The 131,699-nt window shown below is 32.9% G+C and overlaps 5 protein-coding genes across 11 annotated transcripts; all 5 read left to right on the top strand.

The window, feature by feature from the left end:
* The first annotated feature begins 8,569 nt into the window (after positions 1 to 8,569).
* On the top strand, positions 8,570 to 33,302 carry LOC134259507 (myb-like protein X). Of its 6 annotated transcripts, XM_062742086.1 has the most exons (9): positions 8,570 to 8,666; positions 9,127 to 9,186; positions 22,401 to 22,521; positions 24,808 to 25,082; positions 26,866 to 26,967; positions 27,856 to 28,017; positions 29,610 to 30,365; positions 31,908 to 32,016; positions 32,208 to 33,302. In XM_062742086.1, exons 3-8 carry the CDS (start codon positions 22,424 to 22,426, stop codon positions 32,009 to 32,011), a joined length of 1,497 nt encoding a protein of 498 aa, XP_062598070.1. In that variant the 5' UTR covers positions 8,570 to 8,666; positions 9,127 to 9,186; positions 22,401 to 22,423; the 3' UTR covers positions 32,012 to 32,016; positions 32,208 to 33,302. The 6 variants fall into 6 exon arrangements, with proteins under 6 accessions (XP_062598070.1, XP_062598072.1, XP_062598069.1 ...); XM_062742088.1 differs by lacking the exon at positions 9,127 to 9,186 and having other exon boundaries at positions 8,576 to 8,666; XM_062742085.1 differs by lacking the exon at positions 8,570 to 8,666 and having other exon boundaries at positions 8,701 to 9,186.
* Positions 33,303 to 39,929: 6,627 nt separating this feature from the next.
* On the top strand, positions 39,930 to 41,936 carry LOC134259500 (uncharacterized). Its single transcript, XM_062742076.1, has 6 exons — positions 39,930 to 39,948; positions 40,057 to 40,203; positions 40,350 to 40,559; positions 40,792 to 41,016; positions 41,239 to 41,341; positions 41,424 to 41,936. Exons 1-6 carry the CDS (start codon positions 39,930 to 39,932, stop codon positions 41,902 to 41,904), a joined length of 1,185 nt encoding a protein of 394 aa, XP_062598060.1. The 3' UTR covers positions 41,905 to 41,936.
* A 3,958-nt stretch (positions 41,937 to 45,894) lies between these two features.
* On the top strand, positions 45,895 to 52,244 carry LOC134259501 (uncharacterized). 2 transcript variants are annotated; one of them, XM_062742077.1, is made up of 9 exons: positions 45,895 to 45,975; positions 46,164 to 46,352; positions 46,572 to 46,693; positions 47,864 to 48,014; positions 48,208 to 48,354; positions 49,006 to 49,215; positions 49,332 to 49,640; positions 49,956 to 50,058; positions 51,117 to 52,244. In XM_062742077.1, the coding sequence occupies exons 1-9, from the start codon at positions 45,903 to 45,905 to the stop codon at positions 52,171 to 52,173; spliced, it is 2,361 nt and encodes a 786-aa protein (XP_062598061.1). In that variant the 5' UTR covers positions 45,895 to 45,902; the 3' UTR covers positions 52,174 to 52,244. The 2 variants fall into 2 exon arrangements, with proteins under 2 accessions (XP_062598061.1, XP_062598062.1); XM_062742078.1 differs by having other exon boundaries at positions 49,332 to 49,508.
* Positions 52,245 to 54,645: 2,401 nt separating this feature from the next.
* Positions 54,646 to 69,231, top strand: LOC134259502 (uncharacterized). Its single transcript, XM_062742079.1, has 10 exons — positions 54,646 to 54,759; positions 56,677 to 56,857; positions 60,888 to 61,076; positions 61,802 to 61,920; positions 62,468 to 62,597; positions 62,909 to 63,055; positions 63,411 to 63,620; positions 65,043 to 65,288; positions 65,863 to 65,956; positions 68,136 to 69,231. Exons 2-10 carry the CDS (start codon positions 56,797 to 56,799, stop codon positions 69,196 to 69,198), a joined length of 2,259 nt encoding a protein of 752 aa, XP_062598063.1. The 5' UTR covers positions 54,646 to 54,759; positions 56,677 to 56,796; the 3' UTR covers positions 69,199 to 69,231.
* Positions 69,232 to 100,310: 31,079 nt separating this feature from the next.
* LOC134259508 (uncharacterized) lies at positions 100,311 to 114,902 on the top strand. The gene is made up of 6 exons (XM_062742092.1): positions 100,311 to 101,781; positions 108,973 to 109,865; positions 110,719 to 110,843; positions 111,863 to 112,577; positions 112,766 to 113,390; positions 113,602 to 114,902. Exons 1-6 carry the CDS (start codon positions 101,311 to 101,313, stop codon positions 113,803 to 113,805), a joined length of 3,033 nt encoding a protein of 1,010 aa, XP_062598076.1. The 5' UTR covers positions 100,311 to 101,310; the 3' UTR covers positions 113,806 to 114,902.
* Positions 114,903 to 131,699: the final 16,797 nt, after the last annotated feature.

Here is a 131,699-nt window from a genome sequence, read left to right on the forward strand (position 1 = left end):
CCATAAAACAATACAAAATAGGAGCAGAGCAAACACGGACCTCCGAAACATCAGAGGTGGGATCAGGTGCCATGAAGGAGTGAACATCCCCTGCTGACCGGTCACACCCGCCGTGTGCTCATTGTCATGATCGTGAAATAACGGAAAAATCCGTCGTCAATTCATTGTATAAATAATGGACTAACAATTGGTATGAAAAACGTCAGTCAGCATGATAAATTGTATTTGCCGACAAGGTCATTGTATCGACCATAGAACTTACGAAATGATGACTTTAAACGAGACTGTTGATATTCTTGTTTCATCAACTTGCTTGTCAATAATTTACCCCGTCTTAGAAATTGTTCATACGTAGAGCATGCTCTTGCGTATCGAATCAACTGAGATAAATACACTTCCTATGCAGGTGATGAAGGTATATTGCTGCATAAGTAAGGGAAGTTGACGATAGAAAAGTTAAAGTCATCACGTTTATCATATAACTTGTTTGTTAGGTTACCATTAACGTCTTTTTCAAGTAAAATATCCAAGTATGAAACATGTGTCAGACTCTGTGGTATCTTTTATCTCAAGCTCTCCTGGATATATCGTATCGACGTAGGAATGGAAATTACCATTGTTAATTGACAATATGTCGTCGATATGTCTGAAGGTCGAGTTGAAGGCCACAGCAAGTGTTTTCTTCTTTTCACGCTCAAGATTTTGCATAAATTCTGTTTCATATTAGTACAAAAATAGGTCTGCTAATAACGAAGCGCAATTGGTTCCCATGGGAATTCCAATAGATTGTTGGAAAACCTGGTCTCTAAAAACCACATAGATATTGTCAATCAGAAACTTTAGCATCTTCTTGATGTCAACTTCAGAGTACTTGTGTGTACAATCAGAATCTTTTTTAACAAAATGATTTTGCAAATGACCAATGACCAAGTAAGTAAATTTACGAGTTCCATGTTTATTGAAGAAGCATCTGTCAATGATATCAAAAAGCCTGCATTTTAATTTATCGTGGGGAACTGTTGTGTATAAAGTTGAAAAGTCGTAAGTTTTTAAACTGGAGAAGTTTAAAAAGAGGGTTATTTTCTTTTGGATGAGGAGGAGCATTACCTACACGTGGAGGCCACAAATTTCTGTTTGGAATACCACTTGCATCCTTACCAGGAGGATGAGAGGCAGTCATACTAAAATTTTCAGCTGCACATTGAGAAAGCTTTACAGCAAATTGTTCATCAAATAGACCAACTGAAATAGCATTTTGTATTAATTCATGAGGCTGCTTATCTTACCTCCAACAAAGTCCTTGCCAGTGGACCATACCTCTCAATTTAGCAAACTCTTGCCTGTACTAGTAGGAGTCAACACCAAAGACAGGTCCCATTACATTTTTGAAGTATGACTGAGTTCTGAAGTCAAAATAATGTGCAACTATATGGGCAATTTCCTCAAGAGTTTTAAAGAGGATATTTTTGTCTGTTAGATCTACAGATGAACCAGTTGTTTCATCCTTATATCGCGGGTTCGAATCCCTCTGTGGGACGTGGAGACCAGTCCTTCGGATTAGACTGTATAAACCGAGGTCCCATGTCGCATAGGCGCTGGCACGAAAAAGATCCCTGCCAGCTCAGTGGCCCTGAGTACCGAGTATATGACAAAATTTGCAGTAAAATTCTCGAGAGGGACGTTAAACAATATACAATCAATCAACAATCAATCTAAAACATAAATTGATTGTTGATTGATTGTATATTGTTTAACGTCCATCTCGAGAATTTTTCACTCATATGGAGACGCCACCACTTACCGGTGGAGAGCCGCAAATTTTGTCTTATACACGGCACTCAAGGCCATTGAGCTGGGAGGGATCTTTTTCGTGCCAGCACCTACTGCGACACGGGACCTCAGTTTATACAAAACATACATTGAAAGCAAACGTTTAAGAGGTTTAAAGGGAAATTCTGCACAACTGCCAGTAGTGAAAAATGAGGGCAGACGTGCATCTTCATCTATTTTATATTGCACTAATGCTCTTAATACCCCCCCCCCCCCCCTTGTTCCCAGTGCTGAGAAGTTTTCCCTTATGGAGATGGGTGAACTTAGCGTGCAGAAAGCCCAATAGCTTCAGATGTATAAAAATCATATTCAAATTGTGAATTTAGTATTTAGAGTAAAAAAGTTCCCATAATTGATTTTTATGAAATAATGACAAACAAAAAGTTTTGAGGAAAAATTTTCGTTAAAATTTATTCTTTTATATATATATATATAAATGTTGTAGTCATTGGGTTCAATCCCTGAAAATAAAAATCCCGAGTTGCATTCTATTGAGACTTGCACGCTAACCACTACGCTACACAAGTCCTGATGAAGTGTGGCATTTAAATCATGTTTGTGATATGACCATTGACTTGAGGGACTCCAAGTATTTCTTGAAAAGATACGATTGATTGATTGTATATTGTTTAACGTCCCTCTCGAGAATTTTTCACTCGTATGGAGGCGTCACCGTATGCCGGTGAAGGGCTTCAAATTTTGACCTTTACTCGGCACTCAGGGCCATTGAGCAGTGAGGGATCTTTATCGTGCCAACGCCTGCCGCTGACACGGGGCCTCGGTTTTTAAGGTCTCATCCGAAGGACCCGCAATTTTCACTTCAAAGTGCCGAGCGCATGGCGAAGGAACAGTTGCTACCCATTTTAACGACTAGGTCAGTCGCGGCCGAGATACGAACTCACGACCTCCCGATCACGGAGCGAGCGCTCTACCGACTGAGCTACCGTTAACGGTGACAAGATACGAAAGTTACTGTAAACGTATTACATTTAGCGGCGTATTCTATTTAGCGATTTTGGCAGACAGCAGAGTCCGCTAATTCAAGTACATCGCTTAATGTCTTGTATATCATACATTTATAACTAGCACATTCAGACATAGCTAAATCAAATCTACGCTAACTTGTTGAAAATGAATTTCCGCCAAATATCGTACAAGACAAATGTAATACATTTACAGTATGTCATTAAATTATATTTTTAAGGTATAGTGGGTCATTGCTCCATATTTTTGGAAACCAAAATATGTATGTTTTTATGCATTCTTTGAGGATTAACTTTCAAATAAATGGAGAAGAGACCCACTCATATCGAAAAATAGTGCAATAGTGTGAAAAAATGACCCGTTTTGTCCTTTTTCGTGTGTGTATAATATTTCATAGGCAAATAACTTCAGTCTTCGTGAGATTAGTGCAAGTTGTAGAGATTTTACATAAAGTATACTTTAATGTTAGATGAAATATTGAGGAAAATATTGATAAAATTGAGATTTATTTTTTCACCTTCATGTTTGTTGCGCTATGGGCTTATCACTCGTCATGTTCACCCATCTCCTTTCCCCCCAAAATAGAGAGTTTTTAGGCAAACTGAAGTGTCGCCATTTTCAATTAGTTTTTTTAACTTTGTTATTGTAAATTGCTGATTACCAAGTTTCTGTTTCATAATGAAACTACCTTGTTCAAGGGCTCTTTTCCTCATTATTATGTTATGAACAACAATTTCAAAGTACACGGATGCTTTGCAAATCTGCCGTCAACGTACCATATTAAATGTTCAGCCCACTGTCCCATAGACAGTAATGTAATAGACCTGTTGACAAAAAAGTCTCCAGAGCCATAGGGAAAGAGAGCAGGAAAGGCAAGAGTAAAAAAGTGTTGTGTTGTAAATTCAGAAACAGGGATGTTGTCTCTTGTAAGCCAAGGAATGATGATGGTGCCCTGTCTGTTCATAGTAACTCCCCCATGATTTTCACCAATTATTTCAGTAACAATTTTCTCAACCTTTTCTTGTATGTGTATATTTGAATCTGGTAGTTGAGCACCAGAATGTCATGACGTGTAAATCCATGAGAAACCTCAATGTCTGTGTGATCAAGTGATGGACCTTTATTATTTTTGTGAGCAGTAGGCCTATTTTCTTTGAATTCAAATGTAACAATGTCTGTTAATTGTCCATCTTCAGAAACTGATTGTAACCTTTCATGACTAATAATGATGTCAGAGTATGCAGGATTGCTATTCTTAAGCCATTTCAGGGACTGTTTAATTTTTAAGCGACGGACTCGAAATTCTTTGGATGTATCATTTTTGCCTTGTGTTCTAAACTTTTATTATTTGTATTTCAGGAGACAGTCTAGGAATTTTTTTGCTGGTTCATTTATTTCTTGGGGGAAAGTGACAAAATGACTGGATGATGCGGTATACCAGCATGATTTAGAATGTGGACATTAATGTATGGGGTAATTCTACTGATAAGTTGTTGTTCTATAATTGTAAGATCTTCCAGTTCCTTATGTAATTTACCTGGGTCCATTATGTCTTCTTTTGAATACATTTTTATGCTTTGCTTTTCTATATAACAACGCTTACAAATTTCATTTTCAGCCATTTTCATATTTTATGCTATCTAGTCTCCTTTCATGACATATTGTACAAAATTCGGAAGAATTGGGCCATTTGTTGAAGTTCATATGCTCTTATTGAATCCATGGCCTTATCAAAATGTTGGTTGTCTTCAGAAGGAGGAGGAGGCGTGGGATTTCATTTTCTTTGATTTTATATGCATTAATTTTATTTTGAATTTGCCAGTTTCAACTTTGCTTTCTATTTCTTAACTTAAGATATTTTTCGTTTTGTGCTGGCATTTCATATGGCACACCAAATTTTCTTCATCGTTCTTGAAGTTTTTTCTCCTATTGAGATAAAAATGTATGTTTTTCTCTTTTGTTATGTTTATGGGAAGTAGATGAAGGATCTTGTAAATTTTGTTGAGCATGTCTTTTTCTTATTTTGTATGATTTTGAAATTACCATAGCCTAGTACCCGAGGCCTTCCGAGTGCAAGCACGAAGGCTAGCCTAGTACTAGGCTAGAAATTATCAGAGGTTGCTGCCATTGTTTGTGCTGCTTCTCTTTCAGTTTGGCATTTTTACAGGGTCACTTTCTGAAATCAAGCATCGAAAAAGATACGCAAAATTTCAAAGCTTTATAAGCTTTAACCTTGACCATAAGCTTTAACCTTGACCATAACTTTTGAATAGTTGGTGCTAGGGCTTTCATGCTTGACAAGTGTATTCAATATGATTTCATTTTCCACAGTCTAATACTTGTATTTATAAATATAAGCCAGGAGTTCAGTGTTAACATTCATATATTGATATTTACTAATTTTCTGTTTATACTTCCGTAGGATATTTTATAAAGCTTAACTTTGTCTAACAGCTTATGTCTTACAGACATTTATTATATCTTTGTAAAAATATTTACCAAGTGTTTACACTTAAGATTTTTGTTATTAATAATATTGATTATTATATGTACCGTAAATGCAGAATAAACGAGTTCGGCGTTTGTCTCTTTTGTACATATGTTATCTCTGGTTATCATTCAGCTTAATCTTACCACGGCGCCAATTGTACTAGTTTTTTATATTAATCATCGATTTAAGGCATTTGGTTTTATATTTTAGAGCAATGACCACAAAAAATATGATTGTTTTGATAGGGAGAAATCGATCTCAAGGCTAAGGAGAACATTTTAATCCGCCCGTAACGGAGTTGGGAGGGGGGATGTAGTGCTTAATGAAGTCGTGTGTGTTCGTTTGTGGGTGAGTTAATTCTGTGCAAAACGGAATTGACAAAATTTGCATCGGGATCGATGTGGAAAGCGGCCTTGATTTATAGATATGCTTTTTGTGAGGGAATATATTAAATAGGAGATACATATCCCATATTAGATGTCGTATACTTCCATTATGCTACGTTTAGAAAATTAAGTAGTCTCTGTCTAGAAGAGTTATCTCTCTTACACTTGTTGAACCATATTCCCCATTTTTAAAAGGTGAGTTATTTCCCCTGAAGGGAACTCTTTTACTGTGTTTAATACGCATGCGCCATAAATAAAGTCACTTCCGCGGACGTTCTTGATGTAAACATGTTCGTGGTGTAATGCCTCTGTCATATGGAAAAATGTTATTGTGTTTGTGAATAAAAAGAAATCTTAACTGATTCGTATTTTTTTAAATTGCCCACTCATTGTCTCTTTCTGGATTTGTATTAATCTGTATAGTAGTATAATAAGGCGCTGTGTGAGCCCCCCCCCCCCCCCCCCTCTTACAAAAAACAGAAAAGAAACAAATTACTGATAAAATGCTGATGCATATTCGAATAGGCCTATTAAAAAAAATAAATAAAAAAAAAAAAAATAAAATAAAAAACAAATTTTCGGTAGTGGATGTTCTGCAGACGGATCATCACTATTTACAAAATGTGCAGAACAAATGTAAGAATTTCTAGTTTTTACGAATTAATCTAGCATGCTGCAGCCATATTTTCTTCTCTGCATCTCTAGGAATTTTTTGGAGACTGATGACAGGTCCATCTACAGTTTTACCCCTGAAATTGTTGCATATACAGCAGTAGTTCGTCTTCCGCGACCGATACCAAGAAACTGCGTTTTTGCTCGATTGTATGTCATAAAATAGAATTTTTACTTACAAGAACACATTTGGTGACAATTAAAGGCCTATTTCCTTTGAATTAACCGTGTTTCCAGAATTTTTTATTTGTAAAATAATTGATTCACTGCATGCATAGTATTAAAAACTTTGAATGGAATTCTAAATGAATAATTTAATCTCATGTGCTCATGTAACGAAGAAAGACTAATTAGAATAGCATCGACCTGAATTCGTGTTACATATGTCGTATAAAGTCTGAGCTGCATTTAATCAAAGTTTTAGTGCAGGATCTAAGCATATGTACATGCATATTCCCGAGGAAAATACACATTCTGTTTTAGATCAGAGAATTGACAGCAGAAACACGAAATTGATACAATAATTTCCTAGCGTATTTCTTGTTAATTAACGGAAAACATTCTTTTCTCAAGTGTTATTCATGTTTTACTTTTTCTATTGAAAATGTTCATTGAAAGCTGCCATCCCCCCCCCCCCCCCCAACACACACACAGTTTATACTACAGTAAAGTTATATAAGGGAAATGTAGTATTGTATGCCAAGGAACTGGTACTGAAATAAGTAGCTTTTCGACGTTGGGCAAGGTTTTTCTTTGCTCGTCAACTTTTCCAGGTAAGAAAAAACATATTTCTTTGGCTGCCCCCCTTCCCCCCCCCCCCCCCACACACACACACACACTTTTAAAGACGATGATACGTGCCTGGCTAATTCGTATAGCTTTCTAGAAGGGGGGGGGGGGGCAACAGACCCTTTATAAAATCGCTTATTATCTAAAAAAAAATTGCAAACCGTTTCCTTCTTTTAAAATTTTTAATGCAGCGTGTAAGTTGATCACTATATTTTGTTGGATTATCGTAACGTGTAGTCCGCGGAAGTTGTGCTAGTGTAGAAGAGTTCCGATTTTGAGGGGAGATAACTCACTTTTGAAAATGGGGAATTGATACTACAGTCTAGTACAAATATGTCATTTAGTCTAAAAATAAAGGTTTTGTGCAAATAAGTCATTTTTTCTATGAATAAACATGTCGGAAAATTTTTATCAAATTAATACGGATGTGACGAAGATAGCTAGTAAGTTGATTGTTGGTGATAATTCGCGTGCATTGAATGTTAACAATGTCAGTAATTCACTAATTGGCACGTATTTTCGCTGGAACGCAACCAGGCGCAATCATATATGACACAATATTTTCTTTCTTTATAGAGAGCATCGTCCATGACAAGAAATTTAACGTTAAATGTCTTTCCTTACTCATAAGAAAACTTCGTTCACAAGACGGAATCTACCCTGCAAATGGTTAACCAGTACGTTCTTCCATAGTCATCTGATGTCAGATTACGAAAACTTGAAATTAATGAACTTGGTTTGTACACTGTTGTTTTCATATTAACTGACGTTCATTCGTGGAAAAATAAAATCTATTTAATCTAAGACTCATCAGAAGAAGACTGTCGAAATGCACGAGACGCCGTCTGAAAAATTGTCAAGGAAAGATAAATCCGGTATTTAATGGATTAGTGTAAGAGTTACTCTCCTTTAATTTTGTTCAAAGTGTACAAAATTATGTCTTTGCAAAAATTGTAAGAATAGTATGCTTGTAGGTCCAGATGAGAAAATTCCCGTGTGATTACTAGTATTTTTATGAAAATTCAATTTAAATGTAAAATGATATGATTATCCTTGATTAAAACTATTCAAGTATGTAAAATAAAACAAGCATAATTTAATTCTGGAAAATGTTTGCTTTTCGGCGTTTACGTGCTAACGCACTTAAAATTATCTTTATTATACTCCCATAGTGTCAGATTACCTGGGTATATATTACAGATATTGTATGAGTCACGCACATATGTATCACTTATTCCAAAACAAGCGCATGTAAGATAAAAGTTTTATAAGCTTCCGCGTGCTTTTGCATTATGTATTCAAGGAGAAAACAATAACATTTTAATAAAAATTTGACATCTTCTGTGGCCCTCATCGTCTTACTCATATATACCCTGTACCGTGATCAGGCATTCACTCCTATCTCGTTACTCGGAGAGAAACCACCCGACATTAATGATTCATGAAGACCCGAGACTTCCCGTGCCAAGAATCTTGATTTTTAGTCAAAGGATCAAATACTCTGAGAAGCCGAGGTATCTCAATACATGACAAATTAAATCAGCCGCGATCATTCTGTGTTTCAATATCAACTGAACCAATACCCATACCTTACGCATATCTCTTAGTATTTGAACTTGGTTTGTTGGGTGTTTTAAATGGCACTTTATGCCAGTAAAACACTGTCTGTGAGAGAATGAGAGCCGGGGGCTTTAAATCGGTCGATGTTTAAACTTGTACATTTGGTCATGGGTGTACCCCCGAGAATATTACACTCTGTGGCTCAGTATTTGGACTAAATTTGATTATTTCCGTGAATATTTCATGTTTCCTTCGCGCCTCTCTCTGGACGTAACCCTTTCTTAGAGTAAATGACGTAACTGTGTTGTGTGATTTGATATGGCGGGACTTTTGCAATACTACAGTTTTTAATCAATGAATTATTAATTTATGACAAGGCAGCCAACGTGTTTTATGACTTTTCAAATCTTTCAGTAAATTGTAAGAGGAATTGGATTTTTTGCTGTAAAGGTTGTGCGGATTCTTTGACCTAAGGTGAGATTCTTTTCAATTGATTTCCTGGCCCATTTGAGTTTTTCTTCCATTGCAATGCGTAAAAATAGCAAAGCAGATTATCTTTTGCAATGGGAACTTGTAATATCGATCGAAAATTCCAATGTTTGTTGTAGTAAAATGTTGCTAATATCCGATTATTTCTTGTAAATGCGTGTTCTAATTAAACATAAACATATGCATATTGTTCATGTAGGTTTCTTATTTTAATCAGTGAATAGTGTAATAAATCAGTTTCATTTAAAGTTCTCAAACGATGTAAATTTGCGTGTATTTTACACTTAAGTCGTTGACCCTTTGAACCTGTTTTAAACAGGTGTATAAACATATCATTTATATATGTACCCACATGGGGTAAGAATATGATTCTCGATGTTTTAATAAAGGGCGTGTACCAAAGTACTATTTCAACGGACTGACATTCACAAGGACATGATGAATATCTAGTCCATACATTGAAATTAAGTACTCAAGTACCATAATCAGATACCTTGACGTGTGTAATTCAGAAATGGCACGAAAATCTAATAACGTGTTTTAATGCACGACCCCCTGACATGGTTTTAATTTATATTATAAAATTCAATCATTCTTTTTCTTCCTCTTCTATGAAATTAAATCCTCTTCCTGGTGCTAAAAGATCAACCATAAAATGAAATCAAAGACCATGACCTGTAATTCTAAACCAAAAATGTTGATGGCTCTGGAATATTTAATAGCGTTGGTAACTTTAAAACCGACAGTCTTTCTGGCTCAAATGCCTCATCGGATGTACCCCTATTGCGATAGTCGAAATACTATCAAAATTCATGTTTCAAAATCACGGTTTTAGAATTAGTCGTGTATCAAATTGGGTTTTATGAAAGGCCCTGAAGCATTAAAGGAATTTGAGAAGGGGCACAGTCGTCTATTTATGTGCACAATATCAGTCTTATGCTCTACATACTCCACATAATAGGAAAAGATCATTTTCAGAATACAATGACAAAAAAAATGATTTAGATGTTTCGGAATGTGGGCGCAGCACCCCTGTAAGAAAAACTGAAAAACTTTTAGTCATTTTTAAACAAAAGTTAAAATCAGCTGATCAACACTTTGTCATGAAAGAAAGACAGGTAGGGCAGAAGAATACCTGAATTATTCGTTTACCTTACCAATCCAATACCGGACTTGATCGGTTATTTCACGATATTGGTATATTTTTATGCTTAAATACCACAAATACTTTTGATTAAGAAATAAAAAATGCGTAGTTATAAATAAGCAATAATTTCAAGTGCAATATTAAAAGCAAGCAAGTGAAAGTGAAGGTATTGTATCTTAATTTACATTCCTGAAGCTTTATATTTAGTTCATTCACGTGTACTGAATGCATAATTTGCTATGAAAAAAAAACACACATTATAAACCGTTTGTGGTACATCAATTCTTTTTAAAGTTTTTTATGTAACCCTAGTGATCTGGCTAGACTACCGCAATAGTTGAAATATAACAAACAATGTATACTGAGTGAGAATTGTCATTTATTAAATGACAATAAGTATATAACACAGATAAAGTTAAGGGGAGATCACCGGGATATTTCCTGAGTACAAAGAACAATAAATTTGGCAACGGTATCTCCCCTGTTGCAAACAAACATTACTTTGGCAAAAATATTTTGACAAATAAAAAGTATATAAACCACAAAGTTTTTAGCTCACCTGAGCCGAAGGCTCAAGTGAGCTTTTCTGATCACATTTTGTCCGGCGTCCGTCTGTCTGTCTGTCCGTTTGTCCGTCTGTCTGTCTGTAAACTTTTCACATTTTCGACTTCTTCTCAAGAACCGCTGGGCCAATTTCAACCAAACTTGCCACAAAGTATCCTTGGGTGAAGGGGATTCAAGTTTGTTCAAATGAAGGGCCACACCCTTATTCAAGGGGAGATAATTGGGAATTAATGAAAATTTAGTAGTATATTTTAAAAATCTTCTTCTCAAGAACCACTGTGCCAGGAAAGATGAAACTTATGGGGAAACATCCTCAGGTAGTGTAGATTCAAATTTGTTCAAATCATGACCCCCGGGGGTAGGGCGGGGCCAAAATGGCCGACCAAAGTTTTACATAGAAATATATAGGAAAATTCTTTAAAAATCTTCTTCTCAAGAATGACAAAGCCATAATTCATCATATTTATATGGGAGCATGCTCATGTAGTGTAGATTCAAGTTTGTTCAAATCATGACCCCCCGGGTAAGGGCGGGGCCAACATGGCCGACCAATGTTTTACATAGAAATATATAGGAAAATTCTTTAAAAATCTTCTTCTCAAGAATGACAAAGCCATAATTCATCATATTTATATGGAAGCATGCTCAGGTAGTGTAGATTCAAGTTTGTTCAAATCATGACCCCTGGGGGTAGGGCGGGGCCAAAATGGCCGACCAAAGTTTTACATAGAAATATATAGGAAAATTCTTTAAAAATCTTCTTCTCAAGAATGACAAAGCCATAATTGATCATATATATATGGAAGCATCCTCAGGTAGTGTAGATTCAAGTTTGTTCAAATCATGACCCCTGGGGGTAGGGCGGGGCCAAAATGGCCGACCAAAGTTTTACATAGAAATATATAGGAAAATTCTTTAAAAATCTTCTTCTCAAGAATGACAAAGCCATAATTCATCATATTTATATGGAAACATGCTCAGGTAGTGTAGATTCAAGTTTGTTCAAATCATGACCCCCTAGGGGTAGGGCGGGGCCAAAATGGCCGACCAAAGTTTTACATAGAAATATATAGGAAAATTCTTTAAAAATCTTCTTCTCAAGAATGACAAAGCCATAATTCATCATATATATATGGAAGCATGCTCAGGTAGTGTAGATTCAAGTTTGTTCAAGTCATGACCCCCAGGGGTAGGGCGGGGCCAAAATGGCCGACCAAAGTTTTACATAGAAATATATAGGAAAATTCTTTAAAAATCTTCTTCTCAAGAATGACAAAGCCATAATTCATCATATTTATATGGAAGCATGCTCGGGTAGTGTAGATTCAAGTTTGTTCAAATCATGACCCCTGGGGGTAGGGCGGGGCCAAAATGGCCGACCAAAGTTTTACATAGAAATATATAGGAAAATTCTTTAAAAATCTTCTTCTCAAGAATGACAAAGCCATAATTCATCATATATATATGGAAGCATGCTCAGGTAGTGTAGATTCAAGTTTGTTCAAGTCATGACCCCCGGGGGTAGGGCGGGGCCAAAATGGCCGACCAAAGTTTTACATAGAAATATATAGGAAAATTCTTTAAAAATCTTCTTCTCAAGAATGACAAAGCCATAATTCATCATATTTATATGGAAGCATGCTCAGGTAGTGTAGATTCAAGTTTGTTCAAATCATGACCCCTGGGGGTAGGGCGGGGCCAAAATGGCCGACCAAAGTTTTACATAGAAATATATAGGAAAATTCTTTAAATATCTTCTTCTCAAGAATGAAAAAGCCATAATTCATCATATATTTATGGAAGCATGCTCAGGTAGTGTAGATTCAAGTTTGTTCAAATCATGACCCCCGGGGGTAGGGCGGGGCCAAAATGGCCGACCAAAGTTTTGCATAGAAATATATAGGAAAATTCTTTAAAAATCTTCTTCTCAAGAATGACAAAGCCATAATTCATCATATTTATATGGAAGCATGCTCAGGTAGTGTAGATTCAAGTTTGTTCAAATCATGACCCCTGGGGGTAGGGCGGGGCCAAAATGGCAGACCAATGTTTTACATAGAAATATATAGGAAAATTCTTTAAAAATCTTCTTCTCAAGAATGACAAAGCCATAATTCATCATATATATATGGAAGCATGCTCAGGTAGTGTAGATTCAAGTTTGTTCAAGTCATGACCCCCGGGGGTAGGGCGGGGCCAAAATGGCCGACCAAAGTTTTACATAGAAATGTATAGGAAAATTCTTTAAAAATCTTCTTCTCAATCATTTTCTAAAAAATAGCAAATCCAAGATTGGTCATGGGACTACTTTTGGATTTAAACTTTACAATAAAAAGCCATTTTTATGGGCCTCTTGTTTTTGATGAAATGTTTAAATGATTTGGTACAATATCGATGGTGATTGGTTTATGAAAATTTAGTGTTGATGTATCGTTGTAAACATACATTATCTTTACACAGAATTTCCTACAAACATTGCTTATATGGAAAAATGTTTCCTGTAGGTTTATTTTCTTTTTATTAAGTTAAGGCGAAATCCCCAAATTTTCTTCTTTTTTATTTGTAGAAGTTGGGGGTTGGGTTGATATATTTGTAGTAAACGCCTTTGAAAAGTTGAAGATCATAGGTACTATATTGAAATAAGAGAGAAAAGGGACCGCGAAAGGACAGATTAGACTCAATGGGAAACAACCGGCCTAAGTTTGTTATTAAAACTGCATTTACTTGTACAAATCCTCTGTGGTAATCATAATTGAATAGGAAAGGCTTAAAAATACTGGATCAGTCATATCTGGACAAAGAATTAAACTCATTTACCTTGTATTAATATATATAATGATAGTAAATCTAGACGCGTTTAAGCCTGAATGAGAGATATAAACATTCATTGTAGTTAAACCTATTGGATGATTATGTTAACCATTCCTAAGTTGCATAATATGGACTACTTTATTTAGGATTAAACTAATGAATGAATGAGAAACTTTATATCGCAATATTTTGCATAAACTTTTAAAACTCAAAACATTTTTTCCATATTTGAAGAATGAATCATAGAATAACATTGAAAATGTATTATAATTTCGAAACCCCTGTCCTATCTTTATTCAAAGATTATTCAATATTTGGGCAATCTTTTGTTATAGTTGAAAATTAAGTTGAATGTTAATGGTATAATTTTCTTCTGACAACAATAATACCGGTTTTACCAAACATTTGTCATTGATCAAGATCAAAATGTCATAAAGCTCTTCCAATGAGAATGATGATTTCTAGAGATGCCGGTTAAAACATTGGTGATAGAATCATCTATTCCTCTTTACACTTAGAACTTAGGTACTAATTTGACTGGGAGGGGCGGCAAGTTCAGTTATCGGACGATGACATTATCTAACGGCCGAATCCATCAGAGATGACATTTGACCTGTAAAATTACCAGGTAAAGTGGAATTAAGGACACGGTAATTTATGGAACTCATTATGAGCGCCTACCCTATCCATTTAAGGCATCATTTGCCTGACAGAGTTGAGCAACAGGTAATTGAATTGGGTTGAAACGAGCTATACGTTCTGGAACTCTTGGGTTCAATGGCATTTTAAGTAGATGTTTAGATACTTAGAGTACTCAGTGTCTTTAACTTTTGATGAAGGTAAAATCTATCAGAAAATTGATATTTTTTGTCGTAAAATCCATACGTGTAAAATCACATATTTGATGATTTCTTTGATGTTTGTGAGATTGTTTACTTTCTAGAATGATATAAGAGGAATGAAATATCTTGCGATGTCGCAGAATAGATATCACATTTTGATCATGTTTTTTCAATCATAAAAACAAAAGTATACATGCTTTGAAGTCATTTTTAAAATATCAAATAGAGGTATACCTACAAATGTAAATTGCATTCAATGAATTTGAAATATATTGGTACTAAAAGATCGGAAATCATGTTTTTGAGATAAAAATGTTCTGAGTATAAACAATGTTGTAGAATTGTATGGATAGACGACATTGCTGATCTAATGGTCGTATGAACCCCTATTTGGTGTTTCCAGGGTCCGGGTTTTTGTTCTGTCCACATTTCATTTTGTTTTCTAGATTTATGAGATAGGAGGCTTTTAGTTATCTTCACATTCAAAGCATAAAAGGAAAATGGGACAAAGATAAATATTTTAAAACATCATTTGAAAACCTATTAATTTGTCAGGGCTGATCGGATGACGTATAATTATCAACCACACCCTTAACATAAACAAGGTATAGTTTTTATGGACAAGATCGATTTTTATTCATCGCTCGAGGCTGAATTGTCGGTGTAGAAACGGTCTAGGACCAACGGGGTAGAAAGCAGACAGTGAGAAATTTATGAGGATTTGTTATAGATTTAGTTCTTTTCAAACCATTTTCCTACTGATGAATTGATTTTTAAGGTAAAAAAAGGCAAACGTGAATATTTATAACTTTTATGAACTATGATGAACAAATCTATTGTTTAAAAATCCATACCTAATCTGCAATTGCGCAATTTGAGAACAGAAAAGGCAAGACCTTTGAGTTCGGAGTTTTATTGTGCAGTGCACCCGATCTGCAGTATTGATTACTTCCTTAATGAATAAATGCTCGATTTCTATCCACGATGACTCTGCAGATCTACAAAGGTATAAACATATGTTACAGGCGGGGTCCTTCTCTTCTTGTGTTTCATCCTTTTTCATCTCTTCGCCATAGCGACAATAAAAACGATGTAATTTCTGCTAGCGTACAGTTTCAGAAACGAAAAAAAATTTAGATGTCATTAGAAAAATGCTTTCCTGAATGCAAGATCTTTTACGAGAGAACAATTTTGCTTCAGTTGACGTTACATATAAAATATGCATTAAAAGTTACAGACGAGTATAACAGTAGTTATTATATTGATCTTAGGAGAAACATGAGTTCAATGAATGTATTGAAAGATAATTCATTATTGTCTTAAATATTTGTGTAAGTTATCAAATACTAGAAACTCTGGTAGTTTCTTTAACCCAACTTGATTCTGGACGAAAGCATGCCTTGGACTCAAGCGATCTCAGAAGTATGCAATGTGTAGGGTCCCCTGTTATGGACATTTTAGGCGATTTGAACCTTTACTACAAAATCCTCATTTACGTCAGGTATCCAATCGGAGTGCTCGTTTGTTAGACTTGTTGAATTAGTAGATATTGCGTGTAATATCCGGTGCTGTGAAAACCGGAAGCGTATTGGTTTCTTTCATATTTGAAAAATATTTTATTTAAATGTCAAGACCCTTTACACAAGGTCTATAGACAGTAGACACAGATGATTAATTTTTGTTTAAACTTATCAAAACATGTGACTAACTTGTCAAAATATTGAAGTATAAAAGAAGACATATTACAAATAGCTATTTGGTTTGTTTCCCTCCGGCTACAAATCGTCTTTTGAATACATTTCCTTGGCTTGGATCGTTGTTGTCCTTAAGTTCGCTGTTGTCCTTCAAAACTTAATAAAGGATAAAGTTCAATCACGTCAGATAACTTTTAGAATAAGTGTCAAATTTCTCTTGAGAATATTAATGTAAATTGACCTTGGGGGTAAAGTTAGAGTTTAAATCAGTAAAACAGTTTGTCCATATTTTATTATTTTGTCCGCGTGTGGTATCATTTTTCTTTCAAAATCATTGTACTGTATATTCATTACATTTTTTTGGTAAAACGATATGTCCCAAAGTCACGTTTGCTATTACTGCTGCATAAACGTCCTGCTTGGGGTACTCTGCAGTGAATGCATTAATTCGTTCGGGCTATCAAAACACAAATGGTCACAAAGACAGTACGGAACTATAAACTTTAATTATTTTTTATCGATCCACCGACTAATACCTGGAGGATATTATATGTATGTTTCTCCTGGGTAATATAGTTCCATAGTTTGTCTATCTTTATTAATTGCTGCATGCTCAAAAGTAATATATATTCCTGCACTGAAAATGAGCTCTTACAATATATATGAAGACGAGGTTACTTTACAAACTATTTTTCCATAAAAAATGCACTTCGTTCTGATACCTTCCTGTACGAATCATGCTCTTGGTACGAATAATTTGCGGAGAAAATTGACCCATAGTATATAAATCCAGAATGGACATATTTGAAAAATCAAAGACCTGTTGCTAATTATAGAATGTACGTGTGTATATCTAAAACTTTACTGGTGCTAGAATTAGTTTGGTTGGGCCGATATTGATATTTCTCTTGGTCATTCAAAATTCAACCAATCTAGGAATTTTGATGCCAGGGCAAACCTTCAAAGATAAGTAACGGAACCGTGCATTGAAATCGACAATTTATTTGGTCTATCTATTGAAAACAGGTCCCCTTTTTAACAAGTGAGTAATATGTAAAAACATTTTATGATTAGGGATGTCAAATCGGTCAATTTTTACTACTCGGTTACTCGGACGTTTTTCCGATCGAGTACCCGGGTACTCGGTAAAAGTGTTCATAAATATGAACAGGTAACATTGAAAACTGTAAAACATTGTAAACTCTTGTAGAAATAAACCGCATTCTCCGAAACCCGTAAATCTGATTAACAATTATGAGCACTTCATGCCCGACGAAATTAATATAACATTTTTTTAAAGTTTAATTTATTTATCTGGTAAAAACAAGGAATAAAATCATAAATGGTTCAGTGTTTTTTTTAAATATAGATCTGCTCCGTAATTGTAATGTAACTCGTTGGTTGCGTTTGACGTCCAAGTGATCAGTCGTCAGAGCTTCAGTATCAACTTGATCAAGTTCTCCTATGACAGAGCGGATTTACTATCTTCGTACATTTTTCCGATCCTATATTTTATAGTATTATGGGACGGTATGTTGTTGTTTGATGCCACAATGGACATCAGTTTTTTAAACCCTTTGCCTTCAACCATTTTGAATTAATTGGCATGAAATCAAACATAACCATATCAACAATCCGTTCGCACGTGTAATATCATCTGTCTCTTTTCCCGAGAATTTACGGCTTCTTGGAGAATTGACAAAATTTATTATCTAATTTATTTAAACATAATAGACCATAAACGATGTTCAGTAAAAACAAATCATTAAAGCAAACAACAAATAAGGGTAGAAGACAGTTGAGAAAATCCAGGTAACAGGTGCTTGGTCATGATAATTACTGTATAAACACTGCCACGGGCGATAACGGTCATTTAGAGGTGTAGAAAACCCTAAGTACTGTATGTACAAATGCAACGAACATTTTACGTTTTAAAACCGATGATCTAATGCATTAATAAATGAGTTTAGAAACATTCAAAAATATACATCCGAGTAACCGAGTACCGATTTTAGTATTCGATACTCGGACGTTCGATCGAGTACCCGGTTAACCGGGTACTCGTTGACATCCCTATTTATGATATTTTAGTATAATGTGTTTTATTTGTACTATATATTGCATTCTGATCCATTGACGTTTCAGTAAAATTCGTTTTGATATTGTTATTGTATTAATAACTTTCACAATGATAACGTGTGGGTACTCTCTTCTCAAAATCTTTTAACGTGTAGCCCAACTGAATTACTTGACATTGCGTTAAGAAAATTTTCTCTATAAAGATAATTTTTATTCATTATATTGAACACATAAATATTTTTTTGTAAATTTAATCAATCTTAGTTTCTTTATATTTAAAGGATCGGAAACATTAATTAAGAATTCTCCTGTCATATTTCTAATAAATGTTGTTTTCATGAAGATTATTTTACATTGTAATATGTATGAAGGTGACATCAATAGGACAATATATTGATGAAAAATAAATAAAGATTTCATGACATAGCGCTCTTTATCATATTAAAGGTTATCGACCCGTTGTATTGTTAACTTGCTGTGATGTTTTTATTATGTAATATTGTAAAAATAATCAAATAGGACAGATTTGATTAATGAAAAGTTTTATTAAATGGCCTATACTCAAAAGTGTAATAAACGCCCAAACACCATAAAAGACTAGACTATATAGTCCAAATATAAAGAGAATCGACCAAACGCGCCATCTTCCCGTTAAGCCACCAGCGATGCGAAGCGTCGATTTGCTCAGGTACGCATGGCTTATTCTAGTTTACTATGATAATGTTTCTGAATGAGGTTACCAGGTGAATTACTCTTCTCTAAAGAGGTGTTGGAGGATCCTTTGCATGTCCGCTTAAGCAGTTGAGTCCGAGATTGAAACTAAAAACTTCAAGGCAAATTTATTGGCTCGGGATGTAGGTGAAATTGACTTGGTGACCCTTCAGGTGAAATTTACCTGCCTTGTAAATCTGTCATTCTGGTGGAGTAAATTAGAGATACACGATTTTTTTGTGTGTGGGATATACATCAACAGGAATATTTGATTCAGCGAAGAGCGATGTTTCTTATAGGCGTAGCATGTAAGTTTTTTGTGTTGTGTTTCTTTGATTGCTTATTTTTGTAAATTGCATGCAACATCATTTTTTTCCCCTTCGATTTCTGTGTAATTTCATGTAAAAAGACTTCCTCGATCATGTCAATTTTCTCATTTAACATTTTTTGTAATTGGTTTATTGAGGAAGATTTTTTCGGGTGGGTTTTACGGCTATTGCTGTTGAACCGATAAAATCATATCAATAAACCGTACGACGGTAATATAGGTTTGGGACTCCAGTGGTCTGTTTTCAGTTTTTGTAAATGTATGTCTCTTACTTAATCAGTCTGTTAATGGCATTGCAAGTGAAGATGACATTTTAAGCAATTTTTCATGTCTCACTGACATTTTTAATATTGAGACAAGTCAAGGTAAAATTCTGAATGGGCCTATGAGAACTTCTAATTACATTTAATTAATACTCTAATTGCGGATTTAATTACTGTAAGGTTGTAAATCTCGTCCCAAAATGCACGCCTATTGTCATGCAAAAAAAGAAATTCTTGTTGGGTCATTCAATAGGCCGTGTAGGGCGACTGTCTGTATGAGAAAGCCTTGTATGTACTGGTATATTGTATGTCTTGCAGTCTTTTGTGGTGTTCGTAATTATTTGTATCATGGAGGCGTTTGATTTATTTTACAATGCCCTTAATCTTTCTTGGATCCATTTTAAAGAACATTCAAAGGATCTGAACCTTGCTCTTCTTATCATTTCACCTCTGTATTAAAAAAAGGACGGGCGGGTCACCTTCTAGTCCAGTCGCTTCAGTGACTTTGGTCATTGAAGATTAAGCCTTAACCCTCTTGAAAACGATAGTGTTTAATTTAACAATTATATGTTTTTGTATTCGCTTTTTGTCAAGACCAACAAGCTTTTGATAGACTGTCATTAAAATACAATCAATATCCTTTCAGTGCAAATGTAAATATTTGTACTTTTTTCTGAAAAGAAAGAAAATCCCTTGGAAATAAAACATCTGAATGTATACGTATATATTATTTAAGGTTCAGAAAGATTCATTCATCTATTTGTAAGTTCTTAGTAAAAATGCATTCACGTATGTAACCTGTACAATATATTTTTATCAATCACCAGCAAACCTTTCCATGAATTATTCACAAGATGATTATTATGCTTACGCAAGGACAACACATATATAAATTAATGCCAAAAAATATATGTGCTAACAACACATTGACTTCAGAGCGTTTTTATCAGGCCTCCTGTTGAGTGAGATTTATATCTTTAAGCGGTTGGCCTCTCCAAAAGTCCCTCTTCCATTATCTTCCTTATTTGTTTATTTTCATTAAAGTAGCAAAGTTGTCGTAAATTAAACCAACAATAATGTAAATATTTGTACGAGGAGCGTCCCTCTATTTCTATATGCCACTTAATTCGTTTATAAACATACGTGTAACACCTTGATTACGTTTACTCGTGTTCTACGTAAATGTATGTAATACCCGGAGAGCAGGTAGACTGCCCATCCCGTCCCGGGTAGATAAAAACTAACCTCATAAGTTCTCATATACTTTCCTTATTTACAGTTCACATGTCGATATTGGGTTCATCTATCAATTTTATTTTCAAAACAGTTTTTGAAATTGAAATTTCAAAAAAGAGAAAAAGATCGAAAATTTCAATTAAGAAAATATACATATAATTTTCAACGAACATAAATTAGTAATAAAAAAAATCAATTACGCATTTCCCATTTTGTTTCATAATGGAAAGAAATACTTAAAAAGAGAAATTGTAAAGGCCGTATTTGAATCTTTTTTGTCTGATGGTTTTAATGAGCCACAATATTATCAAAGAGAAATTTATTTGTAGGAGAAAAGGAACTCTTCTGAAATCAGCCCTACGCCAAGGGCTTTATAATTCACACCTCTTACGAAGTTCAATAGAATTACCCATATATTATCTCGATTATACTTGTATTGATAAAACTTAATATCAATATGGAAAACTGGGGTCGACTGGATCCATATTTGCAAAACCCTTAACTTCAGCAATATATCCATGTAATAAATTTCTCACGATAAACAATATAGGGCTTAATTTATCATTTCGGATGCTTTTTAGTTAAAGAAAATATATGAGCTTTTGTTTGCAAATAAATAAAAGGGAACCAAAACGGTTGCAGAGATTAAAAAAGGCTACGCACATAAAGCTATAACGAAAGAAATATGATACAAAGGTTTAATATAAAAATGGAAATACATAAACAAATTCTTCCTCACGGTGATTCTAAGAATTTTACGGTCTTGCGACAAAGATAACGACCCTATTCCGGAAACAATTTGCATTTTGTTTTTCTACAGTGCCCTTACAGGTTTCAAAGAAAATCTGCATAACACCATGAACGTCAAGTTAATCTAACAAGCAATTTATCAACAAATTCCGAGTGGCGATTTTAGCCAGAAATTGCATATTTCTTATCAATTGCAGGTATGCTCTTCATAGGAAAGGTGCAAAAACATCCTATAAAACCGATAGAACATCAATCATACACTAGCGAGGTTTTTCGTCAAAATAACAATGAATTGTAAATTAAAAAATGTAACCATAATGGCCTACAAATGTTAAAGTAAAGACAGACTGAAGGTGTGTGGTATAAAATTCCAACATTCTTCATGCTTGTTTGGTTCTGCTACGTGCAGTCCATGACGATGTTTTATGTTTAGTCATAAGCATTTCTTACACTAATAAATTGAGTGTTAAAACAATTACATACAGTGAAAAGCGTGATAATCTTGGTACATAACGTGTAATACCCGAGGATTTTTTTCCCTGAATGATGATCGGCTGTTTTGGGAGGAATGATTTTCTTCCCATTTTCGCTTCATTATGACTGTATCGATTTTTGTTACAAAACTTTTCTTTTTTAGTATCCTCACATCTGTTACCACGGTATTCTCAGATACATGTATGCATCTGACACTGTGATCATTTGTTCACGATGTCCACAATTCGTCACATCATTCAATTATTTATCTTCAATGAACCTTTTCTCTTCTTTTTCTAGAGACAGACTTATAATAGTAAACCATGGACACGAATGGACTGATTGCCGTAGTGGGAGGGTCTTTGGCAGGGCTAGTTGTGATTTTGATAGTCTTGGCTGTTATCATCTACTGTGCTTGTGGGTAAGTACATGACAGCAAAGCATTGCTTCAAAGAGTTCATCCTCGCCACAATGCCGACCGGGGTCCTGGGTCCAAAGGCAACGTGTTGACTCAGGATCCCTGAATCGCGAGCTATGCAACGAGCTGTACTCGTACGAATACTCTTCTATGATATTGTAATCCTATTAACTAATTCATTTTTTTTAAAAATGGAATACTACTTATTTTAATTAAAACTTTATTTTGAATATTTTATCCATATAAGCTTTTCTTTTATCCGTTTGCAAGTTCTTAATTTTGAATTTATCGAATGGCAATAAATACAAAATTTACGACATGTCTTGTGAATTTTTGTTTAATGGCATCCTATAAACCCAAACTTTATGACATTCAAGTTTCCGCAGTTTTTCTGTTCTTTCTGCTTGATTTTGCTTCATTGAATACATTTTTGAAAACATTGCAAGGTAATGAATTCATTCAGGAAACATTTACGAGAGACACCATCATGTTAAGAAAGCTTTCTTGAATGTGCTAAAATCTGAAGGGAAGTTAAGGAAAGGAATCAAAGTTTATAAAATTAACAATGCAATCAAAATTGAGAGAAAAAGAAACATGCAGTTTTATTAATTTTTATGACATTCTGAAGTTTAAGGTTCAATGCACCCTATTGTTACCGGTATCATTTGATTTATAATGTAATTTTTCATATTACTTAGTATTTTTGTCTATAATAGAAATTCATTGGATAAATATTAGATGAGATTAGTATCAATAATTTTATATACTAACAGTAGTTAATAAGATAACTATGACCAATACAGCTCTAATCAAACATAATTTCCAAATTAGCTGAGAAATAGTTCCACACCTCACCTCAAAATGGAAACTACTGACGTATGTCTAAAAATGGCTCAATGTATTCATTGGATTAGTTCTAAATGACTGCCGATAAAGCATCTAGAGGTTAATTGATTTCTGTTTAAAAATGCATTTTAAAATCTTCACATTATATCACTTTATGTAAAATTTGAAAAGTAAACTCTTGTGCGTTAGTAAGCCTGGTCCTGAACAAAAGAATGAAAATGGCCCTATCTAGAATTCTTTAACCCAATTGTCTTTATCTGGTTTGTCAGTCTTGCATGGCTTATAATACCACAAATCTTACTGAATAGTCAATAGAAACTATGACCTTATAATAAATTCTCTCTATCGGTGATTTTTTTAAATGAGATACCGCTGGAATAATTTTTAAGAACAACTATTGCAATTTTAATTCTAAAAATATTTGTTTACAAGTACATGTATGTGTAATTGATGAGAATAAACTGGTTTCTGGTTAGTAATTTTCTTGTCCAATTATTCAAAAGTATAACAACATGCTCTACACACATCTACTGTGACATGTTAAGTCTGCCGTATATTAAGGTTCAAGACACTGTCTTATTCATAACCTTTTCCACATTTTTGAATAACACAACATTAATTATGTTAAGTGTACATTTAGAATCTCATGACAAATTTATGGCGACAGCCTTCCTATTGCTTAATCTGTTGCTGTTAAAATGGTAATAAAGTATAGTAGTGATGGAGTGAAAAGAAAGAAGACGAAAGAGCTTTGCAATACGGAGTCTAAATGGATAAGCATGCATGCATTAGATTTTGACAATAAAAACTGCAACCATCATATGTATCTATTCTAAAAAGACCTTTAAAAGCAAATAATGAATCTATTAAAATCTCAGAAAACTTTTCTAGTTTGTTATGACATTTTTTTCTAGTATATGCATGTATCACTCAACTTAAACACAATTCCCCTCCGGTAACGTATTTGTAGCAATGTACGTATAAGTTTCAGATGAATATCGCTAAAAAGCAAGGCTTCTAGTTTTTCAAATGGATGATAATCAAATTTGTTCAGCCGAGATGGTCGTAGCCCAAAGGAACAAGATTGTGGCAAACACAAACGCCTGATTTGTTACATATTACTGTGAATAATTACAGCCATAGCGTTGCCCCTTGTTGAACTCCTTACGAATGATAAAATCAGCAAGAATCCACAGTCCTTAAAGATGACACAATAGATATTGAATTAACAGCGTTTGTTGATGTTAATCTTTATTTATCCAACACCACTATGAAATAGATATTATGAGTAATTTTAATGTTTAATGCTAGAATCATAATTCATCGGGAAGATCGATATCCTCACCCTCATTGCATAAAGAAGATTCTCCCTATAAAATTTAAATATATGAAAAAAAAAAAAATATTTTTTTTTAACGAAACATATTTTCTTTCTTATTTAAGTAAAAGAAGAGAACACGAGGAAAAACATCGTCGACTACCGAACAGCATTAGTCAGGACACAAGCCTAAGCAGGAACAGTAAATATGGCAACGGAATGGACCCGCGGATGGAGCCTCCCCCTGACCCCAGACTACCGAAGGTGGGGAGTAATGGTCTGTGGATGGGGGCACCCTCCATGTACACCCCAGGGAAGCCCCAGATGTATTATAACGACAACCAGAGAAGGCATCAACCGTCTGTTCAGCGAGCCATATCGGAGGACAGACTGTCACCACGTAAGTCATAAAATGGGGAAATTTAATATCTAAAAAAAAATTAATATCTACTGTCTGTGCGCATCTGTCCTTACATAATCCGAAGTTAATTTCTTGATTAACAGTGCTGTTCTATTTAAATGCTTCACAGAAAAACTTTAACAAATGATATAGCTACATTGTAAATCTTACAAGTATGTATTTTATATGTATATCTGATGCTGGAATATACCTCAGCAGCTCCCTTCGACCTTTGCATAGATTTGCAATAGTACAATGCTGAATGTAGTCTACCATTTATAATACTATAAAATACACAATTTCTGATTGTACTTTTTCTCTCACTATTCTTCTGTTTTTCCTTACCTTTGTGACATAAGTATGTCACGCTATATTACCCTTACAACTTGTTACGGACATCAACTGACCCCACACGCCCTGATACCTATCATTCAATGTCCCATTACCAACGTAACAGGTCAACTTAAGACACTGTGTTAGGTACCAACATTGTCCATCGTGAGAAGAAAAGATTTTATCGCTATACTGTGTTCCCTTAATATAATTGGAAGTGCACTGTGTACTTTTATTCCTTCTTCCAAATCACAAGAACTAGAGTAATATTTTCCTATTTATAAGTCTGATTTCTCTCTTAATGCAGAGAAATCTCCTTGGATATTTCTTTTTAGGTATCAAATAACGAGAAGCAGTTTTTAGTTTGTGCAAAATAAATAAATAAAAGAAGTTGATAGGCAAACTAAGTATATTTATTATTTCAAATACTTGTATTATAAATGGCAGTAAATTTTCATGCTCATAAATTACAAAGAATTCATAAATACCAATAATCTTAAAATATGATATGTAATAAATATTCAAAAATAAAGATGAATAAAAAACCGCATAAATCAAACGAAAGCTAAATCCATCATTTATAGTTTACATGAATTTGCATACGTAATTCATAAATCAAAATACATGTAGCTTGTAAAATTGGAACAAGTTGTTTTAATTTGAATGATTATTGTTATATCGAATTCACTAGAACTTTGAAAATGGAATAAGTGATAGATTTGTGATATTTAACTTTTTTCAAATGTAAATACATGATTCTGATTACATTTAATTACCTTTTAGGTATATAAGCTAAATAAGAAATCGCCTTATTGTACGTGTCAATGTATTATGCAAGCATTACATTTTCTCACGCTACATATATCTGACATTATAACCATACTGACAATACTTAATCCATTTAAAAAGTCGTTGATGAATAGAATGTGATAATTTTCTATTCAAAAGAATTTATTTACTGCCTTTTTCTCCGTTTTGGATCAATTTTCTTGATTTATGAATTCATACAAAGTAATGGAGCGTTAGCTTTTTTTATTTTGTTTTTATAATAGACGTTAGTATGAACAGTTCTCTTGAGCTCTTGTGTTTCGATGAATAAAGAGATTGATGAATGCCTTCAAAATATTCTCGTATTTATGCATAAAAACCACGTTGTCAAAAAGTCTTTCATATGCCATGTTCAAGTGTCTTGTAACGTCCTTAACTGTAAGCTTATTATTTTTTCTAACACATTTAATATACTGCATATGACACCTACACTAATAATCAAAAGTTAAAAATGTATCAAAATATAATCGCCTTTAGGGCTTATTTCATTGAGATCTTCATGTAAATGTAGAAATATTTGACTTGGAAAGAAGGTCGAATATTTTTCTACCACACAGAGATAATCGACTTATTATATGCAGAATGAGGACACTATATTCTTATTTATGGAAAACCAAAACAGGTTACAATCGACAGCTGTACAGACACAACTATAAAGACCGAGAGATCCGAAGTGGCTCGCTACAACGATACCCGTATTATGACAGCTACAATTTTTATCATCGTATGTACTCAACAGACTAGCTGCATGGAAAATGTATTTATAGTCATTGGTTTCAGCTGCTTTGTTTGAACACATTGATGCATTTTTTTTGCATCGAAAACTTTATTTATATGTGTATACCCTTATCAAATTTCACAACAGCAAGTAACGCCATCTTGAAATCGCTTTTTAAAGATGATGCATATTTAATGTGCAAAAAATTAATCGTTTTTGTTTCATTTTTCGAGTTTTATTGTAGAAAGTGTTAGAAGATTGTGATTAGTTTAAGTATTTTTTTAATGCTTCACAACCTTCTTTGCCATTTTGCACATACATCACGATTTAATATAATAAGAGTTTTCACATCTTTTATAATGATAATTATAAAGCTTCTTTATTCAAAATTTTAAGTGAATTGAAATCACATTCGAGTAGATAATCTTTAGACTTGTAATTTTCAGATAGACAAATTTGCAATTTATTGTTGTTCATAAAAATGTACAATTAAAACCGTACGTGTTTGCATGATTTGCACTTGTTACTCACCCAATATATTTATACAAATGTTTGTGGGTAGTTATATCTTAGTCATCCTCTTGTGTCTCGGGTAGATGAATATTATATACTGGAGTTGAATATGATATGAATTGCACCTGTGTTAGTTGTGGTTGTTATTGGTAAGGTTATGTCATCATACTTGTATTACATATAACGATTTTAGATTAAATATACATGTTATATTTTAGATGAAATACAATTTTCTGATTTTGCTGTCATTGGAAATGACTTAATTTATTATAAATGGGAAAATATCTGAGTTCCTTGTATGATCTCACATAGACAATTGATTAAGAAAAAAACACCTAGTAATATTAAAACTTTTATGTCTTTCTTATTCCACTTTTTTAGCCTATATGGTATATCAGGGAAATCCACAGATTTATCACAGTCAACAAGTGACCTCGTCCTATGAACCGTACGGCCGTCTTCCTCGCAGTAACAGCTATATGGAGCTGTATCCGCCATCACCCTATGCTGGCTATCCATCCAGTGGATACGGTGGTGTTCGAGGTGTGTTACTTGAAAGACTTACATTTTTTTTTATAAAAGCATAAATATATAAATAATTAGTATACACATATATAAATAATAAAATTTATTTATATAATAATATCCATCTTACTTCAAGCTAGCAATTCAAACATATTTCGTGTGCTTATAGTTAGGAGGAATAACGAGCATTTATTCAATAAATAGCCTTTATGTAAGCATTATTGAATTAAACACTTATACGTCATATAAAAACTTGTTTCCACTTTTAATCTTTATATACATTTAGACACTTAAATTACTTTGAGAAACACAAATCATGTGAGAAGTAAGTAAGAATTTTTATATGAAAAAAATATTTAAAGAAGTAATATAATTTTACTTTTTAAAAAAGATCTTCTTCCATTGAGGACATTCTGTAAGTTTAATGCTGTGTTGGTATTTTTTTTTCATTTTCATTTAACTTTTTTGCTCTGGTTTGATGTAACATAATCTAACGTGTTTTTGTTGTTTTTTAATTGAGTGTTTAAAAAGGAAGCTCTGAACACTAATGAAAATGTTAAATTAATCTCTGAAAAAATTATATCACAAATAATTGTATATATTGAATTTATCTAGTTCACTTTCAACATTAGGTACCTAGGTAGATTGTTAAAACCAATCAAGCACAAGTGGCAAAAAAAAATTAACAGCTGTTTATTTTCATCGTAGAAATCCACGCAAATTATGATTTACTTTGTCTTGGTCAAATCAGATGTTCAGAATACTTCAAACTATTTCAGATTGTACCATTTCCTATAGATTTTGATTTACATGTTTTCTATTTTACATCAAAAAACGAGTCACCCTTTTGTCTAAAAACTCTTCCTAAAGAGTGTTTAGGGCTTCCAAAACTTCATCTACTAGTATTCAGAAATAGAGATCAAATGGTTTTGGAAGAAAAAATTCATAGTTTGATAACAGATAATACATATATTTGAAATCATAATTAATGTCAGATTCAAAAAACAAGAAATGCAAAATAACTGGTATTGATATAAAAAAAAAGAATGAAAATGCAAGAGACACTTATTCTAAAAGTATGAAAGTCAGTTCATTTGAATGGAAGTTTAACACAACAGACCACTTGTCAACAATTTCCACTTTTTGACTCTCTGAACATGTAGTTTTCATTCAAGTAAAGGCAGATGAAACATCATAATTATAAGTCAGGGACATATAGTCAAGAGGTTGTTAACGGATGTGAAAACTACAGCAGGCCAAAAACACAGAGTTCACGATTTCCGTACAATCGTTAATCTAAAAAAAGTGGTTGTTGCAAATACTTAATTCGATAGTACGCTAATTATAATGAAGAGATTGTAAATTTATTTGTGTGGTAAGCTAAGTTCAGTAAATTGCATGATTAATCGCACTTAGGAAGTCAATTGCAAAATGAATTATTCATATCATATATTTTTTTTTTGCGAAATGCGTCACCACTAGTATATAAACATTGTTTTGCATCTACGTAATGGTGCATGTCTGTTTTGGTAATATGCAATTGTCCACTTCCTGACACGTGTAGCTTGCACTGTTTAAATTGTGAGTTTCATGATGTGGATTTCTTACAGATTCTCGGGCAGTTCTGGTGGAATATCCGGACGATTCTGATCACATCTACGATCCCTACCGGGATATGTTTGATGATCGGAAACGTGGGAAGAAGGTACAAAGAACACACAGCGATTTGACAGGAACCAAACGTAAAAAACGTGAACGGAAGTACGATTCTCCTTACGATCTTGAGCATCGTCCCTCCAACAAGGAAAAAAGGGAAGAGAGTGACCGAAGGAAGAAAGGGTCTCTGGAAGGTCGTGTGCCTCGAACAGCTTCCGTAGAGATTCACGAAAGGCAGTCACGTGATCATAAACAACGTGAGATGAAAGAGAACATGAATGGTGTCAGAGACGATAAGGAGACAAAACCGGAAGTGAACGAACAAGAACTCTCTCAGACAGACAGTGCTAAACTGAGAGCAATGCAAGAGAAATCAAAAGACACCGTAGACAGTCAACCCATAACAACTCAGTGGAATAATAACAAGGAGGAATTAAAGCTAAACTTGCCGAAGGATAGTGATGACGAAGACGTTGAAGTGAAACGTTATGAATACAGTGGACATATACAGAGGGACAGGGAGAATTCTAGAGAGAGACAAGGGAACATGAGGAATAAACTAAATGAAAGCACATTTGTCAGTGTGAAAGTAACTCCAGATATGTATGAGAAGACTGGTCACGACAACCCGGTGTTCAGTGATGAAGGTCCCCTGTCTTCTCGGACTCCCACTAGGGGTAGGAAAGAAAGATCGGACAGCAATACTGACGGTAAGTCTTCATGGTAGAGAATGAATGAACAAATCCCTATTTTATAGTCTGTCAAAAACAGTTTGTTTGCATTAATTTTCAATGGTTTTGTTAGATTATGCTCTCTACTTCACTGATGACTCGGAAGTTATTATAATTGTAGCTTTATTGTTGTTTTACGTCCACTCGAGATTTTTTCACATGATGAAAACTTTTTTTTTTGGGGGGGGGGGTAATCATGAATGGGGATCGATGCCCTCTTCATATCTTGGTGTAAATAATGTTTTAAGAAACAGTTGAGAGGGTTTATGTAGTCAACAAATTCACCCTAGATTTCCTTGTTAATCCCTCAACATTACTCCGGAACACAGTGATTGTGGTTTTTACTTATCCTCTTTATAAGTCCCCTAATCAGGATGACTGCAGAAGATACTTAGTTTAGTAGTTTTACACTTTTGATTTCTTGAAAAAATATGTATATTTACAAATCATCCTTGTGAAAAAAGACATAAAAGAGAAAACGAGGCCATCAATAAGAAGGGGGAACTGAATTGAACCTAAAGAACGTTTTGTTTATTTATTACTCCCTGAGTTTCTTGAGGGAAAGAAAATCTATCTCAGATGGTTTTTTTTAAACAAAGTTTGGTAAAAAAAAGTAAAGTTATCCATATTAGTTTTCTGTGTAGAACAGGACATGCAAGTCGTGTTTAAAATGAAGAGGATGAGGCACCTTTACTACATAAGATTGATAAACATAAGATGCTAGTAAACATTTCAAATATGTGCACGCAAAAAGTGACAAACCTTTGCATCTATAGCCACAAAAAGATGTAGCTTGCACATGTATAAATTATAGTCGTTCTCAATATAGCTAGCAAGTACACTTGACTTCGTCTAAAACGATGCTTAAAGATTCAAGAGGAAGAGGAACTCCAGAATTTAGGGGGAATTCTACATGTAACAGTAAACAATATACACGCATTACCGGAAAGTGGGTTATGTACCTGTTTGTGTACACACTTAATTTTTATGCAAATCCAACAATATTTTATATATTCAGGAAGATGGTATAGTTGTGTAGTGTGAACTTCTTTTTATTAGATTTTATTGTGTACGAACAATAGAGAAAGAAGGGTTTTTTCATATACAAGAATTGTGTGGGCGAGAAGTTTTTTTAGAAGATCCACTCTGTTTTTCATGGATATTTACAATAATGGCATTTTTTCTGTCATATCTAAACAGTGGGTTTTATAAGCATATTTCAAGATAGGTCAATTTTAAAAATGAACAGACAAAATACAAAAGAATTTGAACTAGATAATCATCTAGTATCTACTTCAAATTCTTTTGCAGTGTACTTACAAACACAACTGTAACAAAATTCTTTTAAAAAGTTTTTCAAGGATAAGTTCTTTTTTAAAGCATTTGCTGTATTTTAGATTGTACTACGAACGATTTTTAAACATCTTTTTTTGCTTATTTTTGTTTCGTTAACTGGCTTAAAACTAATGGTTATCAAAAGAAATGGAATAAGTGACAAGTAGTATTTACTTACGTTTATAGGTAAACAAGTGTCGGCTGCCTTTGATTTTTTGAATAATTACCTGTCGGACGATGAGGGGACAGACTACCTAGGAAGTCGATCTCACTCCCCCGTACCTCTGTAGCACAGGTAAGAAAATCAGCCTCAAATGACTACGGCATTCACACGAAACCATAGAAAGAAAATATAAAATAGAACCAAAACACTTATTGCATATACTCATTTCATATTATTATTTTTGTATCATTCAAAATTGTTAAATGTTTGCTTTCATTTTTTGATTTTGAGTGTAAACATTCAATGTTTCCTTATCTTTGTAGCAAAGTCATCATGATGCAATTCTCATATGTGAGTGAACGTTTTTTGGCCATGTGAAGGATGACCATCTGCAAATTGCAGATTATAGAATGTGCAAGGAAAGCTGAAGAATTGTGCAAATTTAGAAACAATGAACATGAATTTCTACAAAGAGAAACGCAATGAATTTGTTTATATTTTATGATATACAAATCCTGTGCCAAACAAGATTGCAAGTTTCTTGTCTTTTTATGATATTTTTCTTGACACAAAAACCAATCATAAACAAATTCATATCATGCAGAATATAATGGAGTTTGATATTCTCTTAGCAGCTAATAATGAGTGCAAAATTAAAACTTATTTCAGTTATACTGGAATTGAGCTTAGCCTGTTAAATCTTATGCTTGTTGTTGATATGTATGGTTGATTCTTCCTTATAGAATACTCAAAGAACAAAAATCAAAATTGAACGTATATATATACTAGTTTTTCTTCTCAGCACGTCCGGTCGTTTTGAGAAGGATGGTTTCTTGTGTTGAAAGGGTGATTTATCGTATTTTTAATGTGTGATGTGTGTTTGTTTGTATGATCTTTTTGTATGCAATTTTTGAATTTTTGCTTTGTTTTATTGTACTCCAAATTGATAATGGTGAACATTTCTTAATATACTCCAAATGGATAATGGTAAACATTTCATTCTATTTTTACGTATGATTTTAGTGCAAATCATCTTTTTTCATTATAATATACATATTATTTTTTATTCTTTCAAAAATTGTTAATGCAAGATTCAGTGAGCGTATGCATCTGATAAGGTTAAGTCAGCATCTTAATCAGCAGTTTATGTCATAATTATGATTACGTAATCCAGATGAGAACTAATGAACAAGATACTAACAAAAAAAAGTGTAGAGTGCATCTCTCCAATTTTTGTTCATGGAATCAACTGAAACTGTTTAACTGTTGATCTTAAATATAAACTTTAAAAATTGCCACAATAATTTCGTGTACTTGTATTTTCATATTCGATTTGTATCAATTTTTATATATCCAACAAAAAGAATGTAGTATGCCATATTTGTATTTATTTTGTAATAAAGAGATCTAAATGGAAAAAAAAAATATCGTTGTTTTTATCGAGGATATGAACTATGCTATAGACCCTTATGTGATTGCGCCGACTGTGCGTGAATACATCTACTATGTTCAGTTGCCAAGTTGGCACCGGATCCCTCCTCTGATGTATTTAGACGTCGTCCGCGTTTATTCTGCTCCCGATTTATATGCTTTCAGTGGATTTTGAGCCTGACAACTGTTAGTTACCACTATATTCTATTGCAAGGGTATTTTAAAAGACTGAATAGTTATATGCTCTTAGCTTATACCCCCCTCCTCTCCTCTTTCTTTCCTGGCTTTAGTTTAAAATCATAGGAAAAAGCAGGAACAATCTTTTAAAAATCTTCTCCAGAGCAGCTTATTTGTCATATAAATGCAGAAGAATCCCTAGCTATTGTCGATTCAGATTTCTTGAAAGCATGAACCCCGGGGGAGGACAGGGCCGGGCAACAACAGGGAGTCAAAGTATCATTTTCCTTGTGTATAGGATACTTGACACAGGTGCTTAAAACTTGGCCCTCCTCTCTTAACGTATTTTTTTTGCTGATTTAATGGTTAATTACTGCATCTAACCTCCTGACCGTCAAGATTTAAAGCCCTTCACTGGTATATTGTGACGTCTCTATATGAGTGAAAAATTCTCGAAAGGGACATAAAAACAATCAACAGATCAATGAAATATCTTCTAAATACATGTACCTGGATTTCCCAAAATTATCTTCTATACTCTTTGGCTAGTCCATCAAAGTTTTGTCAGATCGTTCCACTATTTGAGGCCTTCAATGCACTTTACGCAAATGTGCCTTAACTACTACACCTGCATATTCCCATATAGAACTTTGACTACTTGTTGTGCATCAGCCCTGCCCTACCCTTCATTCATGGTTCATGCTTTGAACTCAAAAACTATTGGATCCAAATGTAAGCATGCTCGGGCAGCGTGGATTTAAAATTATTGAAAAAATGGCCTCTGGTCGGACCCAGACAGGTTTGCAAAGTTTGACATGTGAAAACCTCGCCCAAAAATATTCTCATGAAGTGCAATTGAAGAATTGCAATATGAAAAAGAAATCTCTAAAAATTGTCATTGCAAGATCAACAAGCCCATGATACGTCATATTAACATTCTCAGGAAGAACATATTCAAGGTTGGTCTAAAAGAGGTGATATGGACTCCTTGGGAAATTAATAGAAATCTTTTTAACTAAAGACATGGCCACGGTATATAAGTTATACAATATGCAAACATTGAGGTTGTGTGTTTTACCTGTTAAAGAATATGTCTAGTCACTTTGAAAACTGGGTTAAATCAAATATGGAGACACACGAATAAAACAGGATCTGCTTTTTCTTCGATATTGAAAATAAAATAGCAAAGATGAAGTTAATAACACTTACTTGAAAACTTTTTCTCTCTTTTCATGTTTGTTAAATCAGATTTGCTTTATTTGTATTACAGCACATGGTTTCAAAGGAAACCCGTCATATTCTTAGATTTATCGAACTTTGTCTTGTTGCTACAACGATGAAATTAAAAGTAGGATAAAAAATCTCTTTTCTTCTACTTAAATATTTCCAGTTTTCCAATTCATGTTAAAACTTACATTAAGTGTTTTTAGAATGAAACCAATTGAACATCTGCATCATTAACTCCCTTATGAAAAAACAACACATGAAACCTTGTCACCTAAACCGTGTGGAATACACACAATAGTATCTTCATACACTTTCAATACACAAAGAACAATAAAATGCATAGTTGTTTTGTAAAGTAATTAAAAACAAATACCCTATTAATTTGTTGAAAAAAAATTATTGAACTTAAAGAATGACTTTTGAAATTTCCCCAATCGCAATATTTTACGTGAGAAAGGCTCTTACACTTTTTAACCACAGGAGAAAATTGCAAAGCCATTCTTAACGTTCAATATTTTTTTTTTGAAACAAATTAATGGAATATTTGTTTTAGATTAATATGAGCCAAAACAACAATTATTCATCTTTGTTTTGTACTTTGTGTATTGATAGTGTATGAAGATACTAACCACTGGCGTGACAAGGCTCCAAGTGTTGTTATTAATTTTTTTTATAGGGAAAGAATATTGCAATTTCCAAATGTTTTTGTTTTTAAATACAGTGTATGTAAATTTTAAAACTAATTGGAAAAAACAAATTATTTTCATCGTTCTTGATTTGAACATATTTTATTGAACGAGTCAAATGGATTGAAAACAAGTTATATAACTTACAAGTTACTCTCCATGAATATAACAATATGTCATGCAAATAATACATTAAAATATGATATTTATAATATTTTCAAGTGATGCAAGTTAATTACAAATCAATTTAAAATCTACATGTTTCAGTAATAAATCTATGGACAGCAGCAAAAATTTTAATATTGGTTGATACAGGCAAATCTCTATCACCCCATAATAGTAGGTTAGTGTCAATTGTAACCAATTCTTCAAGCATGAACAGGTGGTTAAAAAGATTGTTTCTAGCATTTGCATACTTTGTACAAGCAAAAAAATAATGATAAACATCTTCATACTTTCCACAAGAACAAAGAGGACTGTTGATAATATTGCATTTATATAGATCATAATCAAGTAAACAGTTATGTCTTAGTTTAGTATGAAGTATGTTTGTGTAGGTTTACCAAAAGAAAAATATGTTGGCGGATTGATGATTTTTGTACAAGCTCTTAAGTTTTTACGGAAAGAATTAATTCTTCATCGTTCTTAATCTTATCGTTGTAGCAACAAGACTAGGTTCGGTAACTCTAAGAATTCGACGGGTTTTCTTTGAATTGACATGCTGTAATATAACTAAAGCAAAGTTTGATTTTAGAAACATAAAACAGGATTGAAAACGTTTGCAAGTTAATGTTATTAAATTCAAAATAACTTCTCTTTTTTTATATAATTTTCTATACATCGAGGAAAAAGAGTTATTTTACTTTTGTGTATCCATATTTGAGTTTAAACCAATTCCAAAGCGGATAGACCAATTCTCTAACATACAACTTAGGAATGTTTACATATTATAAAACTTAACTGCTGTGGCCATGCTTTTAGTAAAAAAAGATTTCTTTTTAAATTTTCTATATATTTCCCAAGAAAACTTTTCCCCATCTGTAGCCCAACATTACCTCCTAGAGACCAAACTTGAACAAGTTCTACCTGGGAGTTAATATTGATTTATCATTGACTTGTTGTTCTTGCAAAGAAAATTTTAAGAGATATCTTTCTGAAATTTTGTTATTGAAATTTTTCAAGTACATTTCTTAAGAAGATTTTGTGTGCAACATATTCACGTGTTAAACTTTGGTACCTTGCCATGGCTCGACCATTGTTCCAGGGTAAATGATTTGAAGACATCTGAATCAAGGCCGTCCGAGTATGCTTACATCATGACCATGTGGTTCTTGTGAAATTGACTATTAATTTTCTATTTAAAATATTCAATCTCCCATTTTGGTACTACTCAGTCTATTCTAGGAGGACTAGTCTGGACTCCAGAAGGACAATCTCATGATTTAAACAAACATGAACCTTTTACTGAAATTTAAAGCTTTCAAGCAAGTTCATCCTTTCTGGCCCAAAGTCTCTTGAGGAGAGTAGCTTACACACCCATCCTTTTTTCTTTGTCAATCTATTTTAAATAACATTGACCTTATTTTGTGTACCATGAATGCTTAGTAGAAAGTTTGGTTAATCCATTCGATTCAGAGAAGAAGTCGAACTTGTGAAAAAGGAAAATGACAGACAGAAAAAAAAATCTATGTAGAAAATTTTCTACTCATATCATGACACCATCACTTGTAGGAGGAGGGCTGAAATTTTGACCTATACTCGGCACGCAAAGCCAGTAAGGAATCTTTTTTCTGCTAGCACCTTCTGCGACACAGGACCTCGGTTTATACATGTAGGTATATATATCATCCGAAGAACCAGTCTCCACGTCCTGCAGTGAGATTCGAATCCGCGACTCCTTACTCCGCGACTTCAGAGCACAAACCTTTGCGCCATGCGGGCGACCATTTTTAGATTGTTGACGGACAACTGATGATACATTGAAAAAAAAACTTACTTGAGCCTTTAATTCGGGTGAGCTAAATACAAAAAAAAAATCAACTATTTTTCATTTTGTCCCTTTTCAGAAGAATTCCATGTTATTATTTTTGACAATTTTAAAATCAACAATGCTTGGAGATCCGAAAATAAATCTTATTATTATAAGATGGTTTCCCAAAAATCTTGTCAATGACCAGATTAAACCTAGCATAAATATATTGTACTAAATCATGGCGGAATTCTGTTTATATTCACACAAAGTACAGGATATAACCAGCTCTCCATCTTGTTGTATCCTATTTAAAAGTTTAATTAACTAATTTACATGTACTCCATAGCAGTAGAATGTTTTCGAAATTAATACTGATATGTGTCTTTATTTTTAACTTCAAAGAATGTTTCTCAGAATCTCAAGGTTTGTACACAATTATCATTTATGTAATGGTAATAATATTCACTTTTTAATTAAAATTCAGGATATGTATTTATCACGTTAACATATTTATTATAAAAAAAAGTTTATACTATTTTTTAAACAGGCAACATGATCACTTTAACACAAAGTTCTGTACAAGATACATGGAGTGGGGCCATGAACCAGGATAGCGGTCAGTGTAATGTTTTTAGCAGTGACATTCTGAGAAACCTTAGCATGGCGCGAGCATCCACTGCTGCAACTTTTATAGGACAGCTTGGTTGGATTGGGGCGTATCGTTACCATACACATTGGATCCGCCTAAAAAGTAACGATATTTACCAAAATATAACGTCATTTCAACGAAATTTTAGCTACAAATTGCTTTCATTTTTTTGTTTCTATGTGTTTTTATGTTTCTCTTCGAAACTTTGTGTTCATTTCTTTGTTGTTGTTTTAGCTCAAGTCCTCCTGTAAACTTTTCACATTTTCAATTTCTTCTCAAGAACCACGTGGTCAATTTTAACCAAACTTGGTACAAAGCATCCTTGGGCAAAGGGGAGTTTAAATTCTTAAATGAACGACCAAGTAATCGAGAGAAGACAAAAAATAGGGTGAATCATTAAAATTTTTCTTCTCATGAAGCACTGGGCCAGAAAGGCTGAAACTTATGTGAAAGCATCCTTGGGTAGTGTAGATGATTCTAAATTGTTTCAATCATGATCCCCGGGGGTAGGGCGGGGCCACAATATGGGATCCAAGTTTTACATTGAAATACGTAGGAAGGAAAAATCATTAAAAATCTTCTTCTCAAAAACTACTGGGCCAGGTAAGCTGGAAGTTATGTGGAAGCATCCAGGATTAGCTAGTGTAAATTTTGAATTGTTAAAACCATGATCCCCGGGGGTAGGGCTTGGCCACAAATGGGAATCCAAGTTTCTCGTAGAAATATATAGGAAAAATATTCTTTTCAATAACCACTTGGCCAGGAAAGCTTATACTTTTGTGAAAGCATCCTGGGGTAGTGTAGATTGTAAATGTTTTATTTCATGACGGATATGGGGCACAATAGGTTTCACATAGAAATATAAAGGAAAAATCTTTAAAAATCTTCTAAAGAACCAATGGACCAGAAAAGCTCAAACTTTGAAAGGATCCTGGGATAGTGTTGATTTTAAATTATTTAAATCATGACCACAGGGGTGATGGGGCACAATCGGTATTACAAGGGGGATACTCAGGCGAGCGATGTGGCCCATGGGCCTCTTGTTTTTTTCTTTTTATTTGGTTTGTTTGATTACGTAAATTTTCTATGGAAATGATTATATAAGGCTATATAAACGTTATATTTGGATGGATACATGTTCATACTTAGACAGATAAATACTGTCGAAACTCTAAAAAATTTTAAAATAAATGATTTTGCAGGTTGTACTCTTGTTGATCCCTCCGACATAGAGACTGTATCGAGTACAGTTATTCATGGCGGTTCACAAAACAGTGTCACATTCTGCACAAATGCATGTCGAAATTCTGTGGGGACTGTCCACACATTTGCGCTAAGTGTAAGCTGTTTCATAGCAAATAGTTCATTTATTTGCAAAATTCAAATTTTACTATAGTAAGCTCAAAGTGTAAACTCATGTTCATCAATAGCAAAAACAGTATAAGTTAAATATTTTTGTTTTTATAGGAATTCCATTGTTTCTGTCTATCAGGAAGTCCAGTATTTCCCGCATCGAGTGAACCCACTCGTTGTCCAGGTGACGTCAGAGATTTCTGTGGTCGTAATGGTAACAACTATCAACTTGGAATTGCGACAGACGTCATGTTTTACGAAACTGGTCAGTTTCACTGAAAAGAATTGTCGCTAGTGACTGTTTTCCTAGAGATTCCTTACTGCTTAATGGCCCTGGGTGCCGAGTATAGGTCAAAAATCTGTAGCTCTCCTCCGGCAAGTGTTGGGGTCTCAATATAAGTGAAAAATTCACGAGAGGGGGGGTGTTAAACAACTAACAGACAAAACATACGTTATGAAATGACCATCAAATAATTGAAGTTATTTCATAAAAAGGCAGCTTCACACTTTTCAACGTATTTTCATTTGCAGAAAAAAGACTCCGTATGATATGTCAATATCAGTTCAATGTATCTGTTAAATCTATGTAATCATACTTTTGATTGACGGTGATGTATTTTTGTACAGTCTTGCATAGTCTCATATTTCAGAATTGGCTTGATGCAATCTGATTTCAGATGAAACTCTCCTTACGAATGGTTCTAAAGAATGTATGACGGTAGAGTATACGGGGGACGTTCTCACAGGAGGTACAACTGTACGATCTTTCCAAAATCCCTCAGATGAAGACTGCACCAAAACACATGGTGTTATTTGTATAGAAGGTGACTGAAGTTCAACTTTACAACAAAGCTTAATTAACATTTTTACCGTCATAGATATATTTCAGTAATATTTTTTTAATGTAAGATTCATTTTTATTTCTATTAACTTTTGAAATAAACCATTTGTTACCACCTTTGTATTTAAGAGGGGACAAATATTACTTCTCGAATGTTCTACAACGATCCAAGAACAACGTGGACAAATGCCGTATCAAGGTGTTATCAACAGACCGGTTACCAAATATCAACGGACTTGGATTGCACAGCACAGAGCAACAGTGCTCTCAACACATTAGAAAAAGCCTGGCTCGGAATTTTTAGAAGACACTATAATTTCACTATCAGTAAACAAACAGGTGCGTCCTTATAATTTATATAAAGGACTTTATTCAGTAATGACCAATATTTGCCCCAAAATCAAACTCTGACGGCGAAATATATAATTATATATAAATATTTATATCAAAACTTCAATCTATACAGGATATTCAGAAAACACAACACAAAAATGATGTTAATTGAATTAAACTTTTATTTAAAAATAAGAAACTTACTTGATCTAATTTTTTTTTATTTAAAAAAATGCAGACATATTGTCTACACAAGCAAATATTCACTGCATTGCTGCCACAGTGGATAACACAGGTAAACTACATCTCAGTAATCACGACTGCCAGACATCACTTCCGGTATGGTGTATGTCACAACCAATAATTTCGTCATCATCGACTAGTCCAATGTCATCATCGACTACAACGCCAAAGATTACGATGACGTCCACAATACAATCTATTATCACAAACAGCATTCAAGGTAATGATCTGCGTTTTCTGTGAGAATTCAAAACACATGTTATATGCTGAAATTCTTGAACATTTGATTAAGTAACTGTTTTGTATCAAGCATACGTTTTCAACTCTAAATCATTAAAAAAGTATATAAGAGTTGAAGTTTATTTAATGATTTATAAATTATTAATTTCATTGCAAATAAAATTGTATTTACAAAATCAATGTCGTGTTTTCCTTCGTGCAGTTGTAACGTCTGATACACAGGATACAAGTCTGCTCATCACTATTTCTGTACTAGCCACTGTCCTAGGAGTAGGGATCCTTATTGCTATCGTCATACTAATAAGGTGGGAATAGTAAATTTCCATTTCAAACTACTGATTGTTGCTATAATGAAATAGTTTACTTTGTAACTTTATTTTCTTTCAGAAAAATTCTTCAAAGTCGACAAACTCAATCCAATGTTTCAATAAAACGTACTACTCCAAATCGTAGGAGGCCAATACAGGCAAACAATGCAACATCGCATTATGAAGATACCTTAGATTCCATATACGAAGATAACATTTATTCAGTAATAATTACCAATGATGAGGAGACACCACGATATTCAGAGATTTATGATGACATTGAAAACAACGAGCCCGAAAAGACCTCTTCAGTAAAGTATGTTAACACTTTACCATCCTCTGATGAAACAACGGTCTCAGTTACATCCCAGCAGATGGAAAATCCGGAGTATTTAGAAATTATATCTCAAGAACCACAAAATATCAGCAATGAAACAGTTCTAGATTCTGATAGTCAAGATACTGACAGTCTCAGTAAGGTAAGTTACGAAAACACTAAAAACGAGGAATCTTCGAGGATCTCGGCTGCACATGTATCTGCGGACGAAAAAGAACATTGACAAAGTTTATATTAGGTTCTGAATGTACAATGACAGGGATTACAATTCATTTAACTGCAAAGAAAGTAAAGGAAATCTGATATTTTTAAAAGGATGAAAATATTGCAGAAATAACAAGGCAATTTGTTCCCAGCTTCAGTGTCCGTGGACCCTCTAGAGTCATTGATGATGAACGAAACGAAGGGCAAAGAAAACAAAAATGCAGCACCCAAATGTCACAAATTATAAAACTTCCAAAGATAATATTTAAAATGTCGCTGTGAACATAGATAACTAAATATTGGATTCAATTATTTGTGTATTACGAAAAATTTTTATGCTAAATATGGCGATTGAAGAATGAAGCCCTAATTTATTTTTAAATGATAACTAAAGCTACCAAGATGTCATCAAAGGGGCACTATATTGAACACGTATGACAATATACAGATAGACACACAGGTATAATTACATGTTATGTCCATGAAGATTCGGTTGACATTGAACCAGACAGCTGTGTGGTCATACGACTAGATGAGCTCATTTTTGATCTACGTGTATGTCTCACATTTACAAACGAAATTTAGAATTGAAAAGTGAAACTGGGATCAAAAGTGAGCTCATCTAAGTTTTAAGGCACTGAAGCCTAAAATTTATGTTTAAATTTTCAGGACAATTACAGAGAGATTAGACATCGCTTATAATAACATTAAGGAAGATTAGCAACAAAAAATGAATAATCAGTACACTGTACATAGAAAAAAAAATCAAGGCTTTTATCGTCTTTTATTGTTTTGTTTTTTCTAGTTTGTTTGTATTTATTTTAATTAATATTTTTTTGATTAATTATTTCATTACGTAGGAGCATGATGATTCTGAAAGCAAATGTTTTATACTGTTAAATAAAAGCTTTCTCATACCATGAAGAGAATCAAATATATATGTGTATAACATTTACTCTAAATGTTGATACTGTTTTAATAACGATAAGAAAATCCTTTCCTCCATATCTCTGCTGCTGGTAAAGTGCAACATTCATTTTGTCCACTTTATTTCTGTTAGATTTTGATTTATACTCGGTAAATATGCGGAATATATTCTGCAAAGCTGGCTTCTATTATAAATGATGACTTAGAGTGCACGATATGTCAAAAGATTTAGTAGTTGTAGTAAAATTCTTTAGTTTAAATAAGGTATCACAATGTTGAACTTTAATGTGTTCCAATGGTCACTCTTTACTTGACCTGCCTGGGCTGCTAATTATCTCCTTCAACTAGTCATAATAATAAGAACAATAGGCCCATAGTGTACAACACTCAACTTGCTCACGATGGCTTTTCCTCATCAGCAGCTTCCTCCTCCTACACAATACATAAATCTTTGAATGCAAAATATTATCCCATTACTATTCCATGGGGTCATGAAATTGATCAAATTCTAATTTTACGACCTGAGACTGCTTCTGTTTTAATATGACTAATCATGACTTCGCTGTACTTGAGAATAAGATTTTTAAAAAATCCTAAGATGTATTCTTAGTTATCTTTTCTCATGTGAGAAACTTATATCCTCACACAAGGAAGTCTTTTTGCAAGTTTCATTGAAATTGGTCCAGTTGTTTCATAATAAGAAATTAAAAATGTGAAGAATATACAGACGACACTGGACAGACGGGCTCTAGACATTTTCTACATAAAAGTTCACTCGAGGTCTTGGTTCAAGTGAGCTAATGACAATAAAAAATAATTTATTTCCTGACAAAGAAATTGAAAAAAGATAGCATTTCTCTTCCGAAACATTTAAATTTTGTATGTCAGTTCGTTTATTATGAACCCCTTGACAAATACGTTGATGAACAATCAGCAGTTACATCTAAAGTCAACATTTTGTATATTATATTGTTGATACAATGGTACAAGTATTGCAAACAAATGAAATCTTTCATTAAGGGTTGAATTAATAATGTTTTTTTTTTTAACTATCCATAAATATCTTTCACTTATATCAATATATAATATATGCATTCCAGTTAAAATTCATGAAGTGGCTTTATAATATACCATTAGAGAAAAAAAGTTAAGAATTTTTAGAAATAAAACTTTTGAAAAAAAAAATATCCCTTCATTGTTATTAAAAGACTCTCTGGAATAAAATTACTCATATTTTTTTATCCTTCAAAATGGAAAAAATTATTACAAATGAAAAAAAAATTAAACAAGAAAATTTCCTTAAGATGACTTCATTCAAGTCTATTTCTTTTATCAAAAAAAAATCTAAGCCAAAAGTATTTTAGATATAGTGACAATATTTTACAATATTGTCTTGCACTCCTGAAATCTGGTAATTATATATTTCAACATTGTTTTAAAAAGTATTACCCACAAAAATCATATTCTTATTTTTGTAAAAAAGCACATCGTTTTGAAATATTAATGATTGACGTTAAGTTTTTCATATTTTCAAGACTTAAAAAAATTATTATTCGCCATGTGTAAATTTATGTACAATGCCTTTAAAAATCTATGTAAGATGATGAAAAGTACATATATTCTCTGAATTGACTTTAAAATGTCTGTACTTTATTGATAGACATAACAATTTGAACATCAGATAGTGTAAAACTTTTTAAAGAAATAATTTTTAGTAAAGATAAAGAACATTGAAATTTAAGACAGTTTTGTTGTACTTCTGACTGCAGTAGAATTGAAAATTGAGCCCATAGGACGAAAATTCATTAAGTGTTAAAAGCATGAAGTTGTAATGAAATTGTGCTATATTTTTAGCACAATACTTCAAAATCGGAACATATGAAAGTATTTACACGACTGTATACCATGTGTTATTTTTTTATACCTGTATATGTAAAAAATAATTAAAATATATATTAAGAAGATAAAATGTACGTTATGGGATATTTTCCTTATCAGGACAAGTTATATGAGCAACTGAGGTCAACAAAAACATTCTACTCATTATTTCTTCAGCAATAATTTTAATATATATTTGTTGCACTCCTGACTAAGAGTATGAGTCTTTAAATTAGAATTGCGAGCGAAAATTACATAAGAACTTGCTTTGTTGTTTCATTGAAGTGAAGTGAAACTACTTGATTTACGTGTTTATCTTTTATACTCTTGAAAAATCAAAGAAAAGATGAAAACACATCTGAATTGTTAAAATTGTAAAAATAAAACATATGGAGATGATAAAAAGGAATGATTTTAATAATAAAGATATGAATAAGTTACTACTAGATTATTCAAATAAATTATTATTAAATACTAGTATTTCTAAACCTGAATCAACTTCGCTAGCCAAGGGATTTCGGTCCGCAGCGCTCCCCATTATAGAGAGCGTGGCGCACCGAAAACCCTTGGCTAGCGTAGATGAACCTAAATAGAAGTCTTTTCATCATATAATTTGAGTCTTTAAAAATATGTTGCAATCCTAACCATGTAAATAAAATTCCGTAGCACAGAAAACCTTTTAATCAATAAATCTTTCTGGTAAAATTTTCTTTGTGATTTAATTGTCAAAAAAAAAAATCAGATAATTAAAAGTGATGTTAATGTTGAATTGTCTACGAATTATGCCCTGTGTCCTATCATGACAAGGAGTACACGGTCGACAAGGGTTGCTTTCTCCTCTATGGAATCGGATCCTACCTCTAATTTTTGGAGGTTACTATTTCATTTGCAAAGGAAAAGAAAAACTTTTATATTTAGATTATGTATAGATCCATGTAGATACAATTCCCCATCTTTCATATCGTCCAAATTTTTGTCAAAAGTCCATATGTTGTATTTTTGAACTGTAATTAGACAAAGTTAACTATCAAACTAGTAAACTAGTCATTGTACGTATTTCAATGCAGGGGTCATTTCTTTCAAATGACAATACGGACCTCGTGCTAGAATCATACTGTTGTCTTCCGATGGTTAGTGAATTGCTCCTTTCCGGTTGACGTCGATTTTAGTTATTTAATATCCTTGTCAAATTGAAATCCTTTTATTTATATAATGGGATGGAGTTTTCTTTTATGTGTATTGACGACGATTCTGTTCTTCAAAATTAAGATTTGCCATGGCACTGGTAAGTTTTAATTAAACCTCTTTTATCTTAATTTCTACATTCGATAAACAATAATTTTTGTCAGTAAACTTCGATATAATACTTATTATTCTATGGTTCTTACATCAAGGAACACAATACATAAAGCGAATGACACATCATAAACGTATAATATCTAAGATTTTAATCGTTTTGATACAATTTTTCAGTTATTCAGGCAAATGTCAGCCAGTCGAATGGAGACTGGGAGACAGCAATGCAGTTTTGTGCCTCACCATTGGGATCCAGGAATCCACTGAATGTGTCCACTATTAATGTATCTGTCTCATCTGAGTTCACAGACAGACTGGCGTGGATTGGTGCTTATGGGTTGTATTCATCATGGTTAAAAATGATTGGTTAGTAAGATTAAACATAAAATAAGATTTTCATTCAGTTTTATTTCTTGTTAAGAGATTTTCAAAGAGTTTTCATACATTTTTTACGCAGAGTTGATGAACGACAAAAAATTATTTACAAATTGGTACAAAATTTTTATATGTTTTGGTATATATGAGATTGAATTTTTGATTGTATGATTTTATAAAGGGATATACGTGTTTGATTTAAATTTATAGGGTGTTTCACAATTACTGAATCGACACTTTTGCCCCTCGTAAGTCGGACAACCACTTTGACACAGTTTAACGTGTATAATTGCTATGAATTTTGTGGTGGATTCACGTACTTTGCTCTGAGTGTGAGTATTTTATCTTAATATGTCTACCACTCGTAAATGAACTTTTAGAATTCTTTCATTACAAGATTTATAATTTTAGATTATTTTATTTACAAACGTAAAGAATGATGTTTGTTTATAGTTATCAATATCAAAAATATTAAATCATTTTGATTTTACAAAGTTGATGGTCATAACGTACGTCACTTGCCAGCATACCTCTAATATAAAAATTATCAATAATAATTTTTTATTTTTTGAAATTGATTTAAAAAATAAACGAGACAGATTTATTTAAAGCAACTTACAGAATTCAAAAGGAATAGAAGTCTTGGGGACTGTTTCTTGTGTTGAAAGTACATGTGTATTTACAGGGAAATTCTTGAAGTTTACATATCAATAGTTATTGAATATTTTGGCCCTGGTATATTTTTACTAATTAATTTTTTTAAGAACAATGTTCACAATCATTTAATATGCATTGACAAAAATTGCAAGATAAACTGAGCATTCAAAATTTTGATCACTGAGTCTAAATTTTAATTATTCATTGATTTGAATTTGCAGTACACAATACTTTCAACCAAATTGTAATCTATTCATTTGAAGCTTAATACATGTATCAGTAATAGGCTTTTGCCTTCTTAGATTTCCATTATCCAATACTTGTATATGATACATGCATTTTAAAATGTAAAAGTCTCCAGAAAGTTTTCAATTTTTTTTTTACTCAATAACATACATGTATATGTTTTTGAAAAAAAAATTCATTGGGAGAAAAGAGTATAATTATTATTGGAATTTTCACATAACTTTTATGCTAAAATATTATTTAAGTAAAAAATATCAACCCAAAAGTTAAAGAGCAAGTTTATATGAGTGGCTCTGCACGATGCACTCTAACCCATAAATTATGAACGATTTGGAGCTAAAATATAGTACGTTTACATTTCGATACAAGTAATCTTGATATTTACTATACATATGTATTGTAAACTTAACTTAGATTAATTTCACACAAAAAAATTGAAGATCAGCATTACAGAATTTTACACAAAATTCTCATTGAAGCTAGATTTAATATTCACAATGATAATGATAAAATTAATTGCATTTATTATTATCAAACACTTTTAAAATTGAATTTCTTTTTGTTCATTTCTTGAGCAAAATATTTTTTTTTACCTTCAGAATATAATGTGTTATTGCTTAACTGGTGACACGATTCCATCAGTAACTAATGGACGGTGCTACCCACAACGATGTTCTGGTAATCCAGACGATTTCTGTGGTGAATATGTGACTACAAACGATTTAGTATCCATAATGATCTACAAGATAGGTGAGTTTCCTGGCTCTTATAAAAAAGGCAAAATTAACTTCATGCACATGTATAAACATTCTGATTTTTTTTTTTATAAAATTAATAAAAAGGTTACTATTTTACCTATAAAAAGATTTGACACAAAACGTGATTCGTAGTTAAACATAGCGTTTAATTGTGTTTTAATTGTATTCATCTTTTTTTGTTCTAGACACTGAAGATTTTGGGGGCGTAGAGGAATGTCTTGCCTCTTTGTACACAGGCATTTTTACAGAAGGTGGCACCAGTTATTATGGTTTCCGGGCACCTTTCGTTCTACCCTGTAGCACCCAGGGACTGGGCTACACCTATAGAACAAGTAATGTTAAATTTGTAATTTCGATTGTTTGTTTGTATGTGTAACATCCTTTCAAGAATCTCTCAGTCATATTGAGGGACTACCATCTAACAGATGGAGGAGTGCACGTTTAGACCTATGCTTAGAAGTCACCACATTTGAGCAGGAAAGGTTTTTTGTGCCAGAACCTACTGCAGTCTCTACGGTTTCATCCGAAGGGTCGGTCTCCACGCCTTGCAAGTCCTGGTTAAAATCAACTATAAATTTTCATTATCATCATTGCGTTTTCTATTTTTTGTATTTAGTTTCTAAATTAATTATTAATCAAAGATGAGTGATATTAACTTGGGGATTTAGTACACATTTATCTATTTTTAATTCTTTTGATATTAGACCATTGGTTGAGAAAAATATTAATATTACATAAAGAAATAAATTAGGTCCATCCTACCTTCTTATGGGTCAGAATTAACAAAGACTAAATTGCAAAGCTGAACTGGTCCTATTGCATGATGAATTTTTAAACATGAAAAAAGCTTTGTTGTCCCAAACTTATTTTGTCTTTTGTCTTTGAAAGAAAAGTTAAGTTTTAAGTTTTTTTTGAAAGAAGTTAAAAATTCAACTAAGTTAAAATGTCATGCCCTGAAAGAATACAATTTATCTTTTATTCAGGACTCGATTTTCCTGCGTCCCATAGCTTTCGTTTGTCCTCATCGACCGCGGCGTCATGGCAAGACGCGGTGGACCTCAGCTATGGAAACCAGTTTGGACTGCTGGAATTTGTAATTTTCCGGTTCCGTTTGCAGGACTTAAGTCAGCCCCAGGAAGGAGATCGGTACTGGGTGGGATTCATGCGAAGACATAAAATGGAGTACGGAGCAGGTAGGTCAATTTGTTAAAGTACTATGTTTTTCTTTAATTCGCAAAAAGGGCCAATTTAATTTTGTTTATTGTCATAAACTCTCCAGAGGTTCATTGTTTTATCTTTATCCTTTCAGAACTACCCAGAGGTCTCGAAGCCCATTGTGTCGCTGGCAGGGTTAATAGTAATGGAAAGCTCACATTAATGTATAGATTCTGTAATGAGAGTTTACCAGTGCTATGTGAAGTGCAAGGTTCGACTGAAACAACAACTGCTTTATCGATACTTGACACAACAACAACTACTATGCCCAGTATGTCTTCTACAACCCATAGTTTTTCCTCTATTAGTTCTTCAACAACAGTTTCATCCAGCATGCCTACTGTAACCCGTAATTTTTCGTCTATTGGTTCTACAACAATCCGGAATATCATTGACAACACTGGTACATTTTGTAAAAAAAAAAAAAAAAAAAAAAATCCAAAGTAAACGACCCTGAAAGATAAAAAAATACATTTGTTCTTTAAAAAACAAAAACAAAAAGAATTATAATAATTGAGATAAAACAGAAAAATATTTAGTTTATTTATTCATGAGCATATAATTCATATGTATTTGTTTAACTTTCCTTGATTTATTTATAGTTCAAAGGGCGTTATTATTCTTCAAATAAAATTCATTTAAATAATTTGTCATCGTCGGAAATCCGACCTTGATAATTTTTAAGCATCCTGTTGAATTTCTTTTTGTTTTACGTCAGGAGACACGTTTTTCGACATGGACTTGAACTTGTTCATCATCATTACTGTTTTTGCTGGTGCATTGCTTGTTTTGATAATATCTGGAGTTTGTTGGATCGTCTGGTTAGTAATTCATACTAATAACCTTTTAATAAAAGTAATTATCTTTCCTCTTGAGCTGGCATTTATAAAAAATCTCTTTGTTGTTTTCCTAAATTTTAAACAACTGTTGTTTCTTATTACCGATTTGATCTTAAAAATTAACTTTGGTTTATATGCTCTTCGGGATATAATAAGATAAATTTACAAATGACAAATATAAAATTCTTTTGATTTTCATCTACAAACAAGAGACTTCATAAAATACAAATAAAACTAACAAAAAGAATAATAATTCGGAACTAGATGAGATCTCGTTGCCAGCAACGAGTAGGTTTTCCGTCCGATTTTTCGATAAGATATGATTTTGAATGATATCAAGACTTCTCTCCTTTGATTAAATTCTTTTGCCTTATATAACATTATTAGATAGTTATAAATAAAAGTCTTTTTCTCGCCTTTGATTAAATTCTTTTGCTTTATATAACATTATTAATTTTTTTTATTCAACAACTATTCAGACATTTCTTTTCGTTTTCGAGCTATGAAGGATAGAAATTTTTAGGGGTCAGCACTTCACATCCTTAATGCGACGTTTTTGCAAATATTGAATGGTTGTACAGCTTGTATATTGACAAGGTTTCTGATTTTAATTTTTTTAAAGAATTTTATTCAACAACTAATTTTACAATGTATTGACATTTCATTTTTTTCAGTTTTCATAACAAAAATTGATGTAAAAAGTTATAGAAAAATTTTGGGGTCCCAGACCATTTTCCTTCATATCAAATAAAAAAGCATACAGTTCTGCAAAACTTTATATATACTAGTATATATATTTTAACAAATTATTGACAGGTACAAAGATATCAAAGAAAATGTGTTTTTGCAAATATTCAGGGTATGGTTGGTCTCAAAGTTTGTATATTAATTTAGTCATCAGAACGATTCTGAGCGGAAAACCCTAAAATGAAAAGAAATGTACATTAAGCCTAATCTCCAATCGCGCTTAAGTTTACCATTTTAAGATATTAGTACATGAAAAATACAAATAATGTTTTATACCTCTATTTTCTCTATAGCACAATAAGGAAAAAACGCCTGTCCACAAAAAGCACGTCCACAGAAAAGCTTGATAATGACGGATTATACACAGAGATTGAGAGCATCTACAGCATTGTATCAAATTGTGATACGATCTCCAACAAACCTGACATCCAGCTTTCGAATGAGTCGATATCCCTACCAGAAAAGAAAATAAGAAGAAGCACAAAACGAAAGGGAAAAAGAGGTTTACCGAGCGTACCAGATCCAACTTTGTCTTCGGCGAGTACTTCCAGCGGTTCTAGACTAGCTGACCTTCCCGTCCGGAGACAGTCTGATTCTAATATAATAAAAGGGATTTTAGAAATGTATGCGGAGGATACGCCTCCAACACCTCCACCCACCCCGCGCCATAGCATTCCAGATGTGGTTCCCGAAGGAGAGTATTATATTCTTGAGGAAATAAAAAATAAAGAGACTCCTAAAACAAGTATAGAAGTAAATGAAGAGCGAGAGGAGCAAGACAATGATCATTTTTATCATGTTTTAGAACGCAGACCTAAGCCAGAGGTCAGTTCAAACAGGGATGTGGAGGCTACATTACGTGCTGTAGCCAATCGAATACCTCTGTCTAAATGGGTGGGCGGAAGAGCAGCCTCCCTTGAACCGTCCAGAATATCACGTGTTCTTTCCAAACGCGAAGGAGACCTAGACACTCTTGACGAAGCGTATGAAATTGACCTTAACAAACAAAAGAGAGCCTCAAGTATGAGGACGACTAAGAATGTAAAAGACACTTATCAGCATTTACATGCTGCCTTAAAATCTACAACATCTACCCCTCCATTAAATTTGTTTTATCGCGGTAGTTCTAGAAAATATAAAACAACTACACAAAAGATAACTCAATTTGACGCAAATGACTACGTCGTTCCAATGCGTATGAAAAAGACAGATTCTATGTACGATCACATGAAAAGAGACCGACTAGAATCAGCAAATAATGATAATTATGAAACCATGGAAAGTGTTCGTGATTATTTGGAGATTTCTGATGAGAAAAGTGCAGAAGGGAATATTAATGTTAGATTGTGATAAATAGAAAATGATTTATATAAAAAATTAATTGAATTTATAGAGTGTTATAATATGAAATGTTCGTGAAGAGATACATGTACTCGTCATGCAATTGATAAAAAAAGATTCCAAATAATTATTTATTTACTTATAATGTGAACTTTGGAATTGTTCAAGCCCACGATTTTCTTCTTATGGAGTGTTTATGAAAGAGTGTTAGAAGTAGTGTTTTTAATGAATATATGTATATTGAAATGATAATATCCTGTATATTTCTATATACAATAAAAAGGACACATATAATTAATACGCAACTTAATTTTCTACAAGGCTAAAGTTATTGTGATTCTGAAACCTATTCAATAACTTGAGGATAAAAAAAGAAGCCAGTCTATAAAAGCTTGGCAAAGCTATCATGAATTACAAAGATGTCGAAAAGTAATAATACTTAAAAGTCCAATTATACAATACAAATCAAAAGTATACGAAGCACTGACGTCTAAAATATCAGAGGTCGTATTAGGCATGTTAGGTTCCATGGCACGTCGACCGCTCTCAACTGGCGTATGGTTCTTGTCATGATTTGGTAAACGAAATAAAAATCCGTTGACAATTCAGTGTGAAAATAATAGCATAACATCCTTGTTTCACCAACTAACTTTCCTCTTTTCAGAAATTAAATGTTTGTACATAAAACATGCTCTAACTAACATTTATAAATTCAACTTCAACTTCGAGACATAAAATTGATAATGGTTTGTTTGGTTAACGTCCCTTTGACAATTTTCCAAACATAATTTCATTACAGTCAACATTACCCTACATTGCCAAAAATTTCAACTCATTACCGCTACATTTTTTCAGATTTTCGACCGATCATTACCGCTACATTTTTCCAGCAAAAAACAACTCATTACCGCTACATACTGAATCAGCCAAAAACAACCCATTACCGCTACATATATCGATTTAGCCAGGTATTGTTCGGTATATGAGTTCTAATCAACAGAATTTGAACAGTGGTTGAAAGTTTTCTTTGGCTAGGTTTTTGGAACCTCGAGAAGTTGAAGAGTGCTTTGTGATTGATGCGTATTCTGAAGCACATTGAACGGTCATTTATAGAATTTTAACTATGAACAATGCTTGATTTTAATTTTTTTTGTGTGTGTTTTATGAAACAAAATTGATTTTAATAAAAAAAACCATCCTGTTCAAAGTCTTATTTTTACCTACCCGTGGTGAGAAGGGAAAACGGGTTTTATGCATGTATAGGTTGTACTGTACTCACATAAGTGGCTGGTTAACGATAGAGGCAATGTAGCGGTTATGTATACTTTTTTATGTAGCGGTAATGTATACTTTTTATGTAGGGTAATGTAATTTTTTTTTAGCGGTAATGAAAATTTGAAAATGTAGCAGTAATGATACGCACCCGTATCTTCATTCGCAGAATGTAAGCTGTAAAAATACCCTTTTACCCTAGCGAATGCCTAATATTCTGATTTCTTTCTTTTTAGTTCACAGATTTTCATTGTAGTGAATATTTTTGAATGGCACATAATGGGGCATTCATATATTTGACCTCCAGTTCACAGACATGGACCACAATTCTTTGAATTTGCTTGTTTTATTGACTTTTGATGAATGACGTTGCTATGAATACTGAATATGAAAGTTTTCGTTAAACTGTTTCAAAAAGCTACTACTAGATTGCTTTTTTTTTTACAAATTGCAACACAAATACACTAAACAAATAGCCATTTTCCTTTTTTATTGCTGATGCCAATAAGGGCGTTATTTTTCTTTTCCTTCGGTCTCCCGCGAGGCGCAGTGGTTAGAGCGTCAGCTCTGAGAGTCACGAAGTAAAGATTTGACCCTTACGTTGCGGGTTGGAATCCCCCTGTGGGACGTAGAGACCGGTCCTTTGGATGAGACCGTATAAACCGAGGTCCCATGTCGCAGTAGGTGCTAGCATGAAAAAGATATCTCCCTGCTCAATAGCCCTAAGTGCCAAGTGAAGGACAAAAGCAGCTCTCCACCGGCAAGGTGGCGTATCCAAATGAGTCAAAAATTCTATAGAGGGACGTTAATCAAGATACAATCCATCAATTTTTTCCGTCGTTCTCATTAATATTACAAACCAGAGCTACCTTCTCGACAGAGATGTCTGATTTATTGTAATGGCTAACAGACTATCAACGCACAACGAGATTTTTCTTATAGCATACACAAAAAAAGATTGAATATCAGAAATATGAGGCAATATATGATCATTAAGTACAATTTTTAAAATTATTTGCTTACAAAAATACATTTTTTAAACTAATAGTATGCTTAGCCATTTTGTTTAGAAGCAATTACTTGCTTTGTGTGACATACATTGTAAATTTCCCCCCCTATCTCGTTTTAATTTCACAAAACGTATATCACATCCTATCTCAAATATTGCAATTTCCGCCGAAATGCTATGAACTCAAAATTAGAAGAGTGTTCGAGCTGAAAACCCCATTTCCTTCCGAAGAATATTCCAAGGAATAACAATAATCATATTGGTAGAACAAAACACGTCTCCGACGTCGTTGTGGTGAAAACAAATCAAATTAGGTATGTAATTGACTTGAAATTGATATAATAATAATATTTTCAATTTATTGTCTTATAAATTAATTATATCAATTAATTTGCTTTTTGTATTCAAATGCCCCCGTATTATTATTTATTTACTGCTGTTTATTTATTTCACAATCATTGGTTTAATCGGCATTTTAAAGCTTTTTTTCCCTTTTTTTCAAATACCCCCATTGTCGGGGGAGGGGATTGCAGTTTTTATCAGTATGACCATGTCTCCTACTGTTTATAACTTTTAATAAAGCTGACATGACTCTTACTCACTTATCTTTGTTACATGTATGCTACCTTAGTCTACCCACTAGATCTTTTCATTTGCACGACATCTATATACAAAGAGATAATGTGTTCATTAGAGGTTTTGATTTTTTGGGAGGAAAACGCGAAATATACTTGAAAACAATTTGATTTACGTCATAAAATACCTTGTGTACGTACAAAAGGTGTTAGACGTTAATTTTTAGACAACAACTCCGATTTTTATGACTTCAATAAAAACACAGATTGTTATATTTTTCTCATTAGTACAAATACTGTGAAATCAACTAAATTAGTTGAGTTCAATGTTCTTCGGTAAGAGAAATTTCATATTTCTTTGTGAACTTGTTTGTAGAGAATATGTGACATGAAAAATATTCGTTTGGATATAAATTCATGGATTTAGGGTCCCGACAAAATTTCACGAATTGGCCCACCAGACAGAATGGTGATTTCACAGTAGACAATTATGAAACATTGAATGTTTAAATTTATTTCTGCCTGTTCTTTGATTTCAAATACGAGTGATGATCAAAAAGTTCGTGAACTATCTCTATATTTAAAAACCACAATTCAGATCAGAATGAAATTTGGCACACAGAGTCATACACATGTTCTTTAAATAGCATACGTAATGGAACGTTTTGCCCCATGTTTGTGACGTCACAATGTGAAAATAACGTCAATATGTAGATTATGTATGGCAAAAAATGGTTGACCGAGTCGTATTCGAGAAACAAACCGCTGTTAAGTTAAATGTATATCTTGGAAATTCCTTTGCAGAAGCTTATAATAATTTGTACACGGTTCATGAAGACAAAAGACTTGCCAGAAGTTTTGTCATTAAATGGATTGATTGTTTTAGTAAAGGGAGGGAGATGTTTAAAAATTATGTTCGTTCTGCTGCCCATTGAACGCTGGAGAAGAGACGTGTCCTTTGTTAAGCAATTTGATATGAAAGATCGCCAACTTAAAATTAGAAAAATAGTTAAATATCTTTATAATAATATAATTATTAAATCCCTAAAATATCGTTTACTTTCTACTTTAAACATATTGATCAGATATGATGAAAAGAATTTAAGGTACATACTTTACCCACATGAACTGAACGACGCTCCAAAGACAGAGAAGTTGGGTTTTGATGATGAATATTAAGGTACGTGAAACGAATTAAGATTATGCATGTGACGTTTATTGTATGGAAATTGTACCTGAAAGATGTTTTAAGAAGGCATGTTCTTTCCCAAGTAATAAATTCAACTACCTATCATGAAAAGATTTAGATGTTTAATTTCAGAATGTATTCCAGTCGTTCTTTCGATAATATTTATTAATGTTTATAATTTAAGAATATATGGCTTAATTGTGTTTTTTTTCTTTACTCTACTTAGTGTCGTGTCCTGTTTATTATGTTATCGATGAAGAAAGGAACAGTTCTTATGTCATTATATTGTTTCTCTTAATTAAAATGAATTATATGGGGTTTTGCGTCGGATATTTATGAACCTTGAAAACATAATTATTTTTCCCATTTCAAGGAAAAGAAATTTTTTCCATAACGGGTGATTAAAGCTATTAACAATGTGTATCAGTGATTAAAATGATCTAATCAAGGATACGCAGTAATTTTAGATAAAGGAACAGTACAACACAATATCCGTTTCTAAAAGGAAGCATGATGTCACAAGAGGATCTGGGTCACGGTTATGGGTCATTTAACACGAAGCAAATGAATCAATATAAGATGCTGAAATGATTTTCAGATTTTTCGGTGAGGTGTTTATGGTTTTAGTTACCAGCTGCTATGGAAGAGGTAAGCATTAACATGTTGTCAAATTTCATTCAGAACTTATGTGCAAGGACAGTGTTTTTGTGTCAGACTGAGAGATGAACAACACAAATGAAATTTAACATCCCCTTATGGAACGCCGTCACTGCCTTATAGCAGAACACTACAATTGCATTGTGTCAACTTTCCATTACATTATGTCAACACTTTGTGACATTTACTTACAGTACTATTGCGTTAATTATGTCAACTTTCCATTACATTTTGTCAACTCTTTATGACATTTACACACACTACTATTGCGTTATGTCAACTTTCCATTACATTATGTCAACTCTTTATGACATTTACACACACTACTATTGCGTTATGTCAACTTTCCATTACATTATGTCAACTCTTTATGACATTTACACGCACTACCATTGCGTTATGTCAACTTTCCATTACATTATGTCAACTCTTTATGACATTTACACACACTACTATTGCATTATGTCAACTTTCCATTACATTATGTCAACTCTTTATGACATTTAGTCACACTACTATTGCGTTATGTCAACTTTCCATTACATTATGTTAAGTCTTTATTGCATTAACTCGCACTTCAATTACATTGCGCCAATCTTCCATTGCCTTATATCAGCTCTTTATGACATTAAGTCAAAACAATTTTACGTGGTGTAAAGATGTTATTATAGAATTTAAACTCATTATTACATTATGTGCACTCTCTACTATTTGGTCTAAGTAGTTCATTACATGATGTGAATTTATCTTTAATTCAATATCAAGTCGCTATAACACGATGTCAGAATTTCATACATGATGTGAAAAAAATTGTCACATGTGGCCAATTCTTTACTATATTGTGTCATCAATATGCTACATGACGCCGGGAATCTATTACATGATGTCAATTTTCCCTTACTTTTTGACAAATCATTATTATGTTATGCCATTGTATCTTTACATTGTGTCTAAAATGCTTAGCCTCTTGTCAGTATATCTTAGAATATTTCAACTCTTTATTATGTGACGTAAGGTTTAGGTTATGCCTAAAAGTTCGTTTTGTGTTTTCAATATTACATGCACATATGTTAAACATGCAAATAATTTAAATTAAACGTATCAAATATTAAATTATACACAAGACTTAATTAATCCTTAATTAAATATCAGGTTAAATTAAAAACAGGATCATGTTCCCATGGAATCTTTATTGACGATTTGAAAAGTCCGAAACTTCTGATCTAACTACAAAACACTGTCCTAAGCTTTTTATCAGTCTTTAACCCTCCTTTTTTAAAAAAAAAATACATATGGTTCTATGGGTAATATTACTCTCTAATAAAGTTTGGAGTCATATTTTTAAAAACAAATGCATTTACTTTTACACAGACAATTATGCCCTTGTGCATATCATTAACAAGCAATCGTCTAAGGATAAAAGTAAATACATATCGTATTTCATACGTGCACTGGTGGGTCGGTGGGGAAAGGGAAGATCCCGCCCTCCCATCTTTAGTGACCAAAATATGCATGAAATTAATCAATTGATTTTACTTTGTAGGACATTGCATTAGTTTTACATAAAGTATAACTGAAATAAGTTGAAACGTTTTATATAAAAAAAAAAAAAAACACTAAAGCCTGAGAGCTTCCAGGCTTTCACCCCCTGGTCCCCAACTTAGACACCATACCGTCCCTCTATAGCTACTCTTTTCAAGAACCGATATGAGCCCGTGTTAACTAAGGCATGGTCAATTGATTTAAGTGAAAACGTAGATTTTTGTAACAGAATTCTGGTCCTGGAATGGTTGAAAAATTACTAATTCCAGTGGACGTTGCATTGTTTTTGAAAGCTGGGGGAGGTTTGTCAGCCAGAAAAAAATAACGTACAAGAAAAAGCGAAAAAAAAAAATCCAAACTCGAAAATCCTATTTCGGGTGAAAGGAGGGGGGGGGTCCAACTTCGATCAGTCCTTAAAAAAATTCCAAATATACTATCCTGGCGTATTGTATTTTTGACCTATTAAGATGTTATTTATTAATTTATTGCAAACTTTATAGAATCTGAAGAAATATTGGCTTAAAATGTTTGCATATGCGTCTATAAATAAAATGAAATAACCCAAATAGCAGTTTTGTGTTTATTTCATTTATATGCCATAATATGGAGAGGGTGCAATTTTCCTTACAAAAATATTAGCGTCTTGTGTTTTCGACCTAAATATAGTATCAACGCCCAATCAGTATTGGCTATAAGTATCTATTGGATATTCCAAACAATAAAAATACGATTGTCTTTCTTTCAAAAAAAAACATTGAACAAGTTGCAAATTTTGGTTGCAAATACATTTACTCGTTGGTTGAACCCACCTGTCAGTAGCTGTGCATTTCCACAAAAAATCAATGAAATTACGTTATATTTTTCAGTTTAAATTTGTAAGAAAGTGCCCATATTTAAGGAAGAAAAAAATTCGTTTGATCCACCCATTCATTTCAATATTCATGCGCCTATTTGACAGAGATCTTAATTTTCTTTCGGAAAAATGTCATCAAAAAATCTTTGTAATTAACCGATTACGGCTCTGATTAATCAACATATAAAATGTGCATTAGTAAAAAGACTAGAATTTCTGACAACGGACTAAAACCATCGGGGGAATTCTGTTGAATTAATATTATTTTGGGTATTTTCACTACATTTGTGCTTCAAAGGTATTTTTCCAAGTGTGTCAACCGAAAATAATGATCTACCGCGCGGTATCTGCACGGGAAGCAGATTTGGAAAAATAGGTCGAAAATACAATACGGTCGAAAATAGGATACGAGACGATACATTACCCTTATACTTCAGCAAAAAGTGGGACTGAATTTCAATGAACATTTTCTATGATAAAGTTATGTCGGAAAAAAAGAGGAAGTCAGACCCCCCCCCTCCTCATATAATGTGTCCGTAATTCGTCCTAATTAATCAGGACCCCCCCCCCCCTTCCCAGTCCTGAAAACACGGTTATCAACTTTGACATAATGTAAATGTATTTTACAGCGCGTAATGAACATTTGTAATCAACATGATAAAGAATTAACACAATGTAAAGATAGTTTTAAATCACGTAAGAAAGAGTTAACATATTCTTATTAAATATCCACATATAGGAATGGAGTTTTGACATAACGTAATAAAGTGTTGATATAATATGGAACGCCGGGACTTCTCCATAATACATGTTCATATTATGTTATTAACCTTTTTACATCACGTAATAAAGAACTGACATAAAGGTAAGATGTATTCACCTCACATTGTGATGACCTCGGCGTAAAATAAAGATACATTAACATCACGTAATAATGCTTTGCTTTAATAGAAATATACACTCACAAAAGGGAATGGACTTTGACTAAATGTAATGATAAATTTAATCATAGAACACATGTAAAACGAAATTAACTTGACGTAATGCAATTTTGATCTCACATATTAAAGAAATGAAATAATATAAAGAAATATTCATTTCACGTAATTAAGTTTTAACACAATGTAAACATATTTTCACTTCACATAATGAACTTTGGTCTTCAAGTTATAAAGTGCCGACATAATGGAAGAATGTGTTTACTTCATGTAATGCAGCATTGACATGATGTAAAGATATTTTTACATTACCCCATAAAAAAATGATATAACGTAAAGATATGTTCACATCACGTAATGATAGATTGACATAATGAATGCATAGTTTTATGCTATAAGGCAGTGATGGCGTTCCATATCCCCTTGTTTTCGCAATAGTGGGAGAAGGGAATAATTGATAACTCATGAAATGTATTTTATATTTAAATCAGGGAATGATAATCAGTCGGAAAAATGCATTGAAAGGTACATGTAATCAGAGGGGCTGAATTTAAACATTCTATGAAAGATGTACATTATATCAAGTGTTCTTTCAAAGTTATTTTTGATAAACTGTGTGTCTGAGATTTAATGCCAAAATAGAACATACTTATACAACAGTAATAGATTTATTTATTTATTTAAACAGAAATTCGTGCAAGTTTAAGTCAATCAACGAGTCCATGGTCGTCTGCTAAAACACAGTGTGCCCCTCTTGGATCCCAAACTTCCTTCAATGTCTCAAATGATTCAATAGTTCTCTCCAATCGCTCGGCCACAGATGGGGTATTTTGGATAGGAGCTTATGTGGAACATACAAAATGGATAAAGATTCTTGGTAGGTATATCTTGCACTACAAAAAGCTAGTCATAGAACTAATACAGTATACACAAGTTGAAGATTAATTATTGATTGTTTAATATAAAGCTATATATATGACAACATGGAAAAATACAATTCTTTAAATTCAAAAGTTTACAAAGCATCAACAGGAATAAATTATTCCACATTCAAACAATTGCAGTCAAGTTTGATTTAAAAGCTTTTAAGATTAATAGAACAAACAAAAGCTTTTAATAGAACACGCAAGAACTATTTGGAATGATCTCAATATAATTTAATTCTGGTTGTAACGCTGTATTTGATTGGATAAAAAATTTACTTCATATCGTATAAAATGGGTTGCCTACGTCACAATGACTTTCGTCAAAAACGTATCAATCCGCTTGACGTTACATTCCAATTTTCTACAAATTGAAGTCATTTTGTTAGAACAATCATCTTTTTTTCTTATACCAAATGAATGAAAATTAAATTATAAGCAATGAATTTAATATCTACCCATTTTATACGGTATAAACTGGGTTGGAACAGTTTACGCTTTTTTAATAAACCGCTTTGCGGTTTATAAAGCGTAAACTGCCCCAACCCAGTTTATACCGTATTAAATGGGTAGCTATTAAATTCATTCCTTAAATAGAGAAATGCATTGCTGATATAGAGAAATACATTGCTTAAACTGTATATATGGTTCATAATATTATATCACGATATTATTACAGGTTGTCACTACGTCGGCCTCATTGTCTCAAGCCCAATCCAAAACAGCAGAGTACTGGAGACACATGATGTGAAGTCCTGTCATGACTATTGTAAAGGCGCTACGGTTTTTGGTCTAGGTGTACGTAAGATTTTACAACACATTAGAAGAGTTCTACTTTCTCTTTAATGAAAAAAACCAAACAATTTATAAAGAAATGTGAATGATTTATGGTTTAAAACAGGCCCGTAGCAACGATTTTAAAAAGTGGACTTCACCGAAATATTCGACAAACAAAAAAAGTTATATGTCCAAACACTCTTGTCTTTTTTCAAAAACTGGGGATGGAAGTCGAGGGACTATTTTCTACCATTCTTTTTAAAATTCTTGAAATACTAAATGTTTGACCTTAAAGCAATAAAAATGGGAACAACCAGCATCTTAATGAAAATTTACAAATTAAAACAATACAAACTATAAGACTATTCGAACAAAAAATGACCATGACCCCCAGTGTTTTACGGGCCTGTCCAGTTGTAATATCAAACAATGAATATAAAAAATATTATCATCAAAATGCATCTGTATGAGAAATAGTGAAATTTTTACGATATTTAAAGATTTAAGTTTTCGTGTGCTTACATTCCGTATTTAGTCTATCATTTTCACTTGTCATGGTTTATTTTAGTCTAATAGCTGCTACTGCTACGGAGGAAATTTCTCTTTATCTCAAATCACAAAGTGTGTACCTCAGAAGTGTTCCGGATCTCAGAACGATTTTTGTGGCGTCGACTATAATGTTGTTGTCTATCAAATAGGTAAAATATTCTTTTATCCATTGGTATAACTTCTGGTTTGGTAATATTGAGTTTTTTTATTTAATTAATGTGTTTGTACCAATACATTTGTTTTTTTAAAAAATATTCTATGCAAGAGAGCAGAAATCAAGAGTATCAAATCAGAGAAGTCATCACTAGAAATAAAATGAGGAATCAAAGACTTATTTCGAAAACTATCGCTTGATTAGACATACAAAACTTTGTTGATAAACAAATGTAAAACAATGTTGTATAACATGAAACTGAGATTTTGAATACTCAGTATTAAGATAATTATCTTTTTATAACAGTTTCTTCACAGTACCAGGGACTGGGGGAGTGTCTAGCCTCTGGTTATAATGGCGAATATAACACTACCGGTGCCCAGTATTTCTGGTTTGGGCAACCAGTTGTTTTACCATGTGATAATTCAGAGTTAGGATACACGTATCGAACAGGTAAGCATATTACTTGTTCGGAATTTTATTTTCTACGTTTTTTTTGGGTTAATTTAAAAAGGACCAATTTTGTGATTGGTTAGCGCCAATGTTTACAACTGATTTCATCAGAGGCATCCATAGGCTGTGATTATTTGCAAGCTTATTACCCGATTATACAGTTACATTTTTTCTTTATTTACTCATAAATTCTGTATATCTTTGAATTAACGTAAAAGAAAAAAGTAAATTTTTTTTAAAAAGTGTGGGACGAGTTTTATGAAGTTCATTCATTTATGTCTGAGGTTTTCAATTTTTTATTTATACTTCCGCGCAGTGCTACATATACTTATGACTTATTGGTTGTTACCTGCAGCTTTAAACTTTCCCCGGAGTCATCATCTGTTTGTCTACACATTACCCGTAGAGTCATGGCAAGACGCGGTGCTGAGAAGCTACCAAACCGCCCAGGGTCTGCTGGAATTTCCTACCTTTCTTATTCCTAAACAATCACTGGCGTCACCAATGGCAGACGACAAATACTGGGTGGGGTTATTCAGAAGACACAAGATGGTGTTTGGCTTAGGTGAAGATGTTTTGATGATATTGATATTAAATTCAGTAAACATTGTTAATTATCATATAGGCTATCGTATCTTAAAGAAAAAAAAATGTGAAGAATAACAAAACAATTTAAAATATCGATTCTCGGATAGGTTATCATCCAAATTTTTTATGTAAATATGACGTTGTTTCTCAAAGGTGTTGATACATAAATTAGAAAAAAATTAAAACAAATATAGAAATGTTAATACATGTATTCTTGCAATACTTGTATATTTAAACCCAGGCACGTAGTATCGTTTATGAAAGATGGGCCAAAAAATGAAAATTGTCAAATCTGAAAATTCTGTTTCTTGAGAAAAAGGGTTATTTCAAAACAAAAAAAATAAACATTACCTCTTTACCTCACTTGGACTATTTTGACTATACTGCAATAAAAGGTCGAGGGGTCTAATTATGTGCTTCCAAAGATCAATAGCTTTTACATTGTACCTGTTCACTATCAAGAAAATGTCGATCAGTTCCAACATCTAAAGCAAGTCTGGAAGTGTCTTTTTAAGATTTAGATGCATCACTCATGAAATTTTAATCCTAACTGGTCATAAAATAATAGAGCTATTCCGGTTCCATAAACATTACCCTGATATTCTTCTTAGGCAGATTCAAATTAAGTCTGGAAGTGTCCATCAATTGAAACATCATTCTTGCTAATTTGGTACAATTACGGTTAGAATTTACTCATTTAGAAAATATAGGTCAGATCAAATATTTGAAGAAGGTTGGATAGTGTTCATCCATAGATGCATCATCCATGAAAGATGGGTCCAGATAGCGTTCATGGTTCCTCGGAAATGGACCTGCTCCAAAAATTGTAATCTGATCACTCGTGTGGAAAATGTAGGTTCGTCGAGCATCAAAAGCAAGTCTGGCAATGTCCATTCCTAGAAAATGTAGCTCTTGTAGAGCTCATAGTTGCATGGAAATGGACCCGTGTTCGTGCTGGTTACCAGTATCTTGCATTACCTTTGTTTACATTATATTGCAGTCACGTGTGTATGTGTTTGTTTATATACTGCACTGACCTGTACAAATATAATTGTAAGTTTCTTTGGTATCTTACTTTCTTGCATTAGACAAAGTATTACAGTTATATTTGCATAGCTGCGTCCGTGTACACCGGGTCGACTGATTACACAGAACAGTGTCGAAATCAATCCCTATATATAGGGGACCTCAGATATAGCGAGAATCCGAACAAAAATGGCGGAAACAAATCGTGTTCAGCTTTAAGCCCCTATCAACATCGTTGAGCTGAGCTAAAAGTAATACTTGAAAACAAAGAGAAGAGATGGGTAGGGCGATACTTCGTGCCAGAGAAGTATGACAAACAAACTTATAATATGAATAATCATTTAAACATGCATGAAAAACAATTATGTTTTAGATATACCAAACATTTCCATCACCAATTGTGTTGGGGGAAAACTAAATGCCGACGGAAAATTGACAACGGAAATTCGTTCCTGCGATGACTCATTACGAGTGTTATGCGAGTTCAGTGACCGTAATGACGTAACCCCTGCAGCCTTGACGTCAGTGACGCCTATGGTACAGCCGAAGATGTTATCTTCTACAGCTAAACCTGAAAACGGTTCCACTGAAGCTAACAATATCTTTAATTCGGGGACAGGTATTTTCTTTTAGTTTTTAACTTTATCATTATCATTTATTTGAAACCTTCCCAAACATATTTCAGATAGATTTGTTCAAGGCTTCACCAAATACAACACATTATCATGTTAACCCTAATCAAAAAAAAAAAGTCGACTGAGTTACAAGACAAGCTAAGTGAATTGCACATTAAAGTATTATTGAGGATAAGCAATTTGTTTCACTCTTTAGGTGGAAAATATGTTTTCGTTTGCACGACGTTCATGTATTAAGATACTAGTATTGGCTCAAGGTATTTTCTTGTTATATTTTCTTGTTATAATACGACTTCTTATGTATTTCGATCGAGATATTATCGTTTTCTCAAGATCAAGCTGTTTCTCTATATGAAATGTCAGTTATATATGCGAAACAAACAGTTAAAAATGAAGTCATGTGTTTTGATCTTGCATTTGATGTTGATTTTATTTTTACAAATACATACATTCCAACTAAAAAATGACTTTTGTCCACTCTAGATGTATGTACAATGAATCTTGTCCACAGTGAAAGGTTAAATATCCATCAATCGTTTAAATATATCCTTCTAATAGATTTTACAGACAACTTGAAATGGTACCTCGTGCTTGGTGGGCTTGTCGCCGTTTTCCTTTTGGTGGTTGTGTGCACCATCGTCTGGGCAATTTTGTAAGTAAATGTCGCTTTTGAAACCATTTGGAGAGGTATATAATGCACTTTATTGCAAGTTTTACTTTTATCTTGAATTCTGCTTCAGTATTTAAGTGTTGCAAGAGATACCATTTACATTGTTTATGAACTATGTAAAGTTTCACTAACATACACATTTTCCTCTCAACCAAAAACAGAAGGATCGTTGAACTGTAGAGAAATACATGTACTAATAATTCTGATGCATTGATTTACTCCCCAATCATGGATTCCTTCATATTAAGCTAAAATTAATTTCTTTAAAGCAATGACTGAGTGATAACATTATTGGTCTTTGACTTACAAATTTTACATAGTTATACAACTTATGTATATTCCTGTATGTGAATTTTTAAAAAATAAAAAAAAAATAATATTAGTTCTTTGTTACATCTCTGAACTCCATGTGTTTTCTTGAAACATAAATTCACTGCCACGATTATTATTAGCGAAACATGAACTGTGAAATTTCCAAAGACCCTTACACATAGATATTTTTTTATTTTGCAGAAAAAAATTAAAGCTGTAACATCTCAGTATATGAATGATTTCGACGTTAAACATGATTTTACATATATATATGACCGCAAAAAATGGGAGCAAATAGTATCTTAAGAACATTTCTTCTTGTCAAGAACATCAGGATTATACTAATTCTTTAATTTTTTTATGATAAACATGGTCACTTTAATAAGTTTACCACCTGCATACGGAGGCTTCCAGTTGACTTGATCCCAAGAGCATGCTAAACGTTTTTTAAACGACTAAAGTTATTGGAAACAAATTGAAACAATAATACCAACAGTCTCGCTTAAAGTCATCATCTAGCAAGTTATGTGGTCGATACAATGACCATATCATCAAACACAATCTATCATTAAGTCAAATGCTAACTGACGTATTTCATACTAATGGTTAGACATTGTTTACACACTGCATTGTGTACGGATTTCCCCCTATTTTCCAATCATGAGAAGGAGCACACTGAGGGTGTGAATGGTTGGCCGGGGATCTTCACTCCTCCAAGACAACTGATCCCATCTCTGATGGTTTAGAGGTTCTTGTTTGCAATGCTTCTGATTTGAAATGTTTAAATTAACTGTTGAGCTTTAATACTGTTTTTTTTTTAATATATTTTTTGGCACTATCCTCAGTCATTTCAATTTATTTGGCTAGGATGGGGTCACAGCAAGAGACCGAAGGGTCATGGTGAAAGTGATAAAAATCACTTAATTCTTTTTTGACAAAAACAAGTATGAAATTTTAGTAGATATTCTTTAAAGAAATAATGAAATATTCTAGGGTGTATTTAGTAATTCTCTAACTTGATACTCAGTTGAACATAAATGTCAATGGGTTACTTATTCATATCTTCCGAGAAGAAAGCCTAAATCTTATGGAAAAACCACAGATGATATGATATAACGGACTAACGAAATTCTGCAGATACATGTAGCTTCACTTTTAAAATATTTTTTCACTGAATATCATTAGTGGAAATATTCAATTAAAACACAGTAATTACTGCTTATTTCCGAAACGGAGGCAGGAGTATATCGCACTAATGGTCGATTATTTTGCCAGGAAATCTTCACTCAGTAAGGTTCAAGAAGTGCAATGAACGTCTTAGGGCCGTTATTGGAAAATAATCAGATAAATGCTCAGATTCAAAGTCATCTTTGGTCAGTGTTCTTGGAAAAGGATTTTATATATATTTTTTTCTTCATAGGGAGTTTCATTTTATCTTCTTAAATCCCTATTTACCATACCAGATGAATTGACTTAAAAATCTCTTCTGTATCTTTTTTAATAAAAAATTGATAATATTTATTTCAAATCATAAAAATTCAATGAAGATAAAGCTATGAACATAGTTATAAATTACAAATAAAACTACTGCAGTTTTAAAGGATGTCCTACAAGGGTTATTTTAGACTACAGGTTTCAAATTAAATTATTACAATTTTTGTATGTTTAAATTAAGAATCTGGACATATGTAACCTTCTGTAATCGAGATAATTGAAATGAGAATGACTCGAATCACAAATGTTAAAAATAAACAGATTCATTATAAAACAAATAACAAATGACATTAAAATATATTATTAAATATAAAATTTCTGCTACTCCTATTTTCATTGTTTCTATTGTTTTCAGGAAAATCAAACGGCGGAAAACAACAAACATCCCAGAGAGTACACAAAACAACTATACAGATTTCAGAGTTGTCCTTCAGAACAGGACAGGTGATAAAACGACAGCAGGAGAAGATCTGTATTTCACTATACCAGAGCAAGAAATGAATCCCGACGCAATGGTTGATAGACCTCGATTATCACTTCCTCAAAGAAATTATGTAAATACAGAATCCAATGCAAAAGAAGAAACACCGGTGAGCGATGAAGACAACGAAATGGAAAATGAGTATACAGACATCACAGAGGAAATTGACGAGGAAATATTTCCGATTAAATCAAATAGCGTATCGATGAGCAAGAGAAATGTTGGACAAGATGCACAGTATTTTGTTTTGGAAAAAGCTGATTCCACTGAACTTCAGCCATCTTTTAAATTTAAGAAAAGTGAAAATAATGCAGGTGACCTGTATGATCAAGTTGAAGGAATAGATACAAATTTATATCATGAATTGGAAAAACAAGTGACTGTAGAAAATGTTTCCAGTAATTTAAACAATGAGTCGAAGAAACCTGACGTTATAAACAATATCTATCATGTATTAGAAAAACCTGTGTCTTTTGAAGGTGCAAATGCACAAGATCGAAACAAATCTGTTTCACGAAAGTCCTGCAAGAAAAACGTTTCGTTTTTCCGTAAAACTGAGACAAGTTCGGACAAATCGTACGAAAAAATATGGAAAGAAAGTGCTAAACCCAGTAAAGTTAAAAGTTTGAAAATTAAAAGTCGACAAGGAACTTCACAGGACAGAACACACGCCAAGGTCAAGGTTTCCGCGTCGTCACCAGTAGTGAAAGCTGCTGTTCGCAAAAGTCGCGAGTCTTCCAAAAAAGTATCAAGAAACAAAGTAAGAGTCAGCGGATTACCTGATGTTCTAGCGTCATCGAATGATTCAATGTACGACATGCTGAAAACTTCCATAAAAACTTCCGGTGCTCCTCGTCAAAATGCTTGTGACGAAGACTACGACACAATGGAAAGTGTCAGAGCTTTCCTCGATCAACCTTCAACTGGTGGAAAATGATAATTGCATTGATTTTTTTAAATTTTATCGACAGAAACATAAATAAATTAACAATAAATAATTATACTTAGAACTTTAACTTGCGTGTTGTTTGATTAATAACAGTTACTTTTAATGGAATTTTTTAAATAAAAGAGAGGGTTTTCACTTCCTAATCATCTGCAACATTTTTAACCGCAATTGTTACTTGCTATTGTTATTCAGAATTCAAAACTTGATCGAACTTCTTTAAAAGATCTTTTGCCAACTACAACAATTCTGACGGCATTTGAATGTCTCAGGCAAGCTGGAAAACAACAATTGTTTTGTTTCTGGCTTACAGCAAATATTGAACTTTCAACAGTTTGCTTCGTTGACTTTGAGCAAGAGTATGTCACGTAAAAAACGTAACGAATTTAGGGCATTGATAGTTTTCATATGTATGAGGTCAACTAACAAGTAAACTTCTGACAAATGAAATGTCCTCAGCTGATTCGAAACGCAAGAGTATACATTGGGTAAAATTAAACTGAGGCAGAATAATGACAAATAAATTGATGTTACAAGGATTTTAACAGTCTTATTAATGTCAGAATTTTTCAAATTCTATAAACTTTATAATTGTGATTATAAGGTAACAAATGCAGCCTATCTTGTGGTATTTTATCTTATATCTTTGACACCGATTATTGTGCCAGTTTTTGTACTGAATCTGATTAATCTTACAGCAGTTTTATAAAACACTTTTAAAACGAAGGCATAAAACAATTCAATTTTATAGGCCTTATATATGACGACTTAATACTTCTATATTTCATTTATATTCTAATAATAATCAGGAATGTGATCACTTGCTCTCATGTAATTACCAAAAGTATGTATTTTCAGTAAAATAGAAAAAGGAATATAACCCAAGAATGCTTTATGAGTTTGGAGTATAGATATCTTCATGTAAGGAACTGTGAAACGTAGATGGCTAGGTAATCAAGGTATAGATGAGAAAAGAATTATATAGAGGAATAATGATAAAAAATTAACAGTACACATTAATTTAACAAGGCTACCTAGTAAGTGGTAGAAAATACAATTATGATTCATTATGTATGACTGGACAGACGTTAGTTCATTCTCTTGACGATGCAAATGCTTTGAACAATATGCCTTTAACATTTCCTGCATTTATTGTCGACCAGATTTACTACCTTAGGGTTCAGACGAACCATTATATCATATGGAAGAAATTAAAATTACAGATAACGAATTATTAGACAAATTATAAGATATTAGTGTATATATAGACCATCAGCAAATGATTATAAATTTAAAACATATTGCAAAATATCCCATAAGCTACTTACTAAATTACTTGTTAAATCGCTTAGCTTGAAACCATTCCTAATTCTTGGAAATTTGCTCAAGCTACACCTGATTAAAGACGTAAAGGAAATGCAGATGATGTCCAAAATTAAATATTAGTATCAGTAACATATGTTTTTCTTTGCAAATTATTAGAAATAATTATTGTAAAGCACCTGCACAATGGTATTTTTTTTACAATGATATATAAGCCCCAGTCAGGATTTCAGGCAGGGAAATCAACTACTACCGGGTTCTGAAAATCTATAGAATTATTACATCCAATCTTGTTAAAGACGTAAATGACAAAACTTTAAAATATGTATCCTTTGACATATCTAAAGCATTAAGAATTGATAGGTATTGATATCCCTAAGGAATCCTGTTAAAATTTAGTTCAGCTTCGTATTAAGCTATATACGAATGAAGATCAAAAAGTTCGCGAACTATCTCTATGTTTACAAAACCACAATTCAAATCAGAATGAAATTTAGCACACATAGAGTGATGCACATGTTCTTTAGATAGCATGTGTAATGAAACGTATGATCATATTATCCGTGGTCAAAATTTTATCCACTGTCAATTAATTATGCTAGTAGACTGAGTTTTAGTTGAAAATACCTATTTACAGAAAGATTTTGTATGGGAAAAATTTTAGGTAAAAATAGTGGCTTTGTACTGAAATTTAAGTATAATCTTTTTTTTTATTGAGAGTATCTGTGTTATGTTATTGTTCATAATTTAATCTAGCATTGACCGTATCAACCTGCACATGTATCTTAGATGCTTTATAAAAAGTAACTAATTTGATATTCATATGAAGCTAAATTCATTTTTAAAAACTCGTACATTACTTTTATTTATATGACGACTTAATACATCCAAGTGTACCTTAATAAGGGACCCCAGAGTCTGACTTTCGGTTTCTAGTTTTGGCTATATTATTTGAAAAAAGACGATATTATAGTAATCTAACCAAATCTGATAAAAGTGAAGACCTAAACATTCATATTGTCAGCTTCCTTTATTTATGCAGCACTGAACTCTCCTCACCTGCATATGGAGTTAAAGTCTAGCTCCAAATTGATTCGATATGAAAGAGTATGCTCTGAGTGGAAGCAGCTTCTTACTTTGACCAGTCGACAGAGATGCCCTGATGCTTTTAGAGATCTGTATTTGCTCCCAATTTGTATTGTTTTAATGAACTTTTTGAGTTTGAATACTGTTTGTTATCTAGAAAAGCTATCCTTTTAGTGCCATTAATGAGAAAAAAATAATCCGTCCCTGTAAGTGTTAATTGTTCTTACAATACTTTCAGAAAAATATGACCTTTTGATATAATTTGTCTGTTGGTTGCATCAAGGTTAGGTTTGGACACTTTTCCGAATATCACGTTTCAAATGAAAAATATAAAAACTGTATCTATAAAGAACATGCACTTTCGTCAACTCATGATCTTATTATATATCTTAAAATGTCAAAACCGATAGACATATTAAAGACACAATAAGCCAATCTAAGTACTTTTTATCATCTTTGACTTTGGTTCTAACAATAAAGGACATAAAATACTTTTATCAAAACCTTTAGTTTAAGTAAACTGGCAATACATAATCGCATGAAACATTTGAGCTCATCATAGAGAGTGAAAAAAAACAATGGTTCAAGTACCATTTGATTTCCAATGTAATAAAACATCCTCTGAAAATTATTGACATCTACAAGTTTTGAAAAAGTACAAAAAATTTTTCAACATGCTCATAATTTTCAACACAACAATAAAATATTTTTAAATATATTTAACTGAGCAGAAAAATCAAAATGAAACTCATTCCTGAATAAATGGAAATTCCAGCATGATTTTTGTGTATTTCGTTGCCATGCCAACTGAAATTATATTTTTATAATCATTTTCGGAAACTATGCAATACCTGCTTTCAGAATATATATGCATTGGTATATACAAAAATTACAAGAAATACCTGAAAAAATGCATTAAATATCTTAATATCAATTTGTCTAGAAATGCTTAAAATTTTTGCCATGGAAGGGGTTAATTCATGACGTTACAATTGGCATTTAGGAGGTAATATCAGGACAAAATGTTTTAAATGCTCACTTGCTTTATATATGGCCCTTCTGTTTAGAAAATTCCTTTTCCTAGATATGTTTATATAAAACAATGTTATGGGCCTACCCTATCCAACAAACTTCAATCTACACAACTTGAGGATAATTTCGCTTAAAATTGATTTATCATCGAATTGCTGTTTATAGGAAGAAGACTTTTTAAAAAAAAAAAAAAAATACATTTCTGTATAAAACTTTGATTGCCAATTGGACCCCATCAAACTCCCGTGGGTGATATTTTTGAGTATAACTGAGCGACCTGTTGATCCTTCCTTTGAACAAACTTAAATGAACACTTTATGAGGATAATGACCTATGAATTTCATTACTGCTTTTCAAGAGTTTCCCTATATATTATTATTCCAGCACATAACTTTGATCCCCTGATGTTGCCCCACCCTACCAGATTGAGTAAGAATTTGAACAATTATCTGAAATACACATTGCCTAATAATGCCTCGAAATTCATATGACTACCCTTGGCTTTGAAGTATGATCTCAAAAGTTGCATTTTGTTGAAAATCTAAAAACTGTCCACATTTTTTTAATGAAAGAAGTTAATTATAATGCTTAATAAGCCAGTGATATTCTGCATAATGGGTAATTAGAACCTCAGAAAAATGTCTATAGAGTACAATTGGAATCATTTAAGCATAAAGTATAAATCTCGGTGGCATACTCCAAACAGAGTTTAGATGAATTGTGGAGATAAAGGACTTTATATTATTTATTTTAAGATGAACTAAAATAAAATAACGAATTCCTCATTCACAATGAAATATATAGATATTCAAGCCCAAAAGTCCATTAAACAATACATTTTTTTTGGAGCAGAGCAAACACGGATCTATCAAACATCAGAGGAAAGGTCCATGGAGGAGTGAGCATTCCGCCGTGTGCTCCTTGTCATGACTGGGAAATAACGAAAAAATCCATCGTCAATTCAGTGTATAAATAATGGAATAACAATTAGTATGAAAAACGTCAGTCAGCATTTGACTTCATGATAAATTGTATTTGCTGACAAGATCGTTGTATCGATCATGGAACTTACGTAATGATGACTTAAACAAGACTGCTGGTAATCTTGTTTCATAAACGTGTTCGTCAATAACTTATCTCGATTCAGAAATTGTTTGTACGTAGAGCATGCTCTTGCGCATCGAATCAACTGAAATATATAAACTCCGTATGCATAAGTAAGAGAAGTTGAGGATTGAAAAGTTAAAGTCATCAGTCATCACTTTTATCAAGTTTATCAATAAGCTTTGGTGTTACAATTACAAACGTTTTTTTAGTAAGATATCCAAATATGAAACAGATGTATAAGACTCTGTGGTATCTTTTATTTCAAGCTCAGAAATTGAGTGATGACCCACATTGACAAAGTGTACATTAAAGTTAGATAAAATACCAAAAGCAAAATTGTTATAACTTAAATCAAATTTTCAATTTCAGTTGCACCATACAATTTGCTCGCATTGTTTACTTCTTTAAATTTTGCAGACATTTTAAAACGCCTCTCTAGCTCTGCTTTGAGCTCCAACATAACATGATCGGGGCAGCTTGGGTGACATGCATGCTATAATTGCCTTATAGAATATGTTTGTTCTTAAAAAAATAAAAATTTTATAAATTTCAAACTAATGTTTAACGTATATTGTTTTGTGTCTTGTCAATAAAAATTTTAAGAGTTACGCTTGACTTTGCTACATTAAAATTAGTCAACTGGTAGCCCAGTTTTTAAATTAGGTCGTTTCTTTTAATGTTTGTGTATTGAAACAAAACTGGAGTTTAACTTAACGTATTTAGCCAAAATAGTTATGAACTTTAATACTGTAACATATTTGTTTCTGATGCATAAAGAACGTTTAAAAGCAAAATTGATTCCTATTTCTAAGTTCAGGGTTTCAGAAAGGACTGAAAATTTATTGTTAGTATTAAGTTTTATTTTATTCATTTTACAATGTTTTACGTTTACATTGTATTTCATGATTTTCTTCTGAAAGATATGTTTTGGAGTTGTCACCTGGAAAGATTCATTTTATCTGCGATAAGTAATCGTCTGATACACGAGACTTCTGCGCAGAACAGGAAGTCAATAGGAAGCCCAGATCGTAACGAATCACAATGGTTCGTCACAAATGCTCATTTATAGAACACTTCTTAAGTTATTTTGGCATGGCGACGTGCAAGATTGTTTTTGTAATAAATGAAAGAGTCATTTGCTAGCCTACCACTGGTGTAATGTTTCTGGAAATTTGTGCTTATCGATTTTGAGTACAGATGACTTCAAAGAGACAATTCACTGTTGATGCTGAAAAAATATATTGCATGAATAAACTTATAATTTTGGATAATATGACTAAGAATTTTTACGCCATAGAGTTTTATTTATCTCGTACATCTAATGTTGTTTTCTTCGCGTGACAGTAAATACTAATACTGTTTCTCAGAGTGTGCCAATGTATATGTTATTCATGGAATCCGGTTTGGATCAAGTAGTTAAATATCGCACCATCGAGGGGTTTATGACGCGAAAATGCGAATACGATGAAGCGATGGCGCGTTGACGGTATAGCGCGAAGACAATGATGCGATGGCGTGACATTGCGAAGAAGATAGTGCGATGGTGCTAAGCAGCGATAGTTAGCATTGCTTTATACTCATCATACTATCGCTTCCTCGTTCTATCGCATATCATCTTCTCTTTGTCACACCATCGCATCACCGTCATCGCTTCTTTGTCTTTGAATATCACTCATGCAAATTTCGATGGAGTGATGATACGATAGTGAACTACAAGGCCCTATCTTACGGAAGCGTAAATGGCTCTACACTTGTTGTGTTATAACTTTTTATATTGTCTTATATTTTATCGACTTATCAACATATAAAGTGTTATACCTCCTTATTTATACACATATTTTGAATTATATTAAGATTTTCTAACATAATTGAAGGCAGCTTATTTTTTTCAGTAGGTTTTATTGCTGTAAGTTTTATCGACTGAAATGATATATTGATTTTCAGATATTGATCGTAACGAGATATTTAATCATATCGATATAGTATTGTTGATATGATAAAATAAGGATATAGATATATCGATTTTAACTTATGAATATATGCGATAAAGAAGTTAGAATAAAGTGTTTTTGAATTAACTTGGCGGAGGCGGGAATTCTAATGAATCTTCACTTCACTCGGGATTCAGTGAAACCTTATGTATCGTGTATTTGTCAGCGTGTACGACTGAAGGCTGAATCAAATTAAAAAGGGAGATGGAGACACACTAAAAGTTAGATTCATAGGGAGCTGTTGTACCGATGAACACTTTTGAAGAGGGGGGCAAGAGTATCTCAGTGCCCCTCAGCCAGCTTAAAAAAACTGAGTACCTGAGTACAGCAGAGATCCACAAATATAACCCCAAAATTAAGAAAATTCTTGCAGTTTGATTATTAAATCCATGGGGTGTTTTTCTTGTTATATATTTAATTTGGCTGAAACCACACTTTCCTCTTTTAAACTATGTGACTAAGCTTATACAGATTGGTTGAAATCACAAATTATTTTATATCATTTTAAGCAATAAGAAGTTAGATCTGGTGCTTATATTTTTATACAGGGGGGTGGGGGTGCTGGGAGGTTTCAAGACTGTGGAGGTTCGCGTTCATGAGTCAGATCCTATGTATACCACAGAGTTGAACAACATCAAATATTTACAAAGTACATAATCAGTGTTACTTTTATAATAGTGTTACTTTCTATTTTCGTTTCATTAGCGATTTACAATCCCCACTGAACTCAGGAGATATAAGCAGTGATATATCAGATTCCCCCTTTAAAATGATGGGTACAATAACCCCCTATGACAATGCATATAATTTAACTGTTGATGTCTCTCCATCTCCATTTTTAGATATTTTTGAATTTTGTTTCAGCCTATAATCGTACACAATAGCAAATACATGGTACATAAGCTTCCCAAGTGAAGTGAAGATTCATTAGATTTCCCGTCCCCGCCAAATTAATTCAAAAACACCTTTTTCTCACTTCTTCTCGAAAATATTCATATATCTTTATCGATATAACGACATATTTTTTTTCTTCATATCGACAATACTATATCGACATGATTAATTATCTTGTTTCGATCGATATTTGAAAGTTAATATAATATTTCAGTCGATAAAACTTTAAGCAATAAAATCTATTGAACAAAAGAAGTTGCCTTCAATTATGTAAATACATCTCAATACAATTCAGAATATGTGTATAAATAAGGAGGTATAACACTTTATATGTTGATAAGTCGATAAAATATAAAACAATATACAAAGTTCTAACACAACAAGTGTAGAGCCATTTACGCTTCCGTACTATCTAGATCCCATGAACATCTGTAAGGTTTTTAAAAAAATAATTTTGTATCTAACATGTTTAATTTGTTTATTAAGAAAACATTTTAACTCGTAGAACAAATCCCAAGATTCCAGTTCTATCAAGGGATTTACAACAAGGTTATATCTGTTTCCCACTGACCATGTTTATTTATAAGATCTTAAAATGTCGCCCTATCCTCATCCAGTCGATCTGAGACGTTGATTTAGGTGCTGGTTCAGTCTTATATGAAATCAATGTACAAAGTCTCTTCTACGAAAAATGTTATGCTGATTTAAAGAACACGAATTTCAGATGAATGTGATGAATCTACATATATTATATTTTTCGTTAAATCAATTTATCTTTGTCAAATAGAAAATAATAAGCAAAAAATAAATCAGAAAAACACTTTTTAATGTTGAAGATAAATCAGTATTTTTTATGAAAGTGATCGGAAAGTGTACTGGCCATCCTGGCTGAGAAAACAGAGAACATTACTAAAAATGAATAAACTAACGCACAAGTTAGACTTATTCGAAACACAAATGAACGAGTAAACTTTTAATACAAAGAGTACATTTTCCTTTCGGTATAGTGAGTTAATTTATTTTTTTCTCAAGATAAACACTCTACACTATAAAAGTAAATGCATTGAAAAACACCTTAGTAAATTCAAATATGTATCGAGAATTTTAAAACAGTTGATAATAAAAAAATGCTTGAGTTTCTAATTGTTAATATATATGTGGTTTTTGGATTGTGTTCATACAATCTACTAGTATTCCGATAGGTACCAATTACACGCTGTTGTTAGCATACAGTGTACCTATTTCTGTATTAATATATAGCCGAATTTATTTAAAATCTTATAATAAAAAGAAGACGCTTCAGGATTCGACATTACACATATTGACAACGAACTGTCAATAAATAATGCTTAATTCCAATCTTAAGTCGATATTTTTATCCCGGTAAGCTCGAAATAAAAAAAAAACCCACAGAATCTGTTTTATAGTTGTATATTTTACTCTGTGAAAGACTTTTGCTTCATGGTAATCTAGCAATCAATCTCTGCAATAATAATATGATGACTAACTCTGAAATCGTCAGCTTCCCTTACTTATATAGCAATATATCTTTCTAACCTGCGTACGGGGTTTATATATTACAATAAAAGTTTCTACTTTATCAAGTTAAAATTATCAGTAACAGTCTAGACTTTAACTCGAAAAAGTAAAAAGCCAGTACGCACTGATCGTGTAATCTATCTAATTCTTTTTTCACTTCTGTATTATTGAATACAGAAGGATAGATGGTTTGCATATTGCCCCTCAATCTTTTAATACGCGATTTAAACATGGATCTGATACATTTAATCAATTCCCAAAAAGTGTCCGCGTCTTCTTTTTTTATATCTGGCCCATCATCTGGCATAATCTTCAACACAATTAACTAAAAGTCAAATGCTGTCCGAGTTTCTTCATAATAATTGTCAAACCATTATAATTATACTCACTGAATTGTCAGCAGATTTCCGCAACCTGACAAAAAGCACACAGCGGGTGGGACCGGTCAGCAGGGGATGCTCACTCCTCCATGGCACCCGATCCCACTTCTGATGTTTTCCAGGACCATGTTTTCTCTGTCCCTCATTTGTATGGTTTATTGGACTCTTGTGTATGAATACGTGTCTTATCTTCAATTCATATACATGTATTTTTATGAAGCTGTCAGTTCCCAATGAAAAAAGTAGTTCGTTGATCGTTTCATGTGGGATCGACTGTTAGTTTCTCTGCGAAATTCCAAGAAAGTTTAATTCGTTTTACTGATAGATCTTACACCTCCGTGAGTTTGTGATGAATCTAAAAACCCGTTATTGCCTTGCTTTTATTTCCTCATAACATCATCATTTACATTCAAGTATATTGTGCGTCGAGTAATCATATATATGTTTATTTACCGATACTACTGTCCATAAAGTAAGTTTTGACTGAATTCTCTATTTATCTTGTCTTCTTTTTTTTTTTTAAAAAGACCATTTTTCACTCCTGATACCCTTGGATGAGCGTAGTTACATTACATTTACACCCCCCTCTCGGGAAACAGTCTAGACTTCCAAAATCAATGGACCTTTCCCCTTGCAAGAGCGTTTACACAAATTAAAGTTACTATTTAGCAAGGTAAAAATATGGAACGCCATCACTGCCTTATAACATACAATTATGCATTTATAACGTCAATTTATCATTATGTGATGTGAACATATCTTTACGTTATGTCAATTTTTTATGAGATGATGTAAAAATATCTTAACATCATGTCAATGCTGCATTACATGAAGTAAATACATCCTTTCATTATGTCACCACTTCATAACTTGAAGTAAAAAATTCATTATGTGAAGTGATAATGTGTTTACGTTGTGTTATAACTTTATTACGTGAAATGAATGTTTCTTTACATCAGTTCATTTCTATAATGTGTGAGGTCAAAATTGCATTACGTTAAGTAAATTGTGTTTTATAATTAAACTTATCATTACATGAAGTCAAAAATCCATTTCTTTTTGAGAGTGTATATTCTATTATATCAAAGCATTATTACGTGATATGGATTTATCTTTATCTTACGGCGAGAGCATCATGATGTGAGGTGAACACGTCTTACCTTTATGTCATTGCTTTATTACGTGGTGTAAAAAGTGTATAACATAATGTGAACATATCTTTAGATTATATCAACACTTTATTACATTATGTTAAAACTCCATTCCGTGATGTGGATATATAATTACGTTATGTCAACTCTTTCTCATGTGATCTGAAAATATCTTTATATTATGTTAACTCTTTATCATGTATTCCTTATACATGCATTACTTAATGTAAAAATACATTTACATTATCTCAAAGCTGTATAATGAATGTTGACGACTGTGTTTTAATGACTGGTAAGAGGGGGGGGGGTCCTGAATGAAAAGGAATAATTACAAGCACAAAATATCAGCCCCCTTCTTTTCCCAAACATAACTTTAAGTTTACTACAAACAAGCTAATTCAGAGAATTCGTGTCCCCCGCTTAGGGAAAAAGTCGGCTCCCCCTGACTGAATTTGTAGAATTATTAAATGTATACATGTATACTGAAGGAAATAAAATACATGTATGTCAATATGCATATAAAGATTTGATTGCTTATTCTTTATTATGTGTATAGAAGATTTTTTTATATGGAATATTTATCACACTGTAATGATGATTTTATAACCTCATAAATTTTTCATTTCACATGCTGAATACTATCATTTAGTAAAAAAAAAAGTATTTAAAAAAAAAAAAAAAAGAAAGGTTCGACCGAGATTCGATCCCGGGACCTCTCACATTTGTAGCGAGAGACATAACCACTAGACCACGGAGTCGCTTTACACGAAGTGAAGTATATGCAGAACTGAAGTCACATACATGTATATATTCATGTTTTCATGTTCGGTATTCTCAAAATTTTACACAATCCATGGTGTTTGATTTATTCAGCCTTTATTAAACAGTTATAATAGATGTAATAAGAACATAAAGTCCGCCGATAACCTGTTTTATACGCAATAACTCTCCTCATGCCCCTGCGCTAAAAATAGCGACATGTAATACTATAAATACTAATAAAACAAACGGGGCGGGGCACTTTGAGAGGGGCGAGAGACGTCCTTGGGAGTTTTGGTATAAAATTACATTGCATAAGCTCAAAATCTTCTTGAAATATCGCCCGGAAATGATAGTGTTACACACAGACAGAATGTATAAATTTACGACCTTGAACTTTGACCTTTTGACCTCAAAATCAATAGGGGTCTTCTTTAGGCCACAGGGAGTTGTTTATGTAAAATTTCATTGCGATAGCTCAAATGGTTCTAGAGATATCGTGTGGAAACGAAAGTGTTTTAACAGACAGAATTTGCTTATTTATGACCTTGACCTTTGACCTTTTGACCTCAAAATCAATAGGGGTCTTCTTTAGTCCATAGGGAGTTGCTATGCTAAATTTCATTGCAAAAGCTCAAAGGGTTCTCGAGATATCGTGTGGAAACGAAAGCGTTACAGACAGACAGAAAGACGGACGGACGGACGGACGGACAAACCCAAATTAATATCCCCCACTTTTCAAGCGGGGGACAAAAATGTAATGTTTATTGAAAGTACAGCCCCCACCCCCACTTGTTGCTGAAGTATAAATTTAGGACTGATCGAAGTTGGACCCCCCCCTCCCCCGATATAGGATTTTCGGGATTGGACAATTTTTTTTTGGTTTGTCAAGTTTTTTCGGGCAAATATTTTTTTTCTGGCTGACCTCCCCTTTCAAAAAAAGATGCTACGTCACTGGAATTAGTAATTTTTTCAACCATTCCAGGATCAGAATTCTATTACAAAAATCTACCAGTCCCTCATCTTAATCAACTGAAGATGCCTTAGTTAGCATGCGTGGGCACATATCAGTGGCAGATATGGGAATCTTGAGCAAGGAAGGGGGACGGTATATGGTTGGAGACCAAGGGGGAAACGAAGAAGCTTTCGGGCTTTATATAGTTTTATAGAAAAAAGTTTTCAACTTAATTCAGCTAAACTTAATGTGAAACTAATGCAATGTCCTACAAAGTAAAACCATTTAAATTTATTAATTTTATGTATATTTTGGTCACTATAGATGGTAGGGCGGGATGCCCCCCCCCACCCCCCACCCCCCATTAGTGTACGTGTGTTATACGATCTGTTTACACTTTTAAATCAAAGTACTGAAAGTACTGTTAGACGGAGGCTTCATGTATGAGAAAACACAAAAGAAATATATATGTCATACATTGCTGTAAAGAATATTATGAGAAATAATGTGTAGTTTTTTTTTCAATTCAACATTTTTTTCAAAGGATACTCCAATATTCATGAGGTTTTTGGGATATTATAATTTCATCTTTGTAATGTAAACTTCGCCTTGATTAAAGTTCACTGTTATTTAGATGAGATACTTTCAATATTAAACCTTTCAAAGTAAGAAACAGTAATTGACTAGGCCTGGTTGACATAAAACTTAGACGGGCTAACTTTTTATCCCAGTCTCACTTAAGGAATATATAGTGGAAAAGTGAGACTGAGATCAAAAGTGAGCTTGTCTAAGTTGTATGCCCCCAGGCCCGGTTTGATGAATGTAGGTTTAGTATGTTCTAGTCATGAGCCCACTGGCGGAATTAAAAGGGGCCCCTGGCCCCCTCCCTTTTGAGTCCAAAAAATACGCAATATTTGATAAATGAGTGTTTTAATTGTGGCTGTGGGCCCCTTCCCTGACCTCAAACTGGTCCCCCTATTTCAGAATTTCTGGATTCAGCACTAGGCCTCAGCCTGTCAGGAGTCTCCATATTTCAAGATATCTTTTTTATAGGTCACAGAGACCTACTGTTAACATAATTATGACATGTAACAGCTACCAAAATCAAAATTTCTCGGCCTTATTGTAATAATGTTATGATATGAGCTAACATGGAAAAAGAAGCAGCCAGGTAATTGGACATGAACAACATAATATAGTACAGTTTGTCTTAAACCTTTGTGATACAAAATGGGGTGACCTAGCTTGAAAACAACACAGAATTTTCTTTAAGTAATACAACTTCATTAACATGCAATAAATGTTCGTGCCAGAACACAATTTTTTGAGTGGAATAAAATATACTTTCTTACTTTATGTAAACAGAACAATCAAGTTCATAAGACTTGCTATTTAACAAGTTTAAATTGTTTTTGGAGAACTGGAGTATTGCTTACAATAACAAAGATATATCTTGACAAATTTGACAACCAATGTTTCTGGAATTATTAAATGTAGTATTTTATCATATGACAGATAAACCCAAAAAATGTCTTTCTTTACTCGTATACCAGTGGAAATGGTTGTCCTTTTCAGTTTATCTGCTTAAAACAATCATTAACAATGAGACATGATTACAAATTACGTAGAGAAAAGTTATAAATATATAACTATGATTTCTGCTTTTCAGTTAAAACAATCACTTTACCAATGATGTAGGTTAAAAAAAATTGACATGAATACCAATGATCAGAAATACATGTAATCTTGTATATAAAAAATAATTAAAGTTTGGGATGTGAAAGAGGTAAAACACAAGTATCAAATGCAAATAAGGATCAACGATATGACAATAAGACAACTTATTTCAGAAGATATGATTTTTAATTATTAATTAGGATATTATGTGATAAATCATGCAAATCCTATGAACCAAGATTTGGGTTGTACCCAAGGGTCAAACGTTACAAATGCATTTTGATCTCAATATCAGAGTTGCCGTTTGTTTCTCTCTTATCTAATGTGAGGGTACCCCAAACACTCAAACCACTTGTAGAAAGTGTAAATCTATTTTCATGTGTTTCCTGAAATTATACATAATATCAAATAAACAATTCAAAACTAGACTGTTAATATTCCTACATATAAAAATATTATGCATTTGTTTATTCATCGATCCTTGTCAGATTAAAAAACTCCATGAAACCTATTGATGCAAGCGTCAAAAATCGGCCGCAAACCAATTTATCGGTCCTTTCAAAAAGAAATTAGAAAAAGAATGAAAATGAGATTACAAACAACAATCAAGCACAAAAAATTCCATTAAAACTGAAATGCTTGATCTATTATTAAAATATCTTATATTTATACCTGCGACATAAAACATTTGCATGCGACATAGCAGGATTTTCTTCAATACATAATACAGGTACATCTGCGTCTCCACACTTAGTTTGATACACAGGCGAATTCTGGTGGAAGTTTTTACAATTAAATATAAAACTAAAGTTTAAACTTATCTGTAACTAGAGATAGTTTTTACTTTAATAAAAGAAGCAATTGATAAGTGGGGTTCCTCGATCACTCTCCGCGGATGTTAACCCCCCCCAACTCCCTCTAGATCCGCCACTTCATTTCTTCTCGTTCTTGTTTTGGTGTGAGAACCGGCGGGAAAAGGCTCGGCATATTGTAAAACATGCTTTATCATCGTCTGTTGGAACAAAATCTCCTAATATTCTGTCTGATAAAAAATTAATAGTAAATCACATTTTTTTTTTTACATATTCCGTAGGAAATGTATATATATACACGTCATTTTAAAAAAATATTAGACAAATCCTGTTTATTTAGAAAAAGTAGAACTGTTTGTTTATACTTGTATGTGACGCGATCTTTGTTTTAGACTATGCCTATCCTTGCGGTCGGTGTAACGCAGAGTCGCTCTAAAAATAGAATTCTCAAGGTAATGAAAACAATTCCACCGATAGATGGTGCTTGAGAAATCTTTCCTGTTTACATTCCATGGGCAAGACAATCCCTATACACGGAGGCTGTCATACAGCCTCCGTCTAAAAAGGAAAGTAAAAGACTGATAAAAAAAAATATGACAATGTTCTCAGTAAGATCATAAGCTTAAGACTTTTATATATATAAAAAAAAAGATAAAATAAAAAAAATAAAAAGAAAAACAACTGCTGCACGACTCATATAATATTTGATTTATTTAATTATCAGATTAAAGTAAACGCCATTGAATTTCGACGTGACTTTAATTCACAGTCGCAGTGTTAAGGCTTTGCAAGTTTTAAAGTTTTTATTTAAAGATGCCATTCCAAATAGCCCAGAATTTCTTTTACGACAGTTTTCTCTCCCGCCAATTTTAGTGCTTGCGGAACGCGGAAAATACGTTATGCTCATATAAAGGCCGAGGATATCCGTGTTCGTATAACGTAATAGTGAATCGACATAATGTAGAAGAGTGCGCACAGTATGACATGAGCTTTTCACATCAGTTCATTAATAAAAACTAAGATGTTTTTTAGCATGAGAAGATAATTTCATATCATGGAATGGAGGATTGGCATGACATATAAGACATATATTCATATCACGTTATAAAATATTGACGTTGTGTATTTACTATTTTCGCCTCACATAAATGTACTATCAACTTCAATATAAAGAGCGTCTATATAATGTATGAGTACATCTACCTAATGTAATACAATGTTGATATTATATATATAATATATTTACATCCTGTAAATTGGTGTTGAAATAATGGTACGATTTTTTTTACACAGTGCAAAGAGAAATTACTAGTAACAATACTTAAAGATTTGATAAGTTGATAAAATATAATTGTAGTATGTATTAATGTCATAAAGAGTTGACATAATGTAAAGGAAAGTTGGCACGATGCAAGGGTAGTGTGGGTTAATGTCATAAAGAGTTGAAATAACGTAATCGAAGGTGGACACCATGCAATAGTAGTGTGGGTTAATGTCATAAAGAGTTGAAATAACGTAATCGAAGGTGGACACAATGCAATAGTATTGTGGGTTAATGTCATAAAGAGTTGACATAACGTAATGGAAGGTGGACACAATGCAATAGTAGTGTGGGTTAATGTCATAAAGAGTTGACATAATGTAATGGAAGGTTGACACAATGTAGTAGTAGTGTGAGTTAATGTCATAAAGAATTAACATAACGTAATGGAAGGTGGACACAATGCAATAGTAGTGTGAGTAAATGTCATAAAGAGTTGACACAATGTAGTAGTAGTGTGAGTAAATGTCATAAAGAGTTGACATAACGTAATGGAAGGTTGACACAATGCAATAGTAGTATGAGTAAATGTCATAAAGAGTTGACATAATGTAATGGAAGGTTGACACAATGTAGTTACTGTGTTCTGCTATAAGGCAGTGACGGCGTTCCATATAAAAAGGTTAAATTGCGTTGCTTATACTCAATGCACGAGGAATATCTACTTCGTGTAATTCGAGTGGTTTGTTTAAGAGCAAACTCGGTAGAGATAATAAAGTAGGGGGTTTTGTCGTGGTGTTAGATCCTTCCCATGACATGATCGGCTCAGGGGGATTATCTATGGATTAAGGCGGACAAATCCTCCAGCGGAGCGTCGTTTTATCAGCTGAAGATTGGAATATATGATCATAATCTTCAATTCATTAGGACCAATAAGACTTCCAGAAATGTAATTTTATTCAATTCAGTCGCTTTATCATATGAAATTTAATACCCTATCTAAGTTTGACAGTCATGTTTAAAATATTTCCAAATCAAAAGATGTGGGTTTAAATGGCCTTGGATTATAGTAATACAATGTATTTCTTCGTTTTTATTTAATTAGCTTAATTCAAATTTGTTTATTTGAATGCTTTTACTCAGCAATTTTCATTTGTCATTTGTTTCCTGGAAAATGCTCGTAAAAATCGAGAATAAATCGTTCTTTTTCCCGGAAGGTTTGAAAACGACGTAGATATCATTCTTTTCTCAACAGATCATTGCTCCGCAATGAACGAAAACTTCGCAGTTAGTTTGTGCGTCTGCCGCAGATATGATTTGATCACGAGATCAATATATAACTCCTCGGTATATCTCACGATAAAACTGTACAAACAAGTCGTGTCATTAGATCTCCGTGAAAGCTGTGAGGAAGTTACGATCAACAAAAGTACATGTATCGGAGTGCCGGCGATTCCCATTGCTTTTAATTTAAAATAATATGGCGAAAAGGTTTTCTCTAGATCAAAATATTCTTTTTTTCCTATTTTTGCTAGTATTTCTTTAGTTTATTAACTAAAATAAGTACCTAGCCTAAATTCATTCAATTAACAAATACATGTGTAAAACTTTTCTAATAATTGCAGATAGTGAAAAGATGGTGAAAACACTATAATTCAATTTAAAAAGTACGTGCCGAGTTGGCAGTTTTTGTTTAATTAGCCATATTTCGCCGGTGAAACATTAAAAGTTGAATGCATTATACAGAACAACAAACCATAGAACTCTTTACTTTATTATCCTTATCCGATTTAAATGACACAGTTTTATCCTCAGACCCAATCTGATCACTTTTTGAAGTGTTCTTGTAATCTAAATCTATAAACAAGGTTGAGAATATTTAATATCAAATATTAAAAAATAACCTGGATTAAATCGGTCAATAAAATTAAATACAAACATTTCTTTTAGTCAAGAAAAAAATCCTACTTTAAAATCAATGACGTTTTGTAATTTTCTTGCTGATTAAGGACACTCGCTTGTTTTGATGTAATATTGTACATAATTCTACCACGGTTATTGAAAACTTCAAAGGAAACCGCCGGACATTATTCTCCAATAAATCACGAACGTCATCAAAAAATTATCAGATCAGAAACACGTATCAAATCTGAACAATTCAAATGCATGTTTGGCTGTAGAATGAAATACTTGTTTAGACCGCATCGATGTGTCGTCTTTTGCAGTATAAACACTGTAAATTGCATCAAGTTGCTGATGAATGTCGGTTTTTATAGCTAAGCGCGGCTATTCCACGGACCTCCCTACACATTAAACAACGTGATTTTAGCAGTAAAACAAGAACATGATTTTGTTTTTGTATATTCATTTTAACTGATCAATACATATTACGAACAAATTTGTAATTTAAAAAGACTATTTTTAATGCAACGAAAGCTCAAATCGTCTGCATTCCATATATAGGTAAGTCAACAAAATTTCTCTTTGGTGTTTAATAGAACAGCGTAATCGAGACATGGTGACCTAATTCGTTTCTCTATAGAGGAAACAATCGGCCGTATTTATCGCCCTTGGTAGAATAGAAATGAAGTCCTTGTTGTCGTGAATGATGCAGAATAACCTCCTCGGTCTCGAAATGTTGTTTGAAATATAAAAGCCTCGGCTAACGCCTCGGCTTTTATCTTTCAAACAACATTTCTCGACCTCGGAGGTTATTCTGCAACATTCACGAAAACGCGGACTTTATTTCTTAATTAATACTTGCCCCCCAAGAGAGAGATGCAGATAATTTATGTAATCAACAGTTGAAAAAGTGGATAACGTATTTTTCAAATTAAGTGTTAACAGTAATTGAAAGTTTGGTTTTTTTTTTATAAAAGTATACTACACCGTAGAATTTTAAAGAACTTTCATCTTTATTTACTGACGAACCTTCAAAATATCCAGGGATATTTTTTTATACATCTAGAGCCAATAGAAATTAAAATATTGAACACACATTGCCCACAAGACGACTTTTTCCAGGAACAAATGTGTCGTTTGCAAATGCATTCTTGGAACATAGCTAGCTGACAGGAATTCTACTGCATTTTCTTTTTAGGCAAAAAATCTATTCCTTTTGTTTGATAGTTATAGAAAATCCATTAAAAAAAAATAAATAAATATACATTGCGGTTAAGAACATTTATAATTTTACTAAAAAAATTGAATCTTGCATATTTCATAGGTGATAATGTAAATGTATTGCTGTGAATATATATGTGTGGAGATAACGAACAGTATTCGAGCTCAAAAGTCCATGCAATAAACATTACAAAATAGGAGTGGAGCAAACACGGACCTCCAAAAACATCAGAGGTGGGATCAGGTGCCATGGAGGAGAGAGCATCCCCTGCCGATCGGTCACATCCGCCGTGTGCACCTTGTCATGATCGGGAAATAACGGGAAAAATCCGTGAACAAATCAGTGAATAAATAATGGCATAACAATCAGTATAAAAAGTATGTCAGCATTTGTCTTAAGATGAATTGTATTCGCTGACATGGTCAGTGAATCTACCATAAAATTTACGAAATAATGACTTTTAAAAATGAAACTGCTGATATTCTTGCTTCACATTGAATGCAGAAATGCAATACACATATTGTCAAACGGTGACAAATATTTGCGCAGGAGAAAAAATATACCTTAACGCATTGTCGTTGACGAGGTTTTTGCATACGCCTATCGAATACTTTTTCGTAAGGTAAATGTTGATAATATTCGGATTTTTTTTCATAATTATTCGATTGATTAATAAAATCGATGACTGATTGTAAATACCTACTGGAAAAAATTTTCACGCATGAGTATTATTAACATTAGAGGAATGAGGTATATTGATTATGTGTTATTAGTAGTGGGCGTACAATTCATATTTTAAAATTCTTTTATATTGCGGTTTTGCAAAAGGTTTAGTTTGGTTATAGAAGGAACAAGTATCCACAGTGTAATTTACATGACATTAAACACAAGCAATTTTACCATCCTTTCTCATTTCTTATATAAAATCTGCCATATGACGACCATTGCGGGTGTGACTGGTCAACAGAAGACGCTTCCCAGACATCTGATCCCACAGGTCTCAGGAATTTCCGGAGTCCTGATTATGGTTTTTTTTGTTTTTGTTTTTTTTTTTTAATTATTATTATTATTATACAGATTTCTGTTGTTTGTAGATTTTTAATGAGATCGATCGCGGTATATAAGTTTGTCTGTCAAACAGTTGAACCTATATTCAAATTACTTTTAATTCAGTTATTGATAAGGTTAATTGAAACAGTATACATTATATGCAATTGCACTTTATCATCGCCACAAAGGACATTAAGATCACTGTGAATGAATATACTTTGTTTATGTTTAATTCAATTTCATCTATCTTTAAATAAATTGTCATCTTTAAAATTTTGGTATTTTTACCAATTTTCAATTCTATTGTATGTCGTATCCTTAAGTCCATTGTACTGTCTTTGTTATATATTTTCAACTAAATATCAATAAAAATATGCATTGTGACTACTTTTAATTAGTAGTCTAATGTAGATCATTATTCCTAAATATAGTCGCCATAATGCTAATTTTTTATTGATATATAGAAAATATATCAGAAAGACTGTACATGCTTCTAAATGAATTACAGAGAACTATCATAATTAAACTTTTAATTAGTAGTCTAATGTAGATCATTATTCCTAAATATAGTCGCCACAATGCTAATTTTTTATTGATATATAGAAAATATATCAGAAAGACTGTACATGCTTCTAAATGAATTACAAAGAACTATCATAATTAAACTTACCCTATCCACACTTCATTTGGAGATATATATGTGTAGGACTCCAAAGTGCGATGGGACTCCAAAGTCCGATGGTCACGCCAAAGTCCGATGGTCTGTGCCAAACCCCGATGGTTTGACACGCCAAAGTCCGATGGTGCTGAAAACAATTAACGTTTATGACGTCAAAGTACTACTGCGCAAAAATGCGATGCCGCGCCATGCCTAGGCCAGATTGTTTAAAATAAATACAAATAAATATTCAATGCAAAGACTAACCCTAATCTTTTCGATATACAATGTACGAGGGCTGTTCAATAAATAATGTCCTGAACTGTATGACATACAATACAGATATCATATGACATTAAAATTGGCTTTCTCCCATAATTGAATCTTTAATGAATTTATAACAGTTTATGTGACCACTTTTCATCACATAGTTTCATTGTGAGAAGCTGGGAAACAAGGGCTTTTCGAGACACTGCATTATAAATGAATGGTAAAGAATCGGTAAACTAGAGTGAAAATAAAAGCTTAAACAAAGCTGCTGTAAAACTTGTTAAAAATCCCAAAGAAATATTCACTGAACTATGTGACATTTACAGCAACCAATACCTGTTTTATAGACAAATGAGCAGGTGGATTTCAATGATAAAAAATTATATAATGGGCATCAAAAATGGGCACCGTCCTTGCCAACAAAAAATTATAACACTTATGTACTGTTTGCCAAATTTCAACAAAAAATACTTGATGATGTAGGACTGACTTTAAGACAAACAGCAAATTTGATAGACATCACATCGGGGGTAGTTTACACTGTTTTTAAGAAACGTTTGACGGTAAAAAAGCTTAGTACTCAAAGGTCACCCTATATTTTGAAAAATGAGTAAAAACGACAGCGTGTATGAATGTCTTAACAATTATTTTAAATTATCAGTAATTGGAGTTATCCACATTTTTTAGATATTCAAACAGATAATGGAACTTGAATCTATTGCTTAAAATCCTCAAAACAAAATTTACCATAAGATGTACTTGACAAAAACAGGGAAGGTCTGGCGAGAGCAAAGAATTGCAAGAGCACAAAGACAGAGATTTAAATGCAATGTTCTTAAATATTAGTGGTATTGTTATTCAAATTCGTATTCGGGGAGACAGTTTAATTTCTGGATGAGGCTAGAAAAGAATTTTTTTGCAAAAAAATCGAAAGGTTTATTAGAGGAAGGACCCAGAATCAGGAATCCACTTCATTAAATTTCTTCATGACAGCGTCCAAACCCGCACGCCCTGAAGAGTAAAGGGGTTTTCGGGATACACAGATAGTTGATATTTTTTCACATTAACAATATTCGCCAGATCTTTGACGTTTTGACTTATTTCTATTTCCAAACTTAAAAAAAAACACCTTTGATAAGGAAAAAACAAGTCCAGGAAATCATTGGATCTGCCATTTTCCAGTATACCAAGGGTCATACCCAAAAATGAGTTCTAAAATCAATCAGAAATTGGATAAGAAAGGTTACGGACATGTGTAGTAATTAAAAGAGATTAATAAGTAAAATAATGAAGACAAAATCATTGAAAAGCGCCTTTTGTTTCTTTCCGAGCACCGAGGACATTATTTATTGAACAGCCCTCGTAGGTGCGACACTAAGTTACTAACACTTATCAGTCGAAAAATGTGTAACAACTATAAGCTAGATATCTTGGATGGGTGCAGGACTAACCCAAATCAGTCCAATAGTGTGCGAGGACTAACCATAAAATCTCTCGGGTGAGTTCGAAGAAACACGTTGGTGTTCAAGAACTAACCCTTATCAGTCGAATGGTGTACAAGGACTAACCCTAATAGCTCTGGTGGGCGAAAACAATAAGCAAAATCAGTAAAGTTGTATGCGAGACAAATACTAAATCAATGGATTTTGAATGCAGGACAACGTCATGACGTCGGACTAGTGTGACGTCATAAACGTTGATTATTCCTTCACACCATCGGACTTTGGCGTATCAGACCATCGCACTTTAGCGCAACGTGTCTCAAAGGAAAGGGGCCATCGGACTTTGGCGTGACCATCGGACTTTGGCGTCCGTACAGACAACGATCCATCGGGGTTTAGCGCAGACCATCGGGGTTTGGCGAGACCATCGGACTTTGGCGTTACCATCGGACTTTGGAGTCTTACATGTATAAGTTCAATTTATTATAAAACAGTCATCAATCTGACTCATAAATTCCGGTAAACAATACGAAACATTAACAGACAAAACACAGACACCTGGAAACACCAATGGTGAAATGGAATCGGGCGCCTTGGACATAAATTTGGCGATCGATATAAGTAAATTGTACAAGGGCCAATTAAGGACATATTAAAAATATTTTTGGATTTGTTATGATAATGAATTTTTGATTTTGCTAAATCGTATTTAATTAATTCGTCATTGCTTTTTTGAATTCATTGTAAAGAATACATATGTCATGACAGATTTGTTAACTTCTCCTTAGATTTGTTAAATTCTTTTAAAAAATTTCAGGAATTTGTTAAAACGAATCAAATTTATTACGACGAATTCTAAAACTTGTTATTGCGAATTAAATTCGTAATAACAAATTCTTTAATCTTTCACGATATACCGGATTGAATTCGTTAAAACTAATTCGACAAATCGTAATATCGATTTCAAATACATATATTTTCTTCTCTGGGTCCTGATTGTTGAATTTGTTTAAAGGTATGTAATTCGTTATAACAAATTTATGAATTTGTTTAAATGGCAGGCAGTATTAAATTCGTTATAACAAATTTTAAACGAAATCAATTCGTTATAATTATCAGTTATTTTTTCAATTTGTTATAACAATTTTGTTATAACATATCAAATTCGTCATAACAAATCCAAAGAAATTGCCATAAAGAATTAAATTTATTAAAATAAATTAGAAAATTCGTTATATCGAATTCATTTTTTTTTTTTTGGATTGTTCCTAAATGGGTTTTCGTAACTAAAACTTGAAGCGATCAAAAATTGGGGAAAAAACTTGCTTAAGTATTATTCGTGGTGAAACAAATACAAACTAGCTACAAATGATCAATGATGAAAAAAATGAAAACCACAAATATCTTTGGATATGATTTTTAAGAAGAGCTACTAAAACATATATATTAAATTAAATAAAAATAGCTAAATAATGTTTATGAAATAACAGCAAATTAAAGTATATCTCAAGAAAATACATGTACTAGCATTTCAAATAAATACAAGGTTTTAAAAGAACATGTACAAAGAAACAGAGCAAAGACGTATTTGTGTAACCATCCTATGATCTTTATTAGACGTTGAAAAATACACGATTAACCTGAAAAATTTGTTCATAGATATATTTTTTTTAATTACAATAATTATTACGTTAATTTGAGTAGAGGAAATGTTTAAAATGTTGGAGTTTTATGGAATAACAAAAACTTTTATCCAATATATGGAGATATCAAACAGTATTCAAGTCCATAAAAACAATACAAAATAGGAGCAGAGCAAACAGGGACCTCCAAAACATCAGAGGTGGGATCAGGTGCCATGGATGCCTGCCGACTGGTCACACCCGCCGTATGCTCCTTGTGATAATCGGGAAATAACTGAAAAATCCGTCGTCAATTTAGTGTATACATAATGGACTAACAATTAGTATGAAAAACATCAGTCAGCATTTGACTCGATGATAAATTGTATTTTCTGACATGGTCATTGTATCGACCATAGAACTTACGAAATGATGACTTTATGTTTTGAAAATAACAAAACAAAGTGTTGAAAATGTTGTTTGCAACAAATAAATTCTTATATAATACTGAAAAATATCAAAGTCACTTGTTCCTTTTCATTTACAAGATAAAAACAGTATCTACAACTTTCTGATAAGTTCAACTTGGCATTAATTTAATCAGCACATATACGAGACAAATCAATACGCCTACAAGATATAAACTATTCCTGAAGATAAAGTTATCCAAATGCAAATACACGTTAATAATATATATCTAGTTAAATTTTATCATATGTTTTCTTTTTTATCAAAATGTTATGAATTATGCTTTCTTAATGTATTTGTAAATTGAAATATATCTACAATGTAGTGTATCAGAACTAGAAATCAGGATTATATATACATGTATACTGTAAATTAACGAAATTGAAAATTCGGTGTAATTCTAACATTTCTCGTTGTTAGAGATCATGTTGTAATTCAAATATTTTACAAACTTTGATATTTTTCCCTTTCTAAGATTGTATGTTGTTCAGCGTCCCATTGAGTATTTCTTACTCATATAGAGAAGTTACTTGAAACTGGTGAAGGGATTCAAAAGACCTATAATCGGCACTTGGGGCCTTTATCAATGAGGGTTTTTTATCGCGCCAAAGCCCACCGTGACATGGGGCCTAGGTTTTTTTTATGTCTTATAAAAATCAAAGTACTGAAAGCACTCATGGGAGTTGAACATGGTGTAAATAAAATCTTTGATCGAGAGGTTAAGTGAGTGAACAATATTATTATTTCTATTACAGACAACTGTTTAACATTTTTGGAGTTGGAACAATCTTGATCGAGAAAGACATTCAGAGACAATGAAGAGCAAAAAAAATGCGTGGGCCATAATGCTTGCCTGCCTACATTAGTCCTTTTTTATACCCCCTGCTTGAAAAGTGGGAGGTATTTATTAATCGTGATTTCCGTCTACTGTTTGTTACACTTTAGGTATACCCTTCTCTTATCCGCAGCTCCTCTAACACCACTGAACACAATTTTCATAGAATCTTTATTACATATTGCCGTTGTGCACCTTCTATTACTTTTTCATCCTACAAATATTTTGAGTTTCCCATTACAAAACATGGTCTCACTGCCATTATATTCATATTAGAGGCGGTTGATCAATTATATTATTCACTGCTCACAGTCTTCAAATTTGTAATATATTTTTCCTTTGCACCTTTACCCATGTGTTATGAAAATTTCAGTTTCGCAGGAATAATATCAGTGTTGATAAAATGTGGATTTTAACACAGCATCCTATTAAGAGCTAACAGGTTTGTTATATAAAACTTCCCTGTGAATAAAAATGTATTTCAATTAAACGAACATTATACATGGAGTACGTCAGATCTTAATCTTTTTTAAAATTGTGAAGAAAAGAGCAATATCAAGTTAAAAACAAATATTTATTGACAAAACATAAAAACAGTGGTATATGTGAGAGTTAATGTGTGCACATTATCTGGTATGTAAATGAGGTTTTCCTTTTATTAAAAAAATATACTTCATTTTGTTGTTTTTAATCGCGATTTTACGAAAAAATCGGAGTCCGTTTTTGGTTTTAATATTTATAACAGAGTACTAGTTTTACCGGTTTTGGCTGGTGATACTGCTGATTAAGTAATAAATACGCATGTTTTCTAAAGTTTTTATGCATTAATGAATTCATTTAAACCAATAAAATGTTCATGAAAAGTTTGAATAAGACTAAATTTAACATTTGCCGTCAGTATGTAGAGTTGTCGTTCGTATCTCTTTCAATGACGCTACACTAAAAATGAGTTCCATTACGAAAAACTTTCAAGGTTCTTTATAATTTAGTTTTACATATGTACTTTGAACGAAATCTAATATTCAAAATAAGATTACTTTATCATTACATTTACTTACATTATGAAAATAAGATTAATTCAGGAGAAAATGACATGAACTATTTGTCGCGGATGTTTATGCATGTTTTCTGTTGAATATCATCGAAGTAAATTGGCCGACACAGTAGCCTCGCTTTCGGCTCTATATAATCAACACAAATTACTGCGCATGTTAAATACGTGATGACCATGGGAAATTGAACATAGTTCAACTCCCAAAAATCTCGTGACTTTCACTTCTAGAGCCGGGCGCTTGGTGAAAGATCGGTAACAACCTACGTCATCGTATTAGGTTTGACGCGACGCAAACCCGGGCCTCCCAATTACGATTCTAAGGTTTAACCACTTGGCTTCTTGACCAGTTTACTTTCTGAAAAAAAAGTTATTCTTAAAGATATTACTAACAAATCACTGAACAGTAGTTGAAGAAAAACAGTCTCGTCTGTTCAGACGAATGTTTTAATTAGAAATAAAGTTCATCAGCGTCTCCTAATGTGTCTGCGTGAGTTCTGATCGATTCTTCGTGTTTGGAAACCTTCGTGGCAATATAAACGGTTTAATATTATAATCGGCCAATACATCCTGCAAGGACAATTCTCGCTGTTGTTTTGCAAAATTGTTTCTTTTTAAAGACATTTGTACTCCTGAGCCTCTATGATTTCGTTTTGATTTGCATTTACCTTCAAAATTAACAATTGAAAAAAAAAATGTGAGGATTTTTTTTACCGAACTAATAGTTGGATTTGATTTTTATCAGCCCCTGTAATCTAAGATTATGGATTTTGCTCTGTCCGTCGATGGTCTGTCTGTCTGTCTGTTGTCCGCAACTACGTTAACCTTGTTTATTTTGTTCGATTGATTAGAGCGTTGGCTTTCATATTTCACTTGTCTTCCTTGTGACACGACCTTCCTTTGGGTACTGGTCAACATATCTGATCTCTTGACCTTAAAGTTTGACCCATATATGCAAAAATAACACAACTTAACCTTGGTCATAACTTTTGAACAGTTGGTGTTATAGCTTTCATATTTCACATAAACATTCATCGTGATAAGACCTTAACATAGATCAAATACTTTTGACCCTGAGTAACTTTTAAGTTTGCCACACTTTTATAAAAACTTTATCCTTGGCCATAACTACCTATTCAAACATTTAGAACTATGACTTTTAATGTTCACACGTAAATTCCTTGTGACAAGACTTTTTGGATTTGATTTCAACATATTTTATTGTATAATTCATACAAAAGGATGGATTACAAGTTTTTACAACTTAGAAAAATAACCTTTCCCTGTCAAATATACAATAATAATATTTAAAGGGATTGTCGAACTAGTTATTTACAATTTCAGTGAAAATGTTAAACTTGACCATAAAATTTGGTGCTAGGGCTTTAATATTTTGCATGTATATTTCTCGTATGTCAAGGTCTTCCACTGCTACTATTAATTTTGACCTTGACCTTGGAGATTGACTCACTGAAAGAAAATATGAACTTTGAACATAACTTTTGAATGGCTGTTGCTAGGGCTTTCATATTTATGTAACGGGGGATTTTTGTTCGTTCCTGGGTTTGATAGATTCTGAAAATATATGACCAAGATGAAATATTTTTCTACGATGTTTTATTCTTGAGGTTCCAGCATAAAGTGACAATTATATAATGTATGATAAAAGATGACATATAAAGACAAAAAGATAATTAACAATGAGTCTTTGCAACCTATGCAACATATATATAATGACCACATTAAATAATACATAACGAGTCGTTGCACAATGAAGATTGGTGCAACTTATATATATAGTTTACCAAGTATATTCACTGACAATAGTTCTTTCTTTGGTTAGCAACATTTCTATCTCTTGAAGTTGGAGTTTGACTTGCATTTGAGAAACTACAACCTTCGCCACAAGCTGCCATACAAGGGCATCAGTGTTTCACAATTTAACACATCTTTTTTTCGAAATCAAATAGTTGATGTTCGTTGGAAAATGTTTCTTCAAAAAATTAGCTCATAAGATAAGTATGCTGTTTGTAAAATGTACAATCGATTATGTAAATCAACCGATTCAAGTTAATAATTCTAATCTACTGTTCAAACATTTTAACTGAAACGCTATTTGATAAAATACTGTACTAGTAATTTACATCACATAAATTTCACATGACTTAAAGCGGTGCATTATGTTTTATCAATCATAAACAATACACTTGTTAACTTTTGCAAACGGTTTATAAAACTGTGCAAACACGATGTTATTTTATTTTTCTGTTATCAAATTCATATAAACACGGTACGGTACTCCCGTGTTGGAAATAGCGAGGGGAAAAATCAATTTTAGTCTTCATTCCTGCGTAAATATAGATCTATTTATGAAAAAGGTGTCCATTAAGTAGAAAACAAAGGACTCGTGTATATTCTCGGCTCATTAAAAATACAACAGACATACAATTCAGCAAATCTTTGTTGCTGGGAAGCATAAAAGATAAATATTAATTAACATGGTAACAATAAACCCCCAGAAACTCGGAACAGCGGCGATAAGACACTCAAGGATAAAGCTGATCGCTCTTTAAAATGTTTGATCGGTTTGTCGATGTACGTCAAACGGTTTTCCTTGTTTGAAATCCTCTGTGCGTCACACAAATTATAAATCTTTTCTTACAAGTACATATTTACTGTTTAAATGTTAAACGTTTAGATTTTCATAACCATCTATTTGTGGTATTCGATTTTTAATAAAATTATTTCTCTCTTTATTTAGGCTAGTGTATATCGAGGCATATTGTCTACTTCTTTCAAAGCACAAATATGACTAGATTTTTTTTCCACCGGAAATGGCCTTCTCTTATCTTTTTTTTTTCTTCTTTGCATGCTATACAGAATGCTTTGGGCGATAGAACTAAAAGATTCCAGCCAAGCGTGATAACTCTGTAAAGCGTATCTTTTACTTCCTGCTTAGCAATTTCTTGTTTTCGCCATCATACTTGTAAAAAAACATTTTGACGATTGATAACAAATTTTTTTTTTATCTAAATATCAACAAATATGTCGAATAATTTAATTCTGGTTGTAACGCTGTATTTAATTGGATAAAAAATTTACTTCATATCGTATAAAATGGGTTGCCTACGTCACAATGACTTTCGTCAAAAACGTATCAATCCGCCTGACGTTACATTCAAATGTTGTACAAATTGAAGTCATTTTGTTAGAACAATCATCTTTTTTTCTTACATCAAATGAATGAAATTAAATTATGAGCAATGAATTTAATAGCTACCCATTTTATACGGTATAAACTGGGTTAGAAACCGCTTCGCAGTTTATAAAGCATAAACTGCCCCAACCCAGTTTATATCGTATAAAATGGGTAGCTATTTAATTCATTCCTTAAATGCATTAATATAAATATAAAAGTGTAAAATCTAGAATTTGAATATATGTAAATATATGAAATACGATTCGGGCATCTTTTCTCCTAAAGATTACAAGCTCACAAAATGATCACTTTAGTCCGATTATATAATTCTCGTTTTAAGCTCGCTTGATGCAATAGACATTATACAATGCAAACGGATGTTAGTGACGTAAGTACACACGGGTTGTTCATATCGTATTTTCTTTAGCGCTCCGGCTTCTATAATTTTAAAAAGTAATCAATGGGAATAGGTACACGAATTGATGGTTTCTCGCACAAAAGACGTCAGGGGAATAAAAAATTCGTATTCATTTCTAAATTTCTGTTTTATTTTTAAATATTTATATCATCCTTTTTATCAGTATGGCTAAAAAGATATTTACGACGAAACAAGGCAATTTAACTTAAAATATTTTTCCGATTATCATGATAATTGATTTGTTACATGTTTTATGGTCAACTGAATAATTTATAGATTCTAAAATAAGATTAACGTAGTCCTATTGTTAACAAAGATTCCTTTGATGAATTGAAATTTTATGATTTCAACAATATATAGACATCTGTCTCTGCATATATCTCAATAAAAAAGTATATTTCTTTCGGCGGGGCTACTTTTAAAATTGTTTTGGTTTAAGGAGAACACAAATATCTTTTTTGTTATTGATTTCACAAGACACGGCGAAACGCGACACGAAAAAGAATTTGCATAAAAGAAACTGATAGTACGTGCTTAAATTACGCCTTATCGATACAAGCGCCGTTGGATAAATACGATTTTGTAGATCGTTGGTAATAAACGCCCGAAGATACGACAGAGCATTTCTCAGCTTTATGGCCGGGTGAAATATTTTCCGTAAATATGGCCTTTGCTATCTGCAGATTGCTTCGTTGGCGTGGTCTCATGTAAGCGACCAAACTATAAAGAAAACACAGAAATCGGTGGTTTGCAGAGAAAGACATTATAAGAGGAAAACAAAGCCCTTTTCAAATACGTTAATCCGATTTTTCGGATAAAGAATCGCTGATAAATTACGTGTAATTGTGTAGCGCCGTGTCTTTGTTTGGTTTCTCTCATTTTCCGTGAAACTGTAAAAAGCAATCGGCGCAGAACGGATATCGCAAAGATTCTACTATCCGATGATATATTTATTTTATATATGACGGCGGTTTAGATTAGGCTTAGAAGTTATTGTACGCACAGGTCTAATGTTCGCATATGTTGTGGTTTGGTGTTTAATAGTTCATTCGCCTTGCGACAGCACATCGGAAATTTATTAAAAAGTTTTACTTAACATGCATTTTGTCGAGAGGCGAAATCTTCAAACAGAAAAGCACTGAAAACGGTGTTGTATGAAAATAACACGATTTTAACGATTTTTAAATACTCGGAAACAAAAGAGCCTTTCGTTCCTTACTTCCGTGACTGGGTTGTTTGCCGTTCTGTAAACGATCCTTCATATTAAATGTGACTCTATACATGAAAGGAGATTTTTGTAAATTAACGAACAGGCGAAGTGAATTTCAATTGGAATTCTTACAAAGCTAAAGTGCCAGGAAAAAAAATAGAAACACGGATACAGTCGATTACTGTGAAATCTAACATTGTTGATGAGTGACAGTCGTGTAAATTTCATTAAGCGGAAATATACACATTATTTTGTTTGCGTTGCTGTTATTTTTCTGCTGGATTGTTAATAGGCCTGTCGTTTATTATTTTACCTAGAAAGCTTACGTGCTTGTTCAATTTTATCTGAGTAGATCTAAGATCATGTGACCGCGTATAATTACCAGTGACGGCGTTTCTTTAACATCGATATCTTTATACAGTTACGGAAACAGACCCAACTCTTATCAATCGCTGGAGTGCGAGAATATATTGTGTGTGCTTTTATAATCATAGATTTTTAGCACATATTAATGTTGTTACGATCGGCGACGGAATTGGAAGATTCTTTTCTTTTCTCGTTTCTTGATGGATTAGTAACTTTAATGTGAGATTCATCTGGCCCGATTAAATAGTTGCCGATCATTATGAAATTGTACTAAAGCACACGAGGACGTGTTCTTCTGGGGATTTAGAAACGATATCCGGGGTTGTTTGTTGAAAGCGTCGCGGCACGGCGGTCGGCTCAATACTGACTTAATTTTAAAGTGCGTGTCGAGCGACGCGGTATTGGGTTAGTTTTCTCTGAACCATGGGTCGAAAACCGTCTACGGAAAAGAAGAAAAAGGGACCAAAGAGACTAAATAAAGGGCCCAAACCTCTTAAAATGGACGACTGTGACCAGTCATTGCGAGAATTACCGCCCAAGAAAAAATCACGAGATGCAAGAAATATTTCCGTAATTGCAAAAATTGACATGAAAGCCGTTACAGCCGAGGACGTCGTAACTCCGAAAACTCAAGATGGTGAAGTGATTTTGGACGTGGAATGTGGCTCAAACAAGGCAATATTATTTTTATCAAAACTTTGCCAAGGAAGTAAAGGACCCTGTATATCATTTCAAGGAACATGGCTAACTCCTAATGAGTTCCAGTTCGTTAGTGGGAGGGAAACAGCAAAAGACTGGAAAAGGTCCATTCGACATAATGGCAAAAGCATCAAATTATTAATGGCTAAAGACATCTTGACCATTACGCCAGGCAACATAAAGAGCGGGGAATCGGTAAGATTTTAAGTCATTTTTATCAGTGGACAAAAAGGCTCGTCAACGGAAATTCTTTGATTGAGTTGTTTACACAATGTATTAAAGATTTTTCTTTTAATGCTAGTGTGTTGTGACACTACGTGAGTACAGGAGATCGTAACTTGTCATTGTACAATATTTGTGTGAGAGGATTGATGAAATTCTGTGATATTCACTTTGTAAATGCTTTGTCTGACGATTTGGTGAAGCAGAAATAAATGTGTACGTGTTAAATGCGACCGCCCGTTTCTTGCGATATGTCATGTGTAAACGAAATTTGATAAAAACATGTGTCGTGGCGCGCAAAAGCCACGCTTTTTATTTACAGTATTTATCAAAGGCATTTCAAAACAGGATGCGAGAACTTATACAAATAGATAAATAGTACGGCATTATCTGTTTGAAATTTATTACCCCCATTTTCATTGTGTAAATTTACAATGGCGCGTTCGGCTAATCTGGAGGCCGACTGGCCAGCAGGGGTTATATTGCGTGGAGTTCACGTGTCGCTCTTTAATTACAGTAATAAGTACACAAAAGTGTCAAAAACCTTCATTTATAGTTGCTGTTTTATTGTTACGAAAATCGGCGCAGTTCAGAGTCGCACAGCAATTTTCTAAATGTCTCACCTTTGTATCATTAAAAGATTTTTTGTAACATTTTAAAACATTTTTAACTCAGGCGGATTTCCTTTTTTTCGGCTTTTTTTCGTTTATCGATCTAGATTTTCAAAAAGGCGTAACGGGCGACATTTTCATAGAGAAGCGATTTAATGTAAGTTCGTCACGCTATTCGTTTTCACCAATAAAAGAAGTAAAGTTTATTTAAGAAAGCCGATCCTTTTTTCATTTTAAATATTATTTATCGATTGTGTGTGTGAAGGCCCTATCAAGATAACCTACGTGTTTGCATTATTCTAGACGCACGTGCGAGTCATTTAGGACAAAACGTGTAGCAGTATAATTTTTACGGCGGTATTTATTTATAGCCGAGATTTTTTCGCTCTCTCTTGCTTTCCTGTTCGTGTGAAATTTCGCAGCTTAGCCCTCAATTTATATCACAATGCAAATTACACGACAGATGGACGAAGAGTTTATTTAATTTTTTCCGATAGCGATTTCTCTGTGTACCTACGTATTTCTAATCGATCTGAAGATCGAAGCGTGCGGCAGGACACAGGATCTTACGAAGAAAGGTTGAAAGCGAAATTATACTCGGCGATCGTGACAAAGAATCTTATAAAATCAATACATCACAATTTACTTATTTACATGTATGCAAAAAGTCCTCTAATTATCACTTTTTGATATTTAATAACACTTTATTTTGTATACATACTTATATAAAAAGACGCGAATTAATTTTGTTTAAATGAAAGTAAAAAAAATGTAAAAAGTTTGCATAACTTCAGCGAGATGCAACATGGCGCAACAAAATGTATGTTCATATAATTTTTTCTTCGTCACACTCCGACGAAAGATTGATAACATTATGCCGGTGGGCTATCTTCATTGCTGTAGTATTTAGTGTAGAATTCTTTTCTCGCCGATAGACGTAAATCGAACTACGTATATTGCAAACAAAAACATTCTATTAATTAAACATGGGGATACGCTTAGCACAGTTTGGAAATTATGCGCTTCGGAGCAATTCAATACTTAATGAATGTGCAAGTCTCGCTTTTACGACACGAGGATGATCTAAATTTACAACTATCAATATCCATCTGTATACTTTATGCTTTAAAAAAAAGAAAAAGAAAATCACTTCAGCAAGAAGTAACTAATGCAAAGATTGAGAATTTCAAAGTACGACCAACTCCTATACAATCTCGTGACTACAAGCCATATATCTTTAGATATCATTCAGACACTTCAAAAAAGACCAATCTTTATATATAAAAAGTACCGAAACTGGAAAAATGTTTTATTTTACTATTGCGCGGGAAAATACATTTTCCCTAGACATTTGTAAATGATTGCAAATCGTGACGAAGGCTTACCCTCTTAAAAAAAGTCGCCCTGACGGAAAAGCGATATCAACAGTATAGCACGCGCGAAGCTCTTTTTTCCAGACATTCACATGACGCAGATAACGATCAGTGTAAAAAAGAAAAAAAATACATATAACACAATAAAATCTAAAGTCTTCATAACTGCTACTAAATTAAAACCTTTGAACTGTATCGTATAAAAAATTGTGTCAATGGATTATTAAAATTTTACTCGGATTTGTCAAAACTCAAACGAAGTTTTCTCAATTGATTGTTTTAATTCTAAGGCTGCAGAAAATATTTTGCTTATTTTGAAAATCGGAATATATTCTCTATTTAAAAATAACATCATCTGAAATCAACACACTTACACATTCTTTATACTTTAATTATATGCATTAAATTGATATTTCATTTTTAAAAAGCTTGCACTTTATCATTGTTAAATTCTTGATTTAAAAAAAATCTTAGCATTGCATATTATTGTAAAAGTGTTTGAAGATGATTTGTGGTGTTAATACCCTTAAAAAAAGATGAGATTTTGTAAAGAGAGGGAAATCACGATGATTTGCGACTTCATAATTGCAACGTTGAACAATTGATTGTTTATCATCTTAATCACACCCGGAACAATTTATTCCGTTTTCCGCCCAGCATTAGTTGACGTCCAATGCCTGCCGGAAAGACGACAAGCTGTATTACGGAAATAGATATACACGCGGAAGATTAAATTTACGGATACAAATCTCGCACTACAAATAAAACTCTTGTAGTAATTTCTTTTTTTTTTAAATAAAACCTTTGCGTAACTTTTTTCATATGCTTAAACAATCATTTAAATGAATTTTTATTTTTTAAAAGAAGAAAAACATTGCAAATCTTCTGTTATAATTTTAACTCCCTCGGTATTAATTTTTAGATCTTTCAATGCTTTGACCGAATTGGACCAAAAAATACCGTGGGGACCCAAGCTTTTATATCGACGGAGAAAGCGAATCGGTTTTTACAAGACCTCTCTGAACATTTTCGATAATCGAATCCATTTAGAACGGAAACACAATTATGTAGCGAGAATTTAATCTTTTATTTATCCACGGTCCGTCCCCATGTTTCAGGCGTCATATCAGAAAATGCACGCGAAGTTTTAGATTACTCATTAAGTTCACCACGCACCTCTGGTATATATATGACTTTTGGGGGCACTTCATGCAGCTGTCGTCTTATATTAAATTATTAATGCGGCGAATTTTTTTTTCTTTTTGCTTCTTTGCATGAAAAAGAGGCTTTTCTATACTTTGACATTTCAAACCTGATATGCTGACGGCGTGTAACAGCGGAAAAATAAAAATCAAGTTTTTACATGAAGAAAAGAAGATTTTCATAATTCCTTATTAAATTTCCAAAATCTGTGATTAAGCGATCGATTTATCCATGATTATTATCTCTTCGTGTTTGGCTGGCGGCCAGGAAAAAAAAGCAACGCTAATTTCACAACAGGAAAAAATCTTGTTAGGATTGAAATTTGTCATGAAAATGTAAAACTTTATACTTTATTTTATTCCGGTAACGAACACGGAATTTTTTTTATCTATTTTAATTTGACTGTAAAAACACCAAATTGAATACGACACGTCACGCTTTTTCACGCGATGCTTAGAAACCAACAACGACTTCCTGTGGTATGTCGATTTCACAAAGAAAAGCTTTAAACGAGAAAACGGTGTTATGTTAGCTTTCATGGTAATGATATGTATACATTCGTGTTTGTTTGATTTTCGTAATGCCGGCGTTCATAGAAAAAAGCTGTTTAATTTATTGATTCGGGACAGGAACAAGACAACACCCATACCAATTCTACTTAGCTAGTCACGAGAAAGGAAAACATACGAAACAAAAAAGATATTATATCAAGTTTTAATTTTTAATTATTATTAATAAATTAAAAAGAAAAGAACGTTTTGTATCATTTTGACACTTAGAAGTTTAATGTTTTCTTTAAAATCTGTAGAGAATTTTGTCGAAGCCAATTATATCCCAAATTCCAATTCTATAAATTCCCCCGTCTTCCGTATCGTGTAATTTTCTATCGCTCTCGTAAAGTCGGTGCGTATTATTTCACCACGACTTGCTTGTAATTGATGATATTTATAAAATTATTGCACGGAACAGGCCTACGTGCATTGGGAAATGTAAGTGCCTAATAAATAAATATTTGCAACGACGAAAGACGGCGGCAGAATATTGCCGTTTTCGCTCTCTGACCAAGAACATGAAGAATGCTGAAATTGATTGTACAATCGAATCGTAGCAGCTTCGTTTTTCTTTTGTTTTCACCTTAAAAAAACTCAGATCTCGCAGCTCTATCGAATAGTATGTAATTATTTGAAGATACGAACCATCGAATGACGCACTTTACTCTACAAATCAGACACGATTTCTCACTACCACATATTAAAAATATGCCTTGTTTACGGAATTTCTCTCGATCGTCAGACGGCGCAGAGACGAAAGTTGAAACATACAAATTCTATGATAACGTGTTCCCTAAAGTACGAGCTAAGTAAAAAAAAGGAAGGCATTATATAATTTAATTTCATACCCTTTGTTTAGAATTGACACGTTTTAATATAGAGAAAATTATGAACATATGATAAAAAGAGAAGACGCTAATTTATTTCAAAATTGAAGCATAAATGCCGAATGTTTGGTCTTTTTCCCGTCGCAGACTTCGTCTATAGGGGAGTTGTTGTACGAGGAACCTTTTTTCTGATACCTCCTAATTGATCCCCGACACGCACGATAGGTCTTATCGAGTTGATTGATAACGTAATATTCCCCCATAATCCAGATAGATTGGGTTCTATTTCTTTTGTATTGACCGCGTTTCAAAAACGGAACTCGATTAGATACCGCGACACGCCACAAAGGCATTGCACGTTGATAAAAAGACCGTAAGTCGACATGACGATGAACTAAAAGAACTTGAAGAGAGACAAAAGATTTTGCAAAGTATTAAAATTGTATCTTGATATTTATTATGTATAAACCAATAATCGCTTGAAAGGAATAAATAGAAAACTCCTTATTGGAAAAAAGGCCTTACGGCGGAAGAATATTCACGGAAATAAATGTTTAATTAGGAACATTGTGAGGTATTCTTTACTGTAACATATGTTTATCTACATAAATTATTATTTAATTTTCCCCACCTCTACGAGACTTAACGTTACACAGTTTGAATGTAAATCCGTTTACCGGGATCGTTTGTTATATATCGAGCAATCGATCCGTCTCTTGTGGAAACTAAGTCGATTTTCATTGTTAGAAATGCGGTGTTTTCTGGTCTTCAATCGCGGCATTTTATCGCTTGGAAGACATTAAATGACTTAAACACAATAAGTAATACTATTTTTATTGGTAAATGAATTACGATGTCATCTAATGAAAATCGCAAAAATCATTAGCCTTTCAAGCTATGTACTTTTTCTACCAATAAAAAAAAATTGTATTCTTTTTCAAAAAAAGTTTTCCGTCTGGTTCCGCTGTGAGTCAAAATACCTCGGTTTGTTTATTCATTGCAAACGCGACGACGACGAGTAAACGAACTTTCAGAAACGAGTCAAGCGAGAAATGTTTACGGAATTAATGAATTTCTTTCGAAACTTCTGTAAAATTATTGGGCTCTTCTTCTGAATGATGTGTTGTTTTAATTTTATAATTGTGTACTCATGAACAAATGCTATATTGTTACGTTCTCATAATAAACCGGAAGGCGAGCGAGGACACATTATAGTAGCAGAGAGTCAGACGGATAGACATGTAACACCAACGCGTTTTTTTTTTTATTTCTGGCGCGAAAAAAGGTGTCGCGCGCTTTTCTCTTCAGACCGACGTCAATATTGATTTGAAAGAAAATGATAGATTTAAATTTGCCTTTCTGGTCTCATTTACCTGTTTAAATACTCCGCTAAGGGATGAAATTTATATACGATGATTTATCACACACAAATAAATACGTGACGATCTAATTTAAACCACCGAATTCTTCTAATTTTTTAGTCGTCGCAAATGATTATATTTCGTAAGATTGTGTACGAGAACCGGTAATAGAAGCTTGTGGGTTTAATGTGTGTGAAAAGAACCGATTCGTAACAGCTTCAAGATAGAGTTGTTATAAATAATTTAAAAATAGACAGGAATCGTATTTAATTTAAACCCGGATCGAAGTTTTGTTCGAAGAGATCGTTGAACAGAGAAATAATTTTTTACGTGAATTTGCTTCCACAAAACTATACACATTCGATAAAAAACCCAATTGACTTAAAGGATATGAAATGACGCGCGACACGAACTGAGACGGCGAGATAATAATCAATGCGAGCAGCGAGACCACAAGATTATCCGAGACCAGAGCAACGTACATAATGTGAAACAAAATCGAAAAATAAAAATAAAATACCAATTCAACATCATTTTTATTAACACCATACGCTTAAATGCGACAAAAACTTTTAAAATAAAAGATGTCAAAATTGATGTTTCTTAGTTGAAAACGGGGAAAATAAAATAAACACGTGTGCAGTTTATGTTTCATAGACCGGAGAAAAACACCGGATGTGAAATAAAACGAGATTTTTCCCGGTTTCACATCTGTCGTCGATAGCTGTAGTTCAAGTTTTATGCTAATAGTTTCGGCAGACGCGGGCTTGCATTTCAATATTAAATTATCTACACGTCGCAGGCCATGCATTAAAATATACACGTCACTTTTAGATAAGACTTGTTAATAAAGACGATAAAAAATATTATAAGCAAAGAAGTGTACTTTAAAATTCTGTAGCATAATGAAATTGAGTGTAATTATAGCACGGGATATGAAAATAATGAAATAAGCAACTTTCCGTAAATACCCACTTTTGTTAATGTTTTAATCCTCATACCTCATCCGTAACTACGGAAAATGTCAAACCTGGATGTCATGGCAACTAAGGATATTGGAAAAAGCCTTGACGTATATTGTTAATTTTTAATTATTATATTACCACCGTATACGATGTTGTAATTTCTCCATCCCGGATTGACTCAATGGTTAAATAATAATCAAGTTTGTGACTGCCAAAAATAGAAATGTAGAAATGTTTTTAATTAGTGATTCTTGTATCTTTTTTCGAACACAGATACCAAAGAAAAAATCAAAGTTGAATTTAGACAAGAAGAAAACCAGTGACGAAAAGGTGGCAATTAACGAAATGAAAAATGACACTGAAGAAGAATTTACTGAGGTGGAAAATAAAGAAAATGTTCAAATAGAAAATAAAAGTTGCAAAGATTCCGACGATCTGAAAAACGAAACCGTCCACTCGGCGACAGACGACAGCAGGAACGAGGAGAGCTGGGAAGGCGGAAGTGACACGACAGAGCCAGTCGATTATGATTTCGACAAGTGCGGGTTTGACGAAGAAACATCGAACATAATCTCGGAAGGCGACGCTATTAAAGCCGTGGCCAAATTAAAAACAGAAGACGGGGACCAAACAAAATCAAAGTCTGTCGTCTCAGATGAAGTCACTCAGAAAATAACTCCATCAAACCCCGATAAAATTCAACAGAAAGAAGGGAATGACTCGGAGCGGAAAGCGCAAAGTTTTGATTGTAACCACATTTCATCTAAAATCAATGATGGAAAAAACGAGAGCAAAAGCGAAACGTGTTCAAGTGATAACAAACCAAGAGATAATGATGTTTCTGATGAAACCAAATGCTTTTCGACGGAAAAGGCGAAACAAATCTCGGTCATTCCTGTCTTGAAGATAAAGAAAAAGAGGATTGCTAAAAAGAATAAGACGAAAGGACCGGACATAAAACATCCCAAAAGTGTTATGACTGAGAAAATTAGGAAAAGAAAGCGTAAATTGTCAGTATCGACCTCCGAATTTGCTAAATATACAGAAGGCGAGAAACTTGCGTCAGAAGATGGCGACAGGGGAGAAAACGGCGGGAAACAAGCAGACGACAGCTTAGAACGAAGCGACAAAAACGACAACAGTGTTTCAGCAAATGACAGAATTAGGTATAAACAATTCTATTATCTATTAAAGATAGCTACTTTGCTTTTGAGTAGGATGAAAGACGTCATATAGAGACTGACTTTTAAACCTCTCAAATTGCTTTAATCATATTTTAAAGATATCAACACTGGGTTGAAAGGGACACATAAAAAAAACCAGCTTGAGTAGATTTAGGTATACACGGCAAGTTTTAAAACAACATAAAGGTCTAATTTTAGGAAATGGATTCGACGAATATTGACATTTACGGAAAATAAGGAAATACTTTCAACCAAAAACATGTAACGACGAAAGAATTTTAGGCCTCGTAGAATTAAATTTCCTCGAATGTCCCTCGGGATTGGATTACACAGATTACTGAAACGTACATTTCTGAAATGGGTTTGACATATATCACGTTCATAATGATAAAAAGATGGTGAATGCTTGAGTCGACAGGCATGCACACGCGTTTTATCGCCTAATTGTTTACCCCATTTTGGTACACTCAAGTGCGACAGGCAATAGTTCTTTCCTCCTATGACACTTTTTATAGCAGAATGCAAATAACATTTAACGTAATATTTCAGACTTTCAAAATTGTTCAAAGCTTGTGTTTCCTCGTAGCTAAATAGGGACATTAGTTTATGTCTGTAATGTAAATTTATTTAAGGTGATTTAAAAAGCGACGTAAAATGACTTGCCTGCACGCTTTGTTCCTAACCTAATTTTAGTGTATCATTTTTATTGCGCATTTTCTATGCGATAAATGATGTTGGGGATATTTGCGTTTTAGACACATTTTATTGCTGATATAAATGAAATATTCTTTAATAGATATACACCTGATGTATAATATTGATGGCTTTGTTGTAGTTGTCCTCGAGAGTCGAGACTTGGAAGTATAATTAATCAACTACGAGAGAGCAAAGAAAAGAGAAAATCGGATAAAACTGACGACGAATCTCCCGACGGCGAAAACAATACAACAGAGAAAAAAGGTATTAAAAGAAAACGTTCTACCATAATCACGATTTATTTGAAATTTAATATAAGCTGGAAAAAGAGAGGTATTTACGAGGGCTTGTCATATATGAAAGAGCGCCGATTAACAGATAATATCATTGACAATGTGGGACGTTCCGTCACACGTGCTCGCCACTGATATTGGAAACCCCACGTGCTTTCATTGTTGCGTGCCTCCTATATCGGGGCCGCTGCGTACTTTGTGGCATGCCTGTTTCAAAAATTGCACTATCACGCTTCATTTTCGGCGAACATTTTGTTTTTCAAAGGATAAACTGTGGTCGTTTATTTGTTTTTAATTTTAATTTTCGAGAGAAAAAAAAAATTAAAAAATCCCATAACCTTGTAACTTTAATAGACATTTGCTAAAGTAAAAATTTATTTTATAATTTTTTTTTTTTTTCCCCAAATATTTTTTTTTATACTGGGGAGGTGATCACCTGCGTATTTTATAGTAGTGCACGGCACGGCATTGTGTTCGCTCAACGGAGATTGTAAAATTTCTTCTAACCATGCTTTTGTTGCTATATTGATTTATTGAGCGGATGGTTAAAACGCACGGAAGAAATAAATCGAGCTTTAAAGACCGAAAGACCTTGGTAAACCCCGATCACACGATAAATTGCTTAAGCGATCGAACTATTTGCTACTCTACAAAATGCTTCGTATTACATTTTTTTTTCTCTAAATTATTTTCAGACAAAGCGAGTGATCATATTCTCGGATTATGAATTACAAAATGATGAATAATTACTGAGCATCCAATCAGCGTTTTCTATTGATGCCGTTAATTTATTTGCGAAAACATCACTTGAAATGAATAAAGATTTCGTTCTGTAAACCGATTGATGTACGGAAAGTGCACAGTTGTGAATTATTGTAAATTTTTAATTCAATGATTTGTTATGAAAATAAAATGAAAAAAATATAGATTTTGTAGCAAATATTGCTTCATGAAATCACTGAATTCATGCTTTTCTTTATCATTTCACAGGAGAAAGGTTGAGTAATGTCAACATTCCAAGTATAATATCTGAAACAAAGTATGCGGAAAATGGCGGGAAGAAAATTGGTGGAAATCGGGAGAAATCTCCTCGTAAACATAATCAAGTGAAGCGCTCGCCCTACTTCATGAAAAAGGAAGCAAAACAAAAGTATCTGGAAATATTTGAGAGAGATACAGAGGTTTCAAGTGCTCCAGGAAAAGACGAAACTCCAGCAAAAAACGGCACAGAGAATAAAACGCATCCGGAATCCCGTGTCAAGAAGGAAAAGGAATCTACTTCCGGTTCAGTTCCAGATCACACAAAAAGCTTGTCAGTTCCCCAAAAAGAGAAAACTGACGAAAATAGAAACCAGTATAAGCCATCTAACACTTTTAGTATTGATAGCATCATATCATCAAGCCAAACTACCACAAACAAATCTCCTGCATCTGAATCAACGAAAAGACCTATACCTGCTATTTCTATTCCTAGCCCCACCCTGCCTTCTAAAATCACCCTCTCAGAACATAGTCCCACAGAGTATAATATTTTCAGCAGATCGCCCAATTCTACGTCACCTATAAGAACTACTTCACCTCTTTCACGAAAGGACCATATTCTGCAGAGAACTGGCAGTCCCCGGAATGGGGTACGGTCGCCACAGTCCAATCATGCCGACCATTATAACGAGTATATGAAAACCCTGGCTGCGACGTATTCCTTGTAAGTTAACAAATTTTTTTTTCACATTTTCGCATTATCCAGGAAGTAAATTACTATTGTTCTTAACATTACAGTATCGTCTAGTAAAATCTCGTATAGAAAAAAGGAAATTCTTGTTTTATAAGAATCTGAAATATTTTGATTAGTTTAGAAGTGTACTTGAGTATTGTTTTATCTTTTCATTGCAGGCTACCAAGTCCAGCGTTCTATGACCACTACTTCAGATCTCCAGAAATCCCTTTTCATCCAGGATACGTACATCCGTATATGTTTCCCGCCTTTACAGAACACAGTCATCATCTTGAATCATTTGCAGCTGCGGCACGTCCGCAGACGATCAAATCAAAGTCAGTGACGTCACCAAAAGTCGCTTCACCGGCAGTATTAGATTTGACTCGATTACCGCATAATATCGCTTCTCCATTCCATACCACAAATAGCTGCACGACGAGTACTGCTACGTCCAAAAAAGCGGAAAAACGACCATCAGCGTCCTCAGAGTCAGTTTTGGATTTATCGGTCAAACGTCCAAAGCTTCATACAAGTAGCATTTTTGACATTCCAAAGTGCAATATTGAAAGTCCCTTCAATAACCATGCATATCGTCTGCATCAAGAGCTGTACGGCTCGGAGCGAAACGGCCACCTTCTGCCAGATTCAAAACATGTACAAATCAACAATGGAAAGATGCCTAATCTTAATGGATCTTCCTGTCTTTGTGCCGAGAACAGTTTGAGGGACATCCGAAATTGGTCAGTTGAAAGAGTTGGACAGTTTTTGAGAAGTCTCGAAGGTTGTTCCTCCTACGTTAAGGTAATTAACCAATCAAGCAGTATGCGCAACACAAAACTTAATACCGATATGATGCATGTACCATACTGTTTATTTATCTGGACAGAAAATGACGATTGCTCTAACTTCTTCATTTTATTTTTGATAATCACCAAGTTCTAGAACTTTTCTTATTTCATACAATGCAAAATTTCTTGAAGAAAATGTTCAATAACTGAAATTTATTTTTCAGATTTTCCACGAAAGCAGAATATCTGGAAAATACTTACCCCTCTTGACAACTGATCAACTGGTGCTTCATCTTGGTATGAATGATAAACCCGCTAGAATCCTCTGTGAGGCGGTCACAAACAAGGTGCTAGAACTGCGTAAATACTCCATTCCATGTGCATACTGCAAAACGAAGAATGATCTGCAATCTCGTGTTTGTTTTTAGAATGTTATAGTAAAATTGTATTTTTTAGATTTTTGTTTCTTTTTCTTGAATATTTCAATGATCTCTAGAAATGGCGACAATCGCAACAATTATTGTGTTACGAAAAATTCACAATGAAAAATGTATGGTAGAATATTACGTGATATTTGTTTAAATGAGGATAGACATTAAATTGTCGGTAAATTTTTAAGCAGTGTAGCGAAGTAATGATGGTGTGTGTCTTGAGAGATTTAAGCAAATTTTTTGGTGCTGATGCAACATTAGAGTGCTAATGATGTTGAAAAGGAATATGAATAAGTTTTTCGAAAGCTCCAATATCAAATTCTAAACCTATTTATATGTCTTTTTTACCCGTTTTAGTCGACATTCAGGAATTTGTTTCACCTATAAATTCACGATCAATGCTTCTTTGATACGCGTTAAAGACAATAATGAACAATTTGTAGCAGTATCGATCATTGTCTTAGTTTAATAGACTTAGAACGGTGTTCATTACAACGGAAATGCAATATCCCTAACTAAGTTTGGGCACAATGACGCAGGTACTATTATTTTATGTATGTTGGCAGCAGATAATATTAGAGCACGCAAATCATTTCCAGAAGAAGAAGAAAAAAGTTTTATAAGTCATTATTTTCCCTTTGAAGGATATTGTTATATGTTCCATAGCATTTTAAATTATTTTATCAAAAATTTAAAAAAAAAAAGGATTTTTTTTATTCCTATCATTATTCAACACTGTTCAAAGAAAATGAAATACTGTATATATGCAGTGTTTGGCTATGCAAGTAATTAAAGGGGGAGAACCCACACTTCTGATGAAATCCATTTAGAGCCCGTAGGTATGTGTGTGTGATAAAAGATTAATACTTTGTTGACATTCTATTATGACATATTCCAGATTGTTTGGAATTTGTACAAGAACTAGTAGATACATGTACATGTTGTCATGTGAGTGTTATAACGAGCATCATACTGATGTGTTGGTAATGTTGTGTCCTAAAATCGTACATGTATATGCAACAAAAATTAAAATACAAAAATTGATTGTTATTTGACAAAACATTGATGTTGACAAATAAAGATTATAGATTAATTGGGCTTGGTTTTTAGTTTGATAAGCTTCTTGCAAATCGATGTGTTTATAACCTTTTGATAAACCTTTCTTTACGTTAGTGTTTTAATATCAAAACTTGAAATCATCAAAAAATTACTCTCTGTACATGGTTTGAGGAACAAAAGATACATAATTACATAATTTTTTAAAAATGAAATATTAAAATTTATGAGGAAGAAAACTATAATTTAACATAAATACAATTTTTTTTAGATTTCTTTTTTTTCCTGGTGCCTTTTAAAAATTTTATCAGAACAATGGATTCCTTCCTGATCAGCGATAGTGATTGAATAAACAATAATTGAATCTAAGCGAAAATTCCAATTTGGATTGATTATATTACCTTTTCTCATTTTTATTTAAAACTTTATGTAATAAGAATTTCCTAGCAGTTCCTTTTGACTGTGTTCTTAGTTAAAAAAATATCGTGATTCATGATATGTTGGTCATGTCAATATTGGGGCTCGAAAATGAAGAATATAAATATATAAAATACTTTCTCTAACATAATAAAATAACAATGCATTTAATAACGAATTTAATTTAAAAAAAAAAACTGTTTTATTATCTGTTTATAAATGAAAGGAACTAGTGAATTGATAGAACTTGTTTCTGAACCTTTTGTTTGCCAACAAAATATGTTCAAAAATGAGGGGGAAGGGCATATGTTGAAAAGTTTAGTGTTTTTTGATAATGAAAAAATATAGAAAATAAAGATCGTATTTAATTGCAGGTAGAATGACTCAAAACCACTCAATAGTTCGATGTCTCCTGTATGATTATTTTAAATAAAAATGATGCACCAATCAAAATTCTGAAAACCTTATTTCAAATCTAAGTGTACATAGTTGTTTTTTTTTTTTTTTTTTAGAAATCAGTTTGTAACAGCAAAAACGTTAAAAGAGTTCAAGAAAAAAGTTTTTTTAGAAACGTAATTGAAAGTAACGTCATTTAATGGTAATCTTTTAACAAAACACTACAATAAAGGTGATGACTAACTTTTCAAACGACATCTTTCCTTACCTATGCAGCGATATTCTCTTATCACCTGCAAATAAATCTGATTCAGTTGATTTGATACACAAGAGCATGCTCTAGGTATTAACATTTTCTAAAACAAGATAAGTTATTTACACAAAAAAGTTTATGAAACAAGAATATCAACAGTCTCATCATTTCGTAAGTTCTATTATCGATACAATGACCTTGTCAGCAAATATAATGTATCATTACGTCAAATGCTGACCGACTTTTTTCATGCTAATCGTTAGACAATTATTTACTGACCGTATTGTCGACTGATTTTTCCATTCTTTCCCATTCATGACAATGAGCAAACGGCGTTGCGACCGGTCGGCAGGGGATGCTTATTCCTTCATGGCACCTTATCCCACCTCTGATGTTTTGGAGGTTCGTGTTTGCTCTGCTCATGATTTGTATGTTTGGTGTACTTTTGAGTTTGAATGCCGTTTGTTATCTCCAAATCCCATTTCTCGTATTTCATTTCGTCCCTCCTGGTGAAATCAAAATTTACAATCCTAATTTCCAATCTTTAAGATAGATTATTGAGAAAAACAGTTTTAAAAAGTTCAAGGAACCATTATTTTGAGGGGGAGAGAGAGGAAAGCGAGACTGTCTGTCATCCTCCGGGTGAAAAACATAGCGGAACTAGAGGACACTCCCAAAACATACCAAAATCTAAATGGGTTTTTGATAAAAATGTAAGTGGATTTTAGGGAAGCATGCTTTTTGCAGGAAAAATTTTTTTTTGACCCGTTATCTCCCTCAGGACGAAAACAAATTCTGAAATCTTGTTGCTCATTTAGAGCACACTAGAGGACACTCACAATCACATTCCAAAATACAATGTATGATTGGGCTTCTGCAAAAACCGCAAGAGGACTTTATGGTACTGAGTATCAAGTTTTAGTGTGGAAAAGCGAATTTTTGTATCTCCATTTGCTTCAAGTATCAAAATCATAATTTCAAAATATTATTACACTTCCAAAAGACACCACTGTTGCAACCAGTATTAAAAAAATCACCATAATATTGAAATAATTATTTCAGTAGTGGTTGAGAATGTATTTCAAAACCAAAACCAGGTTGCAACCAATACTGAAATAACGAGAGTTATCGAGCTCAACCATTATTGAAGTACTAGCGATTTTTGCAAAAAGTGAAATTGCAATTAATGTCCTTTAATATTTCAATATTTAGTTTTATAATGGTGAGTGAAACACTGTAACATTTATTAAAATAACAATTACTGTAATTGTTATTTTGATAAATGTATATAACAATATTTCATGTAATTATTACATATACATGTATATCATGTACATGTAAGAGAAAATGTGCTTGTACGTTTCTTTTTACTTCATTTCCTCCTGAACGAGCGTATGAGATAATAAAATTGTTGGTAATTATTATAGCCACAACAAAAACGGTAAACATTAACTCATATTAATAAGCTAGAATTATATACATGCATATTAAGTTCAATAAAAGATACAATGGTTATTAATAATTGTTTAGACTTATTTGTTTGTATTCTTGATGATAAATTTGAAATTAATTAAGCCATTTATTTGAACAGTGGATGCTCTACCACTATGTCAATATTACTGTATACAGATTTTAGCCCCATGTTATTTTCGCCCTTTCACACTTACAAACTTTGCACCGTCTTAAATTCGCCCAGTCATAGTTTTGTTTAAGAAATTATACTCTATTCTTTGTATTCGGCCAGTTGAGGATGGGGCGAAATGGGCGAAAATTTCCCTGTATTCAGTATCTCAATAGTTGTTGCAATGTAGTCGTATTCTCAGTTATCATTGACACTATTATTTTAATGGTGGTCTTTATTTAAAAAGTAGTTGCAGCACACCACCAAACGTAATCCAAATAATGAGTTGGTCACTGCAAAAAAAAAAAGAAAAAAAAAGATTTCAGAGGACTTGGTTTTGCAGAATTTTTTTTTCAAACTCCAATCGCCCCTAGTGTAAAATTCGAAATTCCAAAACTATATTGTACATCCACAGGACACTCCCAATCACATTCCAAAATAAAGGTCGAAATGGCTACTGTGAAAATTTAAAGTTCGGGTCACCGAGTTTTTGTAGAAAGAACAACCCTTTCCAATTTGATCCCCTATAGGATGGAAAGAAAATTTCATAATTTTTTGCACATGCAAAAGATGCCGCCAATTATGTTAATAAATGAGTTGGCTAGGGTTTAAATTTTAAGAGTAATTTTAAAGCGAAGAAAATCAGAAGGAACGACAAACGATGATGAAACAATTATATCAATAGTCTCGTTTAAAGTCCTCATTTCGTGAATTCTATAGTCGATACAATGACCTTATCAACAGATACAATCTATCATTAATTCAAATGCTGACTATTTTTTACTCTTGTTGTTTGACGATTATTTACACACTGAACTGCTGTCGGATTTCCCCCATAATTTCCCAATCATGACAAGCATACGGCGGGTTGGATCGTTTGGCAGGGGATGCTCAATCAGTGAATCCTCCATGGCACCTGATCCAACCTCTGATGTTTGCCCTGATCTTGCTTTGTATTGTTTGAATGAATTTTTGAGCTTAAGCTTGAATACTGTTCTTTATATTTCACGGATAAATATCACAACAATATTCTCAAACGTTATATAGAAAGTGTGGTTAAAACAGAAACAAAACAAAAAAAAAATATCATAGCTAAACAATATGACTTTATAATAAAAAATGTTTTTTTTAGACATGGCGTTTAGTTAACTAGATACATGTATAAAGTGGAATTACGGCTCGTAAAACTTTTTGGCTGATGTACTTTGGTAAAGTATATTAGAATTGGATCATTTAATATGGACTTTATTGGCACGCTTTGAGACAGATACATGTACTTCAATAAAGTTTTTAAACAAAATATCACCATTAGTGAATGGTATATATTTGTTGTAGTAATTTTATTTAGAATTCATGATATATATTTTCCTGTTGTAGCAAGGATTATAGAATGTATCCTTAAAGGCTTCATATACGTGAAATTTGATCAACACGTACAGTGTTGTCATATCTCAATTCTCTGTATATTGTTAAAAAAAAAAACTAAGCCCATTTGATAACTTTTGATATTCATATGAACATTTTAGTGAATGTGCACTGGTCAATGAAGAAATGAAACGATTATTTTCATTTTCGTCATGATATTAACTGAGGACATTTTTCAATATTTTAAAATCAAAAATGGACTAAAAAATACAACTTTTGTACATGTATACAAATTTTTGTCTATGTGAGTATTTAACGAGGCCGAGTCTAATTTGTTCAGCCCTAGGGATTTTGATAATTTTTTGATAACTATTTTTTTTGGTTATATTTATTGTTTTAAGATTAAAAAATCGAATGTTTACCATCCCGATTTTTTAGGCGGCCATCTCAAAAGTTGTCAAATTTTACTATTTGACCCTATGGGAATTCGTTGGAAAAGCGCTAAATTATCGCATTTTTTCCCATATTTTTTGTATTTCTGCTCTAGAGATTTCTTTTCAATTCAAGTAGATGAAAGTTATTGTGAAAAGTCACCAAATTGTGAAATTTCAAAAAAATTCGCCATCTAGGTTGGTCTGGCAATTAATTACCAAGTTAATTTTTTCAAAGCCCAATACCTCTAAAATTGCCATATTACGGTATAAATAGCAGTGCAGATGGCTTATCGGCGCATATGATTTTTCAGTAAAAAAAAATAGCAATGTTTAGATTGCTAGTTTTTTTTTTTTTATTGGATGTGCTGTCATCAGTTTTTAGTATAATATCCATGGATGTCTTGAACATACAAGCGAGCTATGCGTCATTCTTCGGCGTCATGCATTGCTTACAAAATCTAAAAATGGGGACGTTGTTTGAGCCATTTCAACGTTTTTCCCTAATTATTGTCATAAAATCACATTTTCAGTCCAGTAGGGATTACAGATAATGTTAATTTTGTTTGAAAATCAAAATATTTGGAAAAGGTGTACTGTCGCACAAATGACTGCATGGAATTAAAAAGCTGCGCAAAGTCATGCGCATTTGAATTAGACTCGGCCTCCTTAAGTAAATCAACACCACTTTTATAAAACGACTCAGGCCACGACTTTTTTTTTTTAAATAAGTAAACTTCCTCAATTTATATGTTGTGTGATTAATTTAGATAGGGAGGGGAGAAGGAAATGAAAAGAACAAGAGACTGGTACGGCAAAAGTATACAGGGAAGCTCTCCTAACTCAGACTGTAAAATAGCAGACGGAAGAAACATTTCATCTTTGGCTTTATATCTCTACAAAACATTTAAAAAAGAACTGTTAATTTAATACAAAAAAGCAAGGTACTGTCTTCCCACAAATTTTTATTAAAATAGAAAATTTGGTGAAATAGTCATAACACCAAATTTTCTATTTTAATAAAAATTTGTGGGAAGACAGTACCACCGAAACACTTGATGTACTTTTGATTACTATATCTGTGGTAATTTACTTCTTTTTTTCTATAACTGGATATGGTAACTGTTGATCCTTTTATTTTGATATTCAGTCGTCCTTTACAATGCAAGGAAAAACAAAATTTGAGTAATTGTTATACGTTCTTACTTCTTTATCAGCAAGGTTTTCTACTTTGATGATCTTGATAGTTAAATAAAACATAATAACTAAATTGTATGACAACGGAGATACTAGTAATTATCACTGTTATCACTGTCAACCTTTTTCTTTTTTAAATTAGGAATACCCCGCTATCATCGATCTACATATGAAGATTATTTCTTCCAACTTTTTCGATTTTAAGGAGAATTCTCCGAGTTCAATCATTTTCAAAACCGTGACGGGCTATTGGCAGATAGGTTGATGATAAAGGGATTTCAAGAAGTTCGTTTTAGTCAGTTGTTCATTAATTTTATGGTCGTAATAATGACATTTTTTTAAATACTAAAATTAACTATCATTGAGTTGTATTTTGACTGACTTTTTTTATGATATGTACTTATTTTCTTAATACAGTTTTTATGTTTGGAGATCGCCTATTGTTTTTCAGCCTCTTCATTTTCGTTTGATTGATTTCTTTTGCCGTTTGTTAAAATTTTTGAAAGCATGTCATTTTGCTGTTTGTCTATCTTGTTATTGTTAATACCATTTTTTCTTTTGCTTGGTATTCTGACGACTGAGAAAGCATATTTATGTCAAATATATTTTGAATTGTTTACACTATTGCGTCATAGTTTCAACTGCAAAAACCCTATCCCAAATATTGCTTTCATTTCATGAGAATTTATATACTTTTTTCACATCATTACAAAGGATATTTGACCTTGAAGAGGTATTGCTTGAAAACCGAAATGATGGTAACAATTGTTAAGCTATGTATATATAACAGATACATGTACATAATAACTGTCATAAAATCAAGGCAATATTTGGGCGACGACGAGAAAACTGATAGATAGCGATTTGGCAAGTCTTGCTTTCTATCATGTTTTGTTCCTGTAGCCACCGCCTGCATTGACCTTCGAGTAAGTCCAAACGTTGTGTATATTTCAAGGCAGATATCAAGTATATGTTATTTGTATATCCTGCAACATAATATTTTCATTTGACTTCTAAAGCGAGTTATTTGCATCAGATTAAGTAAGAGTCTAACACATCTGTTTCATATTTGGTTGTTTTACTACAAAACGTTAATGCAGGGGCGGATCCAGCAATTTTTGAAAGGGGGGGGGTTCCAGGGTTATGCCCCTCCAACCCCCCCCCCCCCCCCCCGAATACATATTCTCAAGCAAAGATTCACAGACGTGTATGGAAAGATCTAAGGTTGTGGTAAATACTATCTTTGTTTTATGTCCTTTAAAAAAAAGCGTACCCCCATTCCGAACAAAACAAAAACAAAAAAAGCAAAAACTACGGAAGCCTTAAAATTGAATGGATTCGTATCACTTCCGAAGATTATAATGAAAATTCTTTAAGAATTTGAAAAACTTTTCGGGGTGAGGTGCGGGTGGGCTTTAAAACAAAGAGTTACATGTTAGTTCGTTCAATTGATCAAGATATGATAAAAACGGTACATATATAGCCAACACAGCCAAAGATCGCGGGAATCTAATATCAAATTAAATCTCGCATGTTACATATCATATACAAGATATACAAAATAAGCAGAATATTTTCTATACCAATTTCTCATAAAAAATGTAATAGAGGAGGTGATTGGAGGAAACTATTACTAAATGTGTGAGAATCTATCAATTCAATCAATAAATAAGACGTACAAACATATAATCTCGGAAAACGTTTATCCTCTCTCTCTCTCTCTCTCTCTCTCTCTCTCTCCACTTGGCAAAAAATAAAGGGGGGGTTCCAACCCCCGGAACCCCCCTCTGGATCCGCCAATGTAATGGTTATCAAATAAAAGCTTTATGGTCAACGTGGTTTCTTTAATTTTTTAAACTCCTGTCCTAACTCCTAACTCCTGTCCTGATCAATCAACACTGGCTTCCGGTAGAGTTTCGTTGCCAATTCAAGACTGTTATTTATGCATTTAAAGCACTCCACGGACAAGCTCCAACATATATTAGCGAACTAATCGAACCGTATATACCTTCACGTACCCTACGCTCAGAATCAGCAAATCTTTTAGTGGTTCCGTCAACAAGAACTATGACATATGGAAATAGACGATTTGACAAAGCGGCGTCCACTTTATGGAACTCTCTGCCTTTGTATTTAAGAAAGTGTGACTCAATTGGAATTTTTAAGAAAAAGCTTAAAACCTTTCTTTTCAAAAAGGCCTATGACTTATAAATTGTGTATCTAAGCCTTTTATTATATTTTGGACACATCTTAAATTTTTATCATCTTGTTAGTACTTTTACGGATATTGGACACTTAAAAATTTTTTTTTATATATTTATCTTTTAATTTTCGAATGTGACTGCTGTAAAGTTTTAAGTTTTATTTGTTTTACATATATTGCTTGTACAGCGCCTTAGAGTTTAATATATAGGGCGCTATATAAATGTTTAATAATAATTAAATAAAATAAAAAAAACTTCCCTCACTCATGTTACTTATGCAGGGGTAAGTTGCTCTACGTATGACCAATTCTTTAAACGAGGTAAATTATTGACAAACACGTTGATGAAATAAGAATATCAACAGTCTTTCCATATGAACAAAGGGGATCCGGTTTGTAAGACCGGTTGGCAGGGGATGATCACTCTTCTTCCTGTCATGTTGTAAATTTTCCATGACACCTATGTGTTTGCTCTGCTCCTGATTTGCATTGTTTAATTAATGGACTTCTGAATTTGAATACTTTTCGTTTTCTCCATATATTTTAATACACATATCTGTGATTGAAACTGTGATGTTTTGGCGTAAATATTGCAATATACGAGGGTCATTCAAAAAGTTAGTAGTCTTTTAGTCAAACATTTTTATTTAACGTCATATTATATCCAAATTTGGTACACATATTTTGAGAACAATTCAAATAATTTATTTAAAAAAAAACCGGAATATTTCTTCATATTTATAAAAAATAATCAAAGATTTAGAACAGAACAAATGGGGTCATGGAGCGACGTCAAAATTGAGTTATTTACGTCCAAATTTTCAGTTTATAGTATCTATAGCCATACCTCTAATAAATAGAGCTGAAACGAAATAAAATTCACAGGTTTAAATTAAGTCTTGCTTAATTACTTAAGATGCTTTCAGGCAATGTATTAAATCACTCCGTTTAAAAGATATCAGTTCCTAAATACATGTGAAATTGATATTAAAAAAAAGGGGGGGGGGGAGCATGACGTAAGAGGACATCACAGAGCGAGTAGCAATAAAATTTTGCTTTGCATTTTGGAAACTTCTTAAACAAAATTACAAAATGCTGTAATAAACTAGGAAATGTATGAAAAATAAGCCTTGTATTTGTATAAATGAAAAAAAAATTACAATTTTTGAGTGGTAGCAAGTTTGAATCAGACGTTGGATAGTCTGCAAAGAAACAGCTTAAAGTAAAAAGAGTTAGAAACGTCATTAAACGTGACGTGCGCCTCATTGTTGCGGAACTTATAGAGTTATAAAGTAAAGAATTTGAAAACCCTGACAATCTAGTTCAAGCTATTTGCGCAACTGTTCGCAAAATAGGTGTTAAGTGTTATGGATATGTTTTTTTATGAATAGAGAAGACGCTAAAACCGCGTATGAAATTTAGAAGCAGAGTTTAATTTTGAGAAACTTTCTCGACGTTGTTTTTGACATTTCTATGTTGGTTAACTGTGCTCCGTGGTAACCAAACATGTTGCTTTAAAAATTGGCTAACATGAGTTCCATTTAATCAAATGGACTAAAACTTCAAACTTCGACTAAATAAATGTTTTTCAGTCTCGAGAATGTGTTGATCTATAATCTTGTAATAATAATATGACGAAGAGAAACATTGTCTACGTATTTTTTTGAAGGACACTCGTATATAACGTCAAAATGTTTTAAAAGTGAAGACATGAGGCTTTACTAGGGCATTGAACGAATATAACTTTAGTATATTTCTTATGCAGTTTAGCGATAATTAAATTCATTTGTTTAAAATAATGTTGAGGTAATACATGTACAAGTACACTGCGTTATTTTTAATTGAAAAACATAAATTTTCTCAAACGGATATGTATTTCTGTGTTTTCCAAATAGATCTTATATACATTTTTATCGATACTGCCCAAAGTACAAAAGAAATGACATAAAAATTACCGAAAAGCAAATATAATCAAAGCATACGAGGGTTGATCCAAACGTTCGTGGAATTTCTTCATATTTTATTTATTTTTCAGTGGAATTGGTTGAAAATTACGAATGAAAATATAGACACTTGATGAATATTTTAAATCAAAAAACATTTTAAATATCTTGTATGGTAACTTTATGGCAGTTGCCATAGAAACGGTTGTTTGGAAATGCGGGGGAGACATTAACGCGTTTATTATCATTTTAATTCTTAATACGTGAAATAAGAATTAAACCGCTCTATGTGGTATATAAAACAAAAATTATGTCATTATTACGATTGCTTGATCTTTTATAAGCCTTTGTGTGAGAGTTTTACTGATTTTACTGGATATTTAGTTTATAAGTTGATGATTTATTGTTCATCTTTAAGTTGTTAGATAACGTCAAATTTCAGTCAAGTCACACGTTTTGTGAAAATTCCGGGATCACTCTATCCGAAACGCTTGTATTATTGACATAGGCTTGGGAAAAATGCATTTAGTTACTGGTTTTCCAGTGGCATAAGAAATTTAAGAAAAATAGAACTTCCATGAACGTTGATAAAAGGTGTGATCGCTTTTTAGAGGCTCTGTTTATGTACGTATCCCCCTAGACAAATTAAAAGCGTTAATGGACGTTGTCGGCTGACGTGCTGTTCTTGACTTTGCTACTGAAATTGGAGCATCATATGGAAAGATGGGTAGTATTTTGAAATATGAGTAAAAACTGAAGATAAGTTGGTTCGAGAGGATACCAAAGCTTTTCTTGAGAAAAAGAATGTAAAAAAAAAGGCAGCATTTTGTAGACTTACGTATTATAATTGGACATTTCGGCGGGATGCTTCTATAACGTGACGTGACATATTTAACTTGACGTTACGTCGAAGTCTCCCCCGGGTTTCCAAACCATCCATTTTCAGAAAGCTCGTGTGACCTTATTGGTAATTGGAAAGTGGTGAAATTTTCCAAAATTGTTGCATTATGACTCTATATTATGAATATACCTGTTGATTGATTTCGTCAAATCACGACTTTTGGATCAACCCTCGTATATATTAAAGAGTATACAAATGATAACGAAGATTCTTAACATAAACATGTTATTTTTTCTGGATTCATTTTTTTTTTTGGTTATATATTTGCTGAGTTCTAGAGCATTTTTATATTCATTCATTTTATTTCAATGTTTTACACACTTAGTAATAAATACAGGTTTTTTGCATATGCGATATGGCTGACGTCACAATAGCCGTATCAGCCCTGCAGGGCTGATATGAATTTGCGGGGCTGATAACCTATATTAGCCCTGCAAATCCACATCAGCCCTGCAGGGCTGATACAGCTATTGTGACGTCAATATCACACCCTTAGTAAATTAAACCACAAAAACAGTACTTGTGATCATACACAATTTTTGGTGGGTTCATATTCTCTTAATTTTAACTTTTTGAAAATAAGGTTAATCTTAATTTACAAATACATGTAATAGATTATTTTCAAATTACGGATCGAGTGCATTGAAATAGAAGTAGAAACAAACCCAAATCGTATGAGACAATAGACCATGTACATGTATGTAAGAAGTCCATGCATGATTATTTACTTATTTTCTTCTCAACTTAATGCATGCTGTATTTTATTACTAAGTATGTAATAAATATAATAAAACATACCCTTTTCCACATCACATCCTGTATCAGCCCGAGACACCAATATCAGCCCTCGGGCCTTCGGCCCTCTGGCTGATATTGGTCGAGGGCTGATACAGGATGTGATGGGGAAAAGGGTATGTATTATTCTCTATGTAATATTTCTTTTTATTACATACTTAGTAATAAATACAGAATTTTTGCATATGCGATATGGCTGACGTCATTATAGCCATATCAGTCCTGCAGGGCTGATAAGGATTGCGGGGCTGATATAGGTTATCAGCCCTGCAGGGCTGATACGGATCAATATCACACCCCTAGTAAATTAAACCTACAAAAAAACAGTATATGTGATCATACACATATTTTGGGGGCTACAAAATTCTCTTAATGTTAACTTTTTGAATGTAATGATAATCTAACTGATAAATAATTAGATTATTTTAAAATTACGGATTGAGGACATCTGAAATAGAAGTATGTGCAGAAACAAACCGAAACTGTATGAGACAATAGACTGTGTACATTTTAAGAAGTCCAAGCATGATTATTTACTTATTTTCTTCTCAACTTAATGTGTTCTGTATTTTATTACTAAGTATGTAAAAAAAATAATAAAACATACCCTTTTCCACATCACATCCTGTATCAGCCCTCGACCAATATCAGCCCTCGGGCCTTCGGCCCTCTGGCTGATATTGGTGTCTCGGGTTGATACAGGATGTGATATGGAAAAGGGTATGTATTATTCTCTATAACATACAGAAAATTTAACAGAAATAGATTGTAATATGACTTCAAGCCACTTCTACTGTTACCTGCGGGACGTTGTTCAGAAATTTTGATGATTTTTCTTTTTTGCGTGCACATGGGACATGTGTACGTATGTCCAGAGCTGTTTTTTGTGTTCATCATAAACAACTTTTAAAGATTTTGTTTTCTTGTTTATGAGCAATTGTTAAAGAAGATAATGATTGTACAGAAAAAAGTAGGAAGATTGTTATTCATATCAAATTTCTTATACAATTATATATCGAGCATGTTTCCTTAATCTATTTTTCTTAATCCTTTTCCGTTTTTAGTCTCAATATGTGAAAAAAAAGTTTCGTATTTCCTTGAACATATTACGTAATTAATTTAGCTATCTTCTATTTTTTATTAAAATTTCTGATATATTTCCGTAAAGCAGTTAGAGCAATTTGCTCAGCAAAGTTTTAGACACATTAATACACTAAATCAGAGTAAAATAGACCATGTTCAGAAAAAGAGCGTCCCAGTTGAATTCACCTTCGAAATTCTTTTTTAAAAAACAATGATCAGCTGTGACTTCGATTTCTTGCAGCCATATTGATATATATTATTTATACAAGTACAGTCGCACCACGTTCAATACGGGAACACAATTTTCTGAACAAATTGTCAAGATTATTGAAACATTCGGCTAATGGAAGCATACTGAGTACTTGGTTTATAAAATCTAAAATTGTCACCCACAAATTTTGTCCGATGTGTCTGGTTTACTGGCTTCCGGATTATAAGGTTCCAGTAAATTCTTTAAGAGTTAATACAACTAAGTAAAAGAAAAAACCAATGCGTACATGTTATTGCAAAGGAAAAAAATATTTATATACTGTAATATATTACAATTCTTAAAAAAGAGATAATAAATTGAAAAGTACGTCATCTTATTCTATATCACATATATGATGCTCTCTTTATTAAGATCCTATTTTTGGAACTTTATTTACTTCCTTCACAAAGTAATTCAGTCATTCATTGAAGACCAATTTAAGCCATCTACAGAAATAAAATTCATTTTGTGGCATTTCGGGAAAGAAATTGGCATTGCTAGAACCTACACCTTATTGATTCTTCCTTAATGTAGTTTAATACTACGTGTTTTAGTGTAAGAAGACATTTATTTAACGGAGAAGAACCACTGAAATCACAATGTACATGTAGATCATTTTTTTAAGTTTTACGACAAAAACTTTTAAAGGATATAATTCCATCGATCTGACATGATTGAAAATCCACTTATGTTAAAAGCCTGTCACTGTTTTCGTTTTATTAAGAGAATGTGACCACTGTCCTTTCTTCTCCCCCACACATTCTTTTGATCTAGACACATGATTAACGACCAAAATTAATATTAATTGTTTCCCTTTCTTATTTTTATTCTTATTCTTTAATTATTTACACAATTTGTTGGAAATGAGTGTTGTATTGGAAGGGATTGCACTATATTTGAAAATTTTAAAAAAAAATGCTGAGAAAAATAAACTTCATTTTTTTTCTGTTCGTATTTTAGGAAAAAATGACTTTCAGGATACTCTAAAATCCATCAAAAGTTTACCTTTTTATGAAACGATATGTGAAGGAAACAAATCGTACCATGCTCAAAAATTCATTTTAATGATACAATTTGTTAATAGAGTTAACATGGAACTCTGACAAAACAGAGGTAAAACCAGGTCCCATAAAAGAGTAAGAATCTCCTGTCGATCGATCGAACCTGCTGTGTGCCTCTTATCAGGTTCACGGAAAATCCGGCATCAATTCAGTGAAATTTATGGCGATAACATACAGAATTCAAGCCCAAAAGTCAATTTACCAATACATATTTTTGAGCAGAGTTAATAGGGACCTCTAAAACATCAGACGTTGGATCAGGTGCAATGAAGGAGTGAGCAATCCTTGACGATAAGTCACATCTACCATGTGCTCCTTGTCATGATCGTAAAATAACGAGAAAATCTGTCGACAATTCAATGTGTAAATAATGGTCTAACATTAGTATGAAATACGCCAGTCAGCATTTGACTTAATAATAAATTGTATAAGTCATAAAGTTTATCACCAATTTTGGTTGTTAAATTACCATTGACGTCTTTTTCTAGTAAAATATTCAAATATAAAACCGATGAGTCAGACTCTGTGGTATTTTTTCTAAATTTTAAACTCAGTGGGATATATGGTATAGATATAAGATTGGAAATAATTACTGAAAATTGGCAGTACGTCGTCGATATATCTATAAGTGAAATTGAAGGCCACGGCAAATGTTTCCTTCTTTTCACGCAGAAATTTGAACAAATTCTGTTTCATATTACATGTAATACAAAATATTCTGCTAATAATTGTATATGGTACCCACTGGATATGGTATCCATTGGATTCCAGTAGATTGTTGGAAGAGCTGTTCTTCACAGAACACACCGATATTGTCAATCAGTTCCAAACTCAAGTATCTTTTTAATATCAACTTCTGAGTACTTGTTTGTACAATCACAATGTTTTTAACAAAAGAACTTTGCAGATGATCAATAACAAGGTATAAGAATATTTTTCAGTTTCGTTTTTTAAAAGCAGCTTTCAATGATATTTAAATGCCTTAAAATTATAGTTAAATTTATTGTAGGGAATGGTTGTATATATAGTTGAATAGTCGTAAGTTTTTATGCTGATTTTAGTAAAATTTTTATTTGAGGTTTTCCAAAAGTTCTTTGGAATTTTTGAGTAACAACAGAATGAAAATGTTGGCTTAAAATTTGTATGTAAGTCCTCATAGCATTTTAAAAATTAAAACAAATATTTGGCCCCAGGGTCAGTGGTTACAGTGGGTTGGGGTGAACAACTGGTGGTTATAAAGTAGAAATGTATTTCTCTTTGTTACTCTGATCTACCTCTGGGTATTAGTAAGCAAAGTAAGCACGCTAAGTGTATAGTTATGATAAATAATGGTGCCTCTTTCAAAATTGTGAATTTAATTGCTTTTGGTTTAAAATATGAACCAAATTCAATTGTTGGAAAGTAGTTACATGATACTCAGGTGACCGAGAAGGCCCGTGGGCCTCTTGTTCCGATCACGATTTTTTTTTTTTATCTTCATTTTAACGTGAATTTCTTTAAGGCAAACTTCGTTGCTTTCAGAATTTAAAAGGGACTTTTTGTCAAAATCTCATATAATCACATTAACTCTATATGTCCTCTATAACTATTGTTCATATTATAACTTGCAATTGACCAGGTTGAGGGATGTATCTGTGCTTTGCATACACATTTATATCTGTGCTTTGCTTATACATTTGTTTTAAATGTTTTTAAAAAAACTCGGAAGTTAGTAACAATTATTAATAACATATATAAAATGGAACTATTTACGACACTTTGACGGTGTTTTCAAGGCCCTATATCTAGTTCTTAATGTACATATGAGAAGAATGTACGGATAAACATTTGTTAGAAAGTTTCTTCATAACCTATAAATTAATTACAAAAACTAAAATCTTAATTTCAAAAACTAAATTTAATGCTTGTAAATTTTATAACAAAGCAATTCGGACAAAGCTTTCCTTCAATCAAAATACTGAATCTTTGCGGATGACACTCTGCAAAAAACTTCAAAAGAATTGATTGTTTATTTAGACTCTCTTGGGTATTATTCAAGTAAGTGAAATCAAGGAACCTTTCTTACCATTCTTTTTGAGTTTTTTATTTGTTTCTTTAACTTCTCTATTCAGACGCCCACTCGACGAGAGGGCTGCACATTTAGACAAGGAAACGTACGTCCTTTGAGTAGTGAGGGTCTTTTCCTGCCAGCAACTACAGTGACATATGGCACCTCCGTTTATACGATTTTATCCAACTGACCGGGCTCCACGTCCAGCAGCTGGAAATTTAACATGCGACCTTTACAGTATTTCCTTACTACGCGATCCTAGAGCAAACGGGCGACTCTTACGAGTTGTTTTTCTTATCTTAGGGGATTTCATTGAATATTTGTAAAGTGTCAGTCGGTCACCGTTATAGTTTATCACTTACCATATAAAATCACTTAAAGAGAGAATCAATCCCTCCCTCTTATTGAGATAACACTCATCTTGAAGGTACGTTCTTATCTAGAGTATCTATGTATGATTCCATGTATATCACATTTTTTATTTTGAAAATGCCCATAGTTCTGCTTTAAACATACGCCATTTATCTTATCTTTTTTGTTTCTGTTTTTACTTGAATTCGTTTGTCATTTGATAATAAATGAAAACAATGTCAAAAATTTAATCTTTTTAACATGAGTAAAAGATAAAAAATAAATTAAAATAATTATCTGAGATTTAATTTCTGTGTCACCTTCAGCGCATAGCGACACTTAAGGACATAAACTTTGCCCGGTACCTGTCTTCCTGTCAGACTGTCACATCTGTTATGGTAAAAACTGGATTTTATTTTTTGTTCATATATCTATTATATTAGAATATTATCATGGCTATCGGCCTTACAACATGTAACTTCCATCAACTTTTAAATTACGCCTTACTGATATGCAAA

The sequence above is a fragment of the Saccostrea cucullata genome, unplaced genomic scaffold (assembly GCF_032062105.1).
Source record: "Saccostrea cucullata isolate Sc308-1 unplaced genomic scaffold, CSIRO_AGI_Scuc_v1 ctg1650, whole genome shotgun sequence".
Classification (NCBI taxonomy): domain Eukaryota; kingdom Metazoa; phylum Mollusca; class Bivalvia; order Ostreida; family Ostreidae; genus Saccostrea; species Saccostrea cuccullata.

Excerpts from the sequence above, each read along its gene's own strand:
- LOC134259501 (XM_062742077.1), top strand. The coding sequence starts at position 45,903 with ATGGGATGGAGTTTTCTTTTATGTGTATTGACGACGATTCTGTTCTTC. Across the intron at positions 45,976-46,163 it reads TAAGATTTGCCATGGCACTG|TTATTCAGGCAAATGTCAGC; the intron begins GTAAGTTTTAAT and ends ACAATTTTTCAG. Across the intron at positions 48,355-49,005 it reads GGGCTACACCTATAGAACAA|GACTCGATTTTCCTGCGTCC; the intron begins GTAATGTTAAAT and ends TCTTTTATTCAG.
- LOC134259502 (XM_062742079.1), top strand. The coding sequence starts at position 56,797 with ATGATTTTCAGATTTTTCGGTGAGGTGTTTATGGTTTTAGTTACCAGC. Across the intron at positions 56,858-60,887 it reads TACCAGCTGCTATGGAAGAG|AAATTCGTGCAAGTTTAAGT; the intron begins GTAAGCATTAAC and ends TTATTTAAACAG. Across the intron at positions 63,056-63,410 it reads AGGATACACGTATCGAACAG|CTTTAAACTTTCCCCGGAGT; the intron begins GTAAGCATATTA and ends TGTTACCTGCAG.
- LOC134259500 (XM_062742076.1), top strand. Across the intron at positions 40,204-40,349 it reads TGGTGTTATTTGTATAGAAG|AGGGGACAAATATTACTTCT; the intron begins GTGACTGAAGTT and ends TTTGTATTTAAG. Across the intron at positions 41,342-41,423 it reads GCTATCGTCATACTAATAAG|AAAAATTCTTCAAAGTCGAC; the intron begins GTGGGAATAGTA and ends ATTTTCTTTCAG.
- LOC134259507 (XM_062742086.1), top strand. The coding sequence starts at position 22,424 with ATGGACACGAATGGACTGATTGCCGTAGTGGGAGGGTCTTTGGCAGGG. Across the intron at positions 22,522-24,807 it reads ATCATCTACTGTGCTTGTGG|TAAAAGAAGAGAACACGAGG; the intron begins GTAAGTACATGA and ends TTCTTATTTAAG. Across the intron at positions 30,366-31,907 it reads ATCGGACAGCAATACTGACG|GTAAACAAGTGTCGGCTGCC; the intron begins GTAAGTCTTCAT and ends TTACGTTTATAG.
- LOC134259508 (XM_062742092.1), top strand. The coding sequence starts at position 101,311 with ATGGGTCGAAAACCGTCTACGGAAAAGAAGAAAAAGGGACCAAAGAGA. Across the intron at positions 101,782-108,972 it reads ACATAAAGAGCGGGGAATCG|ATACCAAAGAAAAAATCAAA; the intron begins GTAAGATTTTAA and ends TTTCGAACACAG. Across the intron at positions 113,391-113,601 it reads GTTGTTCCTCCTACGTTAAG|ATTTTCCACGAAAGCAGAAT; the intron begins GTAATTAACCAA and ends TTTATTTTTCAG.